At 41.0% G+C, this 144,179-nt stretch overlaps 1 protein-coding gene across 3 annotated transcripts; it reads left to right on the top strand.

The window, feature by feature from the left end:
- The first annotated feature begins 39,542 nt into the window (after positions 1-39,542).
- CD47 (CD47 molecule) lies at positions 39,543-106,480 on the top strand. Of its 3 annotated transcripts, XM_005201263.5 has the most exons (11): positions 39,543-39,710; positions 52,232-52,579; positions 64,403-64,492; positions 86,759-86,866; positions 91,819-91,911; positions 92,622-92,714; positions 93,991-94,083; positions 98,445-98,476; positions 100,049-100,073; positions 100,664-100,696; positions 102,616-106,480. In XM_005201263.5, exons 1-11 carry the CDS (start codon positions 39,665-39,667, stop codon positions 102,618-102,620), a joined length of 966 nt encoding a protein of 321 aa, XP_005201320.1. In that variant the 5' UTR covers positions 39,543-39,664; the 3' UTR covers positions 102,621-106,480.
- Positions 106,481-144,179: the final 37,699 nt, after the last annotated feature.

The following is a 144,179-nucleotide window of genomic DNA, read 5'->3' as shown; positions in this document are numbered from 1 at the left end:
AGTCCACGGAGAATTGAGTTACTTCCTTTTCCCTGGGCTCTGCCATTATCATCTGAAAGGCTGGACTTGTTTTCCTGAGCCCAGAAGCACAGAGCAACACCAACAGAAATAGGATATGACTCAAGGCAAGAAAAAAGCCTTCCTAATGTGTTGCTTGGAAAATTCTTAAAGAGATGGGAATCAGACCAGACCACCTGACCTGCCTCCTGAGAAATCTATATGCAAGTCAAGAAGCAACAGTTAGAACAGGACATGGAACAATTGACTGGTTCCAAATCGGGAAAGGAGTACACCAAGGCTGTATATTGTCACCCTGCTTATTTAACTTATATGCAGAGGACATCATGAGAAATGCTGGGCTGGAGGAAGCACAAGCCAGAATCAAGATTGCTGGGAGAAATATCAATAACCTCAGATACGTAGATGACACCATCCTTATGACAGAAAGTAAAGAAGAACTAAACAGTTTCTTGATGAAAGTGAAAGAGGAGAGTGAAAAAGTTGGCTTAAAACTCAACATTCAGAAAACTAAGATCATGGCATCCGGTCCCATTATTTCATGGCAAATAGATGGGGAAACAGTGAAAACAGTGAAGACTCTATTTTTGGGGTTCCAAAATCACTGCAGATGGTGACTGCAGCCGTGAAATTAAAAGACACTTGCTCCTTGGAAGAAAAGCTATGACCAACCTAAACAGCATATTAAAAAGCAGAGACATTACTTTGCTAACAAAGATCCATCTAGTCAAAGCTATGGTTTTTCCAGTAGTCATGTATGGATGTGAGAGTTGGACTATAAAGAAAGCTGAGCGCTGAAGAATTGATGCTTCTGAACTGTGGTGTTGGAGAAGACTGTTGAGAGTCCCTTGGACTGCAAGGAGATCCAGCCAGTCCATCCTAAAGGAAATCAACCCTGAATATTCATTGGAAGGACTTATATTGAAGCTGAAACTCCAATACTTTGGCCACCTGATGCGAATAACTGAGTCATTGGAGAAGACCCTGATCCTGGGAAAGATTGAAGGCAGGAGGAGAAGGGGATGACAGAGGATGAGATGGTTGGATGACATCACCAACGCGATGGACATGAGTTTTAGTAAACTCTGGGAGTTGGTGATGAATAGGGAGGCCTGGCGTGCTGCAGTCCATGGGGTAACAAAGAGTTGGACACAACTGAGCAACTGAACAGAACTGAGCTGAATGTGTTGCTTCTGGCTATGGGTTGCAGCTCAGGCTCAGAAAGGCTGAAGAGGAGAATGGAACATCAGAAGAGTGACTGAACTTTGCCTTCAGGTAGGTCCCTTCCCTGGGCTTCCCTAGTGCTCCATGGTAAAGAATTTGCCTGCAATTCAGGAGCCACAGGAGACCTGAGTTTTTTCTTTTTTAATTTTTTAATTATTATTATATTTTTACTTTACAATGTTGTATTGGTTTTGCCATACATCAACATGCATCCACCACGGGTGTACACATGTTCCCCATCCTGAACCCCCCTCCCACCTCCCTCCCCATACCATCCCTCTGGGTCATCCCAGTGCACCAGCCCCAAGCTTCCTGTATCCTGCATCGAACCTGGACTGGCGATTCATTTCTTATATGATATTATACACGTTTTAATGCCATTCTCTCAAATCACCCCCCCCCCACAGAGTCCAAAAGACTGTTCTATACATCTGTGAGACCTGAGTTTGATCCCTGGTTTGGGATGATCCCCTGGAGGAGGACATGGCTACCCATTCCAGTATTCTTGCCTGGAGGATTCCATGGATAAAGAAGCCTGGAGTACTACAGCCCGTGGGGTCACAAAAGAGTCAGACATGGCTGAAGCAACTTAGCACGCATGCACAGGTCCCTTCCCTACCCTGAGATTCTGAACTGGTATTTTGAGCTGCTTTTCCCATGAAGAAGAACTGAAAACAGCTTAGGAGGAGACAGGTGGAATCAGGAGTGTGGTGACACAACACAACAGCATTTTCTCAGTGATTTTAGGAAAAGTCAGGGATGGAATCTGGTGGCTGACTTCACACTTGGTGGTGTTCAGTGGACCTTCTGAGGACCCAAGTAATCAAAGGCACCTTCAAAGTTGGTGAGCATGAAGCTTCTATAATTAAGAGAGCCCTCTTTAAGTAAAAAAAAAAAAATTGCAGATTTACAAATACAAAATTAGGCAAGGAAGAGAAATATTTACTTCAAATAAGAAAATAGATCATGACAGATTTCAGGATCACTGAAGATTTAGGTCCTTTTCTTCCGAGATCTTGTCAGGCAATTTACCAGAAACACTTCTGATTGTCAAGCTGCTCTTTCCACCTGGATCGCTCTACAGTGCTCAGCAACTCAGACCCCTGTGGGGCCAGATAAGTGAGGGGATCTGCTGTGTATACTTTACTCGGTTCATGATTTATCTTCTCCTGCACCCAACTGAAACTTTTATGTGTGTGTTAGTCACTCAATCGTGTCCGACGCTTTGTGACCTCATGGGCTGTAGCCCGCCAGGCTCCTCTGTCTATGAAATTCTCCAGGCAAGAATACTAGAGTGGGTTGTCATGCCCTCCTCCAGGGGATCTTCCCATCCCAGGGATCAAACCCAGGTCTCCCGCACTGCAGGCAGATTCTTTACCATTTGAGCCACCCAGGATAATAGAATACTTTTATAATTGTACTTATTATATATATAATATATATATATATATATATAACTGTACAGTTATAATATATACAAGTGATATTGTAAGAGTGTCAATGGAGAACTAAAAAAAAAAACCAGTGGGGGGAACTTTAATAATCCCACCATCTTAACCAACCATCTTTTTCCTTTGTCCATGTTCCCTTTTCAGTCCATGGGCATAACATGTGTGTTTGAAATCATGGTACAGATACAGTTTCATATTCTTTTTCTCTTAACATGCCATCATTTCCCTATGGTGCTCTATTGTTTCTATCAACTTGGTATTTCTAGGATGCACAGTTATCCAGTCTCCTACCATTATCAGAAATTTATATTATACAAATAAGAATGATGAAGATGAGAATGGAGTTTTACCCTGGCTATGGACAGTTCTAGGCTTCCCAGGTGGCACAGTGATAAACAGTCCGCCTGCCAATGTAGGCGGTAGGAGACTCAAGAGACTTGAGCTCAACTCTTGGGTGGGGAAGATCCCACAGAGGAGGAAATGGCAACCCACTCTAGCGTTCTTGCCTGAGAAATCCCATGGACAGGATCCTGGCAGGCTGAAGTTCATGGAGTCACAAAGAATCAGACTTGACTGAGCGTACACAGACAGCATGGACAGTTCTAACGTGCAAAAAAAAATTTTTTTGAAGAAAGACCCTACTGCTGCTGCTAAGTCACTTCAGTCGTGTCCGACTCTGTGCGACCCCACAGATGGCAGCCCACCAGGCTCCCCCGTCCCTGGGATTCTCCAGGCAAGAACACGAGTGGGTTGCCATTTCCTTCTCCAATACATGAAAGTGAAAAGCGAAAGTGAAGTCACTCAGTTGTGTCCGACCCTCAGCGACCCCATGGACTGCAGCCTTCCGGGCTCCTCCATCCGTGGGATTTTCCAGGCAAGAGTACTGGAGTGAGTTGCCATTGCCTTCTCTGGAAGAAAGACCCTAGTAACATTTTAATTCACAGAGGCATAAATAATCTGTCAATTTAAAGAGAAAAATCAGTCAAAACAATTACTAGGTGTGGGCAAATAAAGAAACCATCAGCAGGTTGGATTTCTACTTTTCAAGTAATTTCTTCAGGTAAGCAATGGAAAATCCAGTGCGAATGACCCTTCTCATGAGGTTATTGAATAGAATAAACAGAGATTGCCATCTGACTGAGTACTACAGGGGACATTATTATTTTCTTAAGGAGCATTTCCTAGTGGAAAGTATTTCTACCAAAGTCACCCCTTGCCAATTCTAGGGAAATAATTTAATTATGCTATTTAGAATAGAAATTATTCCACAGAATAATACTGTGAGGACCCTCTCTCTGAGAAAATCGGAACAAAACGTTTCTGTAGGCTCAGTAGTTCTGCCTTCCTGGGTGGAAATTAGCTGCTGAGCACAGTGATTCAGAACTTCATGGAACAGTTGCTGTGGGTGGACTCATGCCACTCACGTCCCCCTTTACGCCCATGGCTACACCTTCTAACCTTTTACTTTCTCAGCTTCTCAGTGTGGTGCAGCAACCAAACCACCCTGGAGGGGGTTGGCTTTTTAAAATTCCACTATAAAAAAAAACTTGGGTAATGAAGACGTGGCAAAAGAATCAAAAATCTCTTATTCTAAATCCTCTGATGTCAACCGCCAGCAAGATCAGGGTTTGAAACGGTTGTTTATGTGATTTGAAATTGTCTCCACAGTGCAGTCAATTCATAAGTAAAGTGATTACAGCTCCTCACAAGTCACTGACAGCTTTACACCTAAGACGGGTCTAAGCTACTAAAATTATGCCTAAGTCATTTTTGGAATGAACCTAAACCTTAATTGACTTGATTCACTTTATTTGGGAGGTTCCTAATATGTCAAAGGTTGTCGTAAAGGTCCTGTATGAGAATTTAAATCTCATGCGCTCATGTGAAGGGCAGACAGGGGTCTAAGAGTGTCTTAGCAGAGGCCAGGTGTCTATTTCAGCTGAAGATATCATAGAAGTTATGACAGTGTTGAGGCTTAGACCCTCCCCAAACTTCAACCTGTAACCTCTCTTCAAACTTTGTGGCTTTATTGCCTTATAATGAAAGGCAAGATTTGGGGTTAACTACAAAGAACTGGTTTCACAGAATCTCCTAAGGTATTAATCTCCCTTCTGCATCAGTGACTCATTTGATGTCACAGGGATGGCGATGATCAAAGGGTTTCCGCCTGGCAAAGACAAAAATGTGTACATTCCATTTTTTTTTTAATTTTATAAAAGCCAATGTCTATGTGAACCAAAAACAGGGACTGACATTGTGACCAGCCAATTTTCTCCCTGATGCTTTTGTAAAATGAAATTTTCTTTGCTTCCTATTTTTATTCTGTCTTATAGTGTTGCTGGCATGGGTAACAATCACACTTGGCGCTTCTGTCGTGCTTTTCATCCAAAGATTTCAAAGTGCTCCCCAACAGGATTTCATCTTCACTGCAGGGCAGGGAGGAAGGTCAGCTCTATTTTGCCTAGTGAGCAGATGGAATGCTGAGAGGTGACATGACTTATAAGCCTGCCCTGCAAAGCGGCAGGGGGAGAACCAAGGTAGAGCCCAAGCTTCCCAATTTCTAACTCCATCTGCTGTTCACTTGTCCAAACTGATGTGGCCTCTTCTTCGAAGGGCTTGAACAGTCAAACCCAGCAAGACATGTTACAAACAGCTTGTTAAGTGTTTTCCTTGGAAAGTCACCATGCCAAGGTGAACTGACCTCCAGGAGAAACTAGAAGCCCCAATCCAAAGAGGTTGGATTTGTTTTGAGAACTAGTTTTCAGACTTTAGGAGCTTGGAAAAATATGCCTAAAAAGAGTGCAAATCTTCTGAGTGAAAAATGGCTACCAGATTTCAATACTTGAAAATATCAAAGTATTGGCAAGGAAGTCAAGCAACAGGAATCTTATACTCTGCAGTTGGGAATGTAATTAGTACCACCACACAGGAAAACAATTTAGCAGTAGCTTATAAAGTTGAACATGAACATGCACTTCAACCCAGTCATTCCATATCTGTGTATTAATATACACATGTATGTATAGGTATACCTGGGCTTCCCTGGTGGCTCAAAGAATCTGCCTGCAATGTAGGAGATGGGTTAGGAAGATCCTCTGCAGAAGGGAATGGCTACCCTCTCTAGTATTCTTTCCTGGGAAATCCCATGCACAGAGGAGCCTGGGCTTGCAAAAGAGTCAAACATGACTTAGCAACTAAACAACAATAAGTGTGCTGTGCGCTATGCTCAGTTGCTTAGTTGTATCTGACTCTGTGACCTCATGGGCTATAGTCCACAAGTCTCCTCTGTCCATGATATTTTCCAAGCAGGAATATTGGAGTGGATTGCCATCTAAACATCAGAAAATATGTACACATAAGATATATATAATTCATGAGGTGAAATATTATCCGGGGTGAAGATGAATAAATCATATATCCACATAAAATATGGATAAATCATCTATAGTACTTAACAGGAAAAAAGCAAGACTGAGTAGATAAGCTAAAAACTGAATCTATTTTTGTAAAGCTCAAAAATATGAGAACTAAACATATGGTCAGAGGCACAAACATATACAGGACAAAACTATTTTTTAAAAAATAAGGGATGATAAAGACAAAAGCAGGTGGTACATCTACATCTTGGGAAAGACAGGAATCTGAGATTGGGGAGCATATAAATCAAGGTTCTCCAGACAATCAGAGCCAATAATATATGTATAGGTAGAGATTCATTATAAGGAATTGGCTCATAAGATTATGGAGGCTGGGAAGTCCCACAACCTGCCATCTGCCAGTTGGAGGCCCTGGAAAGCAGGTGGTACAGCTCTGGTCCAAAGGCCCAAGAGTCAGTGAAGCCTATTGGGGAGATCCCAGTCCAAGGGCAGGAGATGACCAACATCTCAGCTCAACAGGCAGGAAGCAAAAAGGGAAAATTTTTCCTTCTTCTACATTTTTGTTTTATTCAGGCCCTAAACAGGTTGGGTTACTTTGCCAACAAAGGTCCATCTAGTCAAAGCTATGGTTTTTTCAGTAGTCAGGTATGGATGTGAGAGTTGGACTGTAAACAAAGCTGAGCGTCGAAGAATTGATACTTCTGAACTGTGGTGTTGGAGAAGACTCTTGAGAGTCCCTTGGACTGCAAGGAGATCCAGCCAGTCCATCCTAAAGGAGATGAGTCCTGAGTGTTCATTGGAAGGACTGATGTTGAAGCTGAAACTCCAATACTTTGGCCACCTCATGCGAAGAGTTGACTCACTGGAAAAGACCCTAATGCTGGGAAGGATTGGGGGCAGAAGGAGAAGGGGACAACAGAGGATGAGATGGCTGGATGGCATCACCGACTCGATGGACATGGGTTTGGGTAGACTCCAGGAGTTGGTGATGGACAGGGAGGCCTGGCGTGCTGCGATTCATGGGGTCGCAAAGAGTCGGACAGGACTGAGCCACTGAACTGAACTGATCCAATAATTAATCAGGAAAAGTATCTGAAGCAAGTATGACATAAAAAGAGTTATTATAGTTAGTCTATAAAGAGTTCATATAAACTGAGAAGCAAGATATTAAATATAAAATCTGAGAAAGTATATGAACAAACAATTTATAGAAAAATTCACATGACAAGTATATGAAAGAGGTTTAAGCTTTATTCATAAACAAAAAATGCAGATTGGTTAGAGTAACTTTTTAAAAATTTGTAACATTGATGAAGATTGGAAAAATCCTTAGCGCTGGCAGGAGGTCAGTGGAGCAAGCATAAACACTGCTGATGTACATTTTTTTTAAAGCATTTTAGAGATAGAATTCAGTAGCTTTAACTAAGCCCATAATTTTTCACCCAATTCAGTACTCAAAACCTTTCCAAAAGAAATCATTAGACACTGAAAGCAACATGTTCAAAGCAACATTATCTTAAACGGGAAAAAATCTGTGCAAATGCTAAACAATAGGAAAATGGTTAAATAAAGTGTAGCAACCCTCAACAGAAAGCATACAACTATTAGCAATGGTGTTTTTAAAAAAGTATCTACTGATATGGAGGCACACTCATGCTAAGTGAAAATCAGATACAGAATTATTTGTACAGCACAATTTAGATTTGTAAAATACATGTACACACACACATTCTCTCTCACACACACACCCAAAGGAAAATGCATGGAAGTTGCCAAAATGTTTAAATCGTGATCACTGCATTATGGATTTGTGTGGTTTTTAGTTTCTCCCATATTTCTTTCCATGGCTTCTAAATTTTCTAGTTTAATAATAAAATATAATATTTTTGAGATAAAAGCATACACAATAAACAGGCATTTCCTGTAACACAATAGTGCTGGGTCATAAAGTGTCTACTGTAGGGTGATGGACTCACATGTTTTAACAAAGAGAATATCACATCCTGGGAGCCCTCTCAGCCCAGGCAAAAGCAGGACAGTTGGTCATCCTATCTTTTGGCTTGAAAAAAATCAGTGGGGTGGAAAGAAATCCCAACTGTGAACTGCAAAAGCAGTCACGATGATTCCTTGAGTCTCCTTATAGATAGAAGTGGCTATTTTGACCTTGCAGATTTTTATCAAGAATTTTAAACAAGTCATGCCTTAAAGAGATTGTTGAAAGCAGGGCAGATTGCATCAGTGCTACATTAAGGCTGGTTAAGCTACATTACACAGGCTCTGAAAGCATACCCAAATAGGTCAGGAAACAACTACCTCTTTCTTGTCTTCAAGAAGAGAAACCTATTTTATTTATCTCTCTTTTCATTTTTGTGCTGAGCATATTCTTTCCTTTTGCAAGAGTGGGAGTGGCCGGTGTAACATGTAACCAGAGGAAAACTGAGCTCAGCTTAGAGGAGCTGAGGGGAGTCAGCTCAGAGGGTGAAGTGAACTCCCAGTTAGGGCTAAAGCCCTCTGGAAGAACAAGGATTCAGGTTAGACTGCCTTTACCTGCCTTTCCTGAACCATCAGGACAAATCCCCTCCCACGCTACATCTACAGGGAGTTTTTCTACATCTTTGCTTAGGAAGCATCTGGAAAAAATGATAGCGTTAACATACTGAGTGTGCCAACAGCCATCACTTATCACAGAGGAGAGCCACTTGTGGCAGACCAGGAAGTGACAGGGCTGTCAGTTGTCTGTGTTTGAGTCAAGCCTTGTACCTTTCAGTTCAGTTCAGTTCAGTCGCTCAGTTGTATCCGACTCTTCGCTACCCCATGAATCGCAGCACGCCTGGCCTCCCTGTCCATCACCAACTCCCGGAGTTAACTCAGACTCACGTCCATTGCATCAGTGATGCCATCCAGCCATCTCATCTTCTGTCGTCCCCTTCTCCTCCTGCCCCCAATCCCTCCCAGCATCAGAGTCTTTTCCAATGAGTCAACTCTTCTCAAGAGGTGGCCAAAGTATTGGAGTTTCAGCTTCAACATCAGTCCTTCCAATGAACACCCAGGACTCATCTCCTTTAGGATGGACTGGTTGGATCTCCTTGCAGTCCAAGGGACTCTCAAGAGTCTTCTCCAACACCACAGTTCAAAAGCATCAATTCTTTGATGCTCAGCTTTCATCACAGTCCAACTCTCACATCCATACATAACTACTGGAAAAACCACAGACTTGACTATATGGACCTTTGTTGGCAAAGTAATATCTCTGCTTTTCAATATGCTATCTAGGTTAGTCATAACTTTCCTTCCAAGGAGTAAGTGTCTTTTAATTTGATGGCTACAATCGCCATCTGCAGTGATTTTGGAGCCCCCAAAAATAAAGTCTGACACTGTTTCCACTGTTTCCCCATCTATTTCCCATGAGGTGATGGGACCAGATGCCATGATCTTCGTTTTCAGAATGTTGAGATTTAAGCCACTTTTTCACTCTCCACTTTCACTTTCATCAAGAAGGTTTTGAGTTCTTCTTCACTTTCTGCCATAAGGGTGGTGTCATCTGCATATCTGAGGTTACTGATATTTCTCCCGGCAATCTTGATTCCAGCATGTGCTTCGTCCAGCCCAGCGTTTCACATGATGTATTCTGCATAGAAGTTAAATAAGCAGAGTGACAATATACAGCCTTGACGTACTCCTTTTCTTATTTGGAACCAGTCTGTTCTTCCATGTCTAGTTCTAACTGGTGCTTCCTGACCTGCATATAGGTTTCTCAAGAGGCAGGTCAGGTGATCTGGTATTCCCGTCTCTTTCAGAATTTTCCACAGTTTATTGTGATCCACACAGTCAAAGGCTTTGGCATAGTCAATAAAGCAGAAATAGATGTTTTTCTGGAACTCTCTTGCTTTTGCCATGATCCAGCAGATGTTGGCAATTTGCTCTCTGGTTCCTCTGCCTTTTCTAAAACCAGCTTAAACATCTGGAAGTTCACGGTTCACGTATTGCTGAAGCCTGGCTTGGAGAATTTAGAGCATTACTTTACTAGCGTGTGAAATGAGTGCAATTGTGCAGTAGTTTGAGCATTCTTTGGCATTGCCTTTCTTTGGGATTGGAATGAAAACTGACCTTTTCCGGTCCTGTGGCCACTGCTGAGTTTTCCAAATCTGCTGGCATATTGAGTGCAGCACTTTCACAGCATCATCTTTCAGGATTTGAAATAGCTCAACTGAAATTCCATCACCTCCACTAGCTTTGTTCATAGTGATGCTTCCTAAGGCCCACTTGACTTCACATTCCAGTATGTCTGGCTCTAGCTGAGTGATCACACCATGGTGATTATCTTGGTCGTGAAGCTCTTTTTCGTACAGTTCTTCTGTGTATTCTTGCCATCTCTTCTTAATATCTTCTGCTTCTGTTAGGTCCATACCATTTCTGTCCTTTATCGAGCCCATCTTTGCATGAAATCTTCCCTTGGTATCTCTAATTTTCTTGAAGAGATCTCTAGTCTTTCCCATTCTGTTGTTTTCCTCTATTTCTTTGCACTGATTGCTGAGGAAGGCTTTCTTATCTCTCCTTGCTATTCTTTGGAACTCTGCATTCAGATGTTTATATCTTTTCTTTTCTCCTTTCCTTTTCGCTTCTCTTCTTTTCACAGCTATTTGTAAGGCCTCCTCAGACAGCCATCACTTTTTTGCATTTCTTTTCCATGGGGATGGTCTTGATCCCTGTCTCCTTTACAATGTCACAAACCTCCATCCATAGTTCATCAGGCACTCTGTCAATCAGATCTAGTCCCTTAAATCTATTTCTCACTTCCACTGTATAACCATAAGGGACTTGATTTAGGTCATACCTGAATGGTCTACTGGTGTTCCCTACTTTCTTCAATTTAAGTCTGAATTTGGCAATAAGGAGTTATGATCTGAGCCACAGTCAGCTCCCGGTCTTGTTTTTGCTGACTGTGTGGAGCTTCTCCATCTTTGGCTGCAAAGAATATAATCAATCTGATTTCGGTGTTGACCATCCGGTGATATCCACGTGTAGAGTCTGCTCTTGTGTTGTTGGAAAAGGGGGTTTGCTATGACCAGTGTGTTCTCTTGGCAAAATTTTATTAGCCTTTACCCTGCTTCATTCCATACTACAAGGCCAAATTTGCCTGTTACTCCAGGTGTTTCTTGACTTCCTACTTTTGCATTCCAGTCCCCTATAATGAAAAGGACATCTTTTTTGTTTGGGTAATCATTTAGTCACTCTGTGTTTTCATGTCCTCACATATAAAATGGCTAATAGACCTACATCATAGCATTTGAGGATCATACATCTTGATAGCTAATATGCTGTGCTTGGAGCTGTGCTTGGAGATGGGTATGCAGGGCCTTCCGTGGTGGCTCATGCAGTAAAGAATCTGCCTGCAATGCAGGAGACCCGGGTTTCATCCCTGGGTTGGGAAGATTCCCTGGAGAATGGAATGGCTAACCACTCCAGTATTCTCTGCTGGAGAACCCCATGGACAGAGGAACCTGGCAGGCTACAGTCCATGGGGTTGCAAAGAGTCGGACAAGACTTAGTGACTAACACTTTCACTTTCATAGCATTTGCGGATCACATACCTTCATAGCTAACATGTTGTGCTAGGAACAGTGCTTGGAACAGTGCTTGGAGATAGGTGTGTGCGAGTTTATTAGGGAATGTGCCTTAAATTCTCAACGGGTGTAGCTAAAGGAAGGAAGAAGGGTTGAACAGAGCCGGACATTGTGATGAAATCTTAACAAAGCCTCTGTGGGAACTGCCCCTGAGTTGGGGCGGGAGGGCAGTGGTCTTAGGACCCCAGCAACAAATCAGGTGAGGACCACCCTGGGAAGAGGGAATGACTCTGGCGTGGCAGCCTGTGTCCCCTCTCAGGTCTCCTCTCACAGACCCGGGACTGGGATCTGAAATCCATCCTTGTGTTTGGGCCAGCAGGGACACTGATCTGATGACTAACTTTGTCTGGAGAAATCCCCCATGGCTTTGCTGAAGCCTCCTGAGGTTTCACAGAGTCCCAGAAGCTTCCACCCAGCTTTTTGTCCCCCTCTCCTGTACTCAGGATCTGATTTCTTAGACTCTATGGTGAACCCTGTGGTGTGCTCCAATCCCCCTTTAGGAGCAAATTTTAAAGTTAACTTAAAAAAAAGTCCTCTGTAATTTTACTTTTTGAATATGTAAAACAACGTGATTCAAAAGGCAGCACTTATAATACTAAACAAACAAAAACAAGACACATATTTAGATAATCCAGATGTCCACCCCAAAAGGCAGAAAACAGGAGAGAGAAATTTTTCAAGACTAAAAGAGAACAAAGAAATATAGTGACTAGTTGGTTGAGGGGACAGAAATCTATGGAGCTATCAGATCAGATCAGATCAGATCAGTTGCTCAGTCATGTCTGACTCTTTGCCACCCCATGAATCGCAGCACGCCAGGCCTCCCTGTCCATCACCAACTCCCGGAGTTCACTCAGACTCATGTCCATCGAGTCAGTGATGCCATCCAGCCATCTCATCCTCTGTCATCCCCTTCTCCTCCTGCCCCCAATCCCTCCCAGCATCAGAGTCTTTTCCAATGAGTCAACTCTTCCCATGAGGTGGCCAAAGTACTGGAGTTTCAGCTTTAGCATCATTTCTTCCAAAGAAATCCCAGGGCTGATCTCCTTCAGAATGGACTGGTTGGATCTCCTTGCAGTCCAAGGGACTCTCAAGAGTCTTCTCCAACACCACAGTTCAAAAGCATCAATTCTTCAGCGCTCAGCCTTCTTCACAGTCCAACTCTCACATCCATACATGACCACAGGAGAAACCATAGCCTTGACTAGACGGACCTTTGTTGGCAAAGTAATGTCTCTGCTTTTGAATATGCTATCTAGGTTGGTCATAACTTTCCTTCCAAGGAGTAAGCGTCTTTTAATTTCATGGCTGCAGTCACCATCTGTAGTGATTTTGGAGCCCTGAAAAATAAAGTCTGACACTGTTTCCACTGTTTCCCCTGTTTCCCCATCTATTTCCCATGAAGTGATGGGACCAGATGCCATGATCTTCGTTTTCGGAATGTTGAGCTTTAATCCAACTTTTTCACTCTCCACTTTCACTTTCATCAAGAGGCTTTTGAGTTCCTCTTCACTTTCTGCCATAAGGTGGTGTCATCTGCGTATCTGAGGTTATTGATATTTCTCCTAGCAATCTTGATTCCAGTTTGTGCTTCCTCCAGTCCAGCGTTTCTCATGATGTACTCTGCATATAAGTTAAGTAAACAGGGTGACAATTTACAGCCTTGACGTACTCCTTTTCCTATTTGGAACCAGTCTGTTGTTCCATGGTCCAGTTCTAACTGTTGCTTCCTGACCTACATACAGGTTTCTCAAGAGGCAGGTCAGGTGATCTGGTATTCCCGTCTCTTTCAGAATTTTCCACAGTTTATTGTGATCCACACAGTCAAAGGCTTTGGCATAGTCAATAAAGCAGAAATAGATGTTTTTCTGGAACTCTCTTGCTTTTGCCATGATCCAGCGGATGTTGGCAATTTGATCTCTGGTTCCTCTGCCTTTTCTAAAACCAGCTTGGACATCAGGAAATTCACGGTTCACGTATTGCTGAAGCCTGGCTTGGAGAATTTAGAGCATTACTTTACTAGTGTGTGAGATGAGTGCAATTGTGCGGTAGTTTGAGCATTCTTTGGCATTGCCTTTCTTTGGGATTGGAATGAAAACTGACCTTTTCCGGTCCTGTGGCCACTGCTGAGTTTTCCAAATTTGCTGGCATATTGAGTGCAGCACTTTACAGCATCATCCTTCAGGATTTGGAATAGCTCAACTGGAATTTCATCATCTCCACTAGCTTTGTTCGTAGTGATGCTTTCTAAGGCCCACTTGACTTCACATTCCAGGATGTCTGGCTCTAGGTCAGTGATCACACCATCGTGATTATCTGGGTCGTGAAGATCTTTTTTGTATAGTTCTTCTGTGTATTCTTGCCATCTCTTCTTAATATCTTCTGCTTCTGTTAGGTCCATACCATTTCTATCCTTTTTCGAGCCCATCTTTGCATGAAATATTCCTTTGGTATCTCTGATTTTCTTGACGAGATCCCTAGTCTTTCCCATTCTGTTGTTTTCCTCTATTTCTTTGCATTGATTGCTAGATACAAAAAAAAAAAAAAAAAACAAACACTGGGACAAAATTCTGGTAATTGTTGATCTAGGTAAAACACATTGTATGTATTATTCTTTGAGTTTTTCTGTGGACTTTTACGTTTTCAAAACTATAAAGTCAGGGGAAAAGTAAGAAACCTTTTCTTGTTGAAGTGTCTGGCACTTGGCTTCTTACTTATCTGCAAACCTGTTAAAACAGAAAAGATGAACAACATGGCCTGAATGGGAATGAATAAGTCAAGCACTTAAAATACACCCTAATTTTTTATAAGTCAAGCAGGAATTAGTAGAGGGAAATCTCTGGGTTTTAATATAAAGTGAAGTCGCTCAGGTGTGTCCAACTCTTTGCGACCCTTTGGACTGTAGCCTACCAGGCTCCTCTGTCCATGGGATTTTCCAGGCAAGAGTACTGGAGTGGGTTGCCATTTAAACACCACTTAATTCTCAATGAAATTTTAGAGGAATTAAATACATGATGTGTGAGCACTTAGAAAGCACAAGAACAACCCTTAGGAGATGACATATGTTATGAAGAATTTTTGTTGTTCAGCTGCTAAATCATGTACAACTCTTTGTGACCCCATGAACTGCAGCATGGCAGGCTTCCCTGTCCTTCAACATCTCCTGGAGTTTGCTCAGATTCAGTCCATTAAGTCGCTGATGCTATCTAACCATCTCATCCTCTGCCATCTTCTCCTTTTGTATTCAATCTTTCCCACATCGGGTTTTTTTTTTTCCCCCCCAGTGAGTTGGCTCTTTGCATCAGGTGGCCAAAGTGTTAGAACTTCAGCTTCAGCATCAGTCCTTCCAATGAAAATTCAAGGTTGTTTTCCTTTAGCATTTACTGGTTTGATTTCCTTGCAGTCCAAGAGACTCTTAAGAGTCTTCTCCAGCACCATAATTCAAAGGCGTCAGTTCTTCAGTGCTCAACCTTCTTTGTGATCCAGTTCTCACATCTGTACATGACTACTAGAAAAACCATAGCTTTGACTATATGGACCTTTGTTGGCAAAATGATGTCTTTGCTTTATAATATATTGTCTATGTTTGTTATGAAGAATAGCCATGCAAAACACCTTTCCCAGAGGGGAATCAAAGATACAGTTTAATTGCAACAGAGTATTTGAAAAAGTCAATCATATTGGTATTGTGATTAAAATGGAAAATATAAAGTGGGTGATTAGCTGAGTCTTCCTTCCCATTCTTCATTCCTTCATCCCTTCAATCATTCATTCAGTATTAATCATGTGTTCAGCACTACAGAGACAACCACCCTATTAGAATGAATGAACACATTACTGTCAACTCAGGCCTAAAGGAAATTTCTAAGTTTCTAAAGTGTGCTCTAGGACCAAAGCATCAGGATCACATGTGGTGCTTGTTAGACATGCACATCTGAAGTCCCATCCCACACTTACTGAGTCAAAATTTCCAGAAATGAGACTTGGTAATCTGCATGTTTAACATATGTTCCAGATAATTCTTTTGTACACTAAAATCTGAGAGCCACACCAAAGTTCTCTGCTCTTTTCTGAAATCTTAAATATATTAATCAGTAAGTTAGGTGGATTCCAAGTTGGAGTAAAAATTGATAAACCATATTAAAGAATCAAACTTGAAAAAGACCTTGACAAAGGACAAAGGTGGAATGAAATTAATGATATACAACTTAATAGGGTTAAATGTTAAGTTCTGCATCTAAGTTCAAAGAATCAACTACTTAAATACAAGGTGGAAAAGCTCTGGACTGACAGCAGTTCACTGGGAAAGATATAAAGTTCAGTGAGAGTCAAAAATGTGGTATTATTTTTTTTTAAAAACTAACACAAATTTTAGTATGCATTAATAGAAATTGAAATTAAGGAAGGGAGAGGGAGGGTTACACTCATTATATTTTGCATTGGCAAAGCACATCAATTTCAAGATATTTAAACACCTGTTTTTTAAAAAGTCATTGTCAGACTAGAGTTTGCCCAAGGGAAGGTAACTAGGTTGTAAAGTGTCTTAAGACCACATCAGTGAAGACTCAAGAAGAATGTATCTCATATAGAAAAATGAAGATTTACTTCTTCATGATAGCTGACTTTGTGGGATTGGAAAGCTATCAGTTGAGGAAAGAATTGATTTTTTTTTCTGCATGATTCTACAGAAAAAACCTGGGAACATTGGGGCAAAGTTATAGAAAAGCTATTTTTGGTATAATGTAAGAAAGAATTATCTAAGAGTTGGAAGGCTCTATATACGGTATTAGCTGTTCACTTTAGAGATAGTGAGTTCCCGAAGTAGGTTAAAGCATCTGTCAGAGATATTGTGGAGAGGATTCCAATTAACCAATAAATCAACCAAGGGAGGTCTTGCTCAGACCAATAGTGCTGGTGGGCTGGGAACTAAGGAGTATGGTTAACTCAACCCTCTATAACTAAAATACAAAAAAAAAAGAAAAAAATTTTTTAATAAATAAGAAAGAATACCTGCATTACCTAGGTGGTCTCTTCAAACAATGTTTCTGTTTTTTAAATTTCTGTATAAGTTTATCCAGAATGTGTCAATGAACAGGCTTCAGACCTTTATCTTGTTTTATCAGCTGTTAATCCTTCCAAAGGCAACCATTTCTGATATCTTTTACGGAACCTGTTTTGGAAAAGGCAAGAGTCAGAATGCCCACGACATACTTCCATGGTCTCCTGCAGAGGAAACCTGACCCTGGTCAACTGACATGCTTTTAATCCATAAACTGTTACTCCCCTGACACAACAACAGACAGCCTCCCCAGAAGTGGGAGCTGAACTCGACGTGTAAGCTGGCTGGTGCTCTATGAGGCAACTTGGCACAAAATCTGTATCAAAATAGGGTTAATATGACAGCAATTAATTGCAGGAATTATGTTCCCTCTTTTGAAGAGTTTCTCATGTAATACACAAATTGGTTTGAGCATTTGGAAGATGGAACAGAAGAGAAGATACCCTGGAAGAAAATGGACTATAAAGGATATGAAAGACCATTGGACATACTGAAATTATTAGAGAAACCAATAGATACATAAAGGAAAGAAGAAACCAAAAGATATACAAAAGAGAGGAGAGGGTGGCTGGCTGGTGGGAGTAAAGAGTGTTGAAGTAGTCCTTCAGAGTTATGCTATGGGCAGAGGATGAAACACTCTACTGCTGAGGTGATGTCAAGATAATTCATTTGCTAGAGCCATCTTGGACTTTTTCTCAGCTCACTCTGTTCTTTGAACAATATTCCAATTTCCAACATAACTGTTGTTCAGTTCTTGAGTTTGTCCTTATTTGTGTGTGAATCCTAAGCAATACTTCTCTGACCTTTCCACTTAACCGAAGAAAAGAAGAGCCTGTGTACTACTAGCAGTCTGGGATGGAGTCCATGCAGCTGATCACAAGTTCAACGTTTCTTTGTGATCTCTTGTTATTTTCATCTTTAAAATTTCATGAGAAATTTGCATTCTCCTCCTTAATATATCTGTACTGATTTTTATATAAATATGATGTTCAACCCATTAATTTAAATTAACATCTTAGGGAGAGACACCACATATTTTTTCAGTTGCTTCCCAAATCTCCTGGCCCGTAACTCTTGTAATCCTTGGAGGTGTGGCTACCTCAGCTTGAGAAACATGGTTGCATGACACACTAACGTTACCTGAGGTTATCTGAGTGACTGGTCCCTGAAGATTCTAATATATGCTTTTAGGGAGTTTTTGTTTTAAGTTGACAGTGAAAGTTTGCAATTTACTATTTGAGCTTTGTTGCTAAGGACACTGGTTTGCAACTGGATTTGGTTTGGTTTGATTTTTGCTTTATTTACTTATTTAATTGAAGTAATAGTTGATTTATGGTGGTGCAGGTATACAACAAAATGATTCAGTTATATACATATTATATATAACTATATTTTATATATATATATATATATTTATGCCACGTGCTCAGTCATGTCCAGCTCTTTGCAACCCTGTAGACTGTAGACTGCCAGGCTTTTCTGTCTGTGGAATTTTCCAGGCAAGCATACTGGAGTAGGTTGCCATTTCCTCCTTCAGAGGATCCTCCTAACCCAGGGATCAAACCCACATCTCCTGTGTCTCCTGCATTGCAGGCAGAATCTTTACCCACTGAACCATCAGGGAAGCTATACACATACACACACACACATATTCTTTTTCAGATTCTTTGCTATTATAGGTTATTAGAAGATAATGAATCTAGTTCCCTGTGTTATAAAGTAGGTCCTTGTTGGTTATCTATTGATATTTTATATACAGTAGTGTGTTTCTATTCGGAGAAGACGATGGCACCCCACTCCAGTACTCTTGCCTGGAAAATCCCATGGACGGAGGAGCCTGGTAGGCTGCAGTCCATGGGGTCTCGAAGAATCAGACACGACTGAGCAACTTCACTTTCACTTTTCCCTTTCATGCATTGGAGAAGGAAATGGCAACCCACTCCAGTGTTCTTGCCTGGAGAATCCCAGGGAAGGGGGAGCCTGGTGGGCTGCCATCTGTGGGGTTGCACAGAGTCGGACACGACTGAAGAGACTTAGCAGCAGCAGCAGAAGCAGTGTGTTTCTGTTAGTTAAATGCTTTTAGAGATATTAATATGAAAGTGTGTGTGTGTGTGTGTGTGTATGCCTCAAAGCACCAGAACCTCTTCTGAATCACAAAAGCCAGGAAGACAGTATTGTAGGTATTTTAAATACATGTTGATTTATAATAAAATTAACCACAGGCTACAGAAAAATGGAATTTAATGTTTAAACATAAAAATGTTTATTTGTATAAATTTTTATATCTTCCTATATATTAAAATAACTATATATTTTTTTCTTTAGTCATTGTTGTTTTCCCCCGCTTTATTGTAGGCCTGAAGAAAGTCCATCTTCTTTCACATGAACCTTACTGAAGAAATAATAGGGAGAAGAAAGAGAGAGAAAGTTATAGAATGAGCAATACAAAGAGACAAGGATAAGATTAGACCTAAAACTAGTTCAGGTGTAGAGTTGCATATAGAGTACTTTTTCTATTGCTGCTGCTGCTGCTAAGTCGCTTCAGTCGTGTCCGACTCTGTGCAACCCCATAGACCGAAGCCCACCAGGATTCCCCGTCCCTGGGATTCTCCAGGCAAGAACACTGGAGTGGGTTGCCATTTCCTTCTCCAATGCATGAAAGGGAAAAGTGAAAGTGAAGTCACTCAGTCGTGTCCAACTCTATCGACCCCATGGACTGCAGCCTACCAGGCTCCTCTGTCCATGGGACTTTCCAGGCAAGAGTACTGGAGTGAGGTGCCATTGCCTTCTCTGACTTTTTCTATTACATTTTATTAAAAATTAATTATGTTAAAAATTATGTGCTTTATTTGCTAAAATATCATTGACAGTTATTACATGTTATTTATTAAAACCCTTATAAGAATTAAAATTTTAAATTAAATATTGACTCCCAATAAACTAAACTTAATAAGTAAGCCTAATATTAATGGTGAAGGATTACAGGAGAAGAAGACATTCATTAAAAGTTTTATACATAAATAATATGTTCAAAGATAATGATTTTCCAAGCCATTCCCCTCCCCCCCTGCATTTCTAGTGTTTACATTCTCTAGAAACTGGTGTGTTCTTCCCAGGCACTATTATGTCCAGTAACATTTACTGAGAACTCACTAATGACTGTACTCAACAGTTTAGTTCAGAGCCCCTTACTGGATAGTTATATCTAACTGACACAATAACACTAAGACTGACCCTGCCTGCAGGAGCCCACAGTCTGGAAAGAGGGAGGGATGTGAAAACACATCATTGCAGTGAAGCCTGGTACATGCTAGAGGAGAATGTGTACAGGCATCGAGACAGGAGGCTCAGGAAAGTGTCCACAGATACAAGGGTCCCTGGGTAGAATTCTGACATAATACTAGGCAGGACTTTGACAGCGGAATATCCAAGAGGAGGAGTCCAAGCAGAAGTATCCAGTGTATGCAGATGTGTGAAGCAGCATGGGGTGTTAAGGAGCAGCCATTATTTAGGTGTGACTGGGAGAGGTTAGAGGAAGTGAATTACAGAGTGAGTAAGAAAGGAAATGGGATCCAGGCTAGATTTGTCGTTCCTTCTCTCTGTGTGACCATAGGCATATGACCTGATCTCTCTCTACAAGCTTCTGTTTTCTCATTTATGATTTTTTTTGTATAAAATCAAATAAGATAAAGCAATTTGAGATGAAGGCGAGGACCGGTTCTGAGCTCTCAAAGTAGACTAGTTGTTCATGGTGTTTGTGGAGATTGATACAACTAAACACAAAAAAGGGAACTCCAGGCCCACGACCTCACAGGGACCACCTTAAACTCACTGCCATCCCAATGTCTGTAAACTGGCAACAACACAAAGACAGGACTGTGGTGTGTGTGTGTGTGTGTTCGTATGTGTGTGTGTATGTTGACAGACAAAGACACAAACAGAAAGACAGAGACAGAGATTGACCCTGGGAAGCAGGAATTATAATTCTACCTGTGTCTTCTACAGGCTTCCCTGGTGGTTCAAACAGTAAAGAATCTGCCTGAAATGCAGGAGACCGGGTTCAATCCCTGGGTCGGAAAGATCCCCTGGAGAAGGAAATGGCAACCCACTCCAGTATTCTTGCCTGGAGAATTCTTCTATGGACAGAGGAGCCTGGAAGGCTACAGTCCATGGGACTGTGAAGAGTCTCTGACACCTCCCAGATGATTACAATACTTCATCCACTTTTCATAATGAAATAAATATGTTGTACTGCCCCTTTTCTTCTCATTATCACAGCTGGCCTGGACAACCACGGAGCTTGTAGGAACTGCACATGTTCCTCCTCCACTCCCTGTGTGACAGATGAACTCCTACGAAAGTGATGCCTATTAGAGTGAAATACAATATGCTTCTTTAAAGACCATTTGATTGAGGCATGATTGACATACAAAGAGCTCTATGTAGTTTGTGCATATATCACTTTATGAGTTGGAGATACGTATATATCCATGAAACCATCACCAAAATCTATGCCATAAATATCAATATATTTATCATCTCCAAAATTTTCTACTGCCTTTTACTATTTTTAATTTTTTGTAATAGCATATAACAGCTACCATCTTAGAAAACTTTTAAGTACGTAAGATAATATCATAAACTATAAGCACTTTGCTTGTAGTAGTAGATCTCTAGGACTTATTTATCTTGTATAACTGAAACTTTGTCAGTTCAGTTCAGCTCAGTCGCTCAGTCTTATCTGACTCTTTGCAACCCCTTAGACACACCAAGCTTCCCTGTCCATCACCAACTCCTGGAGCTTGCTCAAACTCAAGTGCATCGAGTCAGTGATGCCATCCAACCATCTCATCCTCTGTCGTCCCCTTTTTCTCCTGCCTTCAATCTTTCCCAGAATCAGGGTCTTTTTCTAATGAGTCGGTTCTTTGCATCAGGTGGCCAAAGCATTGGAGCTTCAGCTTTAGCATCAGTCCTTCCAATGAATATTCGAGGTTGAGTTCCTTTAGATTGACTGGTTGGATCTCCTTGCAGTCCAAGGGACTCTCTTTGTACCCTTAGACAAATAACTTCCTCATTTCTGCCTCCCCGTAGCCCCAGCAACCACCATTCTACTCTCTGCTCTGTGAGTTTGACTATTTTAGATTCCTCATGTAAATAGGATCATGTGTTGTCCTACTTTGGCTAATTTCACTTAGCATAATATCTTCCTGGTTCATCCATATTGTCACAAATGGCAGGATTCTCTTCTTTTTTAAGGCTGAAAAATGTTCCATTGTACGTATATACCATATTTTCTTTTATCTGTTGATGGAAATTTACATTGTATTTACATTGCACCCATTCCTTGGCTATTGTAAATAACACTGCAATGAGCATGGGAGTGCAGATGTCTCTTTGAGATCCTGATCTTAATTCCTTTGAGAATGTATCCAGAAGTGGGATTGCTGGATCATATAGTATTTTTTTTTCTATTTTTTGAGGAACCTTCAAACTAATTTCCATAGTGGTTATGCAAATTTACATTCCTTTCAACAGTCTACAGGGTTCTTTTTCTCCATGATATACTCAATAAAAGTCCTCACATCGAAGTTCAACTGGACATCTTTCTAGTTTTTGATTGGGAAGACACTTGGAATTCATTTATCTGAAAGTCAGTTTCCCTAAACATTGCCCTCAAACTCGTATATCCTTCTCTGCTCCCAATACTAGTCAATAATAGCATCATTATACACCCAAAGCTCATGCCAGCAGCATGAAAGTCATTCTTGATGCTTCCTGTCTTTTACTCCCTGTGTTCAATCAGTCATCAAGTCCCAGTAAATCTGACTTCACATCATCAAACCTGTCTTCTTCCTTCCACTTCTGCTTTGGCTTCCTCAGTTCAGGTCCTTATTTTTGTTATGTTCTCATGGGACTTAACTGTGAAAGCCCTTCTCACGACTTCCTACATCCGACAGAGCCATCACCCATGAAGGCAGAGATGTAACCTTACACACTTCTGCTTAAAGCCCTTTCAGGGCACTCTACTGTCTACAAAGTGAAGTCAAGACAGGGCGGCCATGGTCCTACCTGATCTGATCCTGCCTCCCTCTTTAATTTATTTTGCACCTCACAACCCTTCACATTTTGTGCTCTGATTATACAAAGTTCCTGATTGTTTCCCAGAAAAACTCTTCGAAGACTTCATACCTTTGTACCTACAATCTTCTATACTTTGCCACTCAAAATATGCACCATGGACCAGCAGCATCAACATCACCCAAGAGCTTATTACTGAATCAGAATCCATGTTTTAACAAAATCTCCAGGTGATTCTACTCACATTAAAATTTTAGAGTACTGCCTAGAATGCTTTTTCCACCTACTTTGCCCGAGTCATGGGTTCTCACCCTAGAGATGGAATGCCCCCATTTTATATATTTTAAAAGGTATCCTGCTTTTTACTATCTTGCAACAAATGCTATAGATAAGATATATATATATACACTCATAATTTTTAAAAATCCAAAATAATACTTTAACTGTAATAGAAAAAAAGCAAGTAGTATGGAATAAAATGGATGTTTCTGCATGTATATGCTTGGGCACACCTACACTCAAAGACATAACAAATGTTTGCCTAGAACCACAGGGGACTGATAGGTACAGATGAACCAATTCAAGTGTATTGTTTCAGAGACACAAATGCCAAGAGCAATGAGACAGTCAGTGATATGACTTTTCAGGCTGGTGAATGACTCTTGGCAAAATTCCAAAAAGAACAGAACACAATCTTTCTTTGACTCATAAGGGAGTTGTATTCCTAGAAATGCACTTTTTATTAAAACTGGGTAAAGCATACTTTGTGTTTACATGTGACATGAGTTGGATATTAGGCTCAGACAATTGTAACCAAATTTTCACCCAAATGTCTGGTGGAACACTCAAATGTCCTGTTGGATGCAGGATGAGTCTTTGTGAGTAAGATCAAATCATACATAGCAGAACATCTAGCATTTCTGGCCTTCATCCACTAAATGCCTCCTATCAGTGACCAATGGTAACACCCACTAAGGTTCTCAAACTCTTGGAGGGAGCAATATCTGTTCTGCTGAGAACTTTTAGTCAACTTGACCAACTCTAGAGCTTCCTTCAAGCCTTGATCATTCTCACCACAGTCTCCTTCTCCAACCCTGGTACTTTCTGGCTCTTTCCTTCCACAGTCCTTAGCTCTCCTGAATGTAGTACTGGCCCAACCTCCTGCAGTGTGGGAGGGCAGGTGTATAGGGCAGGACTGCCTATTGATCACCTTCATACTTGCCCAGGGAATCCCACAATCTGAAATTGAATAAACGTTCAAAAACATTGCTGAATAAATGACTTTAAAAACAAAAAAACAAAAATAAAAAGAACAATAGAGCTCTAAGAGCATGCAGATTGAAGATTAGAGATATAGTTATCCATAACAACCAAGTGTTACCTAATATATCTACTTTACCCTGACATGATAAAAATAACACGCTTCTCAAACAGGCAATTTAAAATTAATATCATAGTTTTTTTTCACACTAATGTATTCAGCATAACACTTGGACCCTCAGGAAATTTACCACTAAAAAATACACTCTTTTATATAGTTCAAATAGTGTATAGAATAGGTCTTAAATATATTCTTACTTTTAGGGTGGGTTGTGGAGATGGTGGTAAAAAATTAAAATGAAAATACTTCTGACAGCTGTAATATTAAGGCATTACAACAGGCATACATCTGCCTGGTTCACTGTCCCAGAATATGCCACAGCTCCTGGCATGTCCAGGCATGTAGTAAGTGCTTGTGGAATGAATTCATGCACGCATACATAAATGCATTAATTTGGTCTCTATTTCCATTTGCTCCAAGGCTTGGAATTTCTATCAAAATTACTCAGCTTTAAGGAAATAAAACATATTAAGGAAAACAACCGAGAAGGGTTTTCCCTCCCATTCTGTAGTGAATGCAGCCTTTGAGGCGCTGAGGACACCCGGTCAGGGAACGCTGTGACCTTTGGAACTTAGCACAAAGGTGGCCTTTTTTGTTTCCCTCCTGTTCATTGGTTTCAGAAGCTGGTGCCAGCTGAGTCTAGATGGTGCGAGCTTTACACTTGAATGAAACACTCCCTGCCCTCCGTTCTGGGAGCTCCACTCTGCTGCCTCCATCTGCTGCTCTGATAAATGCTCATATTTTAAATATATTACTATCAGCTCACTCTCAAAGTGGTTTGCCAGCTCCCCACACAGCAAACAACCCCACTGGCACCGAGCCACTTCTTGGGTGGAAAGAATTCGGGCAGACAGAGGATATACCTCCCAGGGAGGAGAGAAAAGAGGGAGGAAATTGCCTGCAGAAGCTAGTGGCAAAGACCACGTCTGTGTCCTGAGGGTCCCCAGGGGCTGTCGGGATCAGTGCCCGGCTCCCGGGTGTCTATGCAGAGGGTGAGTGGGTCTGAAGTGTGGCCATTCTGAGAGTGGAGCTGAGGTGAAGTCGAAGAAGATGTTTTGCTTTTTCTCTGAAAACAAATTGAACATTCTTAGCCTGGTCGGCTGACAACCCTCCATTATGAGTAACCTCCAGGAAACTAAGATACACAGGAATTTGCCTCCAGCTCTCAAAGCCTCCTCAGCACGCACACCATTCATGCTGCTCTTCCAAGTGCTCCTGCTAGTTTCGGCTGGCAGTTGCTCCCTTTCAGTGTGCCTGCCTTCCAGCAACTGATCTCTAGCTAGCATACTCACCAATTGCATTTGGGAAAGTGGGGTAAAACAGAGTGGAAGGTCTCTCTGAAGAACACAATTACCATAGAAGCCACTAGGGTAGCTGTTTATTCTCTCACAGTTGTGGTGGAATCATAGAATATGAGGACTGGACAGAGGGTTAGAGGGAACTGAAGGCCCAATTCCTTTATCCTAAAGGCATCTTGCATTTTCATTTCCCAAACTGACTCCTGATACCCTCCTCTCGGTCCTACACTAATCTCCCTGCTGGGTTTTCTCCCTTTATTTCAGTAGTGGTGACTCTGTTTATCCAGTTGCTCAAGCAAAATGCCTTACAGTTATCTTTGGTTTCTCTCATCACTTTCCTTGGTTTCTCTCACACCCCACATCTGGTCTGACAGCAAGTCCTGAGGGCACTAGCTTCAGAATGTAGCCAATATCTGATCTAACTTCAACCTGGTCCAATCCACCTTCATCTCTCCTGTGCATTATTGCAACAACACAAGGATCAGTAGGGGCCAAATCTGGCCTGCCACCTGTTCTTGTAAATAGAGTTTTATTGAAACACAGCCACACTCACTAGTTTACCTTCTGCTATGGAAGCATCATCAAGGAGTCACAACAGATACATTGTGACCTACTAAAGATACCTATCATCTCTAGGCTTTCCCGGTGGCTCAAAGAATCTGCCTACAGTGCAGGAGACAGGTTCAATGCCTGGGTCGGGAAGATTCCCTGGAGGAGGGCAGGGCAACCCATTTTCCTTGCCTGGAAAATCCCATGGACAGAGGACTCTGTCAGGCTATAGTCCATGGGGTCACAGAGTCAGACCCGAATGAAGCGACTGAGCACAGCACACACCATCTCTAGCCAATCCCAGCAATAGCCTATTAAATTGAAGGTTGGATAATGACACTGTCCCTCAAAACTCTCTCACTCAGAGTAAAGGTTAAGTCTTTTAAGGTTCTGTGTGAACTGGACCTCATCCCCACCCTGCCCCATGATCTTCGGGCCTTATCCCTGCTATTCTTCCCCGTGCTCACTTTTGTCTGACCACACCCCCCCCACACACACACCCCCACCCTTCCTCAAATAAGCCAGACAGATTCCTGATGCAGAATTTTGTATTTTTTTACTCTCCCCTCTGCTGGAAATGATTTCCTCATGGACACCTGTGGGGCTTCCTTACTCCTCGCTCACTTTTTACTCAGGGGTCACCTCCAGTGAGCCATCTCTGAGCATCTTATTTTAAATGGCGATTCCTCCCCAGCCCCTCACTGCTTTCTTCTTCTCCAGAGCTCCTATCAGCATTTAACCTACCACGCTTCCCTTATGCATTGTGTCTGTTGTCTCTCCCCACACCCCATATCCCTTCTCACTAAAATGCAAGCTCGTTAAGGTCTGTCCCATCTGCTGTTCTCATATACTCACAGTGGCTAGGCATGTACTAGATATTCAATAAATATTTGTGAATAGCTAAATAAATCCCTGGAAATAGTGATGTTACAGCAAAGGTGAAATGTACCAGTGTCTCAGCAAGGGTTTCTACAAACACACCTGCCTGGGAAAGAATCTCTAGGAGTAGCTGGCCTAAATGACCCATGGACTTGGGGACCCACCTTATTTCCCATGCTCCTTTTTTTCATCTCGTTTCTTACCATGTAACTAATGTCCTTATGCTATTCCTTGAGCCTATGGCTATAGTTTCTGTAGTATTTTCATTCTCACTCTGTCTTCCCTGGTGGCTCAGATAGTAAAGAATCTGCCTGCAATTCAGGAAACCAGGGGTCAATCCCTGGGTTGGGAAGATCCCCTAGAGAAGTGAATGGCAACCCACTCCAGTATTCTTACCTGGAAAATCCCATGGACAGAGGAGCCTGGAGGGCTATAGTCTATGGGGTCACAGAGTTGGACGTGACTGAGAGGCTTTCACTTTCACTGTAGTCTTTTCCACCTATTGTTATTAAAACATATCTCTCTGGCTTCTATTACCAAAAGACTCTGGTCTGTTCTTTTCTAAGCTAATAAACTCATTAAAGCCCAAATATTAATGAATAATAATGTCTTTACCACCTAGAAAATAATTTGCATTTAAACAGCTTTCAGTGCCTGAATCCAAAGACACCAGTGATGTGGGAATTCCCAGCAGGCAAATGGCCTGGGCCATCTGGGGTCGTCACAGAGAGGGCTCTAGAGCAAAATCAAATCCCAGCCCATGGGCAGCTGTCCACTTACCTCTATAGGGTGAATCCAGCTGTGTATATCCCCATAAGAGTGTGTGTGTGTGTGTGTGTGTGTGTGTGTGTGTGTGCGTGCGCGCACACACACAGATAGGCAGGGCATCAATTAGATGCACTGAGAATATCTTAACTTGCATGGAAACGAGCCTGTCACTTGTGATATATACCCACACTTACACATATTACTATCGATTCCTTCCCTTCGTGCTTTGATAGCTTTTCATCTAGCTTACAGTTCCACTGGCACAAAACCACTTCTTGGGGAGGGGAAAGAAGCTGGATAAGCATAGACTTAACTCCCCAAAGAGGGGAGACGGGGAAAGGTGAGATGACTTTTAGAGCACAAACCACAGGCATGTTCATTTGGCCTTCTGGGGCTGAATTTACCATGCTCCAAAACAGAGTAAGGGCTCTGAAGGTGGAAGGAGGAAGAGCATGAGAAACACAATCACAGAAAAGTCACAAAAAATAAAATTCCTAGTTCACAAGATTTTGTGCTGTGCCAGGAAACCAGCAGAGTTTCTCTGGCTTTGCAGGACTGCCAACAAAATTAAGAGAACCATCCAAACAACTGGAGGGGAACATGAAAGCGAAAGTGAAGTCTCTCAGTCATGTTCGATTTGTTGCGACCCCATGGACTGTAGCCTACCAGGCTCCTCTGTCCATGGGATTTTCCAGGCAATAATACTGGAGTGGATTGCCATTTTCTTCTCCAGGGGATCTTCCCGACCCAGGGATTGAACCCGGGTCTCCCGCATTGTAGACAGACGCTTTACCGTCAGAGCCACCGGGGAACATACCCATTAGCAAATCTGACTGATTCATCTGTCCAGAGCCCTTCTCTTGCCTCCAGAGGCATACCCCCTGGACAAAAATGTCACTTACCCCTTAGTGATAGAGAGGGTTAAGACGCGCCCTGTGCCTTAGTTTACCAGAACCTGCTCCAGGTGGTCTAGCCAGTGTAGCTGTTGAACATGAACACCTCATTTTCTTTTGAATTACGATAGCATATGATTTTTTTTCTCTCCTACTTTATATGCTGCCCTGTGGTACCTCTGAATTTGTCATCTGATGTAACGGGTACTGATGCATCCTTCCCCCAGGGAATCCCCCAGTTTTAGTCACTTCATTTTCTAGGCAAAGAAGCACAATTATGTAACCATATGGAAATTTTCTGCATTTTCATCAAAATGGCATCTTGTATGTAGAAACTCAGAAGAGATTAGCACAGATTTCAGGTCCTAAGTACTCTGATGGACACACAGGAAAGGCCATTGGTAAACTACAACAAAACCAGTTTCTAAATTCACTCAATATAGCACTAAAGAGATCCTCAAGCTACTTGGAAGTACACATCTGTTTCTTTCGGAAAGCGGCAGAGTATGAGTTCCTTCACCATGAGATATCAGAGAAAGCCTGCTCCCAAGGTGAGAGACCCTTCTCTTGTGGCTTCTGTGATTCTGTCTTCAGGTCACCACCACAGCCCGGCTACACTTGTGACCTAATGCCTGGAAGCCGGGAGATAACCTGGGGCATTTTGCACTTACTGTAGGCTACCTGCATTAGTAATCTAATAATCTATCTGCAGGGGATTCTCCACTGTACTACATGTGGGACTTCCCACCAAATCAAAGGGGCAGAGGAGCTGATGATGTTTTTACCAAGATGAATGACCTCCTAGGCAGGCCACCTGACTTCTGAGATCGAGCCCTAAGCTGGTGGCTCTCAGATTCTCACATGCACCAGCACCTCCTTGAAGACTCCCCAAAACACAGATTCCTAGGCCTCACACCAGAGTTTCTGGGGTAAGGTCCAAGAATTTGCATTTCAACCAGTTCCCAAGTGTTGCAGCAGCTGCTGATCCAGATACCAAGCTTGGAGAACCATCCTTCTAAGCACAGTGTTTTGATAACTTTTTCTTTTTCTCTTGCTATTGGGGTTCATGGAACCTGTGATTGGGGGAAAGCAATAGAAATTTCAGCTGCAGCAGCAGGGGGCATGTGGTGCCTTCAAGTCCAGGCTGCCATTCAAGACACACAGATAAGTCAGAGTAAAAGCACATGGAATTAGTCAACCTTTCTCATGATTCCAAATATATACATCTGTCTTGTCTGGGAGTCTCATCCTAGTTTATCCACTTCACTTTTAAAGCTCATCTGATGATAGTTTGAGTCTCTGGTCCATGCCTGTAGCAATTAGGCCAGTATTAGAGAAAAGTAGGTTGGCATAAAAGTAGAACTCATGTAGCATCAATAAGCAAACTTCACGAGGCACAAGAGTCTTGAGTCATTTTGTGTCATGGTCGTAGTAGGGCAGGGAAGAGCACACTGAGGGAGTCCTGGTTTTGGTGGAGAACAAAGGTTCCTCAGCAGACATTCCCAGCTGCTGCAGGTGGGGAACTCTTCTGAAACTGGAGGTGAGACTGTCAGCCTGAAATGTACACAGTTCCTCTGCAGCTAATTTCAAAGAACACCCATGTGCTCTAGCCTTCATTCTTTTTTTTTTTTTTTTTTCTTTTCTTTCTAGAAAACTTGCTCCTCTAAGGACACAAAAGGCTGTCTTTAAAATCTTTCTCTTGGGACTTCCCTGGTGGCCCAGTACTTAAAGATACACCTTGCAATGCAGGGGATGTCGTTTCAATCCCTGGTGGGGAACTAAGAACCCATGTGCTTCAGAGCAATTAAGTCTGTGACTACTGAGCTCCAGAGCCTGTGTGCTACAACTAGAGAGTCCATGAGCTGGAATGAAGATTCTGTGTGCCACAACTAAGACACAACACAGCCCAATACATAAATAAAATAGAAGATAAATAAATAAAATATAAGATAAACAAATAAAATATAAAATAAATAAATAAAATAAAACCTTTCTCTTTTTACACCTTGGCCCCCAAAGAGGAAGGATAAGCAGCAAAATGTTGCCAGTGGAGTTGGGACTCACAGAAACAGTGAGCCTGCAAAAGTCCTTTTGGGTAATGCCAGTATTCAGGGTGTTCTTTTTTAGGTAAGGTAGGGAATGGGGGAGCCGCATTAGTTGCTGGAAATATCTGTGAAGGGCTTGACGGTGTCATTAAACCCTTCAGATGTGATCCCTTCTGGAGAGATGACACATTTATTTCTATTCTTATTGTGCTTCCTTTGTAGATCAGCTGGGGCACCACTCTGCTGCATCTTCACTCCGGGACCCAGGCTGAGGGAGGAGCCACTGTCTGGAGGGCTGCTGATTGCCATGGGGGAGGGGAAGAGAGAGTGGCAAATCCCATGCTCAGATCTGACATGCTTTAATGGCTCTAGTGAGTTGACTAGTGCCTGTATGCGTGTTCAATCGTTCAGTCCTGTCTGACTCTTTGGGATCCCATGGTATCCCCTCCCAATTCATGTCCCCTCCCGGTACCTCAGAATGTGCCCTTATTCAGAAGTAAGGCCTTTACATATGTATTCAGTTAAGAATCTGGAGATGACATCATACTAAATTTAGGTTTGGCCCTGAATCTAACAATTGGTGTCCTCATAAGAAGAGAGGACACAGACAGAGCAGAAGACCACATGAGGATGGAAGCAGAGAGTGAAATGTTGCCACCAATAGTGGTAGGGTCTACCAGAAGCTTTCCTGGTATCTCAGCTGGTAAAGAATCTGCCTGCAATGCAGGAGACCCTGGTTCAATTCCTGGGTCAGGAAGTTCCATTGGAGAAAGGAAAGGCTACCCACTCCAGTATTCCAACCTGGAGAATCCCATGGACTGTATAGTCCACGGGGTCACAAAGAGTCAGACACAACTGAGTGACTTTCACTTTCACCAGAAGCTAGGAAGAGGCAAGAGATGATTCTTCTCTGGAGCCATCAGAGGGACTGTGGCTCTGCTGACACCTTGGCTTCAGACTTCTAGAATATATTTCTCTTGTTTTAAGCCCCCTCTTAATGGTAATTTCATAGGGCAGCCCTAGGAAACTAAGACTCTGGGCGAAGTCAGTCTCAGCCAATTTCAGGGGAATGGAGAGGGATAATCCTGCTGTGTTGAATATTCTCTCTCAGACCAACTCTCCACCCTTCCATACTCTGCAGAGCCTGGAAAACGGAACTTCAAGAACTGCCTGCGCAGACCTCTCCCCCTGTGGATTCTGGCTGAGAATTGCCCATGGCAGGAATTCAGAGGATGGGAGTGAAGACTTACTCTGACACCTTTTTCTCTGCCAGGCTGGTAGTGGCTGTGTTCCCCTATCAAAGGCCACCAGCTCTCGCCCAGAAACCCTCCTTCAGTTTCACCTTTCTCTTTCTCATAATCGCTTCCTCCTTTTGCACCTCCAGACCTAGGGACCTGGGAGCAATAACTATTGCTAGCTAAGAGCCCCTCTTCTTTCCTTGTCAGTTTCTTTTAACCCTACCCACATCCTTGTAAACAGTCCTTTAACCAGTCTCTTCTAAATCATTCATTTGAGTGTGCCACCTGTTTTCTGCTGATGCCCAGTGGATACACTTCTCTGGGACCCTGGAGAAGAACCGAAAACTTGGTGGACACAATGGTGACTACTTCACTAAGTTGAGAAACAGCACTAGCAAAACAATAGTGGGAACCACAGTGACGGTAACAGATCATACAATTGCTTTGCTTCCACTGTTCCTTTTCCCTAGCAGAGGAAGGGGTGTGAACTCTGAAGCAACATTCAAGCTCCAATTCTACCATCTCTTACCTGTGATATAAACCTCTCTGAGCCTCAGTTTCTACACATACACAATGGGTATAATCATGCTTTCCTTATTGGACTGTGATGAGGATTGAGGGACATAAATAGGAAAGAGCTTGACTGTGGTAGGCAGAATAATGCCTCCCAAAGATTTCAGCCCCTAATCGCTGGGAGTCGGAGACTACGTTACTTTACATGGCAAAAGAGACTTTGTGGATGTGATTAAGGTTACAGACCTTAAAATAGGGAGCTTATCCTGGATTACCCGAGGGGCCCAATCTAATCACTTGAGCACTTAAAAGAAGAGGAAGGCAGAAGAGTTAGTCATAGAAATGTGGCAGAAGGTGAGAAGGCAGAAGAAGTATGACAACAGAAGAAGGATTTTGGGTACTGTTGCTAGTTCTGACATGTTTTGAGACTACATGCAACTATTTGCAATGACCCCAAAGAGGTCTAGGTGCTAAAGAGCCCCCCTAAAAGGCAGCAGGCAAAGGACTGTGGACATTAGTCCTATAGCTACTGAATTCTGCCAACCATGGGAGTGATGCTGGAAACGGATTCTCCTCTAGTGCCTCCAGAAGTGAAAGGAGCCCAGTTAACACCTTGATCTTGGCCTTGTGAGACCAGAAGCCAAGAAATCAGCTGAGCCACTGGACTTCTGAACTACAGAACTGTGAGATAATAAATGCGTGTTGTTTTAAGTCCCTACGTTTGTGGTAATTTGTTCTGGCAGCGATAGAATCTGCCTGCAATGCAAGAGGCTCAGAAGATGTGGGTTCAATCCCTGGGTTGATGAGATTCCCTGGAGGAGGAAATGGCAACCCACTCCAGTGTTCTTGCCTGGAGAATCCCATGGATAGAGAAGCCTGGTGGGCTACCATCCATGGGGTTGCAAAGAGTCGGACACAACTGAGCAGGCCCGCATCACCCTCAATGATAGAAAATGACACACTAGCGTGGAAATGTCTGGTACCTAAGGTGACCCCCTATATATATATTCCCTGCCCTCAAAGAGGAGAGGTAGGCAAGATACAAGGGGCCTTCCCAGCATCCCAAAAGTCATGTGCTCTTCAAGAAATAAGCCTGTGGCAATTTTGCAGCCTAATGTGGAGGCTGTCTTTCTCTAGCACTTTCCAGCTGTTATGAGGATGGGCCTCCTACAGGGGTAACCTCCAGCAGCAGCAGCAGGAAAAGCAGGACACACTGTGCTTCCTTGTGACCCAAGCGAAACAAGCCTGTGCACCTCTGACACCTGCAGGGAAATTCACACCAGAGCAGGCTGTCATCTCTCTGGTAGGATATCTCTTACTGGAAACCTTTAGTCCTGCTACCATCCTCCTCCAGGGAGGCAGCTTCTATTTCCAGTATTCACCTCTAACTGAAACACCAGGGAGGAAGAAGATCATTTCCTGCCTGGTTTCCTTCCATCTCTCTCATCAAATCCATCTCCCCAGCCACACATGGAAATTTTTCAGCTGCCTAACAAACCAAACCCAGAGAACACAGACCCTCATTGCTACTCAGCTTTATTCAATGACCGGGACTCCTATGCTTTCCTGGTGGCTCAGTAGGTAAAGAATCTGCCTGCAAAACAGGAGACTTGGGTTTGATCTCGGGGTTGAGAAGATCCCCTAGAGAAGGAAATGGCAACCCACTCCAGTATTCTTGCCTGGAAAATCCCATGGACAGAGGAGCCTGGTGGGCTACAGTCCATGGGGTCACAAGAGTCGGACATGACTTAGCAACTAAACCACCACCTGTGCTTTAATAACTGGGTCAAATTGAAGTAACATCCTAGGACACTGGGCCCTGAGCTAGGTGAGAGAGACAAGGGTTCCTCAGCATTCAGTCACCAGCACAGTGTGCAGAAGAGCAAGAGGATTAAGGCCTTCCCACTGGGCACAGACATGTGCCTTTAGCTTAAGTCAAAATTGTAGACAGTTCACCAAATACGTTGCTTTTTCAAGGCTCCAGATCAGCGGTTGGGGATCCTTTTGAAATACTTTTCACTGCCCTTCTAGGAGACCCATCTCACTATAAGAAGATTGTAATCCTAAGAGCTGATACTGATTGTGTGATTATTGTGTACACAGCTCTAAGTAGCTATAAAAGTGTTATTAAATTCTCAAGGCAACTTGAAGAGTTAATTTCTATTATTTTTATCAGTTTGTCATCTAACTTTTAAAACGAGGAAAGGAAAAATAAGACTCAGAAAGATTATATAACTTGTCCAAGGTTGGCTGGTGGTACATAGCTGTAGCTCAAACTTAGGCTAATGTGTTTCAGTGTGCTATGGGGTGTTTCTGTACACACGAAGCACACTGAGTTCTCTTGATTGATTTAACATACACAGAGCCCTTAGAACTCAACCAGGCACTGTGCCAGACCCTGGAGATACAAATAGACCCAGAAACGTTTCATTTTTTTCATTGATAACATGATAGAAGAGGACAGGTATATAGAAAGAAATATATACTGACACATTTTACTGTGTCATGAACACAACTGTTTCATGCCACAATGTTTATTGAGGCATGAACAAATAGAAGAGGTTATTAGACCTTAAAAGTGGTAGAGAGAGTGAAGAGAAAAGGGAAAAATAGGGTTGAGAAAAGCTACTTAGAGGAGGTAAAATTTGGTCTTAGTCTTGAAGGATGAGTTGGAATTCTTTGGCTTGAAGAGAGAAGGAAAAAAAATGTGGGGGAGGACACATGAGGCAGAGGGAACAGCATGACTGAAACACAGAAGCTTGAAAATAGAATAGTCCCAGCAAGGAAAAGTCCACTGTTACAAGTGTAAAGCACTTGACTGGGGCATGAAAATTAGCTAGGAGCACATTGGCCAGAATTGTTAAAAATACAAGAATCTTCATTACAAATAGCTCCCCCTCTCAAATTATATTCAGAAACACTAAGAGAGATAATATTCATCATGTACTGCAACTAACTTGATGACTGATAAGCCCCAAAATGGAACTTAATGGTGATAAAAGCCTCTGATGTACCAGACAAGCATCAGGGTTAGCTCATTAGTGCAGTTCACAGAGCATCCCCTTTTGATGGGTACTTTGCCAGACAATCATAGAAAATAGAGTTCCTGGCCTTGAGAGGTTATTGATCATTCTTTCATTCATCATTTTAATGATCGATTTTTGATTACCTCTTGTGTGCCAGGCAGTGGGGCTAGCAGAGAACAAGACTCATGTGGCCTCTCCCCTCATTGGGCTTAGGAAGGAGTTACTATTGAACGGGAAGAAAGCAAAAGAAACAGGTATTTTTTAATATAACAAAGTAACTGATATGTACCAAACAACAGAAAATACAGAGAAGGGGCCCTGAACTTACAGTGGAGGAATCCTGGGCTTTGGTCTGCTGTGGGATCATTTGATGTAGGTTCACTTACATAAAAAGGTATATCTAGCCCTCCACAAATTATAGGCCTTGCACAGTTAGGCAGGTACAGTTCTGAGCTAACTCTCCAAAGTATCAAGGATCAAGCATGGCACACCAACATGGGAACAAAAAAAAGTTCTAGTTGAATGAAAAATTGTAGTAAGGACACAACTGTATCAACACAAATTTTTAGATAATATCCTAACAATATGGGCCATGTGGTAGGATGTAGGTATAGTTTGGGGAGGAAGATAAAAGTAGATATACTGTTAAGATAGAAAGTGAAAGAAAGGGGAACTGACCATGAATTGAGAAGGGAAGCTTGTGAACATTTTCGCTGGCCTTGGAGTCAGACTAATCACCATCCCCTCCCTGAGCACAGTTCACCTTCCTTATTTGTAAGGGTAATGATGATGGGATAGGGTAGCAATTGTTTGGGCTTGTGAGTTTATTTACCTACGAAGGGGAAACTATAACATCTTTGATGTTATAGAGTGAAAAGAAATAGTAGGAAAAAGAAGGCAAGTGAGTTAGACACAAAGGATCATAGACAACATGCTCATCATCCCTCTTTCCTTTTGCTTCTTTGTCGCTGAAATGAAGATCATAAAACCCATTCCAAGGTCCTTGTGAAGATTTAGGTAATATACCTAATGTGTATTACTTCTGTTCAAAACATTCTATGCATTATTCTTTGGCTTTCTATCCAAGAAAACTCCTTATGTAAAGATAAGATGAGCTCAAAATCCGCCCCCCCCACCTCAAAATGCTTGCAAATGTTAAAAGGGAATGTTAAAATGTTAAATATGAGGTGCTTAGATACTTGAGAAAGGAGCCCAAGGTTATCTCAAAGAGAAAATCATCAAACTTAGATAGGTTGCTTTGGATCGTCTCTCCCGGAACAGGCCTCCTCATGCCCCACCATCAAAACATATCCTGGTCAGATTCCCAAAGCAGAAGTGGTCACCCAGGTGGCCTCTCATTCACCTGACTTAAGCTATTCCATTTTCTTCACAAACTACCTTAAGCACATGACGTCAGCAGTTCCCACAATAAAACAGAGCATCACTGATCTCCACCTCTGAAGGTTAGGGACAGTCCTCCCCAGTCATTCTTTAGCTTTAGGGGGGTTGGTGGATCTCAGGGACAGCTGACAGCCTTATTTAGCCAACCAGCTGCTCTGTGATACACAATGTCCCGAATGCTCAAAGTCTGATGGATGATTCTTTTGTATCCACAGAAGCAGCAGTTGGAGGAGAATCCACCAGTCTCTTTGGTAGCCTCAGGGTGTCAAAGCTGTCATTCAAATCATTACCATCATAATTATTAACCATTGTTTTAGTAAGATATCTGCCAGGCAATTGTTTTTTCTTTCTTTCATTCTTTTTTTAATCATTAAAAAACAATCAAATTTCACTGGAGCAATGCTTGCCTCAAGTCACATCTACATGTTTATTAAAACCCCTTCTGTTTGCCTAGTTCAACAGGAAGTCTTGGAGAAGGGAATACTTAATATATCCTCTCTGATTGTAAAAAATGGATAATGCTGTGGGGAAGAGATTTACACCCCCCCCCCCCCCACACACACACACAAAATCAAAGGGAAAGTTATGCAGTATATATAACACAATGCTACAGAAGGTCAGAGAGTGGTAATTTTATTTCCTGGATTTTATTACTATGGGGATGCAATGAAAGAGACACCATGGGTAGAGGATTTGGAGGAGTGGAATATTGTGGTGGGAAGATTTTTTGTTTTCCACCAGGTGAGTGAAAAACAACCAAGGGAGCAGTGGATATTGAGAAATGGAATACTTCCTAGCAGGTTGGTACACAAGATGTCACAATCATCAGCGATTGCACCCATCCAGTGTGAGCAGGTGAGCCCTAAGGGAACTTAGGTAGAAGAATACCTGCTATCTAGTAGCCAGCAGACTATAGCCAAACTCTATTATGAGCCCTGGGGAAAGGAAGCTCAAGAGTGAAAACACAGGATGCTGGCCCCAGATAGCTATGATGCCTATAAAAGGAATGATTTCAGTGAGCCCAGACTCTTGCATCTTCCCATACACAGTTGTTATGGTTCAGTCACTAAGTTGTGTCTGACTCTTTGCTACGCAACCCCAAGGACTGCAGCCCAGCAGGTTCTTTTGTCCATGGAATTTCCCAGGCAAGAAGACTGGAAACCCGTTGCCATTTCCTTCTCCAGGGGATCTTCCCCATCCACTGATCAAAACCACAGATTGCACTCCAGTCTCCTGCATTGGTAGGAAAATTCTTTACCTCTGAACCACCAGGGAAGTCCCTTCCATACATAGAAAAGTACTAAATTCCTTAACTTGGGATATCTGGTTTTCTTAATTAACAATAACCTTCTCATGTTCAGACTACCTGCCCTTTGTTGCAAAGCTTCTATGTAACCTGGCTCCTCCCCCCTCGCCTCTTTGGAGTTCTCTCAGGGTTACTTGAGAGGTTCCCTCCCTGGCTTACCTTCTAAAAATGTCTGCTGAATAAAACCTAACGCTCAGCATTTGGATTGCATGTAATTTTTAAGTTGACAATATGCACGCCAATACAGTAGTCACCAAGCATGACTTTTCAGCAAGCATTTTCATCATTTAGGGTAAATGTTAAAGGGAGTTCTAAAAGGGAATTTGCTTCTGTATAAATGATGTGGTCTGTGTGATTCAGACAGCTAATCAAAGACCTTGTCCACACTGTGGCTTGGAGACACACTTCGAACCCATTTTTTTAAGCAAGGTAAACTCAAACAGCATAGAAGAGGGACCACTGCGAGGGAACTAACCAGGCCCAATGACTTTGCAGGAAGGGGCATCGTGGATACTTCTGCTAACCGTTGCGACCACCCCTGATGGTTGCTAGGGTTTCAGCATCAGGACTTCGAGACTGAACAACAACAAAGTGTTCACCACCACGAAAGGAACTTGAGTAATCCCCTTCAAAGGTTGAAAACACAACAGAACTAGGCGAGAAAAAGAACGGAGGATCTAAGAGCGGCCGACAAAAACCAAAGCAGACGGGACGCGGAGAACCCCGGAGGGCCCGACAGCCCACGAGCAGCGAGTGGAAGTTCCCAGCGGACACATGACCGCCTGCGACCTGTCCTAGGCGTGGTCCCTCCGGGCTCGCTGCAGGCGGGGGAAGCGTTGAGACGCCCCCACGTGGTGTGCGCTCCCACTGCAGGCGGCGGAGCTTTGGGGGAAATGGAGAGGGGTGAGAAGTGTGGAGCCGCGGAGGTCCCATCGCGCGGAAGGACGGTGGATGAAGGGAGAGGCGAGCCACTGTGGGCTCCAGAGGGAAGTGGGCTTCGAGGTAGCGCCTCGGAGGAGCGCCTGGGGAGGGGGTTCCTGAAGCGTGAGGCTGGGCGTGAACGCAGGAGAGGACCAGTTGAGATAAGATAGGGGGTCCCCAGGGACGTAAAAGGGAACAGCAGACAGGGACAGGTCCAGTGAGGTCCCCGGTGAGCGGGAGAACACACACTCAGCCTCCAGCGGGTGGGGGGTGGGGGGCGGTGTATGGACATTGACGTGAGAGGAGGCGGCCTGGGGCCGCGGGGCGTGACCGGGAAGCGCCGCGCGCGCCACCGCCAGGGAGCAGGCGGGAGCGGGAACTAGAAGCTGCGAGTCTGGAGGGCGCGGCGTCAACAGCCACCGAGGCGGGGCGGAGACGAGGCGAGTGCGCGTGCGCGGCCCGCGCGGGCGGGAGCGCGCGCGCGCGCCCGGCCAGGCAGCCTGGGCAGCGGGTCCTGTCTGTGACAGGAGGTGGCGGCGGGTCCTCTCTGTGTCTGCTGCGGCGCCCGCTCTAGACGCCTGCGGCGGCTGCGGCGACCCAGCGGCGGGCGCGGAGATGTGGCCCCTGGTAGTGGTTCTGCTGCTCGGCTCGGTGCGCTGCGGTGAGTGGTCACTAGCTCTTGGTTCTCTACAGCTTGTGTCTCGGCGCCCCCGCGTGTGTGTGGGCTGCGTCCCGGCTGGCCCGGCGGCTCCCTGGAGAGGGTGGCCGGGGCGCGGGACAAGCGGGCCCTTGCACGGGTGCAAGGCCCGGGGTGCGGAAGCGGGAGGGCCCAGCGGGTATTCGGCACCCCCTTCCTTTCTTCCTTTCCCTCCTCTTCCTCTTACCCCTGGGTGAGAGCGGGGCACATCTTCCCTTGTTTGTCACCACCGAGGAAGACTCCAACCGTGCACCTCGCGCAAAAATTAGCTCTGGAGAGAAGGGGCAAGATCGTAGGCGAGGGGTTGGCAACTGTTAGGGTACCCGTTCCTCCCCGTGCTTTAAACGTTTTGGGGGTTGAAGGAAGGAGAGTAGGAGGGCCCCAGCCTCTTGTGATGCAAGTACGCATTTTGGCAAAGTCTGCTAGAAGGGGTTTCCTCCGTTTGCCCTCCCACACGAACATAGGAGTTAAGAGGACGTAAAGGACACAATTAAGTTTCATTTCCAATCCAGCGTTTAATCAGAAGATTCTCTGGCTTTTTTTTTTTTTTTAAACCCTAGGAATATAGCTTACTGAGTGGAAACTACCCCCACGCCCCACCACCATCAGCCACTTCAATACAGTCTAAATTGCGCGTTCAAGTTTTCCTACATTATTTAGGGGAACCGTTTTAAAAGTAATCCAGACTTCGCTTCAAGTATGAAGATAGTAACCTCTAGTCAAAACACATTTGCGGTAGAGTGGGATTTGGTGTCTTTCAACACCAAAGGCGTTTTGGCCCCCCAAGCTTTTGGAATCCATTTCGCTTTTTTAGAACGTGTGCTTCGCCTGTAAAAACTGAGGAAGGAATAGGAATTTTCGTGGCTCTATAGTGCCTGTCACGCTTCATATCTATACATTCTGTTGTGAACTTTTTGTAAAATTCAGAATTGAGTTAGAGTAGTAGTATCAAGCAGTTGTTACATTTAATTCTGGAATGCTAAATTAATTAGATTTTAAATGGGTTATTAGCCTCCCTCTACCATTTATGAAGGCTTGTGAGTTCAAGCTGTTTACAAAATGCCCTTATGCCCCGACTTAGCTTCTTCCCCTTCTGTGAAACCTCCTGAGATGTTGGAGCTCTTAATAATCAATCTCTGTTATCTAAAGGGTTGATACTAGGTAAGGTAGTGTTTTCTGTTATCATCCTTAACATCTTGTTTCCTGTTACCATCATAGCTCAGATAATACTGCTTTCAGAAACCTGTTGTATGATCGGAAAGCCTTATACTGAACCCGGTAATGAATTTTTAATAAAATATTACTAAATCAGACCAGTGGTCTCAAAGCTAGTTTGAAGCATAAAAAAATGTGAATCATGCACTGTTTTAAAAACAAGGGTCCTATTTTCAAGTAGATTAGAAAGAACTGCTAGAATGGTACTTTTGAGGATAGAAATGGTTAGGCCTTCTTTAGTAATAGGTATGATCACGTATGATTAGCATTCATTTACATACAATATTAATATGCTCAAGTCCCTACAGAGTCTTAGAATTCAGAATTTATGGTCTTTTATTGTAGTTAGTTAATAATGACCTAAAAAAAAAAAAACAGAGATATTATACATTTGAGTTGTTAAGTGTTGAATATAAAACAGGAAGGGATAGTGTTTGTCATAAGCTATAATGTATTTTTGTGCATGTGTGTTTAATATGTAGTTTTAAAAGAGCATGTAGGAAGAAATGTTACATTTCAGAACACAAGTAGTTGTAAACCCAAGTATTTTGGAAGGCTGAATTTAGATTCTCGAATGAGTAAGGAAGTCATGGGTTTGTATGTTTATTTGTACTCAGGTTTGATTTTGCTTTCGGTTTCATTTATAAGTAATTGCTGGTCAAAGGCTATTTCCTGGTAGCCAGTACAGATTCAGTTGATCTTTATAGTAAAGAAAGTTATTTAAAATGCCCATTCCTTTTAATTATAGGCAAAATACAGTTTTCTGTATTGGTTTACAAGATACAGAATGAATTATTACTATTCTCCTTTCCTCCTCCCTCCCCCATATGTCCAATTATATGTTGTTTGAAAGCACATCATCAGTTTCAGTGATATTCACTAACTGGTAAATAAAAGGTTACTCAGATAATGACACTGATAGGAACCGTCTTTTCAGTGGTTGATTTTTCTTTATTTAAAGTGAGTTTTTAGAATCACAGGTACACATGATTTTAAAGCATTTTTATTGTCTAAGTCTAGTAGTAATTTAGTTGGCTTAAACAAAAATGTTTTCTTTTCTCCTAACAGATACATTACTTTGAACCACAATTTGCCATTTTAAGGAAGTAAATGCCTCTTTAAATGTACTTATTTCCGGGGCCGCCCAGCAGTCTAGAGGCAGGGTGCTAAAGCATCGCACTAAGTGCCTACTATTAGGACACTTGCTCATGCTGTCATCTGTATTTTGGCAGATGTTTTATGTTTGCCACTGAGTTGTTAATGAAGATTTGAAAGGCCAGGTTCTAAAATAGAGAAATAGGTGGTTTCCCCAAAATTGATAAACATTGTAAATCCAAAATGCATTATTAAAACTAAGTTTGCATTCCTTAATATTAAATCAACTCTAGCTAGAATAGGCATCATTTTTTTTTAAATACATTCATCTTCTTTTAGAGACATAGTTTTCATGTAACCATTTTACCTCTCTTTTAGCTTATTTTGCCGTCATACCTTTTTATACAAGAAAAAATTTTCTGTATCTTGTGGCTCAGCCTAATATAATGCACTCTTGGGCTGTGAGAAAGCAAATTTCATTCTGTGTACTAGTGCTGATATTTCTTCTATGATAAAAGAACAAGAATGATAGTGTAGGATCAGTTTTGCTGAACACATTGTAGCACTAAAGTGAAAAAAATGTATAGAGCATTCAGGAAATTTGATTGTGGTATACCTAGACTAAGACAGTAGAGTCTGGATTTTCATTCTCTGTGGTTACATGGAGTTGAAACAGGAATTAGAAGCTACACCCTGCTCTGAATATTTTATTCCATCTCCATGATGTGTGTGTGCTCAGTTGCTCATTTGTGTCCTACTCTTTGCAACCCTATGGACTGTAGTCTACCAGGCTCCTCCATCCATGGGATTTTTCAGGCAAGAATACTGGAGTGGATTGCTATTTCCTCTTCCAGGGCATCTTCCGGACCCAGGGATTGAACCCTCATCTCCTGTCTTCTGCATTGCAGGTCGATTACTTAACACTGAGCCATCAGAATCTGGTCAATCCCAGGGTTTGAGATTTAAATTCGGATTTAAATTAAGTGCATATTTGAACTTAATGGCTCAATTGGTAAAGAATCTGCCTGCAATGTGGGAGACTTGGGTTCAATCCCTGGTTTGGGAAGATCCCCTGAAGAAGGGAATGGCAGTCCACTCCGGTATTCTTGCCTGGAGAATTACATAGACAGAGGAGCCTGTTGGGGTTGCAAAAAGTCAGACATGACTGAGTGACTAACACACACACACACACACACACAAGTTAAACAGTAAGTCAAGGGATTGGGGAAGTGCAGGGTCTGTCAACATTGCTTATTCTGTTTCAAGTAAGTATGAACCCATGTTATGCTTTAAGCATTTTGCAAGGCCTTCTTGGGCATACAGACAAATTTCAGACTGTACGCCTCTTAATAACTTAAAGTGTAGTTTATAAAGAGAAGGGATTTTTTGTTTTTATACCTCAATAGTACTTAATATATTTTAAGTGCTTGAAAAGGCTATAATTGTGGATGTTACTGCCTTTAAACTGCCCTGGGCCTTATAACTCTAAGTTGACTACTTCTGTTCTTTTGCTATGCTATGCTAAGTCACTTCAGTCGTGTCCAACTCTGTGTGACCCCATAGACGGCAGCCACCAGGCTCCCCCGTCCCTGGGATTCTCCAGGCAAGAACACTGGAATGGGTTGCCATTTCCTTCTCCAGTGCATGAAAGTGAAAAGTGAAAGCGAAGTCGCTCAGTTGTGTCTGACTCTTAGCGACCCCATGGACTGCAGCCTACTAGGCTCCTCCATCCATGGGATTTTCCAGGCAAGAGTACTGGAGTGGGGTGCTTATAGGGACCATTTAAAACCCCAGTGGGAGATCAGTTTGAGTCAGAACCAAACACCTGTGGACACTTGCCTTTTTAAAAACCTGACTTTGTTTGGTCTCTGTTGAGGAGAGATCTGACTAAATCCTCGCTTTGACCCTAAATTTAACCTGATTCAGTTTGAGACTCCAGTTCTTCATACCAGAACCCAAGCCTGATGGCAGAAATTAGATGGATTCATTTCTAGCAAGTGTCTTGACTCATGAGCTTTGCTTCATTCACCTTAGTGACTGCTGGGGCTTCTTACCCCATTCCTGATCATCCATCCTGAACAAATAATTAACTTCCTACTCTGCTGCAGAAAATAGTGATGTGTGGTGTGGACTCTTTCAACTTCCCACCCACCATCACTAAACTTGTGTGTAATATCTTAGGCAACATTCATTTCATTCTCCTCCTTCACCAGTGTCGGAAGTGCTCCTATTCACCTTTCCAAGGAAAGACCCCCACTGTCTACAGGTCTTGCACTTCCACCATCTTGGAAACCTGCCTAATCACCTTAATCCTTCAGTCTTGTACCTTAGATCTTTGCCTCTTCATTGATTCCTTCTTCTTAGTTTGAAGACGAGCTCAAGTTTGACTCCATATTAAAAACAAACAAGAAGAGCAGTTCCATGCTCTTTCCATCATTGCCTTGTTTCTCTGCTCTCTTGTGTGTGTTACTCAGTCAGTTGTGTCCGACTCTGCAACCCCACGGACTATAGCCCACCAGGCTCCTCTGTCCATGGGATTCTCCAGGCAAGAATACTGGAGTGGGTTGCCATTCCCTTCTCCAGGGGATCTTCCTGATCTAGGGATAGAACCTGGGTCTCCCACATTGCAGGCAGCATCTGAGCCAGCAGGGAAGCCCACAAAAGTGAAAGTGAAAGTCGTTCACTCCTGTCCGACTCTGCGATGCCATGGACTAAACAGTCCAGGGAATTCTCCAGGCCAGAAAACTGGAGTGGGTAGCCTTTTCCTTCTCCAGGGGATCTTTCCAACCCTGGTCTCCCGCATTGCAGGCGGATTCTTTACCAGCTGAGCCACGAAGGAAGCCTGCTTTCTTATACTGCCAAATTTATTCATAGAGAATCACTGCCTCTTCTTTCTCCCCTCCCCTTCACTTCCCAAATGCAGTCTGACTCCAGTCCCTCGTCTGCTGACATCGCTGCAGATAAAGAAGCTAAGAATGAAAATTTAAATCTAGAGGTTTTTTTTTTTTTTTTTTACTCACCCTGCTTAACATCTATTTTGCCTATCATAGTTAAGACCCTTCCATTGTGTCTGCAGTGGTGTTATTTGCTGCCTCACCTACTTCACCTCTTTTCTCACATCCTTAGTTTATTCCTCTTTAACTATTTGCTCCATAAATATTGATATTCCCCAGCATTTTATTCTCTGGTACCTGCTCTGTTTGCAAGGACTCTCTGAGTGATCTTGTTTATGCTCACAGTTTCAGTTATCAGCTGTATTCTTGGTAATTCCCAAGTCTCTGTAGCCCAGACCTTTCTTCTTAAATCCACATTAACATATCCTGGGATCCACTGGACATCTCCATTTCAGTGTGCCACTGGTACTTTTAATACTCAGACTATTGAATATTGAAAGAATATTTACTGCTGAATCTCTTAAGTATCTTTACTCTATAGTTAATCTACAATCTAACTGGTTATACATACCATTTTAGTTAATAACTGTAATTCTTCTTGCTTCTCCTTTACCTCTCACATCTGACTTAGTCCGTTTGCTTTTTTTGTTCTTTCACTATTATTTTTGGCCTTCTCTTCACTTGTCATTTTCCTGGATTATTGCAGCCATCTCTTAATGAATCTCCTTTCCCAAAGCTCTTCCTGTCCTCAATTCACCCTTCATACTGCTGTTATTGTTATTTTTTTAATGTCATTAAGTCTGAGTGGTTTGCCATTACTTAGGTTATCGGCTCCAGACTTCCCACAATGACATTCAAGGAAGCCTTTACAATAAGTCTTAATCATCTTTTCCAGCCCCTTTTCCTGGAGTTCACTTGAATAATCATTGGCCTTCGGGTATTCTTTCTTTATTCCTCTGTACTTGTTATGGCCTGAAAAGCCCTTCCTTTTCTAGGACATTGCAACTCATCCAGTTTAAACACCGCCCAGTAGGAGAAGCATTCTTAGAGACGTCAAGTGATTTTAAAGGAACTGTTCCATCCAATCTGCATCCAACTTGGTTTAGATTTTTCATTAAAATATGTAGCCTCATGATACTACAATCAGGGCTATAGAAGTAAGAAACAGTGGAGGAGTCTCTTGAAATAAGGAAGAAGAATGAATCTTCCCTGATATGATATTTAGATTTTCTTTTCATGGGATTCATACTTTAAATTTTTACATTCAGGAGGAATGTATTGAGCCCTACTGTCTGGACCCTGAAGTAGATCCACAGGATATCAAATGAATACATTGTCCTTGTGTTTCTACCTTTTTATCCTAATGGAGAAATCAGTAGAGTAAAACAGTAGTTAAAAAATTTGGAACTGAGCGACAGCACTTGAATAGGGGGAATAGGAGCAGTAAGGAGGGAAGAATAGAGTTGAGTAGTAGCAACGACAGGGACAGTATTGAACATCTCAGCTGTGCCTTCAGGAAGAGCCAAAGTTAGTGAATTGTAGCTGCCATTTATTGAACATTTGCTGTGTAAGTGAAAGGCATTGCAGTAGGAACTCCATGTTCATTATCTCATTAAATCTCACAAAATCTCTATGAGGTGTACATGATCACTGGTCACATTTTATAGGTGAGGAAACTGAGATACAGAAATTAAGTAACTTGCCTAAGGTTATACACCTAGGAAGTGCTAAGTCTTGAGCCAAGTGTGTGCTCTTACTTGTACCTCCAGTGAAAGGTATGGGCCTCCTTAGGCTGGGTAACAGCTTGTGTGAGTGGGGAAAGGCCTGGAGATGAGAGTACATTTGCATATCCGGGAATTGCTAGGTCATTATGATTGAAGCTTACTTGGGAAATAAGAGAGTGTAAGAGGTGAGGATGGACAGGATCCTGAAGGACCTGGTTTGTATTCCATGATAATGTACTTGAATTTAGCCTGAAAGTGGGGGAAAGGGTGCTGTTAAAGTATATTAGGCAAAGGAGTGCACATTTGTGTTTGGAACAGTTATTTTGGGAACTGTGCAAAATGTATGACTGGGATGGGGAAACTTTGAGGCTGAAGGCAGGGAGCTAGTTAGGGGTTGCAGCAATAGTTCAAGGCAGAAATGATGAATGTCTAGTTAATTCATATAGCAGACATTGGATTTAGGAACAATTACATAGATTGAGCCTACCCAGAACTCGCCTGGCTGAGGAGAGGGCAGAATCTAGCATGATTCTTATCTAGGTCTGCTTGACTGCTAGATAATAAAAAGTACTTTAGGGAGGTGAGGATTTGGGATGAATGTAGGCAGAAAGTAGATAGATTTTTGTTCATGTTGACTCTGAAGTAACTGTAGTATATCCAAGTGGAAACGCATAGCACATGGTTGTCTTCTCAAGCTCTGCAGCTAAGGAGAAAGGTGGAACCCAGTTAATAAAATGTGTGGGTAGTTAAAACCTGGAGTAAGGGAGAATGCTGGAGTGGGGAGGGATGGGGGTCAGGGCTTGGTAGGAAGTCCTTAGCAACCTAATATGTATTGTGAGTCAAGGAATAGATTTCAGTAAAGCAAGCAAGCTGCGATGAGGTGGAGAAAGCACTAGGAGGAAATTCAGAGATACAGAAGCCAAGAGACAAGAAAGGGGCTCCCCACAGGCTCAAGAACTGTAGAGAAGTCAAGATGGAGAGCGAACCATGTGCATTCCGTTTTCACGGGATGATTGGCGACGTTGGCAAGAGCCGTTGTAGTGAAGAAGGCAAGGTGGAGGCCAGGTAGCAGGGATGTAGGAAGTAAGAGATGAAGAAATGCATTTAGATTATCTTTCTAGATGCTAGGAAAGAGAGAGACAAGTACAAGGGATTTTTTTTTCCAGTTGGCTGATATTCAAGTATTTAAAAACTTTTAAAAACCTATTGTAAATGAACTTGGGGGATGTCACAGGATGGTAAACAACTAGGGGAAGTCCTTGATATTGATGAGTGTGGAGGCAGAAATGGAAACTAGCTCTCAAGTGAAGGAGTTCGTTTCTGAAGTGGAAGAAGTGAGGGGAAGCGAGGTGTGGATAGGTAGGGCAGCAGAAGAATGTCCAGGGGGAAGTATTGGAAGCTTCTGGTTTCTTATCTGGAGGACTCAATTTGAAGTAATCAGGAAGGGAGGGCTCCTTTGGAGAGTATTGGATAAGCTCTTACAAAAGGAGAGTATTTTCAGAGTTGTTCTAAAGGAGAGAAATTTTCCGTGGAACATGTGAAAAGGTAAAAGAATGAAGGATTAAATAAATGGACAGAGTCTATGATAGTCTTCTGTTTTTCCTGTAGTAGCAACAAACATTTTCCTAGAAGTCTAAAGACTAATTACTCTCTTGCCCATCCATAGCACTTTGTTCATATAGGAAAGAAAGCACTTAACGACCTTGGGTTATAAAAAGTATATATCAGTCCCCCAGGGCTTCCCTTGTGGCTCAGCTGGTAAAGAATACGCCTGCAATGTGGGAGACCTAGGTTTGATTCTTGGGTTGGGAAGATCCCCTGGAAAAGGAAATGGCTACCCAGTCCAGTATTCTGGCCTAGAGAATTCCATGGTCTGTATTGGGATCACAAAGAGTGGGACACGACTGAGAGACTTTTACTTTCACTTTCATCAGTCCCCCAGGTGAGAATTCTGTTTTTTAAAGATGATTCCTACATTTTTTTCATTATTGTATTCGCACCTCCTGTTAAGTGTTTCAGATCAGATGAGATGGTTTGACCTAGCAGTTTGTATTCATAGAAGTTGTAAGGTCCAATATTTTTGGCATTTGATATAAGTTAATTTTCCCATTTCATTTGTTAATTTATCTGTAACTCCAGCATCATGGATGGTTATACTTACCAATTTCTATCTGATTAGACTGCTGTAGGCATTTCTTGATTATTCAGAGTTTACTTACTCATGATAATTATCTATATGATCCTTTATTTGCTCTGTATATTTTAGATCCTTTCTTCACTGTGCTGTTTCATCAGAAGGCAGTAGGCAAAATAGAGAAAAACCAAATCAAATAATTCCACTGCTTAATAGCTGTTTAACAAATGTTTGTACAGGATGAAGTTGTAGTTAACAGCTGATGAAGCAACATTTTTGGACTGTATTTATTAATTGTTAGTGCAAGGATTATTCAAATTATAGTTGATCCAGGTCAATTTCACTTTGAATTTTATTGACAGCATTTATTAAACTTAAATTGCTTCAGCTATAAAAATGGCTGTATTGATATTACAACAAATACTGCAGTGGAATCAGTGCTTTCTGTATGCTTTAGAAAATTCATTTTCTAAACACAAGTTATAAAGTCACTGAGTGCTTGCTGACCACTTTGTACTCACTTGCTGCTGCTGCTGCTAAGTCGCTTCAGTCGTGTCCGACTCTGTGCGACCCCATAGAAGGCAGCCCACCAGGCTTCCCCGTCGCTTCTAAAAAACTTTGCTGAGGTAACTTAGCTCTTCACTTGTATCTCTTTAATTAAAGGATAATTTTTAGGAGGTATAGTTTGACTCAAACAAATATGAAATGCTCATGTGTCTAAGTTTTTATTTCACACATTAATTAACAAGCAAACCAACAAGATGGTACAACCATCTTGGTTTTAAAAGAGAATTGGAAGGGACTTCCCTGGCAGTCCAGTGGCTAAGACTCTGCACTCCCAGTGCAGGGGGCCCAGGTTTGATCTCTGGTCAGGGAACTAGATCCCATATACCACAACTGAGAATTTGCACACGACAATTAAAGATCCTGCATGCTGTGGCTAAGGACCCAATGCAGTCAAATAAATATTAATTTAAAAAAAGAATTGAAAGACACATGTACATATAGGCAGTCAGGAATGGTGAAATGAATCTGTGGATAGATGCAAAGTTGGTCAGTGTCCTCAGGGCAATAAAATCTTTTTTTTTTCCCATGCTGTGTGGCATGTGGGATCTTAGTTTTCCAACCAGGGATCAAACCCGTGCCCCGTGCAGTGGAAGCACTGTCTTAACCACTGGACTGCCAGGGAAGTCCCTAAAATGTAATTTTTAAAAAAAATTCCTCTCTTCCAACAGGTCCAAATCAACTGCAGAACAAAGTTTGTTTGTATCTCTATGGTTATGAATCGTTTGCATTACCATCAGTTTTCTACATCTTACAAAACTGTAAAAACAGCCTAGTCTTGGCAAGAGGCCCAGGCTGCTATAGAGTTATTCCAAACGGATCTGTCCGATAAGGCCCAGCACCCCGTTGAAAGGACTCCTGGTAATCTTTTAGTCCGTTTCAAAATCATTGACCATAGTTTCTGACACTTTCCTTCTTTTCTAATTCCAGCATCATAACCCCTTTCTTCTGTCCTTGTACACTCTATAGTCTCCACCCAGTGCTTATTTCTCAGGGGAAATAATTCATAACTCCAGTGTTTTGAAGAATGCAGTTGGAAGTCCAGGTTTTGTCTAGAGCTTCCTGATATTTAGGTGGCTAGAAACGGAGAGAACTGGGGGAAGGTGAACTGTGGATGACCACAGGGTTGATTTAGACTGCAGTTCCCAGAAATGTAACAGTTTAGACCTGCCAGTCAGAGAAGGTCCAGAGCATTACATTAAGATGCTGGAGTGCCTAGTTTTTATAGTATGACCTTACATATTTATAGCACAGTACAGAGCACTTACCAATGTTTTCTCCATTGATGCTGACCACAATTCTGTGAGGGGCTCCCCAGGTGGCGCTAGTAGTAAAGAACCTGCATGCCACTGCAGGAGATGCATGACATGCAGGCTCGATCCCTGAGTCAGGAAGATTCCCTGGAGAAGGGCGTGGCATCCCACTCCAGGATTCTTGCCTGGAGAATCCTGTGGACATAGGAGCCTGGCAAGCTGCAGTCCATAGGGTCACAGAGAGTCGGACATGACTGAAGTGACTTAGCATGCACAATTCTGTGAAGCAGCCCGGTGTTCATTTTTTGATCCTCTTACTTATAGAGAGTAAACCAAGGCATAGAAAGTTAAGCAAATTGCTTAAGGTTTCACCCTGAAAAGTAACAGACAGAGATGGGATTTGTTCTCAGGCTTCTGAGCATTGTTCAGTTCATATTCCATGCTGCAGCCCAGCATTCAATTCAGTGGGCATTTATTGAAGAGTAATTATGTTCCTAGAGTAATAATATCCTGTGCCCCTGATAAAGGAAAATTCTTAAAGATGAACAATTAAAACTAAGGTTTTATTTATATCTGTCAATCCTTTTTTGAAAGGAAACACCAACTCACTGCTTACATGAAAGAAGTCATAAGTGGCTGAAGAATATGGAGAACAAGTACAGTTTGTCCACATTTTTGCACATTCCACATGAAAGGGGACCCATTTCTCAACCTCTCTTTTATAAGGCAACAATCAGTAGTTTATATTATTGAAAAGAGTTGATCTGATACATGCTACTTATTAGTAGTATCCGATCTTGGTTTCAGCTTGCATCTTGTCTTTGTTTTGGGTGGTTTGTGGTTTCTAGAAGAAAGGGACACCTGTAATATATATTTGGAAGTTGTTCCTTAGTTTCAGTGAAATGTGGGAGTGGGAAAATGCCATTCAATTGTGTATAATCCTTTATGATACGTGCATACTGAATGTCTGTGGCTGTCTGTATTTTGCAATGGAAAAATAGCTGTAGAGAATATTTTTTTTTCTTAATCCTTAGCATTCTAAGGCTTACCATCCTAGTGGAAAGATGTGATGTGATTCATGTGATTTACTTTTTATATTTAAGTACAGTGGAGCCTGCTACCTTTTTTGGAAATGCAACCTAGGGATAGAAATAAACTTCCTATCAGTTTAGCAAATTCTATTTGGAGAAAATGTATAGAAGTTGAGACTGAATATATTATTTGATTTTACTTTCAATTTAAAAATTTTCTCATAGTAAAGTCAGTATTTTTCTTTAAATATCAGAATACACAAGCTTCAGAGTTTCCAAAGCCAGATACTACATCTGCATGTTCTAACACAGTTGCTGAGTTTATTCCCAGGATACATGAGAATGTATATTTTGTGTTAGTGGGAATGAATAAAGAAGAGGTACAGTGTTGTCTATCAGCTGAGCACATTAATATTAAAATAATTTGTTCTTTTCACTTCACCCATCTTCCCTATAGTTGCTTACTTGCTTAAGTGAACAATAGAAGCACTTCTCTTTATCTTAAGAATTTGTAACATACCTAAGATCTCATAGTATTCTGTATGAAATGAAACAATTTTATTTCTCTTTTCCAGGTTCAGCTCAACTAATATTTAATGCAATCAAATCGGTAGAATATACCCTTTGCAATCAAACCGTTGTCATCCCATGTTTTGTTAATAATGTGGAGACGAAGAACATTACTGAATTGTATGTCAGATGGAAATTTAAAGGAGAAAACATTTTCATCTTTGATGGAAGTCAGCGGATGTCCAAGCCTAGCAGTAACTTTTCTAGTGCAGAAATCGCACCATCAGAATTACTGCGTGGCATTGCCTCTTTGAAGATGGCTAAAAGTGATGCCGTCTTAGGAAACTACACTTGCGAAGTAACGGAGTTGAGCAGAGAAGGGGAAACCATCATAGAACTAAAATATCGTGTTGGTAAGACTTCTATAAAGTTTCCCTGTTATTTCTTCTGCAGCAACATGATCCTGTTAAAGGAGGGTAAAATGGGGCTAGGAACTTCTTTGAATCAAAAAGCATACTATTAATACTTAATGTTGGAGTGTTTAGCAGCATTAAGATCATGAGTTTTATCTTATTTGCTCTTCTCCTTTTCTCAATAAATCTCCTTTGTTGGTTGATAATTTGTGCATTGTATGGTCCTCAGACTTTAGGTCTGAGGACTGTGACATTTGCAGGGAGCAGTCCAGGGGTCATGTCCTCTGAGGTTTTGTTTGCTGCCATCAGAAGTATTTTCTTTCATGTGATTTATTTTCAAGCCTTTTTCCCAATTATTTCACCTTTTTGTTTTTTAACCTTACACTTTGATCAAGGGTTGCCAAGTCCCAAACATGCTTCCTCTGGAAAGAACAGATTAGGAGGAGAATAAGAATATTAAAAATCATGTTATCATAGCTGATTCCTTGAGATTTCCTGTGCTTAGCCTTGCTTTGGTGTTGTTCCCCCCTCCCCACCTTGGCTAAGAAGTGGGAGAGCTAGGGATTCAATTTAATATATTTAAATTCAGCTTTGATTATAGTAGCACGATCCTGCCCTTTCTGAGTTGGTGAGTTGCATAAAGCAGTAAAGTTAGCTGAGTAAAAAGTTTTCATTTCTTTCCTATTCCTTGCAGTGCCAGCTAAGTTCTTCAGCCACACAGAGGTACATTTCAGCTTTCTGTTTTGAAATCTCTATTTAGAATTGCTAGCTATATTACTGATCTCAGGATTAGACCATATTTTGAGAACCTGCTCTTTTCGTGGACTCAGATCGGTTCCATTGGATCCACTATTTGCCTCTGTTCTTCTTGCATTTACCATTAATAAATGTCTCTTACCACACTGGGAATGAGGTGCTTGGGTTGATAGAATCCTTTAACATTGCTTAGTATTATGAAATCAGCAGATCCGGGTTATATCCCCTATTCTGCAACCTAACTGTTCACCTTTATGCTGTTGAGCAGTTACTTTGCCAAGTCAAGTTACCTCATCTCTAACATGGGGATGAAGATAGATTCCTGCCTTTATGTCTTATCCTAACAGTCTGATGAGCACCAAATGAGGTCCCTTGTGTACAAGCACTATGTGAACTGAAGTGCTTTATAGGTGTGAATTGTGTTCTTGGGATGTTTGTTTTATAAAGGATGGTGTCAAGCTGTGAAGCTGGCCTGCGGTTGTAAGAGGGATTCTTGCACCATGAGGAGAGGCTGAGAGATGGCTTAGAGTAGGCTAGCAGAATCTGGAAGGCTTTTCTGCTCAGAAATCTCTCTTACATTGTATCTTGTATTAAGTTGTACTAATTTAGGCTGAAGAGCTTTTTTTGTTTTATTTATTTTAAAGTATACCTTTCAACAGGGGGTCGAATCTGGAATTGCATAATCTAATATCTAGTTGAAACTTTTTCTGAAGGAATGTACAGTTTTATTGGAATGAAAAAACAAGACATAGGGATCAATCATTTGGTAGTTGTGTAGGTCACCGAGAGGTAATCTCAAGATATGAGACTTGAAAGGCCAGGAGATGGAATGAAATGAATGGGAAAGGAATACCAGCATCTGGAGATGAAGAGAAAGTGTATAATTTTGTGTGTCTGTGATTGTTTTATTTTTCTTTATTTTCAAAGTACCCTATAAAAATATGAACTATGTTTACTTTGGGACCATTCAAATGAGGAAGTATTATTTGGAGAGAAGTATTCATTGGAGGAAGTATTCATTGAGGAAGTATTCATTGGTGAGAATGTATGAAATTCCACCAGAGGTCTCAGACATTTGGCTTTGCACTCATTGTTTATTTTTTGAAATAACTATAGACTCATAGGAAGTTCACAGAAATAAAAAATTCACAAAAATAAAACAGAACAGTACTGGGTGCTGTGTACTCTTTTCTAAGTTACCCCTAATGCTTAAATCTTGTGTAACTTTAAAAAAAAACAAAACTGGGAAGTTGACAGTGGTACAATATGTGGGTATTTCTTTGTCATTTTGTGATATGTATATTTGTGTAACTACCACTGCAATCAGGACGTAGAACGATTTCTTTAGCACAAAGCTCTCCCTCACGCTGACCTGGCAAGGACTGATTTGTTCCCCTTGTCCATAGTTTTGTCACGTTAGTGCTGTCATGTAAATGGAATCATACAGTGTGTAATCTTTTGAGACTGGCTTTTTTCGGTCAGCACAGTGCCCTTGAGATGTAACCAAGTTGTTGCCCGTATCAGTTTGTTCTCTTTCTGTGTTTTTTGGCTGAGTAATATTCCATGGTATAGGCATATCACAGCTCGTTTAACTGTTCACCTGTTTTAGGACATCTTGAGTGTTTCCAGTTTTTGGCTATTACAATCATGTAGAAGTTTTTTAGGTGGGCATAGTGTTCACCTCTCTGAATAAGTACAGATTATTTGGTTGTTTGCATGTGTATGCTTAGTTTTTAAGGGAACCATCGAACTGGTTTCCAGAGTGGTTGGTCCATTTGACACCCCATCAGCAGCATATGAGTGATCTCATTTCTTCACCTCCTTGCTAGCATCTGCTGTTGTCATATCATTGTTTTGCATCCATTTTTTACTGGGAAAAAAAAAAAAAAGAACCTTCTTCCGACAAAAAGTTAACTGGAGCAGGACTGTTACAGTGGAATACAAATGTATTGTGATAATGGAACTTGCCCTCATATGGACATTGGGGATTTAGGCAATAGAAACCAATTTTTTAGGCATAGATGAGGAACTGAAATTGTGTCATAGAGAATTATACTTAGTAGAATGTGGATTAAAGGTGGCCATTCTTTGTGCCATTCTTTTAAGTATTTTAGAACTACTGTCAAATATATAGAAAATCTTTTATATATATATATTTTATATACCTCTGGTGCCTATGTATAGTATGGTACCATGGACAGAGCACAGGACTCAAATTTAGAAAGCTTTTTATATACATTTTTATTTTCTAGTTCAAGAAAATTTGGATAAGAAAGTCAACCTGTCAGGCCCTCTGTTTTTACCCACTAAATGCAGACCATTTCATCAAAGTCTTTCTCAAAATGTCTTGCTTACTTAACCAGAGATTTATTGAGCACCTACTGTGTGCTGGGCAGTGTCCTGGGCACTGGATTCAGTGATGACTAAGGCGAGATCCCTGATTTCAGGGAAGTGATAGTACAGTACCGCGGTAAAATAATCTTATAAGACCAAGTAGTTTATGTTTATTGTGTCTTTAATTTAAGAACTCTGGGAGTTAGTTATAAGTCTTACCATTTAACACATGAAGTAAGAGATTTTGAGTACTTGTTCAAAATCAGTGTCATAGCCAAGATTTTAACCTAGTTTTGTCTTTCTTTAAAACCAGTATGTTTACTACCACTGCATATGGTTGCCATGAAAACATCTTGTAAACAACCAAATTACTAAATGTAAATAATAATAGTTATATAATGTGTTACTCTTATTTGTATGTATAGTATAGTGATTCAAAAACTTAGAAGCATAAATCTTTACTTTTTTCTGAGTAAGCTCTTAGGGTTTTGTTTTAAAAGGTCTGTTCAAGTTTAGAAAAGTTGCCATTTCCGTTATTATCAACATGAAATGTGTTATGTTCCTAATGTTGACATGAAGGCATTTTGAGATCCTTGTGTTGGTTTTCTAGTGCATGTGCAAACAACCACAAATGTAGCAGCTTTAAACTGCACCCATTTATTAGCTCAGCACTTTGCAGATCACAGTTGTGGTCATGGTATAACTAGGTTCTCCATTCAGTCTTATGAGGCTAAAATCAAGATGTTTGAAGGCTGTGCTCAGGGTATGTTCCAAGCACACATGGTTGTGGAAAAATTAATTTCCTTGTGGTTGTAGAACTGAGGTCCCTGTTTCTTTGCTGGATGTCTGATGAGGGCTTCGCTTAGTTCCTAGAGGTTGCTCCATTCTTGCTCCAGAACCTCTTCCATATTTAAAGTCAGCTAAGAATAATCTTCTTCTTATTGATTCCTTTGCACATGTTGATTTTTTATTTTTTTTGGCTAGAACAATCCAGATCCTTTTAAGGTCTTATTAGGTTTGCCTCCTCTCCCTCAAGAATAATCACTCTTTTTCAAAGTCAGCTGATTGGGGACCTTAATTTACAGTCAGCAAAATCCCTTTGCCATGTGACACAACATAATCATGGGAATGAAATCCATCATGTTCACAGGCCCCATCCCTCAAGGGGAAGGAGTTTTTAAAAAAAAAAGGCTTGCAGGGGACAGGGTTTGGGAACCACCTTAGAATTCTGGCTTTGATTAAATAATTAGGGATTATATCTTAGCCAAGTCAATGCATCAGAAAAACCCCTTCACAATCCTAAAGCATCACTAAAAATGTGGCTTGAATTTATTGTGATCTTCTTTTATGGAAATGTGTTCTTTGTGCATGGAGGTGTACCTTGTATATATTTGAAGGAGTTGTTGTTGTTTAGTCACTAAGTTGTGTCCAACTCTTTTGCAACCCCATGGACTGTAGCCTTCCAGGCTCCTCTGTCCATAGGATTTCCCAGGTAAGAATACTGGAGTGGGTTGCCATTTCCTTCAGATCCAGGGATGGAACTCACATCTCCTGCATTGACAGGTGGATTCTTTACCACTGAGCGACCAGGAAAGTGATCATATACATGAGTTCAGTTCAGTTCAGTTCAGTTGCTCAGGTGTCCGACTCTTTGCGATCCCATGAACCACAGCATGCCAGGTCTCCCTATCCATCACCAACTCCCGGAGTTCACCCAGACTCATGTCCATTGAGTCGCTGATGCCATCCAACCATCTCATCCTCTGTCGTCTGCCGGGGTCCAGCCCTGGCTGGATCCAGGGATTCCCTCGGGAGGATGGCGTTGGTGAAAGGATAGATAAAAAGAGAAAAAGATAAGGAAAGAATTTTGCAGTTAAGAAAATAGAGGAGAGAAAAGAGGCTGATATTTCTTGGTTTACGCAGAAAGCCAATAAAGCCCCAGCACAGGACTTGCTCTGTTCACGTAGGCCACAGGCGCCCTCTCAAATAGCTGAAGGTGCCCCACCTTAGGCACCTTCTCGAGTGGGTCTTAGAAGCCCAGGCAGGAAAGTGAACGCAGAGGGCCCCTCCGCTCCAGGAGATCAGCCTGAAAAGGAAAAGGAAAGAGAAAGAATGACATGGGGAGACCAAGCTTCGGTGAGCAAGGCCCGCACTTTATTTTCCAAAGTAGTTTTTATACCTTAAGTTGTGCATAAAGGATAATGGGGGAAGGGGTAGAGTCATGCAAGGTCAGCAGTCCTTGATCCTTATGGAAGCCAGGCTTTCTTTCTGCAAACTTATCATATGCAAAAGTTTTAGGTGATTTACATCATCTGGCCAGGAGGCCTGTTAACTTTTCTTGAGAAAACTTATTTTTCTCTAAAGGTGATTATTCTAAAGTCAGGCGCCACCCTCCAAAAGCATTAGATAAAGTTGCATTCCTACAGGGAAAAAGTGTGGTGGGCTATAACAAGAAAAGAATTAACTCAAGGGTCCAAGGTTACAAACATTAAAGCTACTACTTACATTTCTATACACCAACTATATTAATCAATACACTCCTAGGGACACAGTAGGTAAGGGATATGGAAACTTGGCAGCAAGCATTAGCTCAACAAAGAAATCCTCTACTAGTTCTATTTTAACGATTTTAACTCTCTGAGAAGCTCTGCATTGTTAGAATATCTTAAGCTTCCCGTGCCTTTCATGGTTGGGAGGCTGTGAATCTGAACAAACCTGTCAGGCAAGCTAGAAAGTCATCAGAGGGGTTTGAATTGAAACACTCCTATTATGCCCAGGAGACTTATTAATTAGAGTTTCAAGTTGATTTTCTTACAGAGAAAGGTGGTCAGGGATAGCCCCCCGTTAATGTCAGAAGAGTTGGTGAAAGTCATAAAATAGTAAAACAGACAGATTTTGGTTTTGGGGTAGATGCTCAGGCAGGTCCGGAGGGCAGACCCCCTCGAGCTCTGACTCGCCTTGCCCATCAGAGCTCTCCTGCATGACCTTGTCATGGGTGGGGACTCCTGTGCTGGCTCCCGGCAGTCATCCCCTTCTCCTCCCGCCCCCAATCCCCCCCAGCATCAGAGTCTTTTCCAATGAATCAACTCTTCACATGAGGTGGCCAAAGTATTGGAGTTTCAGCTTCAACATCAGTCCTTCCAATGAACACCCAGGACTGATCTCCTTTAGGATGGACTGGTTGGATCTCCTTGCAGTCCAAGAGACTCTCAAGAGTCTTAAACACCACAGTTCAAAAGCATCAATTCTTCGGTGCTCAGCTTTCCTTATAGTTCAACTCTCACATCCATACATGACTGCCGGAAAAACCATAGCCTTGACTAGATGGACCTTTGTTAACAAAGTAATGTTTCTGCTTTTTAATATGCTATCTAGATTGGTCATAACTTTCCTCCCAAGGAGTAAGTGTCTTTTAATTTCATGGCTGCAATCACCATCTGCAGTGATTCTGGAGCCCCCAAAAGTAAAGTCTGACACTGTTTCCCCTGTTTCCCCATCTATTTCCCATGAAGTGATGGGACCAGATGCCATGATCTTAGTTTTCTGAATGTTGAGCTTTAAGCCAACTTTTTCTCTCTCCTCTTTCAGTTTCATCAAGCGGCTCTTTAGTTCCTCTTCACTTTCTGCCATAAGAGTGGTGTCATCTGCATATCTGAGGTTATTGATATTTCTCCTAGCAATCTTGATTCCAGCTTGTGCTTCTTCCAGCCCAGCATTTCGCATAATGTACTCTGTATAGAAGTTAAGTAAGCAGGGTGACAATATACAGCCTTGATGTACTCCTTTTCCAATTTGGAACCAGTCTGTTGTTCCATGTCTAGTTCTAACTGGTGCTTCCTGACCTGCATATAGATTTCTCAAGAGGCAGGTCAGGTGGTCTGATATGCCCATCTCTTTCAGAATTTTCCACAGTTTATTGTGATCCACACAGTCAAAGGCTTTGGCATAGTCAATAAAGCAGAAATAGATGGTTTTCTGGAACTCTCTTGCTTTTGCCATGATCCAGCAGATGTTGGCAATTTGATCTCTGGTTCCTCTGCCTTTTCTTAAAACCAGCTTGAACATCTGGAAGTTCACGGTTCACGTGTTGCTGAAGCCTGGCTTGGAGAATGTTGAGCATTACTTTACTAGCATGTGAGATGAGTGCAACTGTGCGGTAGTTTGAGCATTCTTTGGCATTGCCTTTCTTTGGGATTGGAGTAAAAACTGACCTTTTCCAGTCCTGTGGCCACTGCTGAGTTTTCCAAATTTGTGGGTGTATTGAGCGCAGCACTTTCACAGCATCATCTTTTAGGTCATATACATAATTTTATATAAAACATTGGTTTTACCCTAGAATCTCATTTTATATTTGAATATCCAATTCAGTGATCATCATACTTTTCCCATCTTACCAGTTAGAGGTACCATGTTTATGTCAATGAGAGAAGATAAATTACAGTAGTGATTTTAAACTGAGTAAGTTGTGGACACCCACCCCCTACCCCCATAGCCACACACACACAATTGTTGGAGTAAAAGCTGAGAGGGCAGTGTATGTAAAGTGAAGTGAAACAAAAGTCACTCAGTCATGTCCAACTCTTTATGATCCCATGGACTGTATAGTCCATGGAATTCTCCAGGCCAGAATACTGGAGTGGGTAGCCTTTTCCTTCTCCAGGGGATCTTCCCAACCCAGGGATCAAACCCAGATCTCCTGCATTGCAGGTGGGTTCTTTACCAGCTGAGCCACAAGGGAAGCCCAGGAATACTGGAGTGGGTAGCCTATCCCTTCTCCAGTGATCTTCCCAACCCAGGAATGGAACCGGGGTCTCCTGCATTGCAGGCAGATTCTTTACTAACTGAGCTATGAGGGAAGCCCTGGAGAGTATGTGATGTTTGGATAAACCCCAGGTGGTTTTGATAAGTTTCAGTTAAGAATCACTTAGTCAATAATGTTATTTATTCATAATCCTACCCCACATCTTTGAAATAGCTCTTATACATGTTATTTCTGCCTAGAGGTATAGAGTCAGCTGTTAGTCATCTAGTCTGTTTCCCCATCTAATTCATGATTTCCTTCTATCATACCGTAAGTAGTTGGTCATTCAGACTTTTTACATAAATGTTTGACATGAGGAAGCTGTTACTTCCCAAAGGATTTTAGTCTATTATTAGGCAGTTCTAATTCTTCCTGAAATCAAACTAAAGCTTGCAACCCTTCAATTTCTCACTCACTAGGAGGGCTGTGGTATTTCTCATCCAAGTTTCTTCTCTAAGGTAAAAATCCCCAGTTCTTTCAATCATTGCTCATAGTTTCAGCATCCCCATTCTAGTCACTTTCCTTTGTAACAGTTCCCTATTATGACTTTAAATTTGATGAGTAAACTGAACACAAGACTGGACTGCATTTGTCAAACACATCCTACCTTTGTGCTACTACCTGACTGCTGCATTAACTTTCTGATAAGTCCTGTTTCTCTGTAATCCATTCTCCTCATGGCTACCAAGGAAGATTTTAAGTAAATCATTTTTCTGTTTGACGCTTTCCAATAACTTTTCATTGTAGAATAAAATCCAAACTTTCTAAACAAGCTAATAAGACCCAGCATGATGTTAATCCCAGCAAACTCTTTCCATCTCATCGTGTATCATTAAATTTTAGTCACACTGGCCATCATTTAGTTGCTCAAACTTGCTGTTCCTTTGGTGTATCTTCTCCCCTGTCTGGAAATGGCAGGCTATTTCCAGTCCAAGGTTTGGGGCCAGTTCCTCTCCCCAGAGGCCTTTCCTTACTACCCACAAGAGTCTTGTCCCTCAGCCCCTCCCCCTCCTCAAGGCTTGGCTTCACCTAGCTTGTTCACTGCTGAATCTCAGATACCTAGAAGAAATCCTATCCATGCATGCATTCTCACTTGCTCAGTTGTGTCCAACCCTTTGTGACAATATGGACTGTAGCCTGCCAGACTCCTCCCTCCATGGGATTTTCCTGGCAAGAATACTGGAGTGGGTTACCATTCCCTTCTCCAGGAGATCTTCCCAATCAAGGGAACTGAACCACATCTCCTTTATCTCCTGCATTGCAGGCAGATTGTTTAACCACTGAGCTGCTGGGGAAACCCACCCTACCCATGGTGGGCTTTTAATAAATTTTGTGTAATAAATGAAAAATGAGTGGTCAGACCAGGTCAAACATACTTCTTATTTTCACTGGTAGATTTCTGTTAATAAATGCCAAGAATGTTGAATATCATTCTGTTGTGTAGGCAGGGAGGCCTGTGAAATAACATTTCCTTCTCAGCCCATCTTGAACATGAGATCAAATACTGGCTGTATCTTGAAAGCAGCAACCACAGGATTTACTGTCAGACCAGAAGTAGGGTGTGAGAGAAACCATGGAGTCAAGGATGATTCCAAGGCTTTTAGCTTGAGCAACTGGAGAAATGGGGTCACCACTACTGAAATGGGGAAACTGAGAGGGTAGGTTTGGTGAAGGAGTAGGGGGAACTTGTGTCAGAAGTCAGTTGCTTAATTATCTAGACCTTAGTTTCCCATATGATAAGGAGGGGTTAATTAATCCTCCTGTAATAATTGTGAGGATTTGGGGAGTTAATGATATACACAACTCAAAACAAAATAATAAAGGAAGTAGAGAAAAATAAGTCAATTAAGAATAATCATTAAATCATAGAGCTTTTACTAAATCCTTTGGGCATTTAGATGTGAAAACCTAGGGATAATTCATAAAGGTTTCTCTTGGTAGGATTTTAGACTGAATTGAAATGGATTTTTCTTGGTAAAGGAAGATGCTCAGTAATTGTTGGAAATTAAGGTATTAATTCAGAAGACATCTGTCTCTTGGTAGAGACCTGCAACCATGAGAGCATCCACCCCTCACCCAAAAAAGCTGTCTTTCATTCACTCACTATTTTTTGACTGTTGGGACCTTCAGCAACAAACCAATTGAATCTCTGCATGTGTAGGGCAAAATGTTAGATTATGGAAAGCAAATATCTGTGAGATAGAGTTTATAACATTATTATATTCTGTGGATTATTGTTAACATCTACCAGAGCTTAACATTATAAGCTAAGGTGGGAAATGCATAGTTAGCCTTACTGTATGAAAGCCAGATAGTTTCCTTACTTGCTGATAAAGAGGCAGAACAGTGGAAGATTTGAAAGAGTTAATTTTAGAAGAACATGAGTGCTTGCTTTGGATAAAATTAGGATTTCCCTCTATACAGACAAACTCTGAAATGCTTTCAGTGCATTTACTTTGCTTTATTGTTAGAGAAGAAATTTCACAGGTAAAATTATGGTCTTAAGATGCAACTAAACTTAATTTTTTTAAAGTACTCAACAAACCTTCTTTGAAGACTTAACATCACAATTTCTTTTATATAGAATGTATCATTTTATAATATCATTCTCTAGGTAACTTGTAACACACTTAATTGTTGTTGTTGTTCGGTCACCAAGTCGTATCCGACTCTTTGTGATCCCATGGACTGCAGCATGCCAGCCTTCCCTGTCTTCTACTATCTCCCACAGTTTGCTCAAGTTCATGTCCATTGAGTCAGTAATGCTGTCTAACCATCTCATCCTCTGCTGTCCTCTTCTTTTGTCTTAATCTTTCCCAGCATCAGGGTCTTTTTTAATGAGTCGGCTCTTTGCACAATTAATAGAAGCTTCCTTAATAGCTTAGTTGGTAAAGAATCCGCCTACAATGCAGGAAACCCATGTTCGATTCCTGGGTCAGGAAGATCCGCTGAAGAAGGGATAAGCTAACCCACTCTGGTATTCTTGGGCTTCCCTTGTGGCTCAGCTGGTAAAGAATCCGCCTGCAATGCGGGAGACCTGGGTGTGATCCGTGGGTTGGGAAAATCCCCTGGAGAAGGTAAAGGCTACCCACTCCAGTATTCTGGCCTGGAGAATTCCATGGACTGTAAAGTCCATGGGGTTGCAAAGAGTCAGACACGACTGAGTGACTTTCACTTCACTTCACTTAATACCTAAAGCCCCTCATGTTACTTTACACGTAAACAATCATTTGAGGCCTAATTATTCATAAATGCATCTTCTAATCTAGAGTAAGTTTGAGAAAAGCTAGGGCTCACATCTGTCCGGTTTTAGTCAGAGTAAGGTGAAGGTACCCAGTAGTATAACTTCCTCACTTTGATACCCTGAGTCAGTCTTTACAGAAAGGCGTCACTGTTAGCTTAAGATAAATTCTTGGCATTTACATGTAACAGGTATTCATTGTAGCAGTGCATAATTATAATTGTAGTTAATGTTTACTGAGCACTTGGTAAGTGCCAAGGTTTTTTTATGTATTAACTTTGTTAGCAGTCACAATAGTCCAGTGTAACAATGAGGACACTGAAGAACAAGAGGGGTTAAGACTTTGTTCAAGGTCACAGAGATTGTAAATTAGCGTTGCGTTTCAAAGCCAGACACTGTGGCTGTAGAACCTTGTTCTTAATTCCTGTGCCGTACCACCTCCTTCTAGAAGTCATAGGTTAGGGAAAATGTGGTGAAAAGCACTTATATAAATAATTTTTTGTTTCATAAGTAAAATTTGTTGTATAAGTAAATTATATGTATAGTTTGTTTATTTTAAAGGTGAACTTTTAATTCAATTATTTTTATTTTCCATCTCCACAATAATATACATTGTTGACTAGTCACAGTTAGGATTTATAAAGTGATTATAGTAAGTGTTAATTGTGATTTTTGTTTTCTTTCTTCCCAGTTTCATGGTTCTCTCCAAATGAAAATATCCTCATTGTTATTTTCCCAGTTTTGGCTATACTTCTGTTCTGGGGACAGTTTGGTATTGTGAGTAAGTATTTATTTCTATTTTTCATTTATGTTTTAGTGGTTAAATTGTTGTTTCTGGGAGGCAGTGTTGGCAAAATGTTTAATTTAGCTGAACTGTATTAGCAAGTATGATATTGTGATAAGTAAGAATGTGCAATCAATATTAATATTCTCCTTGAAGTCTATATTGTCCTTCATAGTTTACTTTGGTTCACTTTTAATTCCACAGAAGGTTTTCATTTTTTAACTTCTTAAGAATTAGCATTGTGAATCCTGATAATAACAGTACCTTGACTCAGCTGGTTTTAATGTTTACAGAACATATATAAAAATATTATTTTCTTTGGTAAAGATATGGTTACAGTCTTCATTGGTGATAAGATAGGATGTTGTAGAAGAAGGAATCAAGATGGCAGCATATAAACACCCTGAGCTTACAACCTCCCCTGGCACATCAAAGTTATAATACAACTGTTTTCAGAGCAGCTGTCTCTGAGAATGACCCAAAGACTGATAGAGAACATATTCTACAACTGTAAAGAGGAAACCACAACCAGATGAGTAGGAGGGGCAGAGATGTGGTCTGGTCAGAACCCACACTTGGGGTCCTTAAGTGGGAGGAAAATCACAGCAGTGGAGATCCTCCCTGAGGGGTCAAGCCCCACATCTGGCTCCCCATCCTGGAGGTCCTAAACCAAGTATGTGTGTGTGTGTGTGTGTGTGTGTGTGCGTGCGTGCACACGTGCATGCATGCACACACGCACATGCATTCAGTCATGTCCGACTCTTTGTGACCCCATGGACTGTAGCCCACCAGGCTTCTCTGTCCATAAAATTTTCCAGGCAAGAACAGTGCAGTTCAAGTGCCCAAAGTATCTGACCTTGAATACTGGTGGTACTTAGGTTTGGGAGAACCAGTGACTGTGGTATACCAAGACTTTGCTCTTAAAGGGTGTGTCCAAAAGCATATTTGCTTCAAGTCCCAGCACAGAGGTAGCACTTGACAGCTGTCTGGGTCAGACCCAGTGACTTTTCATGGAGAGCCTTGCTAGGAGACCATAGGCAGCTGGGATTACCCCCCAGAACTGAGATGCTGGTGGCAGCCATTTTTGTGATCTTGTAGTACCCCTCTTGATGCCTGAGCTGGTGGGCACCATGTTGGAATTGTCTCTCTCACATATTAGCACCTGGGGCTGGCACAGCCCACCAGCAGTCATGAGACTGGTAATAGTCATAGACTGACAGGTTGCACAGCCAGCAGTGTTGGGAAGTCTATCATGCCTACCAGTGTGCCTGCAGGAGTCAGCCTCACCACAATAGAAGAGCACACACAGGAGATACTTCTGGTGTATCTGGCTCTGGTGGCCATAGAGAACCTTGACACTGGGCCCCATAAGACATCTCCCACATAAGGCCACTTATCTAAGATTAGGAGGTGTAATGGACCTACCTAATATCTAGAAATAAACAGAGAATTAGGCAATATGAGGAGACAGAGGAATATGTTTCAAATGAAAAAACAAGAGAAACTCTCAGAAAAAGAGCCAAATGAAACAGATAAGCAATTTTCCTGATAAAGTGTTTAAGGTAATAATCATAAAGATGCTTACTAGTCTGGAGAAGAATGGATGAAAACAGTGAAAACTTCAACAAGGAGTTAGAGAATAGAAGAAAAGAATCCATCAGAACTGAAGAATACAATAACTGAAGTCAAAAGTATGGTCAGTTCAGTCTTTCAATCATGTCCATCTCTTTGTGATCCCCTGGACTGCAGCATACCAGCCTTCCCTGTACCATCTCCTGGAGCTTTCTCAAACTCATGCCCATCGAGTCAGTGATGCCATCTATCTCATCCTAGGTCATCCTCAAAGGACAAAGGATTGTCACTTAAAAAGTGAAGGTTAAATGACAAAAAATAATTTTTTGTAAAATCAAATGTAACTATATACAGTGAGTGTTATTTGTGTGTACAGAATAGAAAGATATAAATATGACATCAAAAACATAAAACATGGTTTGAGAGTAGGGAGGAGTAAAAACAGTTTCAGAATGTATTTGAACTTCAGTGACTATCAGCTTAAAATAATCTGCTGATAGATCCATATATGTAAACTTCATGATAACCACAAACCAAAAGCCTATAATATATACACAAAAAGTAAAGGAGAAGGAGCCCAAACACAAAACTAAAAATCATCAAACCATGAGGGAAGAAACTAAAAGAAGAAAGAAACAGAAAAGAACTACAAAAGCAATCAGAAAATAATTAACAAAATGGCAATAAAAGTGCATACCTATCAGTAATCACTTTAAATGTAAATGGATTAAATGCTCCAACCAAGAGACACAGGATGGTTGATTGGACACAAAAACAAGATCCATCTATGTGCTGCCTACAAAAAACTCACTTCAAACCCAAAGACATACATGGTCTGGAAATAAAAGGCTGGGAAAATATGTTGATGCAAATGGAAACAAACAGAAAGCTGAACAGCTGTACTCATATCAACCAAAATAGACTTTAAAACAAAGACTTTAATAGAAGACAAAAAAAGAGAAGGTGTTACATAAGGACAAATGGCTCAATCCAAGAAGAGGATATAACATTCAAAAGTATTTATGTATCCAACAAAGGAGCACCTAATGTATATAAAGCAAGTATTAACAAATAATAGGAAAATTGACAGTAATACAGTAGTTGGTTACTTTGATACTCCACTTACATCAGTGAATAGATCATCTGCACAGAAAATTACTTGTCAGGCTTCATGTAACTTATATATACATACAGATGACTCTTGAGAGTCCCTTGGACTGCAAGGAGATCAACCAGTACATTCTAAAGGAGATCAGTCCTGGGTGTTCATTGGAAGGACTGATACTGAAGCTGAAACTCCAATACTTTGGCCACCTCATGCAAAGAGTTGATTCATTGGAAAAGACCCTGATGCTGGGAGGGATTGGGGGCAGGAGAAGAAGGGGATATCAGAGAATGAGATGGCTGGATGGCATCACTGACTCGAAGGACATGAGTTTGAGTGAACTCTGGGAGTTGGTGGTGGACAGGGAGACCTGGCGTGCTGTGATTCATGGAGTTGCAAAGAGTCAGACACGACTGAGTGACTGAACTGAACTGAACAGATACACACACACACACACACATATATGAGCACACACACACACATATATATATGAGCATACACACATATATAGGATATTCCATTCAAAACCAACATAGTACACACTCTTTTCAAGTGCACAGGGAATATGCTCCAAGATAGATAATGTGCTGGGCCACAAAACAGTCTCAATAAATTTTATAAGATTTACAGACAAGCAAAAGCTGAGACAATTCAGCACCACCAAACCAACTCGTCAACAAATGCTAAAGGATCTTCTTTGGCTAGGGAACACAGAAAAAGTTTATAAAAATGAATACAAAACAACAAAGTAAGTGGCAAAGGATCATACTTATAAATACTTTAAATGTAAATGGGTTAAATGCCCCAATCAAAAGACAAAGACTGGCCGAATGGATATAAAAACAAGACCCCTGTATATGATGTCTACAAGAGACCCACTTCAAATCTAGGGACACATACAGACAGAAAGTGAGGGGCTGGAAAAAGATATTTTAGGCAAATGGAGACCAAAAGAAAGCAGGAGTAGCAATACTCATATCAGAAAGTAGACTTTGAAATAAAGACCGTAATAAGAGACAAAGAAGGACAGTATATAGTGATCAATGGCTCAATCCAAGAAGAAGATATAACAATTATATATATGCCCAGCATAGGAGCAACTCAATACATAAGGCAAATGCTAATAAGTATGAGAGGGGAAATTAACAGCAACACAATAATAGTGGGGGCCTTTAGTACCCCACTCACACCTATGGATAGATCAACCAAATAGAAAATTAGCAAGGAAACACAAGCTTTAAATGATACAGAGGACCAGTTAAACCTAATTGATATCTGCATTTCACCCAAAAACAATGGATTTCAACCTTCTCTCAAGTGCACATGGGACAGATAGATCACATCCTGGGTCATATATCTAGCCTTGGTAAATTTTATAAAATTGAAATAATTTCAAGCATCTTTTCTGATCACAATGCAGTAAGATTAGATGTCAGCAACAGCAAAAAAAGGAAAAATACTATTAAAAACACAAACATATGGAGGCTAAACAACACACTTCTGAATAACCAACAGATCACCATGGACAAAATTGAAAAGGAAATCAAAAGAAACAAGTGAAAATGAAAACATGACAACCCAAAATCTATGGGATTCAGTAAAAGCAGTGCTTAGAGGGAGATTCGTAGCAATACAAGCCTATCTTAGAAACAAGAGAAACCTCAAATAAACAACCTAACTTTATACCTAAAGCAACATAGAAAAAGAGCAGTAGAACCCCAAAGTTAGTAGGACAGAAATCATAAAAATAAAAATAAAAAAAGAAATAATAAAAATCAGAGCAGAAATAAATGAAAAAGAAAGGAAGGAGACTGTAGCAAAAATCAACGAAAACTAAAAGCTGGTTCTTTGAGAAGATAAAATAGACAAACCATTAGCTGGACTCATTAAGGGAAAAAGGGAGAACAATCAAATCAGCAAAATTAGAAATGAAAATGGAGAAATCACAACAGACAACACAGAAATACAAAAGGTCATAAAAAACTACTATGAGCAATTATATGCCAATAAAACGGACAACTTGGAAGAAACAAATTCTTTGAAAAGTATAGCCCTCCAAAACTTAACCAGGAAGAAATAGAAAATCTGAACAGACCCATCACAAGCACGGAAATTGAAACTGTATTTAAAAATCTTCCAACAAACAAAAAAGCCCAGGACCAGATGGCTTCACAAGTGAATTCTACCAAAAATTTAGAGAAGATCTAACACCTGGCCTACTCAAACTCTTCCAGAAAATTGCAGAGGAAGGTAAACTCCCAAACTCATTCTATGAGACCACCATCACTCTAATACCAAAACCAGACAAAGATGCCACACAAAAAAGAAAACTACAGGCCAATATCACTGATGAACATAGATGCAAAAATCCTCAACAAAATTCTAGCAAACTGAATCCAACAGTATATTAAAAAGATCATGCATCATGACAAGTGGACTTTATCCCAGGGATGCAAGGATTCTTCAGTATTCACAAGTCAGTCAATGTGATACACCATATTAACAAATTTAAAGATAAAAACCATATAATTATCTCAACAGATGTGGAGAAAACTTTTGACAAAATTCGCTTTTGTCAACACCCATTTATGATAAAAAAAAAACTTCTCCACAAAGCAGGCATATAAGGAACATACCTCAACATAATAAAAGGCGTATGCAACACACCCACAGCAAACATCCTCAATGGTAAAAAATTGAAAGTATTTCCCCTAAAATCAGCAACCAGACAAGGGTGCCCACTCTTACCACTACTATTCAACATAGTTTTGGAAGTCCTAGCCACAGCAGTCAGAGAAGAAAAAGAAATAAAACGAATCCAGATTGGAAAAGAAGAAGTAAAACTCCCACTATTTGCAGATGACATGATCTTCTATATAGAAAACCCTAAAGATACCACCAGAAAATTACTAGAGCTAATCAATTAATATAGTAAAATTGCAGTATATAAAACTAGCACACTGAAATCCCTTGCATTCCTATACACTAACAGTGAAAAAACAGAAATTAAGGAAACAATCCCATTCACCATTGCAACAAAAAGAATAAAATACTTAGGAATAAATTTACCCTCATGCGAAGAGTTGACTCGATGGAAAAGACTCTGATGCTGGGAGGGATTGGGGACAGGAGGAGAAGGGGATGACAGAGGATGAGATGGCTGGATGGCATCACTGACTCGATGGACGTGAGTCTGAGTGAACTCCGGGAGTTGGTGATGGACAGGGAGGTCTGGTGTGCTGCGATTCATGGGGTCACAAAGAGTCGGACACAACTGAGCAACTGAACTGAACTGAACAGAAACAAAAGACCTATATATGGAAAACTATAAAACACTGATGAAAGAAATCAAAGATGACACAAATAGATGGAGAAATATACCATGTTTGTGGATTGGAAGAATCAATATAGTGAAAATGAGTACACCAATCAAAGCAATCTGTAGATTCAACACAATCCCTATCAAGCTACCCATGGTATTTTTCATGGAACTAGAACAAATAACTTCACAATTTGTATGGAAACACAAAAGACCTTGAATAGCCAGAGCAATCTTGAGAAAGAAGAATGAAACTGGAGGAATCAATCTGCCTGACTCCAGACGACACTTGATGACTACAGTCATCAAGATAGTATGGTACTGGCAAAAAGACAGATATACTGATCACTGGAACAAAATAGAAAGCCCAGAGATAAATCCACACATCTATGGACTCCTTATCTTTGACAAAGGAGGCAAAAATATACAATGGAGAAAAGACAATCTCTTTAACAAGTGGTGCTGGGAAAACTGGTCAACCACCTGTAAAAGAATAAAACTAGAACACTTTCTAACACCATACACAAAAATAAACAAAATGGATTAAAGGTCTAAATGTAAGACTAGAAACTGTCAACCTCTTAGAGGAAAACATAGGTAGAACACTCTCTGACATAAATCACAGCAAGATCCTTTATGACCCGCCTCCCAGAATAATGGAAATAAAAACAAAAATAAACAAATGGGACCTAATTAAACTTAAAAGCTTTTGCACAATGAAGGAAACTATAAGCAAGGTGAAAAGGCAGGCTTCAGATTGGGAGAAACTAATAGCAAATGAAACAACTGACAAGGTATTAATCTCCAAAATATACAAGCAGCTCATGAAGCTCAATGCCAGAAAAATGAACAATCCAATCAAAAAGCGGGCCAAAGAACTAAACAGACATTTCTCCAAAGAAGACATACAGTTGGTTAACAAACACATAAAAAGATGCTCAACATCACTTATCAGAAAACACAAATCAAAACCACAGTGAGGTACCCATCTTACGCCGGTCAGAATGGCTGCCATCAAAAAGTCTACAAACAATAAGTGCTGGAGAGGGTGTAGAGAAAAGGGAACCCTCTAACACTGTTGTTGGGAATGCAAACTAGTACAGCCACTATGGAGAACAGTGTGGAGATTCCGTAAAAAAACTGGATATAGAACTGTCATACCACCCAGCAATCCCAGTGCTGGGCATACGCACTGAAGAAATCAAAATTGAAAGAGACACATGTATCCCAGTGTTCATTGTAGCACTGTTTACAGTAGCTAGGATATGGAAACAACCTCAGTGTCCATCAGCAGATGAATGGATAAGGAAGTTTTGGTACATATATACAATGGAATAATACTCAGCTATAAAAAAAAGAACACATTTGAGTCAGTTCTCATGAGGTGGATGAAACTGGAGCTTGTTATACAGAGTGAAGTAAGTCGGAAAGAGAAACACCAATACTGTATATTAAACCATATGTATGGAATTTAGAGACATGGTAACAATAACCCTATATGCAAGATAGCAAAAGAGACACAGATGTAAAGAACAGACTTTTGGACTATGTGGGAGAAGTTGAGGGTGGGGTGATTTGAGAGAACAGCATTGAAACATGTATATTACCATATGTAAAATAGATGACCACTGCAAGTTCGATGTATGAAGCAGGGCACTCAAAGCTAATGCTCTGGGACAACTCAGAGGCATAGTGTGGGGAGGAAAGTGGCAGGGGATGTGGGGATTCATGTACACCCATGGCTGATTCATGTTGATATATGGCAAAAACCACCACAATATTGTAAAGTAATTAGCCCCCATTAAAATAATTAATTAAAAGATTTAAATCATAATGAGCATTTTTTTCCTATTACAACAGTATGAAACTAGAAATCAGTTACAAGAAGAAAAATGGAAAAAATACAAATAAGTGGAGGCTAAACAGCTTGCTACTAAACAAATATTGGGTCACTTGAAGAAATCAGAGAGGAAATTTTAAAATACCTCGGGACAAATGAAAATGGAAACACAATGATCTAAAATCTTTGCATTGCAGCAAAAGCAGTTCTGAGAGGGAATTTTGTGGTGATACAGACATATGTCAAGAAGTAAGAAAAATCTCAAACAATATAACCTTATATCTAAAGGAACTGGAAAAGAGGAATCAGCAAGGCTCAAAATTAGTAGAAAGAAGAAAATAGTAAAGATCAGAGCAAAAATAAATGAAAAAGAGACTTAAAAAACAATAAAAAAAGATAAGTGAAACTAAGAGCTAGTTTTTTTTAAAGATAAAATTTATGAACCTTTAAGCCAGACTCATTAAGAAAAAGAGAAAGGACCCAAATATAATAAGAAATGAAAGAGGAGAAGTTATAACTGATACCACAAGAATACAAAGGACCGTAAGAGATTACTAAGAACAATTTTACACCAGCAAATTAAACAACTTAGAAGAGATACATAAATTCTTAAAAACATACAGTCTCCTAAGACTGGATTAAGAAAAAAAAATAGAAAATCTGAGCAGTCCAATTACTAGAAATGTAATTGAATTGTATGCTAAGTCGTTTCAGTCATGTCCAACTCTTTGTGACCCCATGGACCATAGCTCACCAGGCTCCTCTGTCCATGGGGTTCTCCAGGCAGGAATACTGAAGTGGGTTGCCATGCCCTTTTCTAGGGGATCTTCCTGACCCAGGGATTGAACCTGGGTCTCTCACATTGCAGGCAGATTTTTTTTTTTTTTTTTACCATCTGAGCCACCAGGGAAAAAAAAAACTCTGAACAGAAAAAAGTCTAGGAGCAGATAGCTTCACAGGTAACTCTACTAACATTTAAAGGAGAGTTATTAGATATCCTTCTCAAAAAATTCCAAAAAATTGAAGAGAGAACACCCTCAAATTTGTTCTATGAAACTATATTTAATCCTGATACTAAAACCAGACAAACACACTAGAAGAAAAGAAAATTACAAGCCAATATCCCTGATGAATATAGATGCAAAAATCCTTAACAAAATGGTAGCAAAATAAGTTCAACAATACATTAAAAGGATCATGTACCATGATCACATGGAATTTACCCCAGAAATGAAAGGACAGTTTAGTATCCACAAATTAATTTAATATGATATACCACATTAGTAGGAGGAAAGATACAAATCATTTGATCATCTCAATTGATGCAGAAAGAGCAGTTGACAAAATCCAATATCCAGTTATGATAAACACTCAACAAAGTGGGTATATCCAACATAATAAAGGCTATGTATAACAAACCCACAGCTATTAATAACATCATATTCAGTGAAGAACTGAAGACTTTTCCTTAAAGATCAGAAATAAGACAGGATGCTCACTCTTACTACTTTTATTCAACATTGTATTGGAATGACTGCCACAGCAGTCAGACAGGAAAAGGAGATAAAAGGCATCCAAACTGAAGAGGAAAAAGTAAAACTGTCATATTTACAGATAACATGATACTGCATTTAGAAAACTGAAGAGGAAAAAGTAAAACTGTCATATTTACAGATAACATGATACGGCATTTAGAAAACCCTAAAGACAAAGACATTGGTGAAAGAAATTGAAAACAACACAGAACCCTGAATTTTCATTGGAAGGACTAATGCTGAAGCTGAAGCTCCAATACTTTGGCCACCTGATGCGAAGAGCTGACTCATTTGAAAAGACCCTGATGCTGGGAAAGATTGAGGGCAGGAGGAGAAGGGAGATAGAAGATGAGATGGTTGGATGGCATCACCAACTCGATGGACATGAGTTTGAGCTAACTCTGGGAGATAGTGAAAGACAGGGAAGCCAGTCCGTGGGGTTGCGAAGAGTTGGACACAACTAAGCGACTGAGCAACAGCAACAAAATGGAAAGATATTCTGTGCTTATATATTGAAAGAATTAATATTTTTAAATGTCCATATTGCCCAGAGCAATCTTCAGATGTAATGAATCTCTATCAAAGTATCAGTGACATTTTTTACAGAACTGGAACAAATAATCCTAAAATTTGCATGGAAACATAAAAGACTCTGAATATACAATCTTAAGAACAAATAACCATATGGTTTCAATATCCATGGAATCTAGAAAACAAAACAAATGAACAAACAAAACAAAATAGAAACAGACTCATAGATACAGTAGTCATCAGAAGGGGGGGGTCTGAGGGGAATGGGCAAAATGGGTGAAGGGGATTTAGGAGTATAGTCTTTCAGTTAGAAAATAAATAAGTCATGGGGGGTGTGATGTGCAGCATGGAAAATATAGTCTAACTTTGTGTGGTAACATGTTTACTAGATTTACAGTGATCAATTTGTAGTGTATATAAATGTTCATTCCCTATATTGTACACTGAAATGAATATAATGTGTCAACTATACTTCAGGATGTTGTTCTTTTAAGTATTAATTATTTCCCTCTCTTAATTTTTCCCAGTTTGAACTTCCCAGGAAAATACATGTGCTTGGAAAAGCCCAATTTAAGCCATATTTTGTCATCCTTTCTATATAGTTCTGCAGCCTCTAAGAAAGTAGCCATAGAAAGTGATGTTATTGGATTATATTTTACTATGATAATCATGTGACTGAGCTTCTCAGGGAAAATCTTTCTGTATCAGATTTAGCATCAGCAATGTAGAATTGTCATTAGTAGTTAAAAAATGGTATTTTGCATTTTGGTTGATGTTTATATTCAGCTGTATTTCTGTACCAGTTTGGTAAAGGAAATTTACTAAATTAGTAAAGTTCTGAGATGATAGTCTAAACTTTTAAACTTTAAGATTTCTTTCCCATCTCCTTATAACACAATGAAATAAGTTAGTCATTGAAGGCCACTAAAGAAAGGAAAGGGGAAAAGTATATTTAAATAAGGCAAGGAGTAACTAATGGGTGGTTTCATTTACTTATTTTATTCTGCAGCCTTTATAAAAAGAAAGCTAGTAAAATATTGTAGCAGATTAGCTATTATGGGATTCCCTGATGGCTCAGATGGTAAAGAGTCTGTTTGCAATGTGGGAGACCCAGGTTTGATCCCTGCGTCAGGAAGATCCCCTGGAGAAGGGAATGGCAACCCACTCCAGTATTCTTGCCTGCAAAATGCCATGGATGGAGGAGCCTGAAAGGCTACAGTCTGTGGGGTCACAAAGAGTTGGACACGACTGAGCAACTTCACTTTCCTTTTTTTTCAGTCATGTGTATCTAGAGTGATACATAAAAGTAGAAGTGAGATGACTGATTATATATTCTAAAGACTCTTTTCAATGTAGAGCACCCTGGAAATGCTTTGTGATTTCAAAGCTGTTCTCAGCTTTTGTCTAAAAGGCAAAAAAGACAAAGAAAGGGCTAAGAAAGACAACTGTCAAGACATTGCACAACTTTTTCAAAACAATGTCTGAAATTCTTATGGCAATTTCTTAGAGTTTCAGTAAGCTTTTTATATTAAGAAAATAACTAGTATAGCATCAAGACCTTGTCCACTGACATTAGGGGAAGCCTTTAATCCTATTGGCAGACTCAGGTGTTAAGGCCTATGTCTTGTGATTTAGGTGGGAAGTAACCTTTTTCTAAGATCATGAACTCACTTAACAGAAGTGTGACTTGTTGCATGTGGATTGATTGAACTGTGCTGATCATGGCATTATCATTAGTGAACTGAACCAGGAGTATGTTCACTATCAGCCATATTTTTACAAAAGTAAGTTTTACCATTGTTTTTCTGAATTAAAAAAGTAATACATACCACTTTAGAATACCTTATGCAACATAGGAAGTGTAAAGAAAAGACAAATATCATCTAGAGTCTCAGAACCTAGAAATAAACTATTGAGGTATTCTGGGGAATTTCCCACTTCTCTGTCTTTTTTTTCTTAAAAAAGGAAAACCCATAAATGGATTCATATAGCTTATATACTTGTGAATGCTGATTTTCCTCCTGTGTTTTCAGAAATCTTTTTATAGTTGCCTGTGCTCTACTTTTATGGCTGTACTGTAATTTACTTAACTCTCATCTTGATGGATATTAGGATGTTTCCAAATTTTCTTGATGTTACGAAAGTAAGTGTGCTAAAGATATGTAACACTTGAAATGGCAGAGAAGGTATTTTAAGGCTCATGATATTAATACATATTGCCAACATGTTTTCTAGCACCATTTTATCAATTATTACTGCAGGTGAGAACACCCATCTTCCACCTCACAAACTTGACATCATTATAATTCTAAAATCTTTGGCAATTCAATGATTGAAAAAAAATCATCTTAATTTTCATTTTTGTGTTAGTGAGGGTAATTCTTTTTTATACTTATTCTGTTGGTCATATTTTTTTTTTTTTTTGACCATGCCTTGTGGGATCTTAGTTACCTAACCAGGGACCGAACCCCTGCCCCCGGCAGTCAAAGCACAGGGTCTTAACCACTGGACTACCAGGGAATTCCCTTTTGTTGGTCATATTTTAACAAATGTGATCATAAACCTAAAAAAAAAATTGTGGCAATGTTTATTTAGACTCATCTTAGAACAGGTAAATGTGTGTGTGTATAGTGTTAGTTGCTTGGTCATGTCCAGCTCTTTGCGACCCCAGGGGAATCTTCCCAACTCAGGGATCAAACCCAGGTCTCCTGTATTGCAGGAGAATGCTTTACTGTCTGACCCACCATGGAAGCCCATTTGTGTGCGTGCGTGCTTGTGTGTGTGTGTGTGTTTAGGAGGAACCAATATACTTGATTCACCCAGCCTGCACTCACATTTAAAATGTTTGTGATAATAGCACCTAAGCTTTGTGTGACAGCACTATGCAAAGTACTCTACATCTGAAATCACATCTGCTTCTTTCGGGAACTCTGTAGGGATAGATACTGGGGTTCTCATTCTCATTTTGTAGATGAGAAATAGAGGCACAGATGGACTAGGCAATTTTCCTACAGTCACCCAGCCATTTCTTGATGGTACTGGGATTTGATACAGTGCTGTTTACCACTACATTATACTGCTTCCTTGTCTTGAAATTATTTTAAGAGTGTGCTTTTTTTTCCCCACAAAGGGTGAACCTGTATCTGGGTATACACACTGAGTAAGTGAAGCCGTTATTGATAGAATAGAATGTGGACCCACTTTTTTAAATAAATGTCTTTTGACAGGGTACATACTGATTCTTAGGCACTGGGCTGTGTGCTCGAGATGTGGAAATGAAATGTTCATTGCCCCTGGCTTTATAGCATTCCCGTTTCTGTTGTGATATGTAAGTGTACATGCTCTGTGCCTTCTGTCACATCTTCATGATAGACATGAATCTAAAATCCACTTTTCTCTCGGTTCTCTTTGTGGGAGACATTCTGTTTCTGGCCTGGGGATTCCACCCAAGGAAAACCCCTTTGTTTTGCACTCGCTGCTTGGTTATGCATTTTTTAGAGTGCAGAATCTTACAGCCTCTACAGTATTAATGGTAACTCAGACCCATGTCTCTCCCTTTCTAGATTTTCAGTTCCTTTTAACTTTTCCTGATTATCATTTATAGTCTTTCATTTATATCATTTATACACAGGGAATTTCTCTCTGATTTATTTGGCTCTGTGTGTCATTCTTTTGGTCACCCAAAATAAAACCTACACTTTTCATCAGCTAAACATCCAGTAAAGACATCAGATTACACTTTCACTTTGAGGAGAAAGTTTCTTTATACCAGAACTGTATTTTGAACTCTGTCTCAGGATGCCATTGATCTCACTGAGAAAAAAGCTTTGAGACCTCTAAACTCTGGAAGCCAAGCCAAGGACTCCCAAATATGGTGAGCCCTAGCCCATGTTTCGACCACAAAGGTCCCTCACAGGGAAATACCTTTGCCTTTAGCTTTAACTTACAAACGTCTGAACAGAATCTTATGGTAAACCAACTGCTCAGAGAATCCTAGAATCAAACACCGAGCCTTCTGCTAACCGAGTTACTTTGGCTAACAAATTATGGATTTGCTGGCTGAAATAACGAATCTCTAATAGGATTTTGTTTCAGGTATTTTGTTTTTGTTCTGAAAACTGTACCAACTCAGTTTCCCACCGCACTGGCAATTATGTTCCTGACTGATTTTCAGGATTGTTCTTCCTTACTCGTTGTCAATATGACAGGTATTTTCCATCATTTAGCTGTGTAATGAATGATTTCAAGTGCTTCTCACTAGGATATCCAGTTTTTATAGGATTAATGTTTAACTCCATGTTGAGAACTGGATAACATGTTGAAATTCTTTGTGATATGATTGCTTGTTCTTATTTTTTCTTTTTTAGAACTTTTGTTATATTCAGTGAATCCCTGCTTTACACAGAACTGCAGGACTATAAACATGACCATGTAAGCTGAAACTCTGCAAAGCAATCTAATAATAAATGCCAAAACTACTGTTGTTCCATGACCTTTAAATTTTTGTCAAAACATTAAAACCTCTTATTGTCAATAATAAATGTATTAGGAAGTGAAAAAAGAGTAAATTTAATATTTAGTACATGATAAAACATTGAGAATTGGTGAATTTTATCAAGAGCAGGTTCAAAATGCTTGCCTTTTCTTGTTATATAACTTTGAATACAGAGCATGCATCTTGTCTACACCTTGGTGAATTGTCATACTCCTTTCTAAGCTCTAATCAGCTCCCAGCACTTTCATGTCTTGAACTATCCTTTATGCATATATTGTCATGAACTGTCTCCAAGAGTTGCTTTCATATGAAGTTTTTTTTGCCAGTCACTTCTGGGACATCTTTGTTTTTGTCACAGCCACCTCATTGTCCTCATGTATGCCAATAAGTTCACTTTTACTGAGTTCTTCTAACTGTATATCTAGAGATTCTTGAATGGCAATAGTATTTACATTCCACAGTTAGCTATTCTATAATGCCAGTTACTGTCTATTGGAATTTCGCTTCCAGCATTATCACATCTCGTTTCTTTGCTCCTTCATCTTTATTGCCCGGTTTCCTTTTTTGATTATCCATTGTAAAATGTCACCATGGTTTATGACTGGGAGACAGGAGGTAGCACAACATATGTTTTGCTGTCTGTGTGTGAATTGAATAACAGATGTGCAGTGAGCAGTCACCAACAGTCTTTGAAAAGGATGACATGAGTGGTCACTGATGGTGATGCACATCTCTTATTTATATAGTGACTTGTGGATTGAAGAGATAACAGTGAAGTTTACACTTTATTCAATTACTCAGTTATTATATTGGGATGGTGGAAATTTAAACTGTGTTTTGGGAGGACTTGTGTTATTTAACTAAATGATGGTAACTGAAATTGATGCATATCAGAACCAGAGAAAGAGAGGGACAGCTGTAATTTCAAATTTGTTCATTGTAGGCGTCTTTCGTTTTGTTTTCTAACTTTCTAGTCCTTGCTCAATATTATTCCACAATGATTTTGGTTACTGCTCAGAGGTTTTTTGACTGGAGGCCTCTACTGAAATCAGTTAGAAAATTCAAAGGAAAAATTTCTCCATCACAACACCCTTGAGATCCTGCTAAGTTCTTGAGTCCAATCTTGAGTACTAGCTTGATTTTGAAAGTGATTAGGCCATGAAACCACATTTAAAAGAAGTAACGGAACAGAATTTCTTTGTAGATTAGAAAAATCATTCTGAAGAAATAAAGACATATATGGGCTTCCCAGGCAGCACTACAAGTAAAGAATCCACCTGCCAGTGCAGGAGACACAAGAGACTTGGGTTCGATCCTCAGGTTGGGAAGATCCCCTGGAGAATGAAATGGCAACCTGCTCCAGTATTCTTGCCTGGGAAATTCTGTGGACAGAGGAACCTGGCAGGTTATAGTCCGTGGGACTGCAAAGAGTAGACATGACTGAGCAACTAAGCACACATGCACACACACAAAGACATACTAACTGTCTAGGAAACTTCCATCCAGGAAGGCAAAACATCATCATAGTAAATGTTATTACTAAGATTCTGTTACATAATCTTGAACTCCCATTGCTTTTCCTTGGTCCTGTCCACATAATTATCCAATTCTGCTTATTAAAACATGTTTTTATATACTGGTTTTATTGTGGAAGGAACTGAACAAACCTACAACTTAGCAATATACTCTTTTGTAGAAATATAGTTGCTGTTACTTTGACTCTTTCCAAATTCAAACGTGCCACCTTCCTACATCTATTCTGAAGGGGTGGCATGGTCCATAAGACCAGGAATGTTTGGAACTAAAGAAAAGAAGTTAGTATGTTAGGTGTTGCCTTCTTTTATCTTTTATAGTCAAAGTACTTCAAAGCCCAGACTTCATGAAACTTGAACTCTTTTATTTCTCTGTCCTGTAGACTAGGAATGTGATTTCTCATCCGTCTTCATTTTGACAAAATTGTTTCATCAAAGAAAGTTGGATAGTGCATGGTGTTCATTATAAAATTATTTTACTCGCCTTCTGGCAAGTAATCAGTTTGTTATTGGCATTCTTATTCATTTTTATCTAGTACAGTTTCACAAAGCCTTCTTTTTTTAATGTGTGTTAAATATTTTTAAAATAGTAATTTTAATATAATTAAATACAAATTTTGAAGTTGTAATCTTTTTTAAAACTTACCAGATGTGCTTTATCCTTCATCAGGTAGAGTACCAATGTGCAGCTCAGTTCAGTTCAGTTCAGTCGCTCAGTCGTGTCCAACTCTTTGCGACCCCATGAATCGCGGCACGCCAGGCCTCCCTGTCCATCACCAACTCCTGGAGTTCACTCAGACTCACGTCCATCGAGTCAGTGATGCCATCCAGCCATCTCATCCTCTGTTGTACCCTTCTCCTCCTGCCCCCAATCCCTCCCAGCATCAGAGTCTTTTCCATCGAGTCAACTCTTCGCATGAGGTGACCAAAGTACTGGAGTTTCAGCTTTAGCATCATTCCTTCCAAAGAAATCCCAGGGTTGATCTCCTTCAGAATGGACTGGTTGGATCTCCTTGCAGTCCAAGGGACTCTCAAGAGTCTTCTCCAACACCACAGTTTAAAAGCATCAATTCTTTGGCACTCAGCTTTCTTCACAGTCCAACTCTCACATCCATACATGACCACAGGAAAAACCATAGCCTTGACTAGACGGACCTTTATTGGCAAAGTAACGTCTCTGCTTTTCAATATGCTATCTAGATTGGTCATAACTTTTATTCCAAGGAGTAAGCGTCTTTTAATTTCATGACTGCAGTCACCATCTGCAGTGATTTTGGAGCCCAAAAATATAAAGTCTGATACTGTTTCCACTGTTTCCCCATCTATTTCCCATGAAGTGATGGGACCAGATGCCATGATCTTCGTTTTCTGAATGTTGAGCTTTAAGCCAACTTTTTCACTCTCCTCTTTCACTTTCATCAAGAGGCTTTTTAGTTCCTCTTCACGTTCTGCCATAAGGGTGATGTCATCTCCATATCTGAGGTTATTGATATTTCTCCCGGCAATCTTGATTCCAGCTTGTGCTTCTTCCAGCCCAGCATTTCTCATGATGTGCTCTTCATATAAGTTAAACAAGCAGAGTGACAATATACAGCCTTGACATACTCCTTTTCCTATTTGGAACCAGTCTGTTGTTCCATGTCCAGTTCTAACTGTTGCTTCCTGACCTGCATCCAGATTTCTCAAGAGGCAGGTCAGGTGGTCTGGTATTCCCATCTCTTTCAGAATTTTCCACAGTTCATTGTGATCCACACCAAAAACATCCTAAAATTACTTTCTGAGAGTTATCAGAAGATAGCACTGTAATAATAAAATCAAGCATATGTCTTCTCTTCATGATTTATTCTTTATTTGATGTGTCTTTTACCTCACTGGTTAACCTTCCTATCTCACTACTAAACTCACTAATCACTTAGGGATCATTTAGTTGTCATGCAGTTAGAACAGGCATTGAATTCATGAATTTTGGGGTTTTGTTAGCTGGACTTCAGCCTGTGGTGGATCTATATGGGCTTATTGAATCCCATCTTTGGGATGTCATGAAAACTAAAATGATAGTTTTATTTGATCTCCAGGTTGAACCTGGTAATTTCACAAGACTTCTTCAATGACAGCCTGCATTGTTGTATATGTCCTTTACATCAGTGACGAAGACACAAAAAAGCCTTAATGGAGTATCTATCAATAGTATTAGCTACGTTTCTTCAGGTGGCTAGAGGGACATGTCATGTCTCTGTTCACATGAATTTGAAAGCTTAAATACGTAATAAGCCTTGCTTAGGCTAGACCCACATCTTTTACTTAACTGGAGGAGAACATCTGGGAGTAACACTTCCTATCACTCGTTCCCCACCACCAACACACACACACACACACACACACATTCATTCATAAATTAGAATATAAGGAGCATTGAGGCAGAATTATTGGTTCACTGCCAGCACTTAGAATAGTGATTGTCACTTAGTAGGTGTGTGATCAATTATTATTATTGAATAAAGTAACTTCTACTTGTGCCTCAATTTGGTTGATGTGACTTGGGCTAATAAATGGGCCCAGTACATGGTAGGCACACAGTAAAGATAGAACAAATGAATGAACTACCCATCTCATCTCTGAGAAGTAGCTGGCTAGATTTAATTATTTTATAGAATGTATAAAAGGGAAACTTGGAATTCCTAATTTGTTGAAAAAAACTTGACATTGTCTCCCTGTATATTTGGTATTCCTGTGTCAGGCAGCACTAAGTTTATAGGTTTTTCTTAAAAACATAAGTTTTGACCACACCAAATGTTGGTCAGTGTGTGGAGCAAAAAGAACTTTCATTCACTGCTGGTGGGAATGCAAAATGGTACGGGTACTTTGGAATACAGTTTGGTGGTTTCATATAAAGCTAAATATACTCTTATCATATTTTCCAGTAATAGTTGTTGTTTAGTTTCTAAGTTGTGTCCGACTCTTATGCAGCCCCATGGACTGTAGCCCACCAGGCTCCTCTGTCCATGAGATTTCCCAAGCAGGAATACTGGAAGTGGGTTGCCATTTCCTTCTTCCCAACTCAGGGACCAAACCGTCATTTCCTGCATTGCAGGTGAATTCTTTACCACTGAGCCACCAGGGAAGCCCTACTCCTTGGTATTTACCCAGATGGAGTTGAAAACTGAAGTCCACACAGAAAACTACACATGGATGTTTATAGCAGCTTTGTTCATCATTGCAAAAATTTGGAAGCAACCAAGATATTCTTCAGTAGGAGAATGGATAAACTGTGGTACATCCAGACCATGGAATATTATTCAGCACTAAAAACAAATGAGCTGTCAATCGTTAAACGATATGCTGCTGCTGCAGGAACCTTAAATATATATTCCTAAGTGAAAGAAGTCAATCTGAGAAGGCTACATGCTATGTGATTCCAACTGTAAAACAACAGACCCTAACAACAAGATACTCTGCAGACTTGCTATGGGACCTGCTAAAACATGGCCATTGTGAGCAAAGAAAATGAGTCAAAAGAAACCCTTTTTAAGGTTCACTAAAGAAAACATGGACATAATCTTTCATTGCCTGTGATTACTAAAGTAGACTCCACTAATATATTTATTGGAAATTGCTGCTTAAATTTGAGGAATAGTTTAGGTAGCCTTGAAAATTAGTAGTTGAACCAATCAGCAGAAATGAAAGCTACATCCAAAAGTTTTTAAAAAGACCATTCTATGGTAAAACACTGTCAGTAATAGCATTTTGTGGCATTTTATTTTTGTTTCTGTTGTTGACATTATTTTTCTCCTGTAGCTCTGCTAAGCATGAAGAGATTGAATTTTATATGAGGTTCAAACTCTTATTTTTCTTAAGAATGGTATAAATCAGCCATTTTGCATGTACTTATACTAGACTCTTGGAGAAGGCAATGGCACCCCATTCCAATACTCTTGCCTGGAAAATCCCATGGACAGAGGAGCCTGGTAGGCTGCAGTCCATGGGGTCGCGAAGAGTCGTACATGACTGAGAGACTTTACTTTCACTTTTCACTTTCATGTATTGGAGAAGGAAATGGCAAACCATTGCAGTGTTCTTGCCTGGAGAATCCCAGGGACGGGGGAGCCTGGTGGGCTGCCGTCTATGGGGTTGCACAGAGTCGGACACGACTGAAGGGACTTAGCGGCAGCATACTAGACTCTGGGCTTCCTTTGTGGCTCAGCTGGTAAAGAATCCACCTGCAATGTCGGAGACCTGGGTTCAGTCCCTGGGTTGGGGAGATCCTCTAGAGAAGGGAAAGGCTACCCACTCCAGTATTCTGGCCTGGAGGATACAATCCATGGAATCTCAAAGAGTCAGACATGACTGAGCAACTTTCACACACTGGACTCAGGTGAAGTCTTGCTGCTTGATCTTTGTAGCTCTTTTATGTGCTGAGTTAAACCTAGGGGTGTATCTTATGAATATTTGTTTGATTGTGAGGTAATTTGAAACAGCTTCTATTTTAGAAGCCTTTTGCAGAAATTTCAAACTCTTTTTAGTTAATAGTATACATGGGATTGGGGCTTCCCAGGTGGCACAGTGGTAAAGAATCTGCCTGCCGATATAGGAGACGTGGGTTTGACCCCTGGGTTGGGGAGATCCCCTGGAGGAGGGCATGGCAACCCACTCCAATATTCTTGCCTGGGAAATCCCGTGGACAGAGGAGCCTGGCAGGTTACAGACTGTGGGGTCGCAGAGAATTAGACACAACTGAGCGGCTGAGCACACATACATGGGATTAAAATGAAAACCTTGCCTTATGTCCAATATTATAAAGCATTTATCCTCCAATTAAAAGTAAATTTTGAAAAAAAAAATTAAAAAGAGAAGGTTTCTTTTTCTGTCTTTATCTGTGCCTTTTGTAACATATGCACTGAATTTTTATCATCATAGCCAGTGTTTGAGACTAGAAAGTAGGCTTATAGGAAAAAATCTGTGCCCTATAAGAAGGCAGGGACATGACTGAGTCATAGTCACATAAGTTCCAAGTCTGGATAGATCAAATGAAGGCTTGGCAAGCTTATTGTTTCTTACTTTTTTCTGATTAATGTGAATTTCACTTTTCAGCTTCAGGATTAATTACGATTAGCCCTCCATCCCCCTAAAGAGGACAAAGTTGAGGTTACAAAGTATGAGTAGAGATTTTAAAAGGTAATTATACCTTTTAAATGCTTAGCCATAGGTTATAATCTAACTCTAGGTTATAATACCTTAAACATGGACTTATCATGTTCATTTAGGAGTTTATTAGTTGTTCTTACTGTAATTTATCTGTTTGTCATTTTACTAGATGAAAATTAAATGCTAAATATAAAATTATTGAAAAAATTCTCCTCAAGACAACTGCCCATTGGTAAATAACATGGAGAGAATCATGTACGGATGGAACAGCTGAATTTCAATCACACACTCTTTCTCTCAGCTATTCAGTGTGCTTTTAGGTTACTCTTAGCAACTTTCTCGGTGAAACACTAATTTTAATCTTAACCAGAACAAAACTGGAAGGGTAAATACATGATTAAAAAAATAACATTTTTAGGTTTATGCATTATATCACTCTTTTACGGAAGCTGGATTCTTGACAACAGAGCCAGCATCAAAAGTGTAACATATATATTAAAACATGTGGAGTATTTGTAGTTTATTTGTATGAAAGTATTTTAATTGAACAATGTAAGCACTTCCCCCCACCTCAGGATTTCAAGAGGGTGGGATTTGTCCAATGTATACTTTTTCAAAACAAAATATCTGGATTTCCAGACGTTCTACTAATTTTATAGAAGGTATTACAAATTTCTCTTTTTCTCAATATAACTGATTAGTCAGTTATTTCTCCTCAGTAGTGTGTCTGTCAGTCATAAATAGACACAGCAGTTCTGTTCCTCAGGGAACAATGTCTGGAGATATTTTTAACTGACACCGTTTGGGGGTTATTACTGGTATGAGATGTGCAGAGGTCAGGGATGGTACTAAACATTCTGTTGTGTGTGGAGCAGTGCCTAACAGCAGCAACTTACCTGACCTAAAGTATTAATAATGCTATGATTAAGAAAGCCTGATATATATAACTTCATTTTAGGGGAATAAAGTATCACCTATAAAGTCAGCATCCATATTTATATTGCCGTGATACCATTTAGCCATTGACTCATTATGAAAGAGATTTGAGGTGGCTTGACATGATGTGGAGTTTTGTTTGTCAAAGGTTATGCAATTATAGTAAGTTACCAGTTTAATCTTTGTACCTTGTAAGTTACATAAATGGCTTTATTTCTTGTGATTGAGTTCATGTAATTCTTTGTGTTTTTTTAAGCGCTTAAATATAAATCCAATTATACGAAGGAGAAAGCCATTTTTCTATTAGTTGCTGGACTACTGCTCACTGTCCTTGTCATTGTTGGAGCCTTTCTTTTCATCCCAGGTAAGATATACAGTTATTATGAGGGAAAGGAGGATTGATAAGGTTGAGGACATTTCTGGAGAGGTGCATGTTAGTTTCCTAGGGCTGTTGTTAACAAATTACCACAAACTGGGTATCTTAAGACAATAGAAATTCTCTCACCATTCTGGAGGTCATAAATCTGAAATAAAGATGTTATCTTACACCCTCCTGACCCATTCAGGAGGGGAGAATCCATTCCATGCTCTCCTAGCTTCTGGTGTTTGCTGGCCATCTGTGCATCTCCTTGGCTTGTGGTAACGTAGCTCCCAGCTTCCTCCATGGTCACGTGGTCTCCTCCCCTCTGTGTCTCCACTTAATTTCCTGCTGCTTCTCTGTTACAAAGCTACCTGTCACTGGATTCAGGACCCACCTGGGAAATCCAGGGGACATTCCTTCTTTCAGATCCTTAACTTCTTCATGTATTTTACTATATACATTAATATTTACAGATTTTGGAGTATCTGGGAGGTGGACATATCTTTAGGATGGCCATTAGGCCACTACAGAGGCACACTTTATTAGCCAAGACTTGGTAGCGGGAATGAACTTGGGAACCCAGATGGGTCTGAAATTGCAGTTGCCCATGAAGGATGGCAGTATGAGTTGGGGGGAAGGGTCTGCATCACATGAAAAGAGCAGCAGAGACAGGCTGGGACTCACAAGTGCAAACTGGAAGAAGCCTTGTTTTTTGAGCAGAATACAGTATAAGCATAATGTTTAGGAATATCAACATGGTAGCTCTTTTTGCCATTGGAGTTAGTAAAGACGGGAAGTTCAGCTCAGTTCAGTTCAGTCACTCACTCGGGTCCAACTCTGTGACACCATGGACTGCAGCACGCCAGGCTTCCCTGTCTATCACCAACTCCTGGAACTTACTCAAACTCATGTCCATTAAGCCAGTGATGCCATCCAACCATCTCATCCTCTGTTGTACCCTTCTCCTCTCACCTTCAATCTTTCCCAGCATCATGGTCTTTTCCAGTGAGTCAGTTCTTTGCATCAGGTGGCCAAAGTATTGGAATTTCAGCTTCAACATCAGTCCTTCCAATGAACACCCAGGACTGATCTCCTTTAGGATGGACTGGTTGTATCTCTTTGCAGTCCAAGGGACTCTCAAGAGTCTTCTCCAACACCACAGTTCAAAAGCATCAATTCTTCGGCATTCAGCTTTCTTTATAGTCCAACTCTCACATCCATACGTGACTACTGGAAAAACCATAGCTTTGACTAGATAGACCTTTGTTGGTGAAGTAATATCTCTGCTTTTTAATATGCTGTCTAGATTGGTCATAACTTTTCTTCCAAGGAGCAAGCATCATTTAACTTCACGGCTACAGTCACCATCTGCAATGATTTTGGAACCCCCCAAAAATAAAATATGTCACTGTTTCCATTGTTTCTCCATCTATTTGCCATGAAGTGATGGGGCCAGATGCCATGATCTTAGTTTTCTGAATGTTGAATTTTAAGTCAGCTTTTTCACTCTCCTCTTTCACTTTCTTCAAGAGGTTCTTCAGTTCCTCTTCGCTTTCTTCCATAAGGATGCTATCATCTGCATATCTAAGGTTATTGATATTTCTCCCGGCAATCTTGATTCCAGCTTGTGCTCCAAGACAAACCATTCAGTATCACAGTAATCCAAGTCTATGCCCTGACCAGAAATGCTGAAGAAACTGAAGTTGAACACTACTATAAAGATCTACAAAACCTTTTAAAACTAACACCCCCAAAAAGATGTCTTTTTCATTATAGGGGACTGGAATGCAAAAGTAGGAAGTTAAGAAACACCTGGAGTAACAGGCAAATTGGGCCTTGGAGTACAGAATGAAGCAGGGCAAAGGCTAATAGAATTTTACCAAGAGAACGCACTGGTCATAGCAAACACCTTCTTGCAACAACACAAGAGCAGACTCTACACAGGGACATCACCAGATGGCCAATGCCAAAATCAGATTGATTATATTCTTTGCAGCCAAAGATGGAGAAGCTCTATAGTCAGCAAAAACAAGACCGGGAGCTGACTGTGGCTCAGATCATGAACTCCTCACTGCCAAATTCAGACTTAAATTGAAGAAAGTAGGGAACACCACTAGACTATTCAGGTATGACCTAAATCAAATCCCTTACGATTATACTTTAGAAGTAAGAAATAGATTTAAGGGACTAAATCTGATAGACAGAGTGCCTGAAGAACTATGGACGGAAGTTCATGACATTGTACAGGAGACAGGGATCAAGACCATTTCCAACAAAAAGAAATCAAAAAAGAAAAATGGCTCTCTGAGGCAGCCTTACAAATAGCTGTGAAAAGAAGAGAAGCGAAAAGCAAAAGAGAAAAGGAAAGATATACCCATTTGAATGCAGAGTTCCAAAGAATAGCAAAGAGAGATAAGAAAGCCTTCTTCAATGATCAGTGCAAAGAAATAGAGGAAAACAATAGAATAGGAAAGACTAGAGAGCTCTTCAAGAAAATTAGAGATATCAAGGGAACATTTTCATGCAAAGATGGACTCAATAAAGGACAGAAATGGTATGGATGGACCCAACAGAAGCAGAAAATATTAAGAAGAGGTGGCAAGAATACACAGAACTGTACAAAAAAGATCTTCACGACCCAGATGGTGTGATCACTGACCTAGAGCCAGACATTCTGTAATGTGAAGTCAAGTGGGCCTTAGGAAGCATCACTGTGAACAAAGCTAGTGGAGGTGATGGAATTCTTGTTGGGCTATTTCAAATCCTAAAAGATGATGCTGTGAAAATGCTGCACTCAATATGCCAGCATTTTTTGAAAACCCAGCAGAGACCATAGGACTGGAAAAGGTCAGTTTTCATTCCAGTCCCAAAGAAAGGCACTGCCAAAGAATGCTCAAACTACCGCACAGTTGTACTCATCTCACATGCTAGTAAAGTAATGCTCTAAATTCTCCAAGCCAGGCTTCAACAATATGTGAACCATGAACTTCCAGATGTTTAAGCTGGTTTTAGAAAAGGCAGAGGAACCAGAAATCAAATTGCCAACATCTGCTGGATCATCACAAAAGCAAGAGAGTTCCAGAAAAACATCTATTTCTGCTTTATTGACTATGCCAAAGCCTTTGACTGTGTGGATCACCACAAACTGTGGAAAGTTCTGAATGAGATGGGAATACCAGATCACCTGACCTGTCTCTTGAGAAATCTGTATGCAGGTCAGGAAGCACCAGTTAGAACTGGACATGGAACAACAGACTGGTTCCAAATAGGAAAAGGAGTATGTCTAGCCTGTATATTGTCACCCTGCTTATTTAACTTCTATGCAGAGTACATCATGCAAAATGCTGGGCTAGAAGAAGCACAAGCTGGAATGAAGATTGCCGGGAGAAATATCAATAACCTCAGATAAGCAGATGACACCACCCTTATGGAAGAAAGCGAAGAAGAACTAAAAAACCTCTTGATGAAAGTGAAAGAGGAGAGTGAAAAAGTTGGCTTAAAGCTCAACATTCAGAAAACTAAGATCATGGCATCCTTTCCCATTACTTCATGGCAAATAGATGGGAAACAGTGGAAATATGGCTGACTTTATTTTGGGGGGCTCCAAAATTACTGCAGATGGTGATCATGAAATTAAAAGACCCTTATTCCTCGGAAGGAAAGTTATGACCAACCTAGATAGCATATTAAAAAGCAGAGACATTACTTCACCAACAAAGGTCCATCTCATCAAGATCATGGTTTTTCCAGTAGTCATGTATGGATGTGAGAGTTGGACTATAAAGAAAGCTCAGTGTCAAAGAATTGATGCTTTTGAACTGTGGTGTTGGAGAAGACTCTTGAGAGTCCCTTGGACTGCAAGGAGATCCAGCCAGTCCATCCTAAAGGAGATCAGTCCTGAGTGTTCATTGGAAGGACTGATGTTGAAGCTGAAACTCCAATACTTTGGCCACCTGATGTGAAGAACTGACTCATTGGAAAGGACCCTGATGCTGGGAAAGATTGAAGGCGAAAGGAGAAGGGTACAACAGAGGATGAGATGGTTGGATGGCATCACTGGCTCAATGGATATGAGTTTCAGTAAACTCCAGGGGTTGGTGATGGACAGGGAGGCCTGGCGTGCTGCAGTCCATGGGATCACGAAGAGTCTGACATAACTGAGTGACTGAACTGAACTGTGCATATAAGTTAAATAATCAGGGTGACAAGATTTAGCCTTGACATAATCTTTTCCCAATTTGGAACCAGGCTGTTGTTCATGTCCAGTTAAATGTTGCTTCTTGATCTACCTACAGATTTCTCTGGAGGCAGGTCAGATGGTCTGGTATTCCCATTTCTTTAAGAATTTTCCACAGTTTATTGTGATCCACACAAAGACTTAGGTGTAATCACTAAAGCAGCAGTATATGTTTTTCTGCAACTCTTTTGCTTTTTTGATGATCCAACAGATGTTGGTAATTTGTTCTCTGGTTCCTCTGGCTTTTCTAAATCCAGCTTAAACCTCTGAAAGTTTGTGGTTCACGTACTGTTGAAGCCTGACTTGTAGAATTTTGAGCACTACTTTAACAGGGGGAGGAAGGAGATTAATTCAGAAGACAACTTGAAAGAACAATTGCTTTGACTTTGGACAGGTTGAGTATAGCAAGGGAAGGGAATGGTAAGAGATCTGAGTTTCTCGTTATAATTATGTGAAGTAGTTAAGAAGGAGGCAGAGCCAACTCAAGGGTTGACGTCTTCAGACTTATGTGCTGACATTTACATGTCTTAAATTTGGTCTAGAATAATAAAAAAAAATAGTCATTTATTTTGTGTGAAGTTTTGGGGAAAATATTTTTAAACCTTTTGTAGTTTATAAGAGTGGTATAGAGATTAATACATTTAATAAATTAAGTAATCTTTTGTAAGAGTAGGAGGTTTGTAGGAAAATATTAATTATTATGTTTAATTATTAACAGGTGAATATTCAACAAAGAATGCTTCGGGACTTGGTTTAATTGTACTTCCTACAATAATATTAATATTACTTCATTACTGTGTATTTATGATAGGTGAGTATTTGTTGTGATGGAATGATTTTTCCCACCTTTTTCATTTAAAGAACAGCATTTTTGGTTAAAATAGTCTTGTATTTTTTTTTAACTACTCAATAGAAGTTGCTTTATTAAAAGATTTCCCAGGCTATTCTTAGTGATATTTTATCCATATGGAATTATTTTAAAGTTGGCTTGGGTTTTCAAGGCATTCAGTTATCTTGTAAAAAATTATTTTTATGTATATTTGATATCAGTGTATTTTTAAAGTTATGCTATATAATTTCCTAATGATTATTATCATATTTTTATTTCAGGTTTTAACTATTCTACAAAATAGAATTATAAATAAGAAAGAGTAGCTTTTTTTTTTCAGTTATGGCAAATCTTAACATGTAGATATCCAACCTGTAATTGGTGTCATTTTAACTGCATTTTAGGAGTAAATCACTAGCATTTTTGTTAATATTAGAATCTATTTTTTTCTAGTTAGCCATGTGACTCTCAGCCTTAGAGCCTATCTCTGGCCTGCTGTACATTGGAAAAGTATTGATTTGTTATAAAATTACAGATCTAGACATAGAAGATAGGTCACTGGGAAAGAATTTACCATCTGACAAGAACTCCAGAGGTGGTCTTTGGTCATAGGCTATTATTCCTGATTGCAGAAAATACAAGCAGAAGTGATTGCTTTTTAAATACTCTCAACCCGCTTTTCCTCCGTCCAGCTATGGGGATGTCCTCCTTCACCATCAGCATACTGATCCTTCAGTTACTGGGCTATGTGCTCTCTGTGGTTGGATTCAGCCTCTGTGTCTCAGGTAAGAGTCCCAGCCTTCTCTAGTCTCACCTTGTCTTAGCAGGGCTTTCTCTTGGACGGAGTTCTCTTTTGTTTTCTTCTTGCTTTTTTTTTGTAGGCTTCATTTTTTTTTAGAGCAGTTTCAGGTTCACAGCAAACTTGAGTAGAAAGTACTGAGTTCCTATGTACCCCCATAGCAACCTCTTCCACTATCAACATCCCCCACCAGAGTGGTAAATGTGTTATAGTCATTGAACCAACACTCACATATTATCACCCCAAATGCATAGTTCACATGAGGGTTCATTCTTAGTGTTGTATATGCTATGATTTTGATTCATGTATAATGATATGGATCATAGTCATGGATATGATATCATTCAGTTCAGTTTCGCTGCCCTAAAAATCCTCTCTTCTGCCTGTTTATCTTCCCTCTCCCTAATTACCCCAGCAGCCACCAGTGTTTTTAATGTGTCCATAGTATGTTGCCTTTTCAAATTAGCTTCTTTTACTTAGTAATATTCATTTAAGATTTCTCTGTCTTTTTGTGGCTTGATAGCTCATTTCTTTTTAGCACTGAATAACATTCCATTGTATTGTATACTACAGTTTGTTTAAGCATTCCCTTATTGAAGGACATCTTGGTTGCTTCCAGTTTGGGGCAACTAAGAATAAAGTTGCTCTAAACATCCATGTGCAGGTCTTTGTGTGGACGTAACTTTCTCCTCCAGTGGAGTGCAGTTGTTGGGTTGTATGTTAAGAACATATTTAGTTTTTCGGCACACTGCCACACTGTCTTCCAAGGTGCCTATACCATTTTGCATTACCACCGGCAGTGGATGAAAGTTCCTGTTGCTCCACATCCTTGCCGGCATTTAGTGTCGTGTGCTCCCCACACTGAGGATAGTGCTTTCCACATTGCCGTTGGTATACTGGCTGTATATGGCTTGTGGGTTGATTCTTTCAGCAGCCAGACTGCTCTGCCTATATCTGTGAGAGAGCTTTTAAAATAACTAGGCTCCATCCAGTGGGTTGGGGCCTTCGGCTTTACACACTATTTCCCATTAGTCTTGATGTGATAAGGTACATATTATACAGACAAAGGATTTTTTTCTTTTAATAATTTGAAGTCATTTCATTGACTGACTTAATAGTGATGAACAAATGTAGATAATTTTTGTTTCTTAATAAAAGGGTGATTTCTTAAAACTCAATATTATTACTGTCATTGCTAGTTCTTTTAAAAAATCAATTATTGCATATGAATTTCTAATATAGAACTTCATTTGTTTTTGCAGAATGTATCCCAGTGCATGGTCCTCTTCTGATTTCAGGTTTGGGTATTATAGCTCTAGCAGAATTACTTGGATTAGTTTATATGAAATGTGTTGGTAAGTCAGCCTTATTTTTGTTAGCCTATGCCAGGAATTTCAAATATATAATCTGGATAATGCTTTTGGTTGATTCTTACTGTCTAGGACCAAAGAAACGCATGAGTAATTCCAAAAATGAGAAAACACAGCAAATGCCACTCTATTTTTTAAATAATTAATTTGAAATCGTTTGTGCTGTGCCTTGTGCTTAGTTGCTCAGTTGTGTCCAACTCTTTGTGATCTTGTGGACTGTAGTCCTCCAGGTTCCTCTGTCCATGGGCATTCTCCAGGCAAGAATATTGGAGTGGGTTGTCATTTCCTTTTCCAGGGGATCTTCCTGACCCAGGGATCGAACCAGTGTCTCCTGCATTGGCAGGCCGGTGCTTTACCACTGAGCCACTAGGGAAGTCCCTGGTTTATATTAGTCTCCCTTTAAGCTTCCCTGTGGAGAAGGCAATGGCACCCCACTCCAGTACTTTTGCCTAGAAAATCCCATGGAGGAGCCTGGTAGGCTGCAGTCCATAGGGTTGCTAGAGTCGGACATGACTGAGCGACTTCACTTTCACTTTTCACTTTCATGCATTGGAGAAGGAAATGGCAACCCACTCCTGTGTTCTTGTCTGGAGAATCCCAGGGACAGGAAGCCTGGTGGGCTGCCGTCTATTGGGTCACACAGAGTTGGACATGACTAAAGTGGTGTAGCAGCAGCAGCAGCAAGCTTCCCTGGTGTCTCATAGAGTAAAGTGTCTGCCTACAAGGTGGAAGACCTGGGTTTGATCCCTGAGACCTGGGTTTGACTTTTTAATCACCATTTGTCTGGTTCTTGAAGATGACTCTGCTAATGATGTTGCTCCCTATTAATACTTGAGAATAGTATGTGACCTGCAGTATCCATGCAGCTGATGTAGTATTAGGTGTCTTTGACTGGTGGTCAGCTCTTTATTCTTTTTTTCCCCCTCATTATTTGTATTTCCCTCCCTTTTATTCCCATGCTCTCTCTTGCCTTCCCTGTCTGACGACCAGCAGGTCTGGAGATACTGACTCAGTGGAAATAGGCATCTTCTAGCTGCTGCCCCCTTGATGTTGCTCTCTCCCTTTTTCCACCACTACACCCCTGAGAAGCCTGTGAAACCATTATCATTACAAACGTATTATTCTCACATCAAATTCAAAGTGAAACTGAATTCCTAGCAAGTTCCTCAAACTGTTTTTTCTTTATGGTAGTTTTATAAGTATATGTAAGTGAAGAATTAAGTTAGGTTTTATTTACATTTTGAGACTTTTCTAAATTAACTTTTCAAATCAACTTATCTGATACTAGAGTTCAGAGAAATGCCTTCGGTCAGTTGAAGGACAAGAAGAGAAAAGGTACAGGGAAGTAGCTCTTTAGATAATGTGGTAGACTAGAAAAGTTGATGTATTTTTCATATATAACTGAATATGTAAATATAAGTATATATAACATTTAAGGTTGCAAATTTGAGCATTTATATTAAGAAGTAAAAATTGTAAATGCTTTCAGTGTAACTTTTACTTGTTGCTGATGTTCTATTTTGGAAAAGTCTAAAGAATGTGTCTTGACTTTTAAATCCAAGCTGTTTATGTCCCTGTGAGAGATTTAACTTTCATTATTTTCATTATTTCCCAATTTAAATTTGTAGCCTTAAATATTACTTAAAGAGTAGGATTTTAAATTTCATTTTCTGTGTTATTTTTTAACTGTGTTGGAGTTTGTTTACTGAAACATTTGTTTCATAAAATGAAATCAAGGGTTGAGAACAATAACAATATGAGAAAATATAGAAGATTAAAAAGAACTAACTAAACTCAGCAGTGAAGTTGGGTATATTACCTATGTAGGGTGCTAATGTTCATTCTTCATAAGAGTCATTACTTATTAATTTTCTTAAGCCATTACTATTTAATTCTGTATAAGGGAATATAGTAATGTTTTGATACAAATCAACCACCTAACAGTCAGGAACCATATTGACCACATCTCACATGTTTTAGAAAGACACAGAATAGATATGTAAAATTCAGTGAAATTTTCTTGCCCATTGTTGGGGAGAGGTGAATATGGTATCAAAAGATAAAGTTGTCCCTGAAAATTCAAAACCTGGAAATATATTTAGTCCTTGTGTCAAGTGTTTTTGGTAGAGAAGAAGCTTTGCAAGTGAGCTTACATGAAATGCTTAAGGCTTGTGATTTATACACACACCCACACTCACATACATACATACATGGCTGTCATGCCTTAGGCCCATAGCAACAGCAGACAAATCACAATCATTCTTTAGTCACATAGGTCATATGCCTATTAGAGAGGATAAACTCAAGCTAAATTCACTTCTGCATTGTTTGGTCTTACATTAGAGGGGTCACAGCTGACTGGTGCCCTTTGAATCAATGTTCTTTATAGAGCTCTTTGTTTCAGAATGGGCTAGCCAAATATGATGCTCCTTGGACCTGAGAATTAGAACTCAGAAACTTCTTCACACTTTTTTAAGACTGTTAAAAGAGTTGCTTGGCAGTTCTTAATACTAATTCTAACAATTTATGAGGTCAAAAATATAGCTTTAAAATCTTACCTCTGACCCTTCACATTACATGGCTGTTAAGTTCTATTTTCCTAGATAGAACATGGACACGGGGCATGGTTTAGTTGAAGTAAGTTGTATATACATATAACTACCATAATTGTCCCAAATAAAGTTCTATAATTCTGCTTGGTTTATTTCAGAGGTTGCTAATTGTGATTACCCATATTCCCAACACATTTTATTCCATAGTACTTTAAAAAGACATTTCTTCTTGTTTGGTCTCAAGAACCAAACCACTTTCAAATGCCTCCAGTAAAGGAGATTTACTTTGACACCACACATGGCACTAACAGAGATCGGAATCTCGTGAAAGCAGATACATAACTGATCCTCACAGAGAGTGGAACAACTAAGTGGTTTAGGAATTGGAAGAATCCAACACATCTCTGAAGTCTATGAGTCATGATTTGCCCTCTCAGTAGCAAGAGCTAGCGGATGCCCTCCTGCCAGTGTACTTACTTCCTCTCTCTCTCTCTTTGGTTCTTTGCCTGCTAGCCAGATAGCTCATCCTCTCCTTAATGTTTTGTTTTTGTTTTTTTTGATCCTATTCATGTCTTCTCACTGGTCTATTTTCTTACCTTTGGCTCTAACCTTTGAGCTTCTCCTTGCTTACTTTCTATCTCCTTTTCACCTTTCTTTCCCTTCACCAGCTTTCTCATCTTCTTTCTTCTCTCCAGGTTCCAGTGGGAAAGAAACTTTTCAGGCCAGTCAGTTGCCATTTTCCCTTTTTCTTACCAAGCTTCTGACTTGTCTGTAGATTGGCTTCCCATGGCTCAGGTCTTACCCCCATTTCCCATCAGCTTTGGAAGCTTGATAGAGAAGGCATGGAGAAGTGGTAGGAAATACTGAGCACAGAAGACCAGAGCAGTTCTAGGGGCCTGCCTCAGTCTGCTCATAAATAAATCCAGTGCCATCATCCAATCCAGAGATCAGTGGAATTGACCATCCAGTAGCATCCTCTTCCTATAGAATGACCCGCAGGGTGTCGCCCCTTGACGCTTTTGTATCTGTAGGACTCTGATTCTGTATTTAAGACCAGTTTTAGCTGCTCCTGGACCTTCTCACTTGGTTTTTATAAGGAGCGTTTCTCTTCTTCCCTGTGCAACTAGAGCCATTCTTGTGTCACTTTCTTCATGCCCTTATTTCTTCATCTTCATTAACCAATCCAGTGAGAGGCAGTGAAGGGTAATTTGAAAAGCTAGGGAAAAAAAAAAGAAAAGCTAGGAAGGAATACAGACAGAGAAGGGCTTGACTGTAGCTAAAACTAGCTGGCCTCAAATAATTCTCTAAACTCAGAGGGATCTGATATTTTCTTTAGTTTGTAAGCTAGCTGGAGCTTTGAAAACTGGAAAGATGGAAGGAGAAAAAAAAAGGACGGGCTGCAGGAACAACAGCAGGGAGCTAAGGGTGGGCAATTCCACATTCCAGCTGGGTTGAGTAGGGAGGGGTGTAAAGCCTACTGCGGGGGTGAGTAGATGACTGTTTTTCCACCACGAAGTGTAACAAGTGACTGATTTTGAGGGACATATGGCATGTACAAATGAGAGTGTGTGTGTGTTTATTATTTGATTGGAGTGGATTGTTTGCATATTTTTTTGTGTCAGTGTATATGATTGAGTGTTCTGTACCTTTAGTCTATCAAAGCCAAACTCTTGCAGTGGAGTTTCTGACATGTTTAGTTTTAGCCCTAAATGTTTTATCTTAAAATTAAACATAATATTGCCTTAATTTCTTTCATTTATTAAATTAATTTTCTAATTTTTTTAATGTGATCAGCTTCCAATCACAGGACTATACAACCTCCTAAGGTAAGTTAAAATTTCTTAAATAAATTGGGTGTGATACTTGATGGTTTAGTCTGAGGAATGGTAATTGAGATATTGAACCCCATTACTCGCTGTTCACCATGACATCAAATTAAGAGAACACTGAAGTTATTTCAGGGTTTCCCAGGTTGCACTGGTGGTAAAGAACCCACCTGCCAATGAACGAGACATAAGAGAGGCAGGTTTGATCCCTGGGTCAGGAGGATCCCCTGGAAGAGGGCATGACAAGCCACTCTAGTATTCTTGCCTGGAGAATCCCATGGACAGAGGAGCCTGGCAGGCTACAGTCCACAGGGTTGCAAATAGTCGGACACAACTGAAGCAACTTAGCACACATGTATGAAGTCATTTATGACCTTTGCATGGATAGATCTAATCTATTTTAAAACTTGGTCATTTACTAGCAATGGGTTAGAATAAATGATTCCTTAAGATTGTGCTGTTTTCTCATGCCCAGAACTGGAAAGTTTGTGTGTAAGAATAATGGTCATTATCTGCTGAAAGAATCTGATTCCAATATATTGCCTCACCTGTTGGACACATTTGAAGTGCATATACAGAATGATATTTCAGGCTTAAAAATGAGGAAAGAAGTTCATATTAAATTTATTTCATTAAAAACAATAATCTATAAAATAAATGGAACTATGGCCAAAAACTAGCTGTTCTGAATTGATTCATTTCCCTCTTTCTCCCATTTTATAAGCATTTTTCTTCCTCCAAATTGCACTGTAGTTTTTCTGTATCATAAGCTACCTGATAAAATTCCAAGAAAAGGAGCAATTTAGAAGGTAAACTGAAAGGGATAAATGATGGGGGATGAAAAAAGCCATTTTTTCATCATGGTGACAGGGACAGGAACTACTTTATGGAAATAAGATCTGGAAAGGGCTATATTGTATTCATCTTCCTAAAAAGGATTAAGGATTAGTAATAGCTCTGTCTGGGATGCCAAAAGTGAGACTCTGTCCTGTCTGTGGCAGGAAGGGGTGATTACACATGCCCGTAAAGCTGATAGGCCTCCACAGACTTTCTGGAAAGGTGAGGGAAGTGGGGGTCACCTTACCCCACGTGTTCATTCTAAAAAGATTGATACCATAGCTACACAGGTCCCAAACAGCTATAAGTTTTAAAAGTGCCTCTGTTAAATATAATTCTGCCATTAGACCCTTCATTCCTAACACCTGTCTTTCCTGTTACCAAGTTCAGTTTGCATGACTTGAAAATGATTGCTCTCTTACCTGGCTTAACTGTATTGCTTATTATGTTGCTATCTGTGTTTGTGTTCTGTAGTTAGGATTTCTTGAACAGAGAGAGGTAGGGTAGGGTGGGAAGTTCTGCACAGAAAGTATTAAGAGAATGATTCTGTTATTAATCAAACTATTAGCTAAACTTGGCAAGCTCTGTCTTCCTAACCTTTATTGCCTTACTTTGTCTTTTGGCTGTAGGATTCACTGTTTATATACAGTTTAAATGTTAGCATATATAAATTGTAGTATGAAAGAACATGAAATAAATTCTCTTTTATGTAAATATATTTTAAATATTTTCCAGAAAGCTGTAGAGGAACCTCTTAATGGTATGTGGTTATTACAAATTTATATGTTTGTCTTGATCCATTACCAGATCATAATAAATTGAGTTAGCCCCCAAAGAGCAGTTAGAATGCTCTCTGTGCCTTGAGAAGAATCTAGTTTTTTTTTTTTTTAATTGCCTAACCTCTCTTTTCTTGATTATTCATCAAGAATTAAGAGTATTGCTTTTGTAGTGTTGTCACCTCTGAGAGAAAAATGCACTGTTCTGTGTCTCTCGAGCCAAGTGATTTTGGGTGGGGGCACTCTCTTGCCTTTTTGATTGGCCAAGATGAAATGTAACACCCCCAGTAGAGAAGGATCTCAGTTAGTTTCAATTTTGTATTGTAAATTTCAGATCCAGTCTGTCATCATGGAGTGAGACCAGAGTATCTCACTTCTCCCCAAATCTAGATCTGTATTCCCAACGGCTTTGTGTCCTTCGTGGAGCCTGTGGGTGTGACCCACAGGAAGGCTTTCGTAACTAAATAGTAATCTTAACATTAACTGGGCATGATATTACTGCATATTTGTTTGCCTAGAAATGATTTCTAATTGTGGAATCTTACTAACTGCTTGGCTTGTTACTAATTCTTAGCATTTAAAGAATCAAAAGGGATGATGAATGATGGTAAGTATAAAATCCACCTGCAATTATAGCTTGGTTAAAATATGGACGTTGAAAAGAAGTAAAATTGCTTCTTGAAAGTGTGGTGTTTTTTTTTAAGGGACACTGTCAAATCATAAAGGCCCACATTTCTCAGTTTATAAAACTTATGTACTCTGTTACAAGTTGCAAAACTAATAATATAAAAGCTGTAGGGTATCACTAATCAGACTCTCCAGTCATATTGCTCATAACAAAGAAAAATAACTGCTTTAAAAAATAAACAAACATTTTTCAGATGCAGTGTGTGATGACTGAAACTTTAAATGTTCTTTGTAAGACACTTAGATAATTTGGCACAAATCTTTATCATCTTGACAGGGTTTCTTTTGTGCTCATGTTTGGTGATTTTTGTTGCATTTAGCCTGTGAAGACTTAATATCTCTGCTTTTCCAAGCAAGAATTGGGTTCTAACCTTTTGGGAGAGGATTGAAAAAGAGATATTTAGTCACTCCAGCTTTTTGAAGAGGGGACTCTGGGCTAATAATTTTTAATTTTTAATGACTGTTTCAAAGACCTATATTTATTAGTTCTTAAAGCTAATTTAGTATGAGATATTGAGTACTGTAAGCATTCATTTTAATTTTACCTTATCATATTCTGATATTTGAGTTCTGTTAACATTTGAATAATTATGTTTTCATTTTATTGAAACTTTCTTCATACCTTTGATATTTATAGTCATTCCTTGATCGTGTAAATAGTCTGCTTTCAGTTTTACTGTTCTAAAGTCTGTGACCTATGTGCTCCCCTCTACAGCAAAATGCAGCATTTAACTCAAGAGGCTATATTCCCCTGAGTGCAATTAATTTTTGCATAAGATTAAAAACACGCCAGTTGTGTTTGGTGAACTCAGTTTAAAACGGTGCCTGGACTGTGTTCAGTAAGCAGTCACAGAATGATCCCACTTTTGTAAATTTGTGTCACAGCCTTTTTTACAAAAAATGCATGCTCTGCTAACCACTGCACTCCTAAAAAAACAGGATTAGAAGGAAAACATTAAATGACATTTTAAAAAGAACTGATACCTGAAAGTGTGGCATGGTTTGTCTGTGTTTGCATTCTCGTGTTCTGTTGTTGGTTTTTTGTTTTTGTTTTTTTAAATTTCATTGTTTTTCTCCTTTTCCTACTGTGGTGTCAATCTTCTGTAGTCGTATGAAGAAACTGAACTCTTCCCCATTTTCAGAAAACCAGTAGAAGAGCCTTGAGTGCCTCTTCCTTTATTAATTTCCCTTAAGATATGACTTTTTGGGCATCATTGTATAGACAGCAGATTTTGTATTTTCATAGCACGTGATAACTATAGCAACCTTTGAAATTCCCTTAATTTTGTTAATTTTAGCTTCAGAATTTGTTGGGTTTTTTCCAAATGTCTGTGTGGTGGGCTCTTCCTACTGACAGGTCACAATGCCCGTGGTGTATCTGTCTTTTTGGTGAGTGAGGTACCAGGTGCCCCCTTGGGACCACAGTCCCATTTCCTCTTTCACTTAACACCTGATCACATATTTAATTTTCTTACATTAAATGAATGGTGTCAATCTAAAATGAAAGTGATAGCATATTATTCTAGGATCAGTGTCTTTTGCTTTGGAAAAATCAACCTCTCTTGATTTCTTCTCAGCTAACCCAGCAAACTGAGGTTATCAGATTTTGTTGATTTACATTTCCATTTGGCATTGGCCTTTTGCTTACTGCAGCTAAAGAGGCTAATGGATTGTCTAGTTTATGTCTGTGACCTTTGCAAATCTAAGATTAAATAATTTTTCCTTATTTTTAGATACTGTATATCTGAAACAATTTTCAATTTTTAAAATACATCAACTTGTTAAGGCATAGAAAATAGACATGCATAGCAATTATATATTCATTTTTCAATTTTCCAGAGTAACTGAAGTGGAGTGATGGACTCTGATTTGGAGAGTAGAATGACATGAAAGAAATACACTTGTGTTTAAGCACCATGGCCTTGATTCATTGTCCTGGAGAAGAAAACAAGAAAAGTAACTGGTTTCCATCTATGGGAGAAAGTAAATAATTGACCTTTAAATGATTGTTACAGTTAAGTTTTTATTCAAAGCATTTTAAAATTTAATTAATAAATGAATTATGATCTGTGTTGTGTGCCCAATTGATAATCCAGGTTTTTGTTGTTATTTTTATTCAATTAGGGGCAAAAGTAGAGTGGGCAACTTCCAAGAATGATGCCTTCCAGATCCTGGGGCCTCTTAACTCTAGGTCACCAACTTAAATTGGTTCAAGGTGAAAATTTCCTGGCACTACCCTGGTTACCCAGAGCAATCTATGAAAACAGAGGCTTCCATCAAACCTTAGCAAACTTTGGCACCGCCACTTTGGCTGTTATGGTGTTAACTGAATAATGTCTGCCTCTTCTGGGTCAGGGGCATAATATTAAGTACAGACGAGAAATTCATTTAGGAACATCTTGTCGGCTGCCTACATGGGATATGATACTGCTGAGGATCATGGTCTTCATTCTTGGGGGTTGCCACTCACACGTTATCCCCTCAACATACAGTGTACCAGACCCTTTCCAGATTGAGGGTAATTTTGTTGATGGATGTTTTCTTCCCTTTTTTTTCACATGACCCTTTACATGCTGTCTTGTCCTCCTGTTATTTGCTTCTGCTGTATGAGATGTAGCGCTTTTTCTCCTCTTTGAACATGGTCCAGTGACACAGTAGCATCACTTCAGAAAGGAGCCAGACTTATTCTCAAAGAACTATGTTCACACTTTTCAGCAGAAATAGCTATGGTTGTAACATATGTATCCCCTCCCTCGGATTTGAAGGCACAATCTACAGTGTTTCTTCGCTTCTTTTCTGATCTGGGGCATGAAAAACCAAGATTGAGATTTGAACTATGAGTCTCCTGCATGGCAACATAATGTGTGTCACCGTCAGGCCAACAGGCCAGCCCTGAACGGGTGGTTTTATTACTGTTGTATCTGTGTTGCATGATAAACACTCATCATCTCCTCCTGTAGTCCTGCCTCATATTCACTTACCCTAAGATTGAAAAGTAAAACAAACCCGCCCCCCACGTTTCCTACCCCCCATTAGAAGATTAACATTCTGACAGTTGTGATCACCTGGAGTACTTTTAGATTATTAGGTTTTCTTCCCTTGCAGGTGTGTGTTTGTGTGTGCACATGTGTAAGATAGGCACGTACCTCTTCTGTATGGACAACAGTGAGGTACCTACGGGAGAGCAAATGTTAATTTCATGCTTCTAGCGAGAACATTTAAAAACAAAGATCTTTATTGGGTGGACTTCTATTTCATGTGAATAGTCGATCACTTAAAACGTTTAAAAAGTTCTAGGTAATTTGCCAAGCTTTTTGACTGCTCACCAGTGCCCTCTAAAAATACTGGTTTTTCTTCCTGTTTGTGTAATAAGACATTGCTATTTGTAGTTGCATTATTAATAGTTATTTCTTAGTCCACCGAATGTTCCCATGTACCTCATTTATGCCAAATAACTTGTCATATTTTACGTTGGGACCAAGTGGTTTGCCCATGGCAAACCAAAATTTATGACCTGCTGATGCCTCTTAGAAAAGTGAACATACTATGAAAACAGTTCTTTTTGAAAAAAAGAAAAATAAATGTTCTTCCCTAATTGTGTTCCTGTCCAAAGTATTAACATGTAGAGGGAGCTCTATTCCTTTATACAAATTTGATGGCTCCCATTGCTCTTCTTCCTTCAGAAAACATTTGTATTTTACTAATATAGTTTGTTAATTTAGAAATCAATTCTGATGAAAGGAGGAAAAAAGCAGATGGACTTGAAAAAGATCCAAACTCCTGTTCTCTATATGAAATCTTATAATAAACTTTTTTGTGAACCAGAGTTGTACCTTTTAATATGTAGTCAGCTCTCATTTATTTGGGGCTCAGTCTTGGGACTTATCCATCCTTTGTGTTCTCTTTAACACTACCTGTCTTTGGAGGCAGTCCCTGCCCTAGACAGCACACAGAGGTGGCAGGAGAAAGGCCAGGTGTGTTACTGTTACCCTTGCTGTTACTTGTCAACTTCTCTGGAAGAGGGACCACAGCAGCAGGCGCCGTCTTACTTGGGCATCGTTGGGCCAGTTCATTCTCTTTAAATTAGACTTCTAATGACAGTAAGTTTTCTGTCACACCAAATTAAAGTTGTCAGCTGTTTTGAGTATCAATATTATCTGTTACCCGATAATATGCTTTTTTAATCAGTGATCCCAATTTCTGCCGTCGACTTCAGCTTTATTTACTGTATGTTCTCAGAGTGACAACATTTGTCATTTTGGCAACAAATCAAATTCTCCTTCAAAACATTATCCCCCCACCTTTCCTCCCCTTCTGGCTCTCCTTTGAGGTCTGTGCCTATCTGGCTGCCTCTCATCTCTTACTTACCTTTCCTAGTACTTTGTGTGTCTCTGCTTAGCTCTGTTGGGTTTTTGTCTTGCTCCTCTCATTCAGTTTTAAAAATTCCACCATAAAACAAAAGTCTTTTTTCCCTTTCCTTTCTCTTCCTGCAGTGTTTGCATACATTAGATGCTCACTCTGTAAATTTGATGATTGAGTAGGCTGTATTTCAGTTTCCCTATATTGTTAATAGAGTGAGCCAGAAATTTTTCTTTTTAGACAAATTTCACATGCTCTGAAAACCTTCAAAGGTGATAGTTTTTTCACCTGAAAACCCTAGGTCCAATCTGTTAATTTTCTGAGAATGTCAGAATGAAAATAATGGGGTTATCCCATACTTGAGAGTATTGTTCTTTTCAGGATGTTGTAGTTATTTTAGTAAGTGACCAACCAAATTGTGATTTGACTTATAATAAAGCTGAAAAAGTTGTGAGTTTATGCTTTCTTCTCGTTAATAAGAATTAAGCTCTGTATCACCTAGATTTCTCTTGTCCTAACATGGGTATTCAAAAACAGACATCTGTAGTGTATGTATGGAATGGCACACCCCTTGTTTACCTGTTATTGGAAACTAGAGAAGTGATTGTTGGGCAACGCTTTATCGTTACATTGTGTTTAATTTGATGAAGATTCTGTGTAGAAACAGTCTTTCACGTGTCATGTTTTCAGCCACTAACTGCCATCACCCACTGGGGTCCTTTGTTAAGTCATCTTCCATGGCTAATAGGGATAATCCAGGTAACTTTTCAGAGATGAGCAGTGAACAGGAAGCTTTCCTGCCTTTGGCTTTTGACAGCCCTTCCTTAATATTTAAGAACAGCTTTCCCATAAATTTAGCCTTTTGAAAAGAAGAGAGCATCTGTAGTGAACTTCTCTGTAAGGCAATATCAGTGGAATCTTAAATGTTGTTATCAGGGTTGGTGAGAGACGGAAGCATTTTTGTTTTTATTAAACAGAGCATTATTTACAAAGAGCCATTGTTGAGAATTAGATTCCACACCGTATAAATATCCATTAACGATTCTAAATAAAGGAAACTCTGGTGTTGCTATGCGTGAGATCCTCTCCTGGGGGCTTTTTTCCATAGCAATTAAAGGTGTGCTATTTGTCAGTAGCCATTTTTTGCAGTGATTTAAAGACCAAAGTTGTTTTACAGCTGTGTTACTGTTAAAGGTTTTCTTTTTATATGTATTAAATCAATTTATCACTGTTTGAAGCTTTGAATATCTGCAATCTTTGCCAAGATACTTTTTTATTTAAAAAACATAACTTTGTAAATATTACCCTGTAATATTATATATACTTAATAAAACATTTTAAGCTATTTTTGTTGGGCTTATTTCTATTGCTGCCTCAGCAGGCGACAAGTGCATTACTGAGAAATTTTAGTTTATCAATGTATTTTAAGGTCCATATCCTATGTACCAATGCAAATGATGACTTAAAATATTAATTTGTAAGTTCTTTTTTTAAAGTATAACAATATCCAAAAAGTAAATGTTTGATCAGAGCAGAGTTTTAATTGAAAGTTCCAAGTAAGTCCAATGCATTAGTTTTCCCCATGGTAGAGTGAATACTTCACTTTTCTAGTCCTGGGTGTACATACTCCGGACTAGCAGAGGACCTCAGCAAGCCAACTTACCTGCCTCTGTGTCCCCCCTTATCTGTAGAATCAGATCAGCCTCTTTAAGACTGAAATGCAAATTGAAATGGTTCTCCATGTTAATTGGTTATCAGCTAGGTCTAGTTTGATTGCAAGTGAAAGTAAAACTAAATATAAGAAAAGTGGGATTTATTGGCTCCTATAACTGAAAATTCACCTGTCCAGCTGGAGAGGGCCTCCCAGCAGTGTCCTCAGGATCAGTCTTCAACTTTCAGCTTCAGTCTCCTTCCTGTTGCCTTCTTCAGAGCCTGTGTGTGATGGCAGAATGGCTGACTGCAATCCAGTACCCACCATCTCCTGAGTTCAGGGAGGGGAGAGGGGAGAAAAAAAGAGTGTCTCTCCCTTTCTGAATAGTCCTATCCACCCAAGATTGCAGCTCGGAGCTCGGCCTGGGCCAGGGGCCTCTCAGTCAGTGGGGCCCAGTATCTCTGACACCCAGGTTGGGCCAGCCTGAACCTCATGTCTGTCTGTCCTGGAGGGAATGGAGCTGTGGACTCCATCTGGGATAGGGGTGGGGGACAGAGGGAGTTAACTGAAGCAAAATCGTGATTGTAACCAAATTAAGATGGCATTAGATTTTAGGCCTGTTTCTTGCAGGTATATACTGTGATTCTGCATTGTATGTGTGATTGTAAACCATTTGAATGGAAAATAATATTTGGCAGCAAAGTACCATCTCATTCCTTACCTCATAGGCAATTTAATTTTTATGCATTTATGAGGACTTTTTTCACTCAGCAGGAGTAACTAATGGAGTTCAGAAAGCATTTAATAGCCTACCTCCTGTACAGAAAGCTGTTCTGTGCAGCTCATAACAGCGCTCAACTTCTTTCAAACTCCCACGGAGGTGTAGGCTTCCAGATGCATCTGGATTTCGTTTTTGTGTGGCAACCCTTCCAGCTCAAGGCCTCAAGTCTGACAGCTTTAGAAAACAATGTATTATGGTAACACCATCCATGTAGGACATGATTTCACCAGTAGCTCAGAGATTTCTGCACAATTGACAGAGTTGGGTGTTTGAAGTGAGACTGTGCTGGGACTCAACCCCTGGTGTTTATTTTGAGAATTTAAGTTTCATGCTCAAGTACCCATTCATCAGATCAGAGGGAAATGAAGTATTTAAGTTATGGATAATTGGATTGATTATTTAATGCCAAAGACAGCACTGCAGACTACATAGAAGTGATCGTAGATTAAATGATTAGAGCTCCACTTATTCAGCATTTATTTAGTCATTTGGTGATAAGACAGCAGCTTTTCAATTCTGTTCATAGTCACTTGTGGAAGACCAGGTATGTCGTCCCAGTTTGGAGAATGAGAAATGTTTGGTAAAGAGTCTGGTTTGGAGAGAAATGATTTATATGTCGGAAGACCCATCCGATGTCAATCTGGAGGCCAGATAGGCAAATCTGGCGGATTCATGAACCTGCTGCTGCTTTTCCCTTACAGATGTTGCAACTGCATGCACTATACCGGGCGCCCAGATCCCTCTCTTAAAATGACCTTATTTAATCATAGACTTGTCTTCCAAAAAAAGAACCACTATCGTTTGCTTCCTAATTTTCTTTGAATTGCCTGCTACATTCTTCAAGGTCAAACTGACAACGTAAAATCTGGTAGACTTCCATTCTAAACAAATGTGGTTTTCAGAGTTAAAGCGTATTTGTTTAAAACGTGGATTATATCTTCCCTGGATATACTCTCTACTTATTAATTTCTTAAATAAATGATAATTAGTCTTTTTAAGCCAGTCCATAAAGGCCTTCTGAGTCATTTTTATTTAAAAAGTGTTTGTTTTGGGGGTGCTGTGGTTAGGTTGCATTATGGGTGAAGTTTTGGGGTACATAGCAATCACTGTGTAAATTCTGTGGGGTAATTTTTCTCTCATGCGCTCATACTGAGGGCAACCAGAAAGCACTGAAAACTGCTACATCTCTTTCTCCAACAGTTGTAGCAGTAGCTGCCCCACCGCCTTCATGTAAGCCCTGTGTTGGAATGACTTACCCACCCTCCCAGGTAAGTCATTCTAGGAATGCTGCTCACTCTCCAGGGAGTCTCCACCCCTAGCTCCACCAGACATTTTTAGAATGTAATGTTCATAAACCTCTTTGCAAGTTAGAGGATGCATATATTTGGTTACCCCAAGAAACGTTTCTTTATTGCAGTGTTAACAGTCATTTAATTCTTGCAGTTAAATTGGTAGGCATATATGTTGGGTTTTTTAAAGTTTTATTATCCTTGATTCAATAGAACTCATGCCTCCTCATATCTTGAACTATATGCCTAACTATCAACTGAGGTTGTTGCTTAACAACTATCACTATGTGGAATAGAAAATACTACTCTGGGTCCTGGGCAGGGATGTATTTGAAAGCATCAACAAATATCAGTTGTTCTCACCCCTATTCAAGGGAAGTTGTTTTAAAAAATTATAGAATCTTTATTCTTTAAGCTGATTGACAGACTGTGGTTTATTTATTAATGGCTTAAAATCATTGTGCTTGAAATTACACAAAACATTTTTTCAACTTTTTCAAAAGCAACAAGTTTGGTAAAATTAAACACTCATATTATTTTATGCCTCTGGAAAAGTCATTGATGCAATCTCCCGGAAAACATTTGATGGAAATGTTTGGCTGGAATATTTACCAAATCTCATCCTTGGGCCTTCTGGCTGGAATCGTTTACTTTACTGTGTAAATAGACTAGACTTAGTAAAAGAGAGACCAGCCAGCTCTTTGTCCTTCCTCTAAGGCACCAGGGATTCTCCAAAGGAGTCATAATATAAAGTGATAAGACAGTCTCATAACAGATTTCTCCTGAGTGACTGGGTCCCGAGAGGCCACTCAGTGGCTTTAACACATGTTAATGAGGCCCATGATCCCCCACCTGAGCCAGCTTCATATTTGTGTGGCTTTTCTTGCTCCTCAAAGGATTTAGAGTGCCCCATTTGGGTCAGATAGCTGCTTTCCATGATCACAACCACTCAAGCGTGGTTGTAAATCAGCGTGGGTGTGAAGGAGAGCAGTGCAGCATTGGGTAAACAGCAAAGCCTAAACGCCTTGCTCAAAGCAACCTCGCATGAGGCCAAGAGATTCGTTTGTTCATATAAAAAGCAGTTTTATATTTTCCCCCCTGAGGAGCAAAGCCACCACCATAATTTTCACATATATGTAGAAAATTTATATTTAAAACATTCCAATAGCCTGGATGCAATCCAAGTGAGCCTCTCAAAGACACAGGTGCTGATGGAAACGACATTCGATGACGCTAACTTCTCTGGTCTTCCTGGGGATCTTTGGTCTTCAAATTGGAGATAAAAATAAGATTTGATCTCTCAAGGTGAGGAGAGAGATGGTAGTGTGTGTTCTTCAAAAGACTCAAATAGATAATAGATTTTTTTTAAAGCTGTGGCTGAGTGTAACTTATAGCTTCAAAGGGCTTTTTTAAAATGAAATCTTTACAAGCAATAGTAAAGAAATCTAGAACCCCCTGGGGTGGTGGTTAGAGTCCTGTCAGGGATTTAGATCTAATTATTAGCCTGAAAGTAAAGAAGAGAAAGAACCAGCCAAGTGTCAGCCTGGAAAACAATAATAGCTCATGGAGTTCAGCAGCCCAGTCATTAGCGCCTTAAAGGAGAATTCAGCAAATTTATTCTTATCCTGGAAGGAAGGCCACAGCGGTTGCAGTGTTTTCTGACAACAGTTCCTTTTTCTTTGGAGTAGAGATGCTGCCTACGCTTCTAGATTTCATCTCTTCTATCACCTAGTAAACCTTAGAGCCGGCTCCCCATGCAGGTGCTTAAAGGAGAGGCAGTACGCACGGAGTCAGAGTGCCTTCATCAGCTGTGTGGCCCTGTGCAAGTAACCTAACTTCTTTGGGCCCTCTGCATCTCCCTTTTACACATGAAGATGAAATAAGATAATGCATGTGAAATATTTAGCACAGTACCTGGCCCATGGTAGGTACTCAGGAACTGTCAACTATTTATCTTTTTCCCCTTCTTATTAAACTTTGGCTGGGGAGGAAAAAACTTAGCATGATAGTCTAGAGATGAGCACAACATATACTGGAATTCATACTTACCTATGTTGGGTTACTGCCAAAGAAGCAAATCAAACATAAACTGACTCGGCATATAAAGTGATACGACAAGCACTGCTACGCTGCAGACCTGATCCATCCAAACACGATGTTCTTGTTAGGTGTACCCTCTGGTTCCCTCAGGGCTTCCCAGGTAGCCCTAGTGGTAAAGAACTTGCCTGCCAATGCAGGAGAGGTAAGAACCACAGGTTTGATTCCTGGGTTGGGAAGATCCCCTGGAGGAGGAGCATGGCAACCATTCCAGTATACTTGCCTGGAGAATCCCATGGAAAGAGGAGCCTGGAGGGCTACAGTCCATAGGGTTGCAGAGAGTTGAATACAACCGAAGCAACTTAGCACACACGTACGTGTGCTGGTTCCTTCAGTGAAACCAGAGGATGGCAAGTGAGAGAGAAAGGCATCGGAAGATCTGATTCGCCCTTTCCTGGAGAGACAGGAGCTTGTCCTCATAAACATGTGGAGGGTCTTTAGAAACCACTTTGCCTGCCAGCAATACTCAACTCACCCATTTATTCATTCATATCAGAGGCTGATGCTCAAGACTAAAAGTGTGCTAAGAGCAGGCCCTTAAATCACTATAGATTCATGGGAGAACTCAGAGCTGCCTTTAGGCTAATAACTAGCAAAGACTAAAGCCAAGTATTGATACATGGGAGTGGAGGTGCTTGTTGAAAATATAGAGGCCTGGTAAATATTATTTCACCGATGGAAGTATTTCAGTCGGGGGTTTTAATAAGGCTTAGGTGATATGTAATCAGCTCACTCTCTTCTCTGAAATGATGAGCGTCTCTGCTCTACCAGTGCTCCTGGGTGTCTGCAGAGAGCAAAAAAGGCAGCTGAAGACATGCTGTGAATTGGAAGTGACTTCTATTTACTTCTTCTCCGCCTACTCATATGGCCACGGATGATGCCCAGTTCAAGGGGGAATCAAAAGCCAAGTGGGGCTGTCTGGCTGCAGTCCTTTGAGTGGAGTACAAAACGTGCTTCAGAGAGTGCTTGATTAAAGGCCCCCAGTTCGTTTGAAGGCTTGGTTTTCTATTAAGCCTTGGATGCTTAGACTGTTGGGTACTTTCCACAGAGACAGAATCTGAGCTGTCCTCGTACGTTGTTTCAGCTCCTGACTCCCGACTTGGCCAGATGTGTGTTGTGAATCAATATGTCACAATCTGTTAAGGTGTTTTACTGTTTATGTTTGTTGGGTGTTTCGAGATGCAGTAACTATAGGAGTCTTTTCTTAGTCTGTCATCTGCATCTGAAGAAAAAGAGAGTAATGCAGAAAGCCAATCACAGCACCATAATTATATCCAAAAGTAGGCACTTGTGTCCTTCATCAGGGACATTTCCAATCCATGCTACCCAATGAAACATCTTTTATAGACACCTCTCTCTCATTTCTTCCTCCAAACTGATTCCTCACTTTCTTCCACCCAAATTAAAGTATACTGTGAGTCACAGCATTATTGATGAATGTTCAGTAGGGAGGATGTTAGGAGCAGTGAAAAATATAAATAATTGGTTCTACACTGGATAATAATTGGTTCTACACTGGAATTAATGGTGAAGCCAGGAAGATAAATACAGCACAATTAATTGCATTCAAGCAAGATTAACAAGAGTATTGTTCTATGGAAAGAAAAAAATCAACAGCGTTAATGAAAATTCAGCAATATCTTAGTGGAACTAGTAAATAAATAAATATATCTCTATATGTTTAATTAAAAGCAAGACTCAATTATGTCTCGTTTCTTACTGAGCTGCTTAATTCAAGAAATGTTAATGTTAAACGAGAAAATCAACTCAGGACACCTTTTCATCTGCATTTAATTAAGACTTCTGTGTCTCACTCAGACAAGCTTTTGAGACAGGTATGGCAAGTGTTTACCTAAGAATCTCGAATGAACTCGCTTCAGCTTCCAGTTTACAGGTCTTTAGATTTCCTGTTTGGGTACAGAACTCTCCTAATAGTACTGCAACTGTAAAGCCCCTTCCTCTATTACCTTCATTTTGTCATTTTGATAAAAAGATACCATTTCAGACTTAATAAAGCAAAGCTTAAAGCTATAGCTAAAATTATTAGTACGTTCTTTTTTTTCTAATAATAAAAGCAACACAGAAATGTTCAGCACTGCGTTTACATGATGTTTTGCTTCAGTTCAACTCAATTTCCTGCAATGTTTTAGGTCTTACAGAAAGCATTACAGATCAGATTTGGGGAAGAAAATCTGGGAGGTCATTTCTCATCTGTGTTGTTCCCAGTCTCTGGGATGTAAGGCCAGGTAATCTGAGAGGGAGCCTGATGTAATAATGATAGAAGCAACGTGTACAATGAATGCAGTGTGCTTGAATCATTCCAAAGATCAGTCCCCCACCCCCGCCCAGCCCATGGAAAAATTGTCTCCCACAAAACTGGTCCCTGCTGCCAAAAAGTTGGAGACTGCTGGTAAACACTTCTCTACAATCAATTCTTCTAAGTCGTTTTTTCTGTACCTGCTAAGAGTCCAAGGTGAATTCGAGTTATTCCTCTTTGCTGAGGTCATCTCCAAGGTGATGGAATGGAATAGGGGGCAGAAGTCCCTCTCCGCAGAGGTACTGAAGAGGGGGTGCCCTGAAGGTTCCAGTGGGGCCGGAAGGCAGGCACACAGAGCAGGAAGTAACTGTGTCTGCCCCGGGGCTCTGTGTGTGGCCCTTTCTAAATCCTTCTGTGTTTCATGTCCTCTCACTTGGCAAGAGTATTGCCAGGACTGGTGAAGAGACAGTGAGATAACTGTCCAATACCTCAAAATCCTTGGAAGAAAGATGCGGTGGTATAAATCAAAGTCATTTCTTATTTCAGTATTAATTATGCAAACCTCTTTCTTTTCTTCATCCTACAAGGTCTCTTTTCATCTTTCCTGAAGGTCTCATTGCTCACCGGTTTCCACAGGGGAAATAACATTATTGGCAACTCTTCTGAGCACTTGTTCCCAGCCAGGCACCATGCAAAGGCCTAAGGATACAGCTGCAATGACAGACACAATCCTCCAAGCTGGGCTGTATATTTAGTAAGTTTCTCACTTTCTCTGAGCCGTGATCCCTTTATTTGTAACATAGAAAAAAAATTTTTTTTAAATAGGTATCATGCCTTCCAGAAATGTTTTGAGGATTATTTGAGATAATGTATATAAAATTGTCTAGTGGAATATAACTAAGAGTTTAATCATGTTACTTCCCCCACCCCCATCATAAGCAAGAAAAGGAAAAAAAACTAAATTCACACATTTCCCCATTTCTTAACAATTTTTAAAAAAATAGATTGTTGTTTAATAGAAAGTTTAAGGTCTTCATTTAAAAGAATACGTCATTTAGGATGAAACAGCAGATCACAGGTTAGAGATCACAGGACCAGAATCTTCAAGCCACTCTTTCCCTCCCAGGATACATTCTATCAGAAAAAGCAAATCATTCGCCTGAGTCAGAAGTGTGTAGTTTTTCATCTCAAGATAGTGGAAACCCCTGAGCCGAAAGGATGGAGGGAGAGACCTTGGGAGGTTGAGCCAGAGTCTCTGCAGAGCCAGTGCCCAGCTCCTTGGCTGACCTGGGGGAGCAGCTCTGTGAACTGGGGAGACCAGCTCTGCCAGGGTGGCCTGCAAGTTGAATTTGCCTGGCATGACCTATTGGTGTTCCCAGGCTCTGGAAACAAAATAAGCAAGAAGCCTTTTTTGGAGGGATCTCAGGAAAATTTTGTTCACTTCCAAGAGAGAATATTCCAAAGTTCCTTCCCACCTCTGTTTCCCTTTGGCCTTCCTCACTTTTCCCAGCCTCTGCTCTGAGGTCTGCTATTTATGCAGATCCAATCTCGTTTCCCCGATGGCTCAGTGGTAAAGAATCATCCTGCAGTGCAGGAGTCTCACGAGATGAGAGTTGATCCCTGGGTTGGGAAGATCCCCTGGAGGAGGGCATGACAATCTACTCTAGTATTCTTGTCTGGAGAATTCTATGGACAGAGGAGCCTGGTGGGCTACAGTCCATGGGATGGCCAAGAGTCAAACACGACTGAAATGACTCTGCACGCACGCGAATGCCCGTAACCTCCAGAGAAGGCCTGGAGGGCTAAATGTGCCCTGTGTGGGCAGGCACAGCAGGAGATAGTAAACAGTGCTGGGCAGTGAGGAAGGAGTCCTGGGATTCATCCCTCAGCTGTCATCCACAAGCAGTGGGCCTGCGGAGGTGTTGGGAGATTTCTGCATCTCTTCTTCCTTATGTGTAAAGTGAAGGGCTTGGCCTCCATGCCTGAAGGGTTCTCCCTAGCACTACTGATCTGACATCTCTCCCAGAAGTGCAAATAGCAGGGCAGTGTTCCTTTCTTAGTATCCATCATACAAGAAGCCAGGAGGTGGCCCACAGAAGGAACCAATGCCTCAAGGTGATAGAAAGACCCCAGGAAAGAAATTCTGCTGTGTGAAGGAGACTGTACTTCTGTCCAGCCCATGCCAGCCCCCGACATCCCCTAAGGACACGAGGCCCAAGTTAAGGTCAAAGACATAGCTTCCCTTAGTCAATGAGGGTTCCCAAAGCTCCCAACTTCCCAACTGAAAGAGGAGACACATGTGGAATGCTAAATTTGGAATAATTTAGCAAGAACACTTCAACATTCAGAGTACCATGCAGAAGGTGGGATACAAACAGACCACAGACGGGTAGGTTTTATGTGGTGTACACAAAGATTTAAACAACATGTGCACTATTAAAAGAAAAGAATAAAAGGAAACTGTGAAAACAGGAGGCTCTCCATTTAAAATATATAATATATTTCCAGCGTTTGTTAAATAAACGCAGTAGAAGATCTGGCCACACTGGTTCCCATGCCCACCCCCCAACAAAGGGCTCAGTGGCACAACTCCTGGGTTTCCATAAGGTGCAATGTGATCCTGTAGTTTAGAATTTGTTTGTACTAGAGGAATAATTTCCCTGTGATCACAAATTCACAAAAAGTGAGAAAACAAAACATATACACAGAGGACCACTTGTTTTACCAGCAAGTAGAGAAAGCATCATTGTGAAAGTGGGAGAGGTAGTTAATGCTTACTATGCAGACCCCAAGCATACTCCATTCATTTCCACTACCTGCCTAACTCACAAAAACAGTGAATTTCTTCTCCTCTCCCTGGAAAACCTGGAAGATGGAAATCTGCAGACAGTCTGCAGCTTTCTTCCAGACCTTCCTCTTCCAGAGGTATGTAAGGTCATGGTGGGGTGGGCTTGGCACCTAACCTTGGCAGGAGTCCTCTTATCTTAAGACCTTGCTTTGTCATCAGCAGCAGCAAACTTGACAAGTCTCATCCATCAGCCTTTGGGCAGGTAGGAATCTAGGAAATTAATCCATAGTTCATTTGCTTGATACTAATAACAGGGCTTTCTCTGATGACTTTCTCCATCTTTCACACAAATGAGGAAATTTAGGCTCAGGTAAGTATCATACCCCAAGGGTGGCATCCCAGTATCAGCTGGTCTAGAAAGGGGATTGAGAAGGGAACTTTTCCTTGCCCTTTCTCTGGGGACAGTGAGATGCCCTTCCAACCCAGCCCTTCCTTGTTCTCCCAGCTCAAAGGCAACATGAACATACACATATTGTAAGGCTGTAAGCTGGCCAGCTCCTCCCATCCTCTCCTGGTGTCACCCTCACTGAGCAGATGGGGTGGTGCCGGGAGAGGAGCCAGCTGGTCTCTGCATGCTGTGGACCTGCTGCCCATGGGATGGCCACTGCCAGCTACCACCACCTGAGGCTGACTGCTGAGAGCTAGGAGCTGGAGCCCTCAGCAGGCATGGACAAGGATAGGCCACAAGCTCACCCAGGTTTCTACGTAAGGCTGCTTGGTGCTGCCTGGACCCCAGTCTAGAGGGCATTGGGAAGGGAGTAAATACTCATCCCAGCTCTGAAATGGAACTGAGAGCAGAAGCCAAATCAGTGCAGTCATGATGCACAGAGGGTATATAAACATCCTAGCAAAAGAGCAACCCAGTAGCACTGGTGTGGGTGCAGCAACATTATAGCCCCAGATGTGGACTCTGGGTGGCCTTGCCTCAGTGGTAGTCATCTACTCAATCCTTATCTGATGAGTGCCTACTCTGTGCTAGGTACCCAGAAAATACACAGTCCTCAGCATCCCTGGATGAGGCCACAAGAGCCACAGAGGAGCTTGTTTGTTGACCATGGGCCAGATCTGAAGAAAGTTCCAAGGCTTCTATGTCTGAAGTTCCAAGTCAGTGTGGAAGCAGCTGATTCACTTCCTATGGACTGAACGTGTCTCCCCAAAATTTGTATGTTGAAGCCTTGATCCCCCTATAATGGTATTTGGAGGTGGGGCCTTGGGAGGCAGCTAGAGTTAGATTAGATAATGAGGATGGGGCCCTCATGATGGGATTAGTGCCTTCAAAAAAGGGGAAGGTCAGTGTAGGCCTCAGCAAACCAGGAAGCTGGGTCTCACCAGACATCAGATCTGGGAAATCTGGTGGGCCCCAGATCTTGGACTTCACAGGATATCCAGAACCGTGAGAAGCAGATGTTTGTTATTTAAACTACCCAGTTGTGGTATTTTTGTTATGGCAGCCTGAGCTAAGATACCTCCCAAATTGAATTCTTCAGCAACAAGCACCAGTCAGAAGGCTGGGCTAACATCTTCCATCCAGAGTATATAGGGGCCTGACTAGGAAAATGGTCAGAACTTGAGTTTCTAACTTCTAATACTGCATAGGTGTTCTTCTGTATGTTGTTATTCTGTTTACTTCCAGAACTCAACAGTAGTTTCTCCAGACATATTTTATTCCTGAGGCATGTGAGGGTCGGAGAGGGTAAGAAACAATCCAAGGTCACTCAGTCACTAACTGATCCACCCAGGATCAGTTCCTTCTGGTCATAGCTCCCTCTGTTCTCTGCAGCTGTGCCTGCAAAGACGGTGCTGTGGAAACATTTTTTGGTCTCATACTGTTGAATTCACCTTGAATTCTTGGAAGAGTTTTAAACCAACTGCAAACACAATTTCTAAAGAATGTCCCCATACTTCCTTCTTGTGCTGATATCTTCTTCCAGATGACTGAGACATGTCTGCTAAGACCAGATTAACCTATTTCAACTTGATGGCTGGATTCTGACACACTGAGGGGAAGGAAATATATAAAGGACAAAAACCTACAGTTACACTGAACACAGTAACATTTCCTCTTAGGAAACCTTCAGGTTGTACAAACAAATATTTCCTTAGAACTGAAAGAAAATAAGAATCACCATCCTTCCTTGATTCCAAGATAGGTAGTTTGGAAAGTCTGAAAGCTGGGTGTCTCAAAGTCAATATGTCATTTAATGGGGCTGTCTTTTCTCCTCCCCACCCCAAGTGGGCTTTGACCTTAAATCAAGAGATATCAAAAGCTGCAGTAAAAATAATTGTGTGTTTTAAAACCAATGGTATCTTAGAAATAGGAAATATGAAATGATGACAAGCCTAGCCAGAACACTAATTTGTTTCTATATCCCCAATATATAGCGGGCAGTATGATTTCAATATGTTTATGAGAAGGACAAATATCTCAACAAAATAGACACTGACTTTTTTTTTAATTAGAAAAAGTTTCAAACGTATACCTAAAGTAGATAGTGTATTGTGGTGAACTCCCATCACCCAATGTCAGGATTTTCAACTCAGGTGATTTTGTTTTCTCTTCCACTCCCTCCCCAACCCAGGTCATTTTGAAGAAAATCACAGATGTCAGGGCATTTCACTGATAAATGTATCTGTATATATTTGTAAACAACCAAGACTTATGCTTTTAAAAAACAATGATGACAGGATCATCACACTTCCTGAAATCACTAACAATTCCTGAATATCATCTCATATCCATTTAGTATCTACAGTTCCCTGTTGTTGTTGCTTAGTCACTAAGTCGTGTCCTACTCTTTGTGACCCCATGGACTGTAGCCCGCTAGGCTCCTCTGTCCATGGGATTTCCCAGGCAAGAATACTGGAGCAGGTTGCCATTTCCTAGTCCAGGGGATATTCCCAAGCCAGGGATTGAATCTATGTCTTCTGCATTGCAGGCAAATTTTTAATGCTGAGAGTTCCTCTCCCTTTTCCTTTTGTCGTAGTTTGTTTGCCCCAGGATCCAAACAAGGTTTATACTTTTTTCTGTTGGTTGTGTTGTTATTGTTGAAGAACCCAGGTCTTTTGTCTGGTTGAATTCCCCACAGTTTGGCTCTGCGGGTGGCATGCCCGTGATGTTGTTTAATAAGCTTCCTTTTCTCCCCGATTTCTTATAAAATGGTGTTCAGAGTTGGAGGTTTGTGCAGACTTAGTTTGGGGTTTGTAGTATTTCCATCATGAGGTTCATCATACCTGACTGTCTCTATCTTTGGATGCCATGAGCTATGATGATAATTGCTTAGGTCATATCATCACTTTTGAGATGACTTTCTCATGTACTAGAACTACCCCCAAATATATACATCAAAAATCAAGAATCTGAAACATTGGATATGTTACTATTGAGTCGAAGATCCTGTCGGTTACTATTCAGAGGGATTCCCTTGGCTTGGCCCAAATAACAGGGGCTCCAGGACAGCTGTCTACAAGGATATGAGAGCTGTGTACCTGGGCAACCTTACCTTAACAAAAACAGTGTCATACAAACTTGTATTTTTACAAAAGAGAGAGGAGGAATGGGGGCTGTGGTCGTCATTGTTGTTCAGTCGCTAGGTCATGGCCCACTTTCTGTGACTCCCATGGACTGCAGCATGCCAGGCCTTCCTGTCCTTCACCAGCTCCCAGATAGCATCACCAATTCAATGGACATGAACTTGGGTGAACTCCAAGGGTTGTAGGAATTGCTATAAAATAATCATTGCTATAGTTTTATGTGTGCTGCTAGAATACTTAAATGTACACATAAACATGCAGTGTGAGAGTCCCTCTAGCTCTTGCTCAAGGATCACGTGTTATGTGCTCAACAGGGCAGCATTTCTTATGCATTTCCATTACTTGGAGCAGCACAAAGAGTGGTGACCTCAAGCAGCAGGTCTTTCCCTCTGCCCCAGCAAGCTACTTTTATACTGGGTGTAAGCTCATTTCCCCTAGTTAATCAATCATATTAAGTCCCGTTTGCTATTTGAAAACTCACTCTGTGTGCACACAGAGCAACAGGGGAAACTGGGCTCTCGCAGGCACCTGGCACCCTGGTAAAGAGCCCGGTGGGTGAGTAGACCTCCTGGAAATGTCGAGAGGGTCAAGGGCAGCTGCCCAGACCAGAGCAGTCACAATCGGCATGCGTGCCTCTGCACCATCAGTTCTTTCTAGCTCTGTCCATTTCTCTTTCCCAGTGTAGACTAGCTTTGTTATGCTAGTAGATGCTCTACCCTGCATCTCTCTGTGGGTGAAATAGGCATTCAAATGTCTAACATAGTCAGCAAATGCTTTCAAACCTTTTTGGCCACTGTTTAGTAGATTTTCATTATAACTAAGTACACACAAACATGCAGATGTGGAGGTGAATGTACATGCTGTAATATAGATATATAGTTAGACGCACACAACTCATCTTTCAAACTAAATGTCATCTAACTAAACTAAACACCATCATCTTACTTTGTGTGATATGCTTTGATATTCTCTTTTCTATTCTTTTATTTTACAAAAAAATCCTGGTTATAATCCACTAATGGCTTCCCAGGTAGCACTGAGTGGTAAAGAACCCACTTGACAATGCAGGAAACTGGGAGACTTGGGTTCGATCCTTGAGTCAGGAAGATCCCCTGGAGAAGGGCATGGCAATCTTCCTGGGCACAGAAGCAGGCTACAGTCAGTCCATAGGGTCACAAAGAGTGGGACATGACTGAAGCAGTTTAGCATGCACACGTGCAATACACTAAATTTATTTCAAAACCTGTTGATGGGTCATAACTTTCATCCATAACCATCCCCTACAGTGAAGGTAGAGATCAAAGGCATCAGAGTAAAGTTCTCGGGAGCTTGACTGATTTATTATTACACTGTGAATTAAATCAGAAATTAGAACCTGTTTATATTTGTCACATAATAGCACATTACAAACTCCACCTTAGGTGACCAGACAGCCCTTTGGCTGTACTTTGTGATTAGGTTAATCTGGGGAGTGAATCTATCAGGGAGAGAGAAGCCCTGCAGGCCTGCGAGCTGCCCGGAAGCCCTGCCTCTCCCATTGTTACCGTGATGGATCTGCACTTCCAAACAGTAATCACCCATCACATGAACCCAGTTCTATTTTTCTAGCTCAACAGGGCTCAGTGTGCTCTCTGAAGCTACAAAGGGGAGAAAATACTCCCTCCAGTCTTTCTGCATGATGAATTCTTCCATCTCTACATAAAGCCATGCTTACAGGCCTGTCTTATGGGCTTTTTGAATGTCCCAACAATGACAAAAAAGGAAAGAAAAGAAAAAAAAAAAACTGGGTAGGAGAACAATAATGCTGTGCTGCAGCCAGGTCATATTGCCTTATATTTTTCACCTCTTTCCTTATAAGAGCTCTCAGCTCTAGGGGCAAAAAAAAGATAAGAGGAAAGAAAAACCTACACAATATCAATAAGTTTACCCTTGAGAATAAGTCACTTTCTCAGATGGTGTTTTCACAACATAAATGTTTTATGCATTTGTGCTTAGATTTTAAGATATTAGATAAGAAATCAAATTTCCCTCCAGCTTTTATTCAGCACCATCCCCTCACATACAAACTCACACATACACACATGGAAACTGATTCCTAATGTCAGAGTTAATTTCTCATTTACCAGGAGCATGGAGCTTTTTCTACAGAGTATGATCAACCTAGAGGTATTGTCGTGTGAGTTTAATAATATTTTTGATAACTAGAAAGGAGGAAATTAACCCATGAGTCATGAAAAACCTGAAAAGATTATTCTGATGTTTGTTTATCTTGAACTAAATTTGCAAGGAAATAAAATTACTCTGGTAGCTAAGACTGCATACTCACATTCTTTTGTTTGAATTAATTATACTTAACTGCTCTATAATGTCCTGATTAATTATTTCCTGTTCCAGTCAATTGATTGTGCATTTTTGATATGAAACTTGCATCATGATGAGAATCTTGGACCTATTTCTCATCTTGCTTGAGGGCTCCCATAGAGCTTATCTGAAGAACTAGCTTCAAAGGAAGCTCCACCAGCAACCTAGGAGGGTTGTGTCACAGCACAAGCAGTGACAGGGCAACTGCATTTTCAGATTTGCAACTGCAATTCCAGAGCATGGAATCAACACTTATGTATGGGCAGCAGTAAACTAGAGCTTTAAATGCTGCACCATTTGTGAGAAGCGTAACCCCCACTCTGCGCAGGCACTGCGTGTCTAGTCTCCCATCAGCAGACTTTCCAGAGTGAGGGGCTCTACACAGGAGGGTGGACAAGACTAGGTAGGTCCTGGAGACAGGAGAACCTGAATGTATCATTTTCTTATCACATCTGTAACAGATTACCACCAGCTTAGTGATGTCATAGCACACAAACTTATTATCTTAGAGTTCTCTGTTTTAGAAACCCTATGTCAGGATGGGAGTAGGGCTGCATTTCTTCTAAGTGCTCTAGGGCACAGTCCATTGTTTTGCTCTCTCCAGTTTCTAGAGGCTCCTGTCTCCTCCCTCCCAGAAAAGCCAGCAGAGATGCATCTTCCAATCTCTTTCTCTGACCTCTTGCTTCTGTCATTTTAACTCTTTCTCTCACTTTCCTGCCTCTCTGCTTTTCTTCTAAGAAGCTTTGTGATTATATTGGGTTCAGATAATCCCCAAAAATCTTCCATCTCAAGATTCTTAACCACATCAGTCCCTTGGTACATAGTCACAGGTTCAGAGATTAGGACGTGGACTTCTTTTGGGGGGACACTCTTCTACCTTTTGCACGAAGTATCCAGACCAAAAAAAAGCCAGTGTAGGTCAGGCCTGAGCCGCCCCAGTGTCAGGGCATGTTTAACTAGTCCTGCACCAGGCGCCAGGGAGAGGGGCTAGAGCAGAAGTCAGGAGGTGTGAGTTCTAATCTTGGTAAGAGGACTTAAAGTATATACCAAGACCTGCCTTGCTTTTTACCTTGGTTAAAAGTTGATTTGCATTCATCGTGCCCTAAAACCATGTAGCAATTACTACAATGGTCCAAGATACCAAATTAGCTTGTACACATGCACTAAAGACAGCAGAGAGGTGACACAGAGGACCTGAACACTGGGAGTGCCCCTGGCATGAAACGCTAACATCAACAGCATAGTCGACTGAACAAAGGGATGCAGTAAGCAGTTAATCCCAAGCTATAGTTAACATTCACACATTTCAAGGAAGACTGTCAGAGTGGGGAAGGTTAATAAGCTTTGGAGTGGAGAGGTACAAAGAGGTCAGGGTGGGCCGGGCCCTCACCACTTCTCTTTCCCCCGACAAATCCACTGAGCTCGTCCTGACGAGAGATGGATACATCAGACACATAGCCTGAGGTCCTGAAGTCCTCAGGTCATGTAACTAACTGCTCTTTCCTCTGATTCCAGGCCTGCCATGAAACCCTGGGATAACTGGGCTCCCCAGGGAGGCCCCCATGCAGGGAGAGGGACGAGATGTCAATCTTTGGTCCACTTGACAGATCGACTGTGTTTCTCCTAGAAAATTAACAAACCGGAGTACGGACTTGCATATATTAATGCCTTGAGAGTTTAGTTGGCATGAGTCAGCACCTCAAAGCTGTCAATCTCTGGTCTGTGTGAAAGATATATACTCTAATTTCTCATGAAAATTAGCAAACAGCTATGCTGGTTTGTATTTATTAATGCCTTAGGAGTTTCTTTAGGATGAGTCAGTGTCTAAACACTGATCAGATCTGAGGTACCACCCCTCTCTGTCCCCCACCCCCAGCACATGTCCCAACCCTCATTCTGGGCCACGTCCTCACACATCTCCTCTAATTCACACAGAGCACACCATGCAAGGTGACTTTGGAGCTGGACAGCCCTGCAGCATTGCCCCGGGTCACCCCCAAGCATTCTTCAGGGTGTCGCTTAAATGCTGCTTCTTTTAAAAACCTTTTGTAACCCTTCAGCATTCTTCAGACATCCCTGCTTTTTGTTTGAAGAATCCTGCATTTTCCTCTCTTCACCCTCATTTGGCATCTTTCCCACCACAAGAGGAACCAGGGGAGTTTTACTCATTTTTAGATGCCCAGTGCCTAGCATAATAACTGGCACAAAGTAGGTACTCAATGAATATTTATTGAACAAATGAGTAAATGGACACTCTCCTGATCACCCCTGATGCTTCTTTTCATCCACTAGAGAGTGGAAAACAGATGCTAGCACACCAAAAGATTCAAGAGTAGATAGTATAAATTAAAAGAAAGGTCACATTCAATATAGCAGAGATGCCTTTGTGGAGCTAACAGGAGGCTGTCTTCCCAGGAGCCTTGGAGAGACAGCCCATGAGGGTGACAGCCCAGCAGTGACAGGACAAGACTGCTGCAGTGACACGGCAGCAATAAGGCGTCCCTAACAAACAGTCAGACATTTCTATCTGAATGTCCTGACAATACCCAACTCTACAGGTCCCAGAGCAAGCTCACAGTCTTTTTTAATCTCTATGACCTCCAAGTGTTCTTATTTCTGGGTGTTTCCCAGGATCCTAACTTTGGAGTTAAGATTTCTCTGTCTTAAGTTCTACCAGCTGATAAAGCAAACACTGAGATGGGTTTCTCATGTTACTGCTGCCTGAATTCCAATCACATCAAGTCCCCAACCTGGGTGACTGCAAAAAGTGTCTTGAGTTACCTTCCAGTTTCTGGCCTCTCACTTTTCCTTACCTAGGCGTGTGTGCGCCCAGTTGCTTCAGTCGTATCCAATTCTTTGTGACGCCATGAACTATAGCCTGCCAGTCTCCTCTGTCCATGAGATTCTCCAGGCAAGAATACTGGAGTGGGTTGCCATTCCCTACTCAGGGGATCTTCTCTACCCAGGGATTGAATCCACATCTCCTGTGTCTCCTGCCTTGTAGGCAGATTTTTTACTGCTGAGCAGCAGGGGAAGCCCTTTTCTTGTCTATACTGAATCTCAAACACTTTTCTTCAAAAACAAATACCTGGGCTCCTGGGAGGTACAGTGGTTAAGATTTCCAGCTTCTAATGCAGGGGATGTGGGTTTGATCTTTGGTCAGGGAACTAAGATCCCACATGCTCGCCACATAGTGCAGCTTAAAAAAAAAGAAAACACCCAAATACCACTTATTATTATTTTGGCCACACCAAGTGGCATGAAGGATCTTAGTTCCCCACCAGGGATCAAATCTTTGCTCCCTGCAGTGGAAGCTCAGAATCTTAACCACTGGACCGCCAGGCAAGTCCCAGTACCACTTTTATAATCTCATCTCCTTCCTTTTCTGAAACCCTTCCAGCACACTGTCAGCAGAGGGTCCTGGAACCCCGCACCTCGGCCCTGTCTCATCCACCCTGTGTCCTTCAGTTTCACATCCAACTCCTGACATTGGCCTCTCCCAGGCCATTTCTCCTCCTCCTCCAGGGGAGGCAAATCCTACCCTCTCCTTCCAGATGCCCAGGCCCTCTAGCCTCTTGTTCAGGCTGGACTGTCTTCCCTTCTCTTTCTCCTGTTTGACCTCTTCTATACGTCACAGGTCAGCTTAAGTTTCAAGGCTTTTGTAAAAATCCCTTAATTATCTCAGCACACAGAGCAGACTGGGTGTTGAAAGAACTTGGACTTCAGAACACGGCCTTCTTTGCAGCTCAGGAAAATGCGGCTGATGGCCAGAGACCCAGCTCCCTTTCTGAAGCTGTCACTTTTCCTTAACAGTTTGTCATGGTGCTTAGTGATTATCCCACCTGTGTTCTCACTGCTTCCTGTCTTCCCGACCAAGCAGCCTGGCTCCAAGAGGACAAGGAGATCTATGAGGCTTCTTCTGTCACAACCTCAACTTCTCACTCTGTGGCAGGTTTCAAAGGTTCTCAGTAAATGACTCCTATTGAAAGAAACCCAGAGAAAGTAGGTCACAGCGAGTGTAAGGTAATGAAAGTACAGGAGAAAGAATGTGACTGCGGGTCTTTCCAATCACTGCCAGGTAACAAGTGGCCTAATTTTCAGTGACCCATCCCAACTTGCAACCATCAGGTAACCTGGTCTAACACAACACTCCTACAGGCTGGTTCCTTGGCACCTGAAGGAGCTGACAGCCAGAGGCTATTCGCTTAGCACACTCCCCATAGCTAGACAGTGGAACAGGGTGAATAATGGTCCCACAAAGTAAGAATGTCCACCTCCTAAACCCATCAGTTCAGTTCAGTCACTCAGTCACGTCCGACTCTTTGTGACCCCATGAATCGCAGCATGCCAGGCCTCCCTGTCCATCACCAACTCCCGGAGTTCACTCAGACTCACATCCATCGAGTCAGTAATGCCATCCAGTCTTCTCATCCTCTGTCGTCCCCTTCTCCTCCTGCCCCCAGTACCTTCCAGCATCAGAGTCTTTTCCAATGAGTCAGCTCTTTGCATGAGGTGGCCAAAGTACCACCTGAAGCTGGAGTTTCAGCTTCAGCATCATTCCTTCCAAAGAAATCCCAGGGCTGATCTCCTTCAGAATGGACTGGTTGGATCTCCTTGCAGTCCAAGGGACTCTCAAGAGTCTTCTCCAACACCACAGTTCAAAAGCATCAATTCTTCAGCACTCAGCCTTCTTCACAGTCCAACTCTCACATCCATACATGACCACAGGAAAAACCATAGCCTTGACTAGACGGACCTTTGTTGGCAAAGTAATGTCTCTGCTTTTGAATATGCTATCTAGGTTGGTCATAACTTTCCTTCCAAGGAGTAAGCATCTTTTAATTTCATGGCTGCAGTCACCATCTGCAGTGATTTTGGAGCCTAAAAAAATAAAGTCTGACACTGTTTCCACTGTTTCCCCATCTATTTCCTGTGAAGTGATGGGACCGGATGCCATGATCTTCATTTTCTGAATGTTGAGCTTTAAGCCAACTTTTTCACTCTCCACTTTCACTTTCATCAAGAGGCTTTTTAGTTCCTCTTCACTTATGACTTTTTTCAGAAAAAGGGTATCACAGATGTAATTAAGGATCATGATATGAGATCATCCTGGATTATGCAGATTGATCTTAAATCTGATGACATGTCCATATAAGGGCAGAAGAGCAGACAAGACAGAGATGAGAAGGCCACTTGAAGATAAACACACAGATTGGAGTTATGCAGACACAAGCCTGGAGCCAACAGCAGCTGGAAGAGGCCTGGATGGATTCCACCTAGAGCCTTCAGAGGGCACGTTGTCCTCCTGACACCTTGATTTCAGACTTCCGGCCTCCAGAACTGTGAGAGAATACATTCCTATTGAATTAAGTTACCTAGTTCCTGGGACTTTATTTCAGCAGCCTTAGGACAGCCTTACAAACAGCAAGTGCTTCCTGAAAGAAAGACCTGGGAAGCCCATCTGTCTTCTTCCGCACTGTCCACAAAAACCTTTGTGGAGCCATCAAGCATTAACAGGTCCGCGTAACCTGATAGTCTGGGTGTTGGGAGAGTATTCCCAGGATGCAGGGTATACCCAGAGGAGAAACTCGTCCAGTCAGTGTCAGAATGAGGGTGGGGGCAAGAGGAAAGCGGCAAAGAGAAGCAAGGGAGGAGTTCAGGGAAGGTTTCTGGGGGGACAAGACTGCAGTGAGCAGTCAGCTGGGTGAGGGGTTGGAAGAGCTGTCACACAGGTGGCAGAGCACAGCAGTCACTGTTAACAGAGAACCAAGTGTGTGGTAAGGAGGCCAGGAGTCTAGGTACGGGTTGGGTCTCTGGGGGCTTTGCAGACCATGGTAAGAAATACAGAGTTTTTTCTTAGAGGAGATTGTCAGCTGGGGAAGTAGCAGCACATGTCTGGGTATCTGTGTTTGCATTTCTTGGTTGTCACTGTAAACGAGAACGACTCTTTCTTTCTTCCCTTCTAGGTTCTTTCGTTGGCCTAATAGTTAAATTGACATACGATAGATCAACAGGAGTAAAACCTAATTGCACATATGTACAGAAACTCATAAAAATATGAGACTCAAAGAACTGACCAAAGCAGGCAGCTTTTATACCATTTAGACAAAGAAACAATAAATTTGTGAGGAGCTGACAAGGCAAAGGGATTTGGGCTTAGGATCAATTCAGTTTAGTTCAGATCCTCAGTCACGTCCTACTCTTTGCAACCCACTCCTTCCAGTGAATATTCAGGATTGATTTCCTTTAGGATTGACTGGTTGGATCTCCTTGCAGTCCAAGGGACTCTCCATAGTCTTCTTCAAAACCAAGTTCAAAAGCATCAATTCTTTGGCACTCAGCTTTCTTTACAGTCCAACTCTCACATCCACACATGACCACTGGAAAAACTAGAGCATTGACTAGATGGACTTTTGTTGGTAAAGTAATGTCTCTGTTTTTTAATATGCTGTCTAAGTTTGTCAAAGCTTATCTTCCAAGGAACAAGTGTCTTTTAATTTCTTGGCTGCAATCACCATCTGCAGTGATTTTGGAGCCCTAGAAAAAGTTTGTCACTGTTTCCATTGTTTCCCCATCTATTTGCCATGAAGTGATGGGACCAGGTGCCTTGATCTTAGTTTCTTGAATGTTGACTTTTAAGCCAACTTTTCATTCTCCTCTTTCACTTTCATCAAGAGGCTCTTTAGTTCCTCTTCACTTTCTGCCATAACAGTAGTATCACCTGCATATCTGAGGTTATTGTTCTTTGTCCCGGCAGGCTTGATTTCACTCTGTGCTTCATCCAACCCAGCATTTGGCATGATGTACTCTGCATATACAGTGGAAGTGAGAAATAGATTCAAGAGGTTAGATCTGATAGACAGAGTGCCTGAAGAACTATGGATGGAGGTTCATGACATTGTACAGGAGACAGAGATCAAGACAATCCCCAAGCAAAAGAAATGCAAAAAAGCAAAATGGCTGTCTGAGGAAATAGCTTTGAAAAGAAGAGAAATGAAAGGCAAAGGAGAAAAGGAAGGATAAACCCATTTGAATGCAGAGTTCCAAAGAATAGCAAGGAGAGATAAGATAGCCTTCCTCAGCAATCAATGCAAAGAAAATGAGGAAAATAATAGAATAGTAAAGACTAGAGATCTCTTCCAGAGAAGGCAATGGCAACCCACTCCAGTACTCTTGCCTAGAAAATCCCATGGATGGAGGAGCCTGGTAGGCTGCAGTCCATGGGGTCTCTAAGAGTTGGACATGACTGAGAGACTTCACTTTCACTTTTCACTTTCATGCATTGGAGAAGGAAATGGCAACCCACTCCAGTGTTCTTGCCTGGAGAATCCCAGGGACGGGGGAGCCTGGTGGGCTGCTGTCTATGGGGTCGCACAGAGTTGGACACGACTGAAGCGACTTACCAACAGCAGCAGAGATCTCTTCAAGAAAATTATAGATACCAAGGGAACATTTCATGCAAAGATGGGCTAAATAAAGGACAGAAATGGTATGGACCTAACAGAAGCAGAAGATATTTAGGAGAGGTGGCAAGAATATACAGAAGAACTATACAAAAAAGATCTTCATGACCCAGATGATCACAATGGTGTGATCACTCACTTAGAGCCAGACATTCTAGAATGTGAAGTCAAGTGGGCCTTAGGAAGCATCACTACAAATAAAGCTAGTGAAGGTGGTGGAATTCCAGTTGAGCCATTTCAAATCCTGAAAGATGATGCTGTGAAAGTGCTGCACTCAATATGCCAGCAAATTTGGAAAACTCAGCAGTGGCTACAGGACTGGAAAAGGTCAGTTTTCATTCCAATCCCAAAGAAAGACAACGCCAAAGAATGCTCAAATGGCACAATTGCACTCATCTCACATGCTAGCAAACTAATGCTCAAAATTCTCCAAGCCAGCCTTCAACAGGACATGAACCGTGAACTTCCAGATGTTCAGACTGCATTTAGAAAAGGCAGAGGAACCAGAAATCAAATTTCCAACATCCGCTGGATCATCAAAAAAGCAGGAGTTCCAGGAAAGCATCTATTTCTGCTTTACTGACTATGCCAAAGACTTTGACTGTGTGGATCACAATAAACTGTGGAAAATTCTGAAAGAGATGGGAATACCAGACCACCTGACCTGCCTCTTGAGAAACCTATATGCAGGTCAGGAAGCAACAGTTAGAACTGGACATGGAACACAGACTGGTTCCAAATAAGAAAAGGAGTACGTCAAGGCTGTATATTGTCACTCTGCTTATTTAACTTATATGCAGAGTACATCATGAGAAGCACTGGGCTGGAGGAAGCACAAGCTGGAATGAAGATTGCCAGGAGAAATGTCAATCCCCTCAGGTATGCACATGACACCACCCTTATGGCAGAAAGTGAAGAAGAACTAAAGAGCCTGTTGATGAAAGTGAAAGAGGAGACTGAAAAAGTTGGCTTAAAGCCCAACATTCAGAAATCTAAGATCATGCCATCCGGTCCCATCACTTCATGGCGAATAGATGGGGAAACAGGGGAAACAGTGGCTGACCTTATTTTTTTGGCCTCCAAAATCACTGCAGATATTGAATGCAGCCATGAAATTAAAAGACGCTTGCTCCTTGGAAGAAAAGCTATGACCAACCTAGACAGCATATTAAAAAGCAGAGACATTACTTTACCAATAAAGGTCCACCTATTCAAGGCTATGATTTTTCCAGTGGTCATGTATGGATGTGAGTGTTGGACTGTGAAGAAAGCTGAGTGTCAAAGAATTGATGCTTTTGAACTGTGGTGTTGGAAAAGACTCTTTAGAGTTCCTTGAACTGCAAGGAGATCCAACCAATCAATCCTAAAGGAAATCAGTCCTGAATATTCATTGGAAGGACTGATGCTGGAGCTGAAACTCCAATACTTTGGCCACCTGTTGTGAAGAACTGACTCTTTGGAAAAGATCCTAATGCTGGGAAAGATTGAAGATGGGAGGAGAAGGGGATGACAGAGGATGAGATGGTTGGATGGCATCACCGACTCAATGCACATGAGTTTGAGTAGGCTCTGGGAGTTGGTGACGGACAGGGAAGCCTGGAGTGCTGCAATCCATGGGGTCTCAAAGCGTCAGACAAGACTGAGCGACTGAACTGAACTCTGTGTATTCTTGCCACCTCCTGTTAATATCTCCTGCTTCTGTTAGGTCCATACCATTTTCGTCCTATATTGTGCCCATCTTTGCATGAAAGGTTCCCTTGGTATCCCTAGTTTTCTTGAAGAGATCTCTAGTCTTTCCCATTTTAATGTTTTCCTCTATTTCTTTGCATTGATCACTGAGGAAGGCTTTCTTATCTCTCCTTGCTATTCTTTAGAACTCTGCATTCAAATGGATATATCTTTTCTTTTCTCCTTTGCCTTTCATTTCTCTTTTCTCAGCTATTTGTAAGTCTTCCTCAGACAACCATTTTGTCTTTTTGCATTTCTTTTTCTTGAGGATGATTTTGATCATCACCTCCTGTACAGTGTTACGATCTTCCGTCCATAGTTCTTCAGCACTTTGTCTATCAGATCTAGTTCATTGAATTTATTTTTCACTTCCACTGTATAATCATAAGGGATTTGATTTAGGTCATACCTGAATGGTCTAGTGGTTTTCCCTACTTCCTTCAATTTAAGTCTGTATTTGGCAATAAGGAGTTCATGATCTGAGCCACAGTCATCTCCTGGTCTTTTTTTTTTTCCTGACTGTACAGAGCTTCTCCATCTTCGGTTGCAAAGAATGTAATCAATCTGATTTCAGTATTGACCATCTGGTGATGTCTATGTGTAGAGTCATCTCTTGGGTTGTTGGAAGAGAGTGTTTGCTATGACCTGTGTGTTCTCTTGGCAAAAAACTTTGTTAGCCTTTGTCCTACTTCCATTTTGTACTCCAAGCCCAAATTTGCCTGTTACTCCAAGCATCTCTTGACTTCCTACTTTTGCATTCCATTCTCCTGTGATGAAAAGGACATCTTTTTTTTTGGTGTTAGTTCTAGAAAGTTTTGTAGGTCATCATAGAGCCGTTCAACTTCATCTTCTTTGGCATTACTGGTTGCGGCATAGATTTATCATATTGAATGGCTTGCCTTAGAAACAGAAATCATTCTGTTGTTTTTGAGATTGTACACCAGTAATGCATTTCAGCTTCTTTTGTCACCTATGAGGTCTACTGCTGATGGGCTGCTGTCTATGGAGTTGCACAGAGTCGGACACGACTGAAGTGACTTAGCAGCAGCAGCAGCATTTCTTCTAAAGGATTCCTGCCCATAATAATTGACATAATGGTCATCTGAATTAAATTTGCCCATTCCAGTCCATTTAAGTTTACTGATTCCTAAAATGTCAATGTTCACTCTTGCCATCTCCTGTTTGACCACTTCCAATTTACCCTGAGTCATGGACCTAATATTCCAGGTTCCTATGCAATATTGCTTTTTACAGCACAGGGCTTTACTTTCATCACCAGTCACATTCACAGCTGTGTGTTGTTTTCACTTGGCTCAGCCTCTTCATTTTTTCTGGAGCTATTTCTCCACTCTTCTCCAGTAGTGTATTGGGCACCTACCGACAGGGGAATTTCATCTTTCAGTGTCATATCTTTTTGCTTTTCATACTGCTCATGGGATTCTCAAGGCAAGAATACTAAAATGGTTTGCCATTCCCTCTTCCAGTGGACCACGTTTTGTGATCCAAACATGGACTGTAAACTGATAAATAAATGAGAAGTTTTGTTTATATAGCTTTTTTGGCCCTAAACTTCCTCTGTCTGGTATAAAGATAACTTTCTTCCTCCTGATCCAGGGAGGGTCCATTTTATTTCCTGTTTTCAGGAGAACAAAAGAGGGTCAGAATGTCCTTCCTGCACTGGTGTTTACAAAACAAATTTAATTCAATTAATCAATGTGCCAAAATGGTGTATTGTGTGGTGATGCATCCTGCCCCCTCCTTAAACAGAGCAGAACCCTGTGGGGCCCTGCAGATACAAATTCTCTCTATGTGCCCCGCTTCTTATTTGTAGGAAACACACTCCATTCAGCCTCCTTGGTCTTCCCTGAGTTTCACAGGGCAGATTCAAAGGGTTGCTTATCAGGGAAGAGAGAGAATACAGAAACTAAGGAGGAGCAGTCAAGAAACAATAATGCTGCCCAGGGATAGGACCCTGGCTCCTCCTCAAGAAATATATGTATTTATTATGTATATATATGTATATAATATACATATTATAATATATAATGTGTATATGTGTGTGTGTGTGTGTATAATATAAAACCTTTGATGAAGGGTGGTAATTCCAGGCTGAGCACAAGATTTCTGGAGCACCACCCTGTTACCTCACCACCGACCAATCAGAAGAAAGTCTGTATACCGTGTAAGATAAAGAAGATGCTGACCTCCTCCCTAAATGATCCTCTCTTTAAAAACTTTTATGGCTGATCAAAATCTTTGGAGTTGGTTTTTGAACACAAGTCCGCCATCTCCCTGTGTCACTGGCCTTCAGAATAAAGCAACCATTCCATTCCCACCAGCACTTACCTCTTGAGCATTGGCTTTCATACTTGAGCAGCTGAATTACAGTTCAGTAACACTACTGCACAATTGCACTCATCTCACATGCTAGTAAAGTAATGCTCAACATTCTCCAAGCCAGGCTTCAGCAATATGTGAACTGTGAACTTCCTAATGTTCAAACTGGTTTTAGAAAAGGCAGAGGAACCAGAGATCAAATTGCCAACATCCACTGGATCATGGAAAAAGCAAGAGAGTTCCAGAAAAACATCTATTTCTGCTTTATTGACTATGCCAAAGCCTTTGACTGTGTGGATCACAATAAACTGTGGAAAATTCTGAAAGAGATGGGAATACCAGACCACCTGATCTGCCTCTTGAGAAATTTGTATGCAGGTCAGGAAGCAACAGTTAGAACTGGACATGGAACAACAGACTGGTTCCAAATAGGGAAAGGAGTACGTCAAGGCTGTATATTGTCACCCTGTTTATTTAACTTATATTCAGAGTACATCATGAGAAATGCTGGACTGGAAGAAACACAAGCTAGAATCAAGACTCCGAGGAGAAATATCAATAACCTCAGATATGCATATGACACCACCCTTATGGCAGAAAGTGAAGAGGAACTAAAAAGCCTCTTGATGAAAGTGAAAGTGGAGAGTGAAAAAGTTGGCTTAAAGCTCAACATTCAGAAAACGAAGATCATGGCATCCAGTCCCATCATGTCATGGGAAATAGATGGGGAAACAGTGGAAACAGTGGCTGACTTTATTTTTGTGGGCTCCAAAATCACTGCAGATGGTGACTGCAGCCATGAAATTAAAAGACACTTACTCCTTGGAAGGAAAGTTATGACCAACCTAAATAGCAAATTCAAAAGCAGAGACATTACTTTGCCAACAAAGGTCCGTCTAGTCAAGGCTGTGGTTTTTCCAGTGGTCATGTATGGATGTGAGAGTTGGACTGTGAAGAAGGCTGAGTGCCAAAGAATTGATGCTTTTGAACTGTGGTGTTGGAGAAGACTCTTGAGAGTCCCTTGGACTGCAAGGAGATCCAACCAGTCCACTCTGAAGGAGATCAGCCCTGGGATTTCTTTGGAGGCAATGATGCTAGAGCTGAAACTCCAGTACTTTGGCCACCTCATGTGAAGAGTTGATTAATTGGAAAAGACTCTGATGATGGGAGGGATTGGGGGCAGGAGGAGAAGGGGATGACAGAGGATGAGATGGCTGGATGGCATCACTGACTCGATGGATGTGAGTCTGAGTGAACTCCAGGAGTTGGTGATGGACAGGGAGGCCTGGCTGCTGCGATCCATGGGGTCGCAAAGAGTCGGACACGACTGAGTGACTGATCTCATCTGATCTGATCTGAACACTCCTCAGCACAATGAGATTTTCTATCAGCATATAGCAGCATGCTTACAGAGATGCTTAATGTCCCGCAATGTGAAGAGACAGTCCAGCACAATGAAGACCTCCTTGTCCCTCCCAAACTTTCAAAAGAGCCCTACCCAGTTGAGAAAACTGCTGGCAATAATAGAAAACCCCCAAAGGGGTTTAAACATGGAACTGACAAAATTGGAAACTGCAGACAGATGGCTATGGTACAATGGGAGTGTAAGATTCAGAAAGACAGAGGTACAATGTTAAGAAAAATTAGGAGGGCACAGTTCAAGTACAGAAAGTGTGAAAAATATGAAAACTTGAGCCAGCTGGGAAGGAAGGATGTCAGGAGAAAGAGTGGGGGGAGGGGATTGGGAGGCAAATTCAGCAGATATATAGGTTAAAAATGCATGAATTTGCATTTGAATAAGAGATTGCATCTCAAATTTCTAGTACAGAGTTGTCACTAACAGATATAAAGAAGGAAAAAGGAGTTATCAGATCATAATTCAATTTGGGGATTGTTGATATGTCTATGAGATAGCTAAACAGAAATGCCCATTAGGCAGTGAAAGTGAAGTCGCTCAGTCGTGTCCGACTCCTAGCGACCCCATAGACTGCAGCCCACCAGGCTCCTCCGTCCATGGGACTTTCCAGGCAAGAGTACTGGAGTGGGGTGCCATTGACTTCTCCGAGTTGAAATCTACTAACATTTAAAGGACAGTGTTCATGCATTGGAGAAGGAAATGGCAACCCACTTCAGTGTTCTTGCCTGAGAATCCCAGGGACGGGGGAGCCTGGTGGGCTGCCGTCTATGGGGTCACACAGAGTCGGACACGACTGAAGTGACTCAGCAGCAGCAGCAGCAGTGAACACTGTAATCTCTAAGGAGAGTATTTTCAAGCGACCAGCAGAAGATGTTTTCCTTAAATGGACAATTTGAAGCCTGGAAAATAATGGATTGGGTGCTTATAATTTAGTGTAAACCATAGACTGGTTGAAACCAGAAGGCAGATGGTTGAGATTCCTGGAATTTCACCCTGTTACCTCATCACCAGCCAATCACACACCTTGCAGTCCTCCCCCCAGTTTTGCCTTTAAAAATTCTTCCTGGAAGACTATGAGGGAGTTTGGGTGTTTGGGTAATAAGCCATCCATTCACTCTGTGGTTTCTTTAAATAAAAGATGGATGAAACTCTTGAACTTTAAAAGAAGGGCTTTGTTTGCACTCAGATTAGTTTACAAAGCAAGATAACTGCTCAGGTGCTCAGGGTTCTGCCTCTTGACTAATAAGGAACTAGACTGTTCTTATGAAACAGTCAGAGAAACACAAAGCATTGGAGTATTTAGACAACTTAGACTGGAATAAAGATCGACTCTTGGGCTTCAAAAGAAGAATCTAGCCCAAAGAAGATGGTATTTCATTTTCAAAATATTTTTCTTCACTCTACTTATACCCAGAGTACTTGAGATATTTCTATTATCTTATCCTTGATTGTAAAAATATCTTCAGTATTTTGCTTCAGTTTAGTGGGGCTAAATTTTCTCATACTGTTCATTTTCTTTAACTGTTTCCCATCTATGAAAGATCCCCAAAGTTCTAAGAACTTGTTCTTACTTCTTAATTTGGTAACTTTATGTAAAACCCATGGAGATAAAGATCAAATCTGCCTGGTTCACACTGAATCCCCAGTAGCCAGCACATTCTCATGCATGTAGTAGGCATGAAAATGCTCAGGACCCTGTGGGGCCCTCCCCTGTACAAAAGCCTTTCTGTGTCCCTCATTTCTTGTTTCTAGGAAAAAGGCTTCAGTCCCACACCTTCCCTGAATTAAATAGTTACTAATTAGGGAAGTGAGGAGTGCAAAGACAAAGGAAAAGCACTCAAGAAATAATAGCACAGCAGTAAAAAAGTTCTAACTCCTGCTCAAGGGATAAACACAGCAATCTGACACATATCTCCGAGTTTTACAGGAACTAAGGCACCTACCCAGGATGGGTAACTTCCACCTGAGAACAAGCACATTGGAAACCCCAAACTGGTTGAAACCAGAAGGTTGATGGCTGAGATTCCTGGAATTTCACGCTGTTTCCTCATCAACAGCCTATAGCTCTCCCTGCATGTTTCGCCTTTAAACTCTTCCTTGAAGACTATGAGGGAGTTTGGGTATTTTGGGCACAAATCACACATTCACCTTCCTTGGCTTTCATAATAAATTTTTCTCTCTCCAACCTCCTATGTTTTGATTTATTTGACCTCTGTGTATTTAGCACAGGAACTTGACTTTGACAACAGGCACCCAATAGGAGTTCCAAACAATAGCAAGGAGAGATAAAAAAGCCTTCCTCAGCGATCAATGCAAAGAAATAGAGGAAAACAACAGAATGGGAAAGACTAGAGATCTCTTGAAGAAAATTAGAGATATCAAGGAAATATTTCATGCAAAGATGGGCTCAATAAAGGACAGAAATTGTAGGGACCTAACAGAAGCAGAAGATATTAGAAGATATAGCAAGAATACACAGAAGAACTGTACAAAACAGATCTTCACGGCCCAGATAATCACGATGGTGTGATCACTCATCTAGAGCCAGACATCCTGGAATGTGAAGTCAAGTGGGCCTTAGGAAGCATCACTATGAACAAAGCTAGTGGAGGTGATGGAATTCCAGTTGAGCTATTTCAAATCCTGAAAGTTGATGCTGTGAAAGTGCTGCACTCAATATGCCAGCAAATTTGGAAAACTCAGCAGTGGCCAAAGGACTGGAAAAAGTCAGTTTTCATTCCAATCCCAAAGAAAGGCAATGCCAAAGAATGCTCAAACTACTGCACATTTGCACTCATCTCACATGCTAGTAAGGTGATGCTTAAAATTCTTCAAGCCAGGCTTCAGCAATATGTGAACCATGAACTTTCAGATGTTCAAACTGGATTTAGAAAAGGCAGAGGAACCAGAAATCAAATTTCCAACATCCGCTGGATCATCAAAAAAGCAAGAGAGTTCCAGAAAAACATCAATTTCTGCTTTATTGACTATGCCAAAGCCTTTGACTATGTGGATCACAATAAACTGTGGAAAATTCTTCAAGAGATGGTAATACCTGCCTCTTGAGAAACCTGCTTGCAGGTCAGAAAGCAACAGTTAGAACAACAGACTGGTTCCAAATAGGAAAAGGAGTACGTCAAGGCTGTGTACTGTCACCCTGCTTATTTAACTTATATTCAGAGTACATCATGAGAAAGGTTGGGCTGGAGGAAGCATAAGCTGGATGAAAATTGCCAGGAGAAATATCAATCCCCTCAGATATGCAGATGACACCACCCTTATGGCAGAAAGTGAAGAACTAAAGAGCCTCTTGATGAAAGTGAAAGAGGAGAGTGAAAAAGTTGGCTTAAAGCTCAACATTCAGAAAACTAAGATCATGCCATCTAGTACCATCACTTCATGGCAAATAGATGGGGAAACAGGGGAAACAGTGGCTGACTTTATTTTTCTGGGCTCCAAAATCACTGCAGATGGTGATTGTAGCCATGAAATTAAAAGACTTTTACTTCATGGGAGGAAAGTTATGACCAACCTAAACAGCATATTGAAAAGCAGAGACTACTTCGTCAACAGAGGTCCGCCTAGTCAAGGCTATGGTTTTTCCAGTAATCATGTATGGATGTGAGAGTTTGGACTATAAAGAAAGCTGAGCACCAAAGAATTGATGCTTTTGAACTATGGTGTTGGAGAAGACTCTTGAGAGTCCCTTGGACTGCAAGGAGATCCAGCCAGTCCATCCTGAAGGAGATTAGTCCTAGCTGTTTATTGGAAGGACTGATGTTGGAGATAAAACTCCAATACTTTGGCCACCTGATGCGAAGAGCTGACTCGTTGGAAAAGACCCTGATGCTGGGAAAGATTGAGGGCAGGAGGAGAAGGGGCCAACAGAGAGTAAGATGGTTGGATGGCATCACTGACTCAATGGACATGGGTTTGGGTGGACTCCGGGATTTGCTGATGGACAGGGAGGCCTGGCGTGCTGCGGTTCATGTGGTCACAGTGAGTTGGACACAACTGAGTGACTGAACTGAACTGAACCCAATAAGAAAATGATTTCCAAAAAACACTTTCATTCCAGTAAGTGAGAGAGATGGGTGTTAAACAACTAACTACAGCAGTAAACCCTGAATTGCTTTTTGATGAAGTCTTCCAAGGGGAGGTTGCTATGAGAAGGGACATCCTATAGGATTGATCTTTTCTGGGGAGAGTAAGGCTTAGGAAGAATCATTTGAACTGAAATCTAAAAGCTAAAATGAATAGCTGTTAAGACAGGAAGCAGGAGGACAGAGGCAGTGGTAGGTAAGGGTTATGAGGGATGGTACAGATGTGTGATGTAAATAGGAGATTAGGAAAGAGAAAGAGGCTTGACTCTGTCAGCCTCAATTTTATGAGCTGTAAAGAGGAGCTGCAGTCTGAGATCTAAGCTCTTTGACTATGTGGGATTGAAATAATCAAGAGAAGCTGTATGAAGGCCTTGGACTGAGTCTGCATTGTGAAAATAATAGATGAGGCTTAAAAGGAAAGAGGGGATGAGAGGAGGGAAGACTTACTTAGGTGGAGACACTCTGAGCAAAGTTACAGGAGCAGGAAGGAGCATGGACCTTCTGGAGAGAGAGGGATACGATTTGCCTCTTCAGCAAGGGGAGGAGAAATTTAGGAATAACGGAAGACAAAGATATATGGTAGAAGTTATTAGGCCAAATCATTTACTGAGCCAGGAATAGGTGATCTCATACAATATCACAAAACTCTCTGAGACCAGGACTGTACTCTTATGGTCCTAATTTTACAACTGAGAACATTGAGGCACAAAGAAATGTCCAAAGACATATGACAATCAAGTGATGGGGCCAGGAATGCCATGTGGGTGATCCCACTCCCCAGAAACCCCTGGGGCAGGGGGCACTCAAAACCTGTGTGGTGTATTTCTTATCACAGTCCTCAACAAGTACTTCCCAACATGACCAAGACTTTAAGCTCCCTTCTCCCCAGTAAGAGAGAAGCCCTCTGAGCATAAGAAGAAAGATCCCATCAAGTTTCTTATAATTTATTATAGTTGTAAAGCCTGGACAAGGACCCAACCCTAAATTTTTTATTGGAGAGAAGTCTAGAAATCTGTCCCTATGAAGTGAAACCAAGCAGGATTCTCTGGGGCTCCTGGACACAGAAGCCTTTCTGTGTCACCTGAGAAATCTGTATGCAAGTCAAGAAGCAACAGTTAGAACTGGACATGGAACAACAGACTGCTTCCAAATTGGAAACGAGTACATCAAGGCTGCATACTGTCCCATCACCCTGCTTATTTAACTTATATGCAGAGCACATCATGCAAAATGCCAGGCTGTGGATGAAGCAAAAGCTGGAATCAAGATTGCCAGGAGAAATATCAATAACCTCAGATATGCAGATGACACCACCCTTATGGCAGAATGTGAAGAAGAACTAAAGAGCCTCTTGATGAAAGAGAAAGAAGAGACTGAAAAAGTTGGCTTAAAACTCAACATTCAGAAAACTAAGATCATGCCATCCAGTCCCAACATTTCATGGCAAACAGGTGGGCAAACAATGGAAACAGTGAGGGACTTTATTTTGGGGGGCTCCAAAATCACTGCAGATGGTGATTGCAGCCAAGAAATTAAAAGACGCTTGCTCCTTGGAAGAAAAGTTATGACCAACCTAGACAGCATATTAAAAAGCAGAGACATTACTTTGCCAACAAAGGTCCGTCTAGTCAAAGCTATGGTTTTTCCAGTGGTCATGTATGGATGTGAGAGTTGGACTATAAAGAAAGCTGAGTGCAGAAGTATTGATGCTTTTAAACTGTGGTGTTGGAGAAGACTCTTGAGAGTCCCTTGGACTGCAAGAAGATCCAACCAGTTAATCCTAAAGGAAATCAGTCCTGAATATTCATTGGAAGGACTGATGCTGAAGCTGAAACTTCAATACTTTGGCCACCTGATGCCAAGAACTGACTCATTTGAAAAGATCCTGATGCTGGGAGAGATTGAGGGCAGGAGGAGAAGGGGATGACAGAAGATGAGATGGTTGGATGGCATCACCAACTCAATGGACATGAGTTTGAGTAGGCTCTGGGAGTTGGTGATGAACAGGGAACCCTGGCATGCTGCAGTCCAGGGGGTCTCAAAGAGTCGGACATGACTGAATGACTGAACTGAACTGGACTATACAGTGCATGGAGTTTTCCAGGCCAGAATACTGAAAAGGAAGTTCCAAAGGCCAGGTTCAAACAGTTGCTTTTCAGGAAAGGGAGGAGAAGCAGAGACAAAGGGGGAACAGTGAAGAAACAGTAGTACAGCCTTGGGACAGGATCCTGGTTCCCTCTCAAGGGAAACATGCACTTAACAATATCATTGATCACTTCTGCAGAATTAAAACTCCCAATGAATGGATGATGTTAACTACTTGAGGAAGCTTTCTTCCATCCAGAGAGCAGGTCACAGTTTGATAAATTTGAAAACCACTTTTTTTTTTGATAAATTTGAAGACTCCTCAGGAGAACACCTGGGTCCAGAGTAAAGGCTCTGCAGGCCCTGCACACACCCTGGTGCTTATCAGCAGCCCCACCTTTAAACTATTTCTTTGTAACTCCTTATCAGATCCCTTGTGGGTTGGGATAAATAGTTTTGGCAGTTACAATCTCACTGTATCCCCATTTGCCTGGCAAAGCAATAAAACTATTCTTTTTCAACTTCACCGGAAACTATCTTAAAGGCACTTAGGCACCAGTGCGCAGAGGCTACAAGACCCCCTTCTGCTCATGTGCCCCTGCCAGCCTGGCGAGAAGTGGACACCTGAGTCAGGGTCAGCCTATGACCTTGAGACTAATTATTGATGGGGTTCTTCCTAACAAAAATGATCTCTGTTAGACGGTGTCCATGTCAATATTACCAGACTCTGTCGTGTGTAGGGTCTGAAAATGAGATATTCAGAAAAAATTATCAGTCAGCAGCAAGACAGAGGCCAAATGACATTCAGAAAGAAGGCAGTAAGCAGAAACTGTAAATCAGAAAAAGAGAATAGAGTCAAATATTTAACCAAATATTTGACTGAAAAGTCAAATAAGGAGATGATGAAGCAGGGATAACTGAGTCAGCTGGTGGAATATGCTGGGACAGAGATGGTGTGGCTTCTGGCAGGATGTGTTTTGTGGATGTGTGACCCATGTAGTCTCTCAGTCCTGAGCTCAGAGAACCTCCCACAGACTATCATTACCTTAAACTTTCTGATAACTTTTAAAAGAAGGGCTCCACACTTTCATTTTGTACAGGGCCCTGCAAATTATAATAACAAAAGTGATTACAATGACAACAGTGATTACTATTTTAAAAAAAAAAAAAAAAAAACAGAGCTGAGGACTTGGGCAGACTTGAAAACTGAGGAATGTCAATATTGTCTTCTCCTCCATCCCCTCCATCCTCAGTTCTCCAGACCCACCAGTCGAGGCCCAGGTAGGACTCTGTCCATTGCCTCCAGCATAGTCTGCTTAGAACACAGGCCACACCACTCCATTTAAAACCCTCCAGTGGCTCCCAATGCCCTTAGGTAAATGCCACAAATGATCACGAACTTGACACTCTCCAATTCATCTATCCTTGTCTCAGAGACAAGTTAAAGACCAGCTTGAAGCAATTCCATTGGAGAAACCTCTGTGAGAGACAGCAAAATACAACCTGGAGCCAAACGCTCACCAGAGAGGGAGGGGCTTTGTGTATCCATATGGCTGACTCACGTTGCTGAACAGCAGAAATGGAGGCAATGTTATAAAGCAACTATCATTGGCATTGTCGTTCAGTCGTCCAGTCATGTCCAGTTCTTTGCTGGCCCCATGGACTGCAGCATAACAGGCCTCCCTGTCCCTCACCATCTCCCGAAGTTTGCCCAAGTTCATGTCCAGAGCAACTATACTCCAATTGAAAAAACAAACAACACACACACAGAGAAGTATCTGCTCAGGGATTACTACAAGGAAATGACAACCTACTTCAGTATTCTTGCCTGGAGAATCCCATGGACAGAGGAGTCTGGCAGGCTAGAGTCCATGGGGTCGCAAGAGTTGAACGCGACTTAGCGACTAAACCACCACCATAGAGCTTAAGACCTTTGGGAGTGGGAGCAGGGAAATCATGACTCTCAAGAGTGGCAAGGAGAGGATGAGACTATCCAAAGGGGATACTGTAGGAAAAAGAGCTGATGGCTAGAATGAGATCTGAGGTCGGTTGAGGGATACAGTATGAAGATGGAAGAGCCTCGTTAACCACAGAACCTCTGCTTGGCTGAGTTGTCTGTGAAGCCTGAAGTCAGAGCTAAATTAGGATTGTGAAATAAATGAGCACAGCTTCCTCTTCTGCCTTTTTCCCAGGCAGCACTCAGCCTCTCATGTAAATAAATGTTGAGTAAATGTTTAAAGAACAAAGCTTTAAAGGGTGCCAAGTTATTGAACTACAAAACTGAGCATGTCTCAGGCCAGTCATGCATACCCCTCGCTCCTCCTTCTCTGTTGACTGGCTGTCTCTCTCTCTTTCTCTGCACACCTTCCTTTTCTGAGTCCCTGGAAAAAGCTACCACAGGGACTTCTCAGAGGCTCTTTTCTTCTGCCTAGAAAGTGCATTTTCCTTCAGCTTTTGCGGTCCAGTCAGCTGTGGACACAATGGTAGGTTCAGGTGGACAGAAAGAGTTGTAGGGGTGGCAGGTACAAGGCAGGATAAATTTCTCTCCAATTTCAAAAGGAAGCCCCCAGAACTGCAGAGAAGTATAAAAAATATGATGGAGTCTGGGTTCTTGCTCTGGGACATCTACATGGACCGTGTGCTTCTAAGTGGTGGAGATGGGATCTCCAGGTTCTCTCCCTGCCCTCCCATTCCCAGCAGTGGCCAACTGCACAGACTGAAGCACTGATCTCCCTGTTGGATTCCTGGCCTCACCACTCAACATTTACGTGGCCCTGGGCACGGATCTGTTTCTGTTTCTTTTTAAAAAATTCATCCCTGTGCCTGGCTTCTCATCCATAAAGTTAGGATAACAGTAGTACAATACCAACATTAGAGCTGATAATATTAAATGAGATAATCCAGCACCATACTTGCATAAACATTTTAATTATTAATACAATGTCTAACACCTGCTAGTCCTTTGAATCACTCAACTCAATAAGTACCTCGTAGATGTTCCTTGCATTGAATTGGATTGAATGCTGAGTCCCAAAAGGCTCCTTTCACTGTGTCCTCACATCTCTCTAATTTCATCCCCTCCCTTGCCAGAACTAC

Source organism: Bos taurus, chromosome 1 (assembly GCF_002263795.3).
Source record: "Bos taurus isolate L1 Dominette 01449 registration number 42190680 breed Hereford chromosome 1, ARS-UCD2.0, whole genome shotgun sequence".
Lineage (NCBI taxonomy): Eukaryota > Metazoa > Chordata > Mammalia > Artiodactyla > Bovidae > Bos > Bos taurus.
This window is presented reverse-complemented; position numbering and strand designations above follow the sequence as displayed.

Excerpts from the sequence above, each read along its gene's own strand:
- CD47 (XM_005201263.5), top strand. The coding sequence starts at position 39,665 with ATGTGGCCCCTGGTAGTGGTTCTGCTGCTCGGCTCGGTGCGCTGCG. Across the intron at positions 39,711-52,231 it reads GCTCGGCTCGGTGCGCTGCG|GTTCAGCTCAACTAATATTT; the intron begins GTGAGTGGTCAC and ends TCTCTTTTCCAG. Across the intron at positions 64,493-86,758 it reads GGGACAGTTTGGTATTGTGA|CGCTTAAATATAAATCCAAT; the intron begins GTAAGTATTTAT and ends TGTTTTTTTAAG.